Source organism: Ylistrum balloti, unplaced genomic scaffold, assembly GCF_031769215.1.
Source record: "Ylistrum balloti isolate Yb309-2 unplaced genomic scaffold, AGI_CSIRO_Ybal_v1 Utg370200, whole genome shotgun sequence".
Lineage (NCBI taxonomy): Eukaryota > Metazoa > Mollusca > Bivalvia > Pectinida > Pectinidae > Ylistrum > Ylistrum balloti.
The window spans coordinates 495,286-624,337 of NW_026782175.1; the positions used below are offsets into that span (position 1 = coordinate 495,286).

The window sequence follows — 129,052 nt, forward strand, 5'->3', positions numbered from 1 at the left end:
ATGTCAAAACATCCAAATTCAGTGAGAATTTGTTGTAATAAAAAAAGAAACAGTAAGAAAAAATGACAACATTTTGACATAATCATAATCCCAACTCAAATTAAAAAATCTAAGGCAAAATATAAATAAAAGAAAGATTTACGCTAAGACTCCCGAAAAAGTTCAAGAAGAATAAAATTAGGTGTTCCGGAAGAGTGAGCGTCTCATGCTTCATCGACGACAGCGTGTATACCACGGTCAATCCAAGTCAGTAATGTCATGTTCTCAAGTAAGACCAATGTAAACAACAACGGAACCAACAGGCAAGCTAACGAGCATTAAACACGTCCAACCTCATATGACGCAATTATCTTAATGAGATCACTAAGGCGACCAAATAACTACCCCATGATTTTTACCAACCTGCATCTTTGGAAACCTTGTATTACGAGTTCGTCCGTCAGATTCACCATAAGGTTCTCGAAGATCGGAATAAACGTAACATCGAATAAACTTTTCCTCAGATTTACAGAAATCAAACAGATGAAAAACCAAGTTTAGAGTACATATTCTTGGTTATACAGAGATATTACTCAAGATATTCCGGATTACTGAAGATATACATGTAATCCGGATAAGCGATTTTATTGCATGTAAAGTTTTGATAAATGAGGTTACATGGTCAAAGTTCGGATGACCGAGATTAATAACATGATCCGGATTATCGAAAATTTTAATGCATGGAGTTCGGATTAGGAAAGGTAAAATTCACATGTTTCGGATAAACGATACTCTTCTGTGGAAACACTTTTTACGTTATCTTTCAATAAAACGTGTTCCAGATTATACTTAACAATAAACTGCTTTAAAATTGCAAAATTCCACGTGAAGACATATTGCTTTGAAAATTAATAAAGTTTACATTTCCGCTTTGATAGATACACTTTTCAGCGTTGAATTTCAATTGACGTGTCTTGTAGACCTGGCGCTATCTCTCGGGTTGAAAAGAAAGTTAAATTCTGATTTTGAGAAATTGAGACCTACTGTTTTCTTGACATTAGGCTCCATGTTTTATTAAGTTTCAACGTTAGAGTTGATTAAATTCCCGCTGGGCTAGAATACTAGTTATAGCCCAGATTATACCCGCTACCAGAGTCAGTGATTTTATTACACAAAATCTATCTATTCGAACAGCGAAACGTTTCCACAAAAATCAATAAACCAATTCGATTACCTCTACAAGAAAGACATGAATGAACTTGAACTGTCTTGTGCTGAAACTAGAAGTTGTAAGGCATTGACTGAATGCCATTTTGATGATATACCTATTACGAAAAAGAATTTCAGTAAACTTAAAATTTAATCGGTTTCTCGTTTGATTTTGAAATTGAATTAACAAATGCATTGGCATTTTCTGATTTACACATTTTGTTTTAATAAAAAAAACAAAGTTGTCAAAATTTTGTAAACAAGAGGACTTTGCTCCTTAGTTAATGGTATTTGAACGACAACTCCGTCAACGATGACGTCAAGCTTCTAAAATCAATTCTAATTCTTACTGTTTAGTCATTCGTGAACACATTCCCCCAACCCCAAACACCCCACCCCCTCACACACCATACCCCCTCAGACACCCACCCCCTCACACACTCAACCCCCTCACACGCCCCACCCCTCACACACACCTTGTTTGATTTCGAAAACCACTCCTCGTCTATAAAAAATAGAATTAGATACAGTAGAGTCAAATAATGAATTAAACTGCATCACACAGCTTGTTTCATCTATATAGAACTCGTGATTAGTGACTGGTGATGGTAAGGGCCTAATTCTGAAACCTAGGTGACGATTGCACGAAGAAAAAGAAATGTCAATTCTAGCTGGGAAAGTACACTAGTTCCTAGATACAATGTCTTGATTGAGAAATAGTCTGTCAAATGTTTTATACATAAATTCTTTGTTAAAATTGAAATCCTACCCCCGACAGACCAAAAATGTTAGAGTTAATTTTTTATGCTTAGTTTTGAAAGATTCAGTGACTCTGAGAGTCAGAAACATACCAAAGGACGCAACCCTGCGATCTTTACATAAAGTAACATTCGTTCGGTGTTGCTACTGGCGCTTTACCTGTTTATGTAACAGCGAAGTACATTGGCCGGACCATTCCAAACTGGCGAACTAGCTGACCAGTGGTAGTCAGAGGTCAAATCAGGTACAGAACATGCATCCTTGAACCTGTAGATATTGTAGAGATTATCACGTGTGTAGATGGACAGGAATGTGTATCGTTCCCCTACCCCCGTCTCCTCTCCGCATGGTTACAGGCACTCATCCGCACAACACCTGTTGAGCATGGCAATAGTAATACAATCAGGGAGTCCATGTATTGTGTAATTAGCCATAATTAATTGTTTATTAATTATATCAACATGACGTGCCTGCGATTGCTGAAAATGTCTGTAGTTCTGGCACTGCTTAATCCTCTCAGCACCCAACAAGTTCGGAAAGATAACCGGCTTTCTGAACCACGAACGTAGTAAACGCTCTCTGCTTTTCATTATGCATCATGTGGACAGTGTGCAATCAATTGGTTCATGTAGGTAATTCTGTTTTCACTTAGACATATCTACCTTCTGTTAGCTCTGATGAAGAAGTCACAGTAAGGAAATCTTCTTGCATCATAACGAAACCCTTCAGTTGAACACATTTTTGAAACATGGAATTTGACCCATGAATATGACTTATGCATTTATTTCGCGCATATTATCCCAAGGGGAAGTTTTACAAAATATTCGTTCCGTTTTTACTTTAAAACTGTTTTTTCTTGCGTGTACCATATTGCTTCTATCTGTGTTTCAATGAATATATAATGTTTTGTGTTCGTTTGGAACCTAATGTTTTCTTTAAGTTTGCTTTGAATATTGAATAGTTCTCCTTGATTAGAATACGACGAGCTACGTTATCGATTGAATGTTTAAAAAAAAAAAATTAATGACCCTGAAAAAAAATCTGTTACTTAGGACTTGCATAACAGTATTTCTTGTTTCTCCACTCACTTGGAATTCGCTTATGCTCCTGACCCTGGAGTTGTCTCTAAGCCAGACCACATGTGTTTGTTAATCAGTCGGGAGACACTGGGGTACTGAACATTGACCAAACAGTTCTCCGTCTGTCTGTGACAGTAATGGTTTCCTGAAAACCGTCAGAAAAACCATCATACTTGTCTTGTATTAGGTATTGACCATGGTCTGGACAGATTAGGGCTTTTGTAAAATTGATGTTAAACCACCAGGGACGATAGTGAATGCTTCGGGGGTCAACGGTTGCTTCATGAAAGTGCGAAAAACCACAAGTAATGGTCACTAATAACACTTATAGATCAATTTGTTTATCGAATTGTTTACGAAAACACCAAAACAACGGACAAACTCAATAGATTAAACACGCAAATCATACAGTTTGTGACAGATAGATTTAGAAGTGTGGTAGAATGTGAAAGATTTCAAAGAGCAGTCGTCATTTAATCTGCGACCTGTTGTGTTATTGAACAACATGAAAATATCTTCTTAGAATAATACTGATTTTTGAAGGATATCTCTAAGTCACTCACTTACCTGTGTGTTGAAAGCAAATGGTTCAGAAAAGGTATAGACAAATTTACTGGCCGGTTTCGTAGGAACTACTTTTTTCGAGCGGAAGTACTCGCCACTTGTATTGTTTGGCTTGTATGGACCATACTGGATCGCCTGTTTTATTGAAAACAGCGTTTCTCTTTCAAGGAGATGAAACAGGAAAAAAGTGTTCGTGGACAAAAGTAAAATGAAAATATGTTTTGTTTTTGGTTCGGTAGGATGTGATGTACATTAACTTGTGAGGTGGAACAATGAATATTTCCAACTGTCCCATACAATCGTTAAATACCATTACAGAGATAGGATATGTCATTAACTTCTAAGAGATTAATCTTCAGTATTAAAGAGGTCAGTAATGATAAAAACAAAACATATTAATGTACTTGTTTGTCACATTTGTAAGATTCATGATTTGACGTTATGTTAGTGTAGAAATAGATTTCTCACATAATAATAGTGTAATATACCCTAGAGCGTTTTTCATCGGCATGAATATTAAAAATAGTCCAGCTAAATGGCTGCCATTGTTTGATTTTGTCCTCCATATTTTGAATTTGAATCTTGTCAAAATATACCTTTTATGAGTTTTGTGGTAAAAGATATTATACATTTTTTATCTTTTCATATGAGGTTTTATGAATCTCATCTCGAAGTTTTGATTTGCTTGCCAATATCCGCGATAAAACAGGAAAAAACAATGACGAAATTTCTAAAACTCTTTTCATAAAATCTAATAAAAAAAAACCTCATTTAAGATCCCATATTTAATTGTTAACATAAATTTGAAACTCAACCATAGTAATTATTAAGGAAATGATTTAATCGAGTAGCCGAATGATCGAAAGCTTATTACAGAATATTATCTTGAACAGCAGTTACTAAGCCAATAGTCCAATTAGGCAATGTAATGGGGTAATGCTTCAACATCATTACTTATTTACTTATGGGCGATATTATTATTGTTAATGCTATAGCGGAAAGATATTCTCTCATGGCTTTCAGAATACTCAGATACTCTCCCCGATTACTGGTTGTCTTTTTTCAACATAAAGTTGTATAAGAGGAGTTATAAGGTGGCTGTTTTGTACTCTAATTCTGTTGACTTAGGCAAATTATTTGCTATGTTCATTGTAATTTCTGTCCCCGTCATTTGTCCACAAAAAGTCTTTTTTTCTTTTTCCCTCATCACGTGTACCTTTCCCAGTGACAATTTCAACATTGTATTGTCTCCCTCGAAGCAACCACTTTCTCTCTTCTTGTTACCAATTCTCTGCTTTTGTTTTTTTGTTGTTTTTTATCCGAATTTGTAATATGATGTCTGATAGATGTTATATATTATTAAACATAATGTATGAATGAAAATAAATATAAAGAATGAATGAAATATCTAACGAATGTTTGTATCAAAACTACTGTTTATAAAATTACGATTACTTGACAATACAAATGTTTTGAATAGTATCTCAATTTTATATAGAAATAAATACAGCTCGCAAAAATCGATGTATTTCACAGCAACTTGTATGAAGGATGTTGACCACACAGGGAGGTTGTCAGCCCAGTTAGACACGACCATAACCAGCACTTTATGTCTTATTTATCATATGTTAATGTATTAATGTCAGGTTTTGTTTTTCAGGATTAAGGATGGTGCCCAACATCCCAAGCTTACTTACGTGACCCAGTATGAGGACTAGGGTAAGAAATATTTATTTAAATCCTTCCATCTGTCTGTTTCTGTGAAGAATCACCATTGTTTTGTTGTTTGCTTTATTTAATTTGTGATATTGAATTCCAAGACATTCCCTGCTGACGATCTCTGCCAATATTGGGATATCATGGCGGATGGTGTGTACTGGAGGCCCAGAAGGGGGTGTCAATGTAATTGGATGATAAATACATATCATAAAATTGCTCCTAAAATGAATTTTCTGCTTTAACAAGAAAACAATGAATTTCGACAGATGTAATAATGTTCATTTCAATAATTTCCGGAATGAAAAACTAATTTGCGTCTGAAACAACGTGCACTATCTGTTATTGTTATTTACAAAAATATATTTGTAGTAACGATGTGAACTCATCAAAATATCCATTTTGCTGAGATTGATACAACGATTTATGATCCTGAGATAATAGATAAGGAAACAACTGGTATCGGTAAGACATGTTTTCGGAAAATGTTCATCCATGAGACACGGTATTAACTGAGCGTCGTATTATTTTCAATTAACAACCTTCGTTAATACAATATTGTTTTGTATGATGTCATTTCTTACACGTTTACATGACTAATAAGAAAGATATTCATTGTATGTCTTCTATCATTAAATCTGTTAAGCTATAATATTTAACTATTTTGAATACATTGTGTCGTGCAAGAAGGTTGTTTCAAACATAAAGTGTTGATATTGTGTCTAGTATCTAAGCCTCAGAATATCCCTCTTATCAAAATGTCACGAAACACAAGTATGCCAAGCATCACCTAAGGAGTAAAAAAGAACAATCAAATATAGCAAGCCTGAACAAATGTTGTATCGTCTTTCATATTTAATGGCTTAAAATATCGCAGTTCAACAAACGCAGGGAAATTCTACACTCTACGTTTTTATATCATCAGCTTAATGGTACATACTTAAAGTTTTCATCTGAAGGGTTTTGTTGTCAAGCAACTCCAAAACTTTTTTTTAGTTTTTGTAAATATCATCTACTGATAATTCCTTTTAAATCCCAATTTAAGTATTTGTTGAAGATTATTTCAAGCAATTTTGAAAGAATTCTGATTGAAGAGTCTTATCTTTAAGTCTGTAGGCGACAAAGATTTTAGTTAACGGTTGAGCGATTGTGTGATCTGAAGGTGCTTGTAACATACAGCATTAATGCATAACATATTTCTACCCTCCATTTAACAGCTACACATTGTAGTTGACTTCTTTGATTTAGTTAAGGTGGAAAGCTGCCTTACATATCAAAGGTAAAATCTGCGCTAAAATGATTTCCCTCACTCAAGTTCAACGTTACCCTTCTAAAATAACACTCATTGGTCTTTAAAATGTATAATACAACATAAGATTGAATGATAAAGACAACATTGCCGTTAATAAAACCAATTGTCATCTGCTATATGGATCCCATTTATAACGGAAGTGATTGCTCTTCGAAGGCAAAACGTAGCCCATGATATAAAAAGACATATGAAAATGAAGCCTGTGTCTGAAAGTGATATCTTGAACCCTTCCTTTATGCAGATATTATGACAAATTAATTAATCTCCGATGTTCAAACGCTCAGTTCTGCAATAGATATACCACGACTATTAATATATAATAAATCATGTGATTTATAAGGTGGCGTACTTAGAAAATGACGGTACATTTAGGTCAACATTAATACTTATATCAGGATGAAATACCTTGTATATACAAGCATCACTCGCATTGGCTGCATAACAATAAGTGGTGTTATATATCCCTATACGAGTTTCTACACTGAGTGAAGCATGGTTGATATTTACATCGTCCCAGCACGGTACAAATCCTGTTTGATATGGTCTTGTGTCCATTTAGATTAAGCAAATCGTTAATCATTATAGAATTTCTTTGAATTTTTAATGTTATTCCTGTAAATTATCACTTGCTATGCATAATAAAATTAATAATGTGAAATAATTAACTTCATTGTTGAATGTTTACCAATCGTAATCAATATTATCAGAATGTAATATATCAGATATGTAAATATCTTGTATAACTGACATCTGTTATTTAAACAATGAGCCTGATTAACATTTAAAATGAAATTAACCATCAACAGTGCTCCTATGCAGACATCTACACATTTAAAGAAAACAAAGCTTATTCAAACATTTAAAAATATACACTAATGCGACAATATATGGTAAGTAAAATTCAAAATCGATCAAAAAGAGAGATATTAAGGTCATGACTTTCAGAATTATGAAAATCTTCTGATTCATCGATAATGCCTGTCTGGTGAAGTTAGAGTTGAGTAATGTAACGTTCGCAAAAATAGAACAAAGTCAATGACAACGAACTATCAGGTATAATAAACGAGAAGCGAACATATATAAGTGTATATCGCACAAGGAAATTAATGTAACAAGATGTCTTGTCATTTCAACATTAATATGATATTTGCATGTCATAAGGACAATATATTAATAGTTTGTTTTTTTTGCTTATGACATTAAACCCGTTCTAACTTTTCATAAAAAACGGAACAGCCGTATGTGCACTTTTTCATTCTAAATTTGTATGTAATGCTTTGTGTTTTCCACGATTGTTTTTATTGTGTGACATTATTCAGGTTTGATCTCGATTCATACGGTGTAAATTAACGTCATAGAAGAAGTCGGGTGCTTCTGAAAATTTAATCATAATTTTCTGTTTTATTTTCTGAGGATATTTGTGAATAATTATTTTATTCTAATTTCATAAGGTTTTGTTTAAATTATGCTTATGTTTGCATATTGGTAGGTATCCTCTTTTACACTTTCTATTCAGGCTATTTTTAACAACTGTCTCTCAGTGATTCATTTCACCCCTCGGTGCAATTTAACGTAGGTCTACTTTTACAGCTGCTAGCCTTTCTGTAAATCTTTCCAGCTATATTTAGATCGTAAAGTGCCATTTTGAATCAAAGACTACTAAACAAATATTTACATGTGAAATCTCGCCATTACAGGCAATGGAGTTAGTCCCGTATAAGGGAACTATCCTTGTCAATATTGCTGCACTCAAGCGGTTGCAGAAAAGGTTTTGATCTAGTCAGTATCACAGGGGCGTTTTTGTATTCTTTACGAAGACCTATGCATCGGTTTCCAATCGATACAATCCTTTGAAAATTTGAAATATATGTATATGCTCATCAAATTTTTAATTTGCAATTGGTTTGTGTTTGATACAATTTAACCTGTAAATATGTTATTTTGAAACTTACCTGTATTAGTTTTTTTGCCATACAAATAAAAATATATGCAATGTATATCATCTCCATAGCAATATCTATCATAGTTGTACATATATCTTTTTCTCATCCTGCAAATTTATGAATTTTCGTGGCGCTGATTTGTTCATGTCTTTTTAAATGGTTATATCGTGGTTGTTTGGCTCGATCGATAATTATAAAAAGAGCTCACCAAATCTAGTAATTCCAAAGGTCTATGGACGTATGAATTCGTGGGTCAAGTGTACAAACAAAGGTTTGATAATATATTCCTCATGACACGTTTTGATTGTACACTGTTACCTTTGCTGATTTTTTGTAAACTCTGTGTTTATTATACAAATTAAATACATTGAATTACAATACGACACAGTCTATTTAGACCTGTAGATAAACAAAGGGATGCTCCCGAAATCAAGTCAGGATTTACGAGAACACTTTGAATAGTGACTGACATCATAAGCTGACAGCACAAGGTTTAGAAAGATGCGGGATGACGGAGAATATGGGGGAATGATTCATGGTCGTTTTCATAATTTTATTGGGATTTTTTTCTTAGGTGCATTCATCAATTTTGATGTGTTGAGTTCTTAGTGTTATGCTAGGTGACACCGTTAATATGTCTTTGGTTCTTTTTTGAGTACATGCATAACTTGTATTGACCTAAAATCACATGAGGGGTGTGATCACCAAAAAAGAAGACTCTTACTGTTCAGGAACACATAGTCGTGATCTCTTGTCAAGTGTCTCGAGATAAATAGTTCTCTTCTTTTTTGTCAGACTTTATCATTGATAAAATTTAGCTTTTTTACTCGTCAGATTCTAAAGCCGCGATTTTTCCAGATTTTATCTAGGTAGTTTTCTACTACTCCAGTCACTCTACAACCTTAATTTTGCACTTTGTTTGCACTGACCAGATATATTGAAAAGCACCACGTATACCAACATGACGTGACCAAAGAATAAACTCTAAAATTAGAAAAAAGGGAACAGTTTATTGAATGATTCAAGTGTTATCTAGTACCGTATTCATATTCAACTACCTGTGCTGAGCAATATTGTAAATGTTACTTGACCCTGCTGTCAAAGACTATTTATCAAACTCGTATTCGTACGAGTTGATGAATTACCTAACAACACTCTCATTGTTTGAACGTGCTGTAATATTAAATATCTAGTTAGACAGGTGGAGACAATACGTACTTAATCACATCAACATATACTGCATTTATAGACCTTTTTAGCGTGCACGTTATTTGGTCGCGGTGTAAATTGTTTCTCTTTTTCTCTCTCTTTTTATCGATATTGGAGTCCTGTTACTGATTTGTTCATATGTCGTATATTTTTGGATCTTTGAACAATGAACGGTTGTCAGATTGTATTGAATTATTGGTAAATATAATGACGTTTGATAGATATATTTACTTTTTATATATGATTTTGTAACATTAATGTGTCCATGTGATCAAATTATTAAGAATGTCCCTCGGTTTGTTTAGTAACTGGAAGAACCACCTGAAAATCATAATCGTCTGAGTGATTAACCTCAAGCTGAAGTGTCATGTGATTGTGTTTAATGTGTCAATACTCATGTGCATATATTGAGTGAATGGGAGACCTTTATACAAAATACATCTTTTATTCATTAACTACAGTACAGCGGGTAAAATCTACTCCAAAATTCAAAATAGACTTAGTGTCGATGGTGCTTTACCATGAAATATTCAAGACGGTTTGAAATTATTAAGCGAGTCTCTTCACTCATTAACGCCAGAGTTGATCTCTCAAACGTTTTACTCTTTATTTAATTTCCGCAGAACAACGTCACAGACACATCTACTGATTACAAAGGAATGACCGACAACAATCATTTTATGTATATACAAAGTTCAGTTCATAAGAGACGAATATATCCTATATATGTGTTTAGTTTGTCAGGTGTTAACCATATTCCGAACAGACCTTATAATTATCTCTCAACGTAACAGAAGTATACATAATGTATTCGCTTGCAAAGGCTCTTCTCATTCCCTGTTTGCCCAAAGGACCCAACAGTGTATGGCATGGATGTCGTAAATCTCTTGGTAAAAAACACTTGTATATTAATTAAGCAGTTGTCAAGCATGCCAGTGTCAGTAACACTATATTTACATACATGCTTGGAATATGGAAATCATGTGTCTACCTCATAGAGGATTCCAGAACGAACCAATGTGACCGCGCTTAATCTTACCTGTGCGTAACCAAGGTCGTTCATTGATGTATAAACACAATAGTCTTGGCATTTTCCTGATATTCATATCTACAAGTTTGTTATGCATGTGTCCTCCAGACAGGGTACAAATATAATGTGACCCTAATGAAATTACTATTTGACACGGTACAGCAAGGTAGAAGGTGCTGCTAATATTATGAAATATTTATGTGGAAACGGTTGTGCGATCTTCAAGGGGGAATGACGCTAATTATCATATACTATATTGCAATTTATCGTGTCGGGACAACTGTGAAATTTTATACAAGTTACATCTAATCGTTTTAATAACCGTTTATAAATCAATCTCGCTATGATGAAAGTATTTACCGATGTGCCTTGTAGTCTCTTCCTCGGTTGCATGATACAATGAACACCACAGTAGATAGCGCATACGTTGATGAGTATTGCATAAGCGAAGATCACTCCGGTGTTTTACCACAATAGCAACAACCCAAATCAACGCAAGAATATCTGAGAACAGGGTAACATTATTGATTTTACCGTAGATTGATTAAATATAGAATGGTCTCATATCTGTATCCTGATTAGACACCAGACTATTCGACTACTATCTGTAATCGTGCTGTTAATTGCTAACACTTGTGAGAACTCTTCAGTGTCCATTTCAGTAGAAGATATTTTATAAAAAAAGTGTTTTATTGGAAGAGATCGCAAACAGATATCGAACAACAAAGGTGATTCAGATTTAAGAATAAATTTGATAATGTTATGTCCGGTATCCATACTCCAATGATGCTTTGACGCCAGAATATTTTTTTAAGTTTCGGTTGACATCAAAAGTCATCACTAATGCTGTGAGCGTCAGATTCTTCACTTCAAATGATGTCATTGGTATGAAGTAAACATATACTTTTTATTTGTGTCATTTTAATCAAACATCAAGTCTCCAAATACAATATTGATATTTAACATCGCGCCTTCAAAATAAACCCCATATCTTCATATATAATGTTTTAAAACGGACAAAAACGCATCTCTCCGCTTTATGGGAATGTAGGTTATACGCCAATGAAGTGAAACGTCTGTATAATGGGTATAGGTGGAGACATTATTAGCTGTAGTGTACATGAATAAAAATAATCTACTCTACTAAATATTGATGGAAACGGAAAATATGTCCTTATGTAAATATGGATGAGACAGGAGGGTTTCCGAGTGATGGATTATACCAGGAGAGAGAGAGAGCTGAGTGACTTACACAAGTACCATTGCCTTTACGCTCACGTGCAGTTTATAAGAAGAAACAGGTGCTGAGGTGTAACGAAATTACCACGAGCGAACAGATGTACAGGAAAAGGGACAGTCACCATTATCTAACATACCAGTTAGGAATTTTCTAGAAGTACACAAGCTTATTGTACTACTAACGAAATATGATACGTTATATAAATGTGTGTTATTGTTGTGTTTACATTCAGGCACTGTCCGTGTATTTTTTACCAAAGACTTTACACTAATATAAAAGATACATGAGCGACTGTTTATTATCATACAACATGTCATCTCAAGCGTTTCGTCATGTAGGTAATATGTTTCTTAAGGAGTCTGTCATTTACATGGAAGCATATCTACAGTCATATACATACACATCTACATGCAGTGTACTGTATAGACAACACCTGGTCACAGTCATTGTCGCCAAGATTTGTCAGCTTATATATATATATATATATATATTTTGAAATCTTGGATGACGAAAATATTTTAATTTTATAAGTAAATTTGATTATTAATGCAGCTGACTTAATGATGAAGATATCAAACTATATAGTTGAATATAATTCTGATGATATTTCTAATGAAATATTAGAATTTATTATTATTTTACAATTATTGTCAAGCTGTCAATGCTTTTTAAACATAATTTAGGCGTGACAAAATAAGAATAATATACAACGCATAACAGTTTCAGATCTTAAATGATAATTCTATAAATACAAGCGGGCACCATCTTTCAATACAAAGTCAGAAAAAGATACAGTAGAGCCAAATAATGAACTAATTCAACGCAAACAACGGGTTCATCCAACAGGGACTTATGGGCTGACTAAAATGTCGAAACCTTGGAGGTGAATCAGGAAAAAGGAAAAGATATGTACATCATGCTAACTTCATTATTGTACAATATATATTAACATACATATAAATTGATCTCCTTAGCTGTAAATGATCAATCATCCGTGCTGAAATTAGATTTATTCTATTACGTTAAATACGAATTTGCATTTGTAATGGGTTTACAATTATAATTAAGGAATATTTTCATAAAAATAAACTTATTTGTATTCTGTTTAACTCTATTAGTGCAATAATAAAGCTTCGGTGACATATATCAGAAACTGAGGAACACACTTCATGACACTTCCGTTTATCGTTTCATCTTTAAGGTATTATTTATATATATGTGAAGAATATTTTTAATGTTTCAGAATATGCCTCACATGCTTAATTACCAGTTGTAGTTTGGATCTAAATCAAAGAAAGGTTAAATATTTAAGTCGTAGAATACCACACCATAGGAAATGAAATTTGTTAAATGTCACATTCCTACGATTTTTCATATCAGTTTGCAACACTTTCATATCTTTATTTATTCGATTTTATATTTATCATTTCTGTTTCTTGTTTTCCTTGTTTAGCGTTCTGGTAACCTTCAAGTCGATGATAAGGAGGGTTCGAGCGCTCTCTTGGAAATAAGGTACAATAGAACCAAGGTATACTGGTATCATTTCTGGTGACGTTTTAAAACATTTGGCAATTCATCGATGTGTAATGAAAGTTAGGAATTGAAGCGAAAAAGTAACACTATATCATGTTGACGGCAGCAGAGGTAGAAAATCATCATCATATCAAGGCATGGGTACCCCCTCCCCCAAACAGAAATGGCGATTGGTGTGGTTAGTGCATGCTGACGTAGGTGACATTCTTATTAAGCAAATTACATGTTAAAATATTTCTAACGTAACGTATATATGACATAGATATCTTGGTCCGCTTGATGTACCTAGATGTAGGTTTATAGGTAAAAATAATGGTTACAAATGACCACATTGACTTCATGACAATCAATTATTCCTTTCTCGATAGCGACATACTAGCTTCTACTTGCTGATTGAACATTTTTACAGACATTTTTCATAGATTTAGGATTTTCTACGGTTGTTTGATATATAATTACATGATAACGCAATTTCTCCTTCGGAACAACCATTTGTTGTAGTGTAATGATAATAATTACAGCACGTGTTGGCACAGTGCCATACTTGACCATTGCTCAGTGTAGGTACATCCCTAACTAAGTAGGTGTCCTCGCGCAGGGCCATCTCTGAACGCTGTCAGGCGTGGCATACAGTGTCTGTTGTAAGTCTTGTATACCTTACAGTGAATACACCAATGGAGGAATTACAACAGTGATCCAGTCAGGTCGTGTATCCTATTTACTATTGGATAGATCTATACCCTATGGAGATACAGGTAAAATGATTTGTTCTCATCTATAGGACAAACAATGCTAAATAATTATCGATAAAAGAGTTTAACTTTGTCAAATATTTGTCCAGTGACGACAGTGGGATTTATCAGTTTACATAGGTGAAACGATTGCAACACAACAGAGTTTTTAGGGCAGTGGATTTTCATAATAAGCTTATTAATGCGTAAAACAGGCTTTTATAACAATTTTTCTTGCTTTTTAATATAAATGTTTTTTACTTGATTATTTAATTAGATAAATCAGATTGTGGTTTCGGTTGTATGTCAGCTCCTTGATTTTGTCCGTCTGGTACACTCTAGACAGCTAATTACTTTGTTATGTTAAGTATGGGGAGTATACTTTCTGCTATAGCTAATGACACTCTGGGAACGTAAGACATTTACACACTGTGCTGAAATATTACTTACTATTTGTAGGTTCTAAAGTTGACCCACATTACCTTGAAACAGTGTATATATGTGTTAAGCAACTTTTGACTTGACTACATCAGGAATATAGTAAGGTATTTCATCATTATTGTGAATTTCGTAAAAAATATCTGTGTCATAAATGCCTGGTTGTTAAATTGATTTTAAAGAAAAAAAACTAAACTGGAAATTTCCCAGCAGTAACAAATTCGAATATAATGCTATCCTCACGATTTGGGTTTTATGTAACCAGCTGTGTTGCTGTTTATAGAATATGAAGGATAGAAGATATTCTCCTCTAAAATAAAAAAAAAACAGACGACAATAATAGCAAGAAACAAAGATGTGACAGCATTTGTCTTTTATTCTTCTCACTCATAAACCACACATGCTTTTCAATCGTTGTGTAACCCTATCTTACTCAGAAATAAGGAATGGACAGCGCACTTGCTGACTAAAACATGATAGTCATCTTTAGTGAACGTATTTGATCCTATATTTACATCATTGTGCAGGAAAAATGGCGATAATTGTCAAATATGTATCCACGCATATAGCAATGGCGTCGCAGTTGCTTCCATCACGTTAATTAGTATGTAATGAGATGTCAATTCGCAGACTGCCTGGTTATAATCATCAACTGTTAGAGCGTGTTAGTGAAAAGGATGGTATGGTTTTAATCACAGTCCTCACGATGTTTGACTAAGTATCGATAGTAGTTAATGTGCTTTGGAGTATACATTATATATAACAAACAACAAGCTATAGTATCTGCACATGACACGGTTACGTTAACAATGGCTCGTCTTTTGATATCGATTTATTAAGCTTGATGTTAATTACATTTCAGGATTGTTTGAAGTAAGGAAGAAGATAGTATTGGATAGTTCTTATCGTTACAAATGTTTCTCATTTCTCCCCTTTATGCTTTATGTCTTTAGGGTCAGCTTTAACGTGAGCTTTGAAGCTATGTCATTGACATACAACCGAAACGACTTGATATTTAATCGGAAACCGAGCACCTCTTCCTAATGGATTACAAATTTCATTCATTAAAATGTACTGATGAAATATTAATGATACAGCTGTTGTTTGGAAACTCGATTCAAACACAATCATATTCTGTAACACATAGAAATGTCAAAACCGATTCAAAATTAAAAAGAATGAACTCAAAATATGGGTAAAATGACAGCTTGAAATTTTAATCAGATAAAGAAAATAACGATCTGACCCTAAACACAAAGTCCGAGTTTCAGCATGATATTATTTTACAAACCTGACCTATCAAAAAACAGCATAGTATGTACTATAAATAGCTGAATGGGATTTCCTGTGTACTACCATGTTTAAGTTATATGAACCTTGTTTCTGTATCAAACACGTGATAAGAAATTCTTGAAAGTTGTATCACGTTGTATTCATTACACAATGCTTTTTCTCTCAATTATTTTTATTTAAAGTCCAATGTTCTACTTTGCAGTGTAACCTTAGGAAGTTACGTGTCCTTGATTTAAGGTTTCCGTCTCGTTTTGTTTAACCTCTTTGTTCATTCTCGTCAATCTTCGCTCGCTGTGATGAAAACTGTGACTAATTCATCATCTTACCTTAAATATAGCTTTTGTGGCTGGGATCCTGAGAGTGAGATATGTACATATTTTGTGGTATAATCCGGTTCATAATTCAGAAATGTGTATATGATAGAACTACATCTTCTTGCATATAACTTTCGAAAACAAATTTTAAATGAATTATGATTTCCGTTTGCGATGTATTTATAATCAGAGATCTATCGATAGGTTTTGTAATAATACCTCGGCATAAGGATGAAACCGTGAGATGTTTTTGTGTGTTAAGAACATTGAGGTCACGTTTTGAAAAAACGTAAACAAAATAAATTTAGATGATATAGCAATAAAACACGTAGCTGTGACTGGAGACCACCCAAAAACGGTGTAATTAACATTTCCAAGGCATGTTAATGAGGAAATGTCTTTACTTTCATCCTGTTACTGTACCTTAAAAAGGTAGAAAACTCGATCCGGATAGGAGGACACTTTGTTTAACAAGGATATAGAGTTGCAACATTTAAAAAATTCTCCACTAACCCGGTTTTGTGATTCTGTTCCATGCTTAGTTATACAACATCTCGCCAAGGCAAAGGACTAAGGTTAGGATTTCATAAACATTGCTTATCAACGGTGTTTGAAAATCATTAGCATTAGCGCGTAAGGCACGTGAAAAATTTGAAATGAAAGTGAACAAAAGTAGAGGAGCATATATAGAGACGGACGCGAGATTAACATTTCGAGGTAACTTAAAAAACAGCGAATTGTTGCTTCAATCAATTTCAGTTATTGACATTTTTTAATTAGTTAATTTTATCAAGCGAATTTAACGCTTTTTAAATCCGAATATTTGTGAATGAACATTTGCAGTAAAACGGTTCGTAGAGTGACATAATTTGACGATTCGACCTTCAGCTCTGTACAATAACAACCCCGATAGCCTTCGTTTCTTCTAGACACGTGTGAAATATATTCCTTCTTACAATACACACACAGTAATAACCATCTGCAATGGATTTTATAATCAATCTCAAACTTGATCTTTTTTGTACCCTCGGAAAAAACCAATATCTTGTTGCTTTTGTTTACAACGCCGCTGCAACGAATATGTATACTTTTGGAAAACCATGAAATTTGAACACCACGAAAATTTGTTTTTACATAAAATTCCTTCACTAAAATAAACTTGATTTGTCGTAGAACGAAGAACAAGTGAAGTTCGTTACCGTGTTAATTAACAGTAGAGGCCTTCCACATACATGCATGTGTAGGTTTGGTGTATTCAGAATTACAACGTGTACACGCTGTAAATTAGGTACGTCCAGAGGAAAATGTGTTATGTATTATGCATGCATTTGATGAATGGTGTATATACGTTGTACATAATTGTCCACCGGTCGCCATCTTGCTTTTGTTATACGTACGACAGCAAAGAAACGCTCATCCAATCAGAGAATCACACATCGTTTACTATAAAAATGTAGCTGTTATTTACTTACTGTGAATCTTTTCAAAGCTCTGTGATCTTGGGCCTTTCCTTGTCCGATTTTCTCTTGGTATAATTAATGTCTTCATCAATTAATCATCAGTGTTTTTTTTTTCATTTTGATAAAGATATGGCAAGAGAAAGGGACGAGTTATTCATTGCTATTAAACATCTATTCAAACCATCAAGTTTTTGCTACTCATGTCCATCTCGTCCCATCAAGTGACGTCACGTTCCATCACGTCAGCAACTTAATTTCGTTAGAAATATTGACCTAAATTCTGATTTTGTCTTTAGTAGCCTTATATTTCCAATTTGTGGAAACAAATTTCTAACAATTTCCTTGGGATCGTGGTCATAAATGTATTACAAACTTTCAAAATTCACGATCAGTTGACCATGCCAAATTCAAACTTGTGTTATGCAATTATGAATCATACATATCATTGCACATAGATGGTTGAGTTTGAATGTAAAACATACATACTTTGTGTACTATAATCAGTTTTCAATACTTTCATGCTATCTTTGCAATTTTCAGATACAGTGGACTCTGTCTAAAGTCGATTGTGTGCAATCCAGATATCTGTATTATCGGGTCCAATAATTGAGCCCCAATTCCAACAATATTATAACAATGGAGTCTCTATAATGCGGAACTCTCTACAAACCGGCCAAATTATTCAGTCCCAAAGGTATTAGGTTTAGATAGATTCCACTGTATATGCCCTTAATCCTGATGTCATTTGTTGTCTGAGTGCCCTGCTAGTCTTTGTTCCGAGAAAAAGATGAGGTATAATTAACAAGTCTTGTTTGTAAAACCATATTTAACATAAATCTTATTTCAAATTCAAAATCATCAGATGTTGACAAGAAACACAATATATATATAACGACACATTTGTTTTTTTTTGCCATTGAATCCCGTAGCTGTTGAACAAGTGTCACAGCCACTTAGAGCGTGACGTGTGACGTTTTGATAAAAAACACTTGTCACCTTCATCAGACAATTTACGTTGTTATGTATGTAGTCATCAAAATGTCACATAAACATACACGTATTTTTACCGGTTTTTGAATGTAAGAACAATCCATTCATGATACATAACTTATTGTTTCGAGATGTGCTCTAGCTGTTTGTCCCTCCTAGAATTGGTGAATTCTGTTGAAGTAGATGAGGTATCAGGCCGCGTGAGACATTTGATACAAAATACCATAGCAATTTTATCATTGTTTTATAACAACCATAAATTCTTGTAACCAAATTTATCTTATAGTTGTTGCAAAACAGATGTTATTTAAACCAAAATTTTTTTTTAAAGATTTTGTTTTTAAACTCATTCTTATAACGCATATTCAACACACATTCTTTATTCATATCGATAATTGATTTGTACATAATTTTGAATAATCGTGATATTTTTATCCGGGTCATAATCTTTAAAGTTTTACTCACGGAAGATTTTACAAAAGACACACGAATAGAGCCTTCTAATAATTTAGAGTTTAATACAGTAGAGCCAAACAAAGAATTATACTACATCATACAGCTGTCTCGTCTGACTAGGACTCGTCAGTGATGCTACATCATACAGCTGTCTCGTCTGACTAGGACTCGTCAGTGATGCTACATCATACAGCTGTCTCGTCTGACTAGGACTCGTCAGTGATGCTACATCATACAGCTGTCTCGTCTGACTAGGACTCGTCAGTGATACTACATCATACAGCTGTCTCGTCTGACTAGGACTCGTCAGTGATGCTACATCATACAGCTGTCTCGTCTGACTAGGACTCGTCAGTGATGCTACATCATACAGCTGTCTCGTCTGACTAGGACTCGTCAGTGATGCTACATCATACAGCTGTCTCGTCTGACTAGGACTCGTCAGTGATGCTACATCATACAGCTGTCTCGTCTGACTAGGACTCGTCAGTGATACCGAGGGCCTACAATTTGAAGTCTATGAGGCGACTGAAGAAAATGCAAAGTGATCGAAAGAACAGTCAAACTCTAGATGGGGAGATGCAGTAGTCCCATATTTCAAAAGGATTTTTATATTTCAAACAATTTTAGAACAGCGCCATACAGGTTTTTATTCTGAACCAGGACACGTCAGTGAAGTAAAACGTGGCACGCAGGTTAGGCAAACCGTCAGTGATGCTACAGTCACAGCTGCATTGCAAATTCAGTGAAACTTATAAATTGCTTCTGCAATGGAACTCGAACTCAATTTGATTTAGTTTTATCATTCATATTGCTACTATTTCGCGTGTCAGTGATGCTCACATGACTACAATACAAATAGATATGCATGTACATTTCAGTGATTTCAAACATCACAGGTTAAGCGTTTACTAGGACTTTGAATTTATAAAATGTTGTCCTTCTAGAAAGGAAATCAGTGATTCATAATCTCATACAGCTGTCTCGTCTGACTAGGAATCGTCAGTGATGCTACATCATACAGCTGTCTCGTCTGACTAGGACTCGTCAGTGATGCTACATCATACAGCTGTCTCGTCTGACTAGGACTCGTCAGTGATGCTACATCATACAGCTGTCTCGTCCTTCTAGGACTCGTCAGTGATGCTACATCATACAGCTGTCTCGTCTGACTAGGACTCGTCAGTGATGCTACATCATACAGCTGTCTCGTCTGACAGTGATGCTACATCATACAGCTGTCTCGTCTGACTAGGACTTGTCAGTGATACCGAGGGCCTACAATTTGAAGTCTATGAGGCGACTGAAGAAAATGCAAAGTGATCGAAAGAACAGTCAAACTCTAGATGGGGAGATGCAGTAGTCCCATATTTCAAAAGGATTTTTATATTTCAAACAATTTTAGAACAGCGCCAAGTACAGGTGTTTATTCTGAACCAGGCCACGATTCGAACGAAGTAAAACGTGGCACGCAGGTTACGGCAAACCTCGAGGACTTACAGTCACGCATGCATTGCAAATTCCCGAAACTTATAAATTGCTTCTGCAATGGAACTCGAACTCAATTTGATTTAGTTTTATCATTCATATTGCTACTATTTCGCGTGTTTAGATTACTCTCACATGACTACAATACAAATAGATATGCATGTACATTTCGATTTCAAACATCATTGGTTAAGCGTTTACAATACTTTGAATTTATAAAATGTTGTTGACTTCTAGAAAGAGAAATCAGCTGTTTTCATAATCTCTATATAGTCTAGAGTTCGGTCATCATCTTAAGATCTCTCTAGAGGGTTTCCGAATGCGTCAACAATGTCTCCGAGGAGGATTCCGAAACCATTGTCCAAAGCTTTGTTTGTCTCTGTCTCTAAGCTTCTAAATGTAAAAGACCTTCATTTTTATCTAGTTTTTCTACGTCGTGTATTTTGTATACGAGTGCAGTCGACCTCTTGCTGTCGACTTTGAGTTATCGTCTAGGCACGTACCGTTTGATAAGTATCACTATAGAGACCCATGGTGCCCTTCGTGGTATTCAGCTGTAGTGCTTTACGTGAGAAGCCATTGTCTACAATATGGACTTGATGTGGCTTCTTTTTATCATGCTCATATTGGCACGAATATTATCTTACTAGATTCATCCTGTAAATATAATGCATAATTGAAGAAAAAATGCATTGTAAATAGCGGGCTAGGCTTTTGACTTGAAGTTCATATGGAGTGTATTATACCAACCGCTATTATGAACGTTTGCAGCAAACCTCACACGACATACATACACTCTTAATCTTTCTAATCAAAATTGAATCAATATTTATCAATGATGGCAAAATTTCATTAGCAAACCATTTTTCATGCTGATAGTTTCTCGCTTTTTCCTCTAATGTAATTTCTGGTACATCTCTAGACACAAAAAATCTGTGTTGTACCTTCGTGTGTCTGATTTATATCTGCTCGTTTAATACACTGGTTCTGTATTAAAGACGACTAAAGTAGTCCGGTTTTCGAGTTTTTCAGAAATGTTAGTATACATAGTTTTCGTATTGTACAGGGTAAATGTTGATACACGTTTGTTTGTGTTGTACAGAGTAAATGTTGATACACATTTGTTTGTGTTGTACAGAGTAAATGTTGATACACATTTGTTTGTGTTGTACAGGACGAATGTTGATACACATTTGTTTGCGTTGTACAGGGTAAATGTTGATACACATTTGTTTGTGTTGTACAGGACGAATGTTGATACACATTTGTTTGTGTTGTACAGGACGAATGTTGATACACATTTGTTTGTGTTGTACAGGACGAATGTTGATACACATTTGTTTGTGTTGTACAGGACGAATGTTGATACACATTTGTTTGTGTTGTACAGGACGAATGTTGATACACATTTGTTTGTGTTTTGCAGGACGAATGTTGATACACATTTGTTTGTTTTGTACAGGACGAATGTTGATACACATCTTTAGTTAATATTTACTGAGAGTACGATCTGAGTGTACGTTATGTAAATTTATCTGAATCGAAATCACAGATCAACTTAAACCGTCTGAAACGTCACGGTGAATTACGAAGAGCTTTATTGACTAACACTAAGACTTCCTTGGTGAACCCCAAGTAGGAAAAAATGTATAGATCTAGAACGACACGGCGGTAAAACTTTTCCTTTTTACATACCTACATTTCCTAATCCTAAAAAAGATATTTAGTGTTTTATGAAGTATCATGTGTGAAATGTGATATTTAAGACTGAAATTTACCTACATTCAATAAACAAAAACATGAATAACTTAACATTATTGATGGACCTCTTACAATTTATTTTATTTTCCCTTTGATTCTACTGACAGTTTGTTTATCAGTTGTTTATGTATTTTATTGTTTATATTGGAATGCTTTACGTGGATATTGCGAATAGTTCAGTATCTTTGTAGTCACACATATGTATCCATACTCTCTCGATTTACAATGTCTTGGCAAGATAATAAGACTACCAGCAGTATTGAATTAGAAATATATTGTTCATGCAAAACCCCTGATGGTGCCTCTGAATTATGCGATACTGCGGTACCGGTAATTCTAACAGTATTTTGGCACTATTCGTGTCGCACTGTGCGTGTTCTGCTCAAGATTTACATTTTCGATAATATTCAGTCGTTCACGTAAAGCTACCAACTAGAAACACTTATTGATTGGCGGTTGACTCATACATCCCCTCAACATGAAGCACAGCCCAATTCGTTCAGCATTCAGCTAGACCTTCGGCATATAATAAAGTTTGCATTGATCTAACTACGTACCAACACGCATCGTGTGAATACGCATCGGGAACGATATACTCAAAACAAACATCAAAGTAACACTGATCACGGAGTCAATGCGACAAAGTCATCGAAACTCTTTAAAGAAATCCTGAGTGCCATGCTTGATCATTAATATTGTTACCTCTTGTAAATCGATTGAAATAGTGACCAGCGATTGGTCAGGAAGTCTGTGACGCAAATTATTCCCTAATGACAGCTAAACCTGAAATAACGCAAATTTGTTACAATCTGTCAGTCCAATGGAATCCATGCCTGTGAACAAAAACGCTGATAATGGGTTTGTTTCAGGGGTTTTTGAGCCGATTGTGAATGTATCAGTTCTAACTAAATTATCTAAATAGACTTTCTGTATTTTACGAACACGATCTATATATAGGTTCATCAAGTCCATAATTGTTCTTATATTTTCGCTTTATTAAGGTAGAGATAGTGTTTTGTTTCTGAAAGGGGGATTCAGTGTTTCTACTGATTCGTTAATGAACTTTGCAACTTCATGATAAAGACTTCTACTCTCATTGAAGTAGATATAGAGAGGAATGTGCAGGTAATCAGGTGAATGGGTGGGTGGGGGAAAGTAGGTGCTAGCTCAATGGTAGAGTAACTGGGCTAATGAAAAGGTAAAGATTTCAGGTGTAGGGTTCGATCCCAACCCGGGCGGTTTTTATTTCTTTGGAAGCAGCTATAATCATTGATCACCGTAAACTGTGATGAATATTTTCTTATTCGTTCTGAATATCTTGCGATATGCATCCGCATTATATTCAGGGATTTAGTCAACAGCTACAACAACGAGACATTACCGCAAGATGGCGATAAACACAATGAACAGAGATAATTTTGTGTTTTATATACAAAAAGTATATGAAAACGAAAATTTGACAATTGCGAACGCATCGATGCCATTTGCAATGAAAATAGGTTTTTCTCTTCCTTTTGGAACCTGATCTTTCAGAAGTAGAACGGCCGTCAGAGAAAACACTCCAAACTCACAAGTGCCTACAACGTCTGTCATAAACATTTTCTACTTTGATATGACTTCCTTGTCACATTGTTGGCGACATATGCACCATTTCAACTAAAGTAATTACCACTTACTTTATGTAGTCACTTACAGCAGATATGTCTAAGGAATGTTAAGAATTCTGACGATATCGACAGAGAAATGTTCAGCCCTCCCACATAGCCTGTTCCTGCTTTCCCGTTATTTCAATCCGCTATCAGAGAAGGTAACATACACAGCTAATTAATTAGGGATTCCTCATCATACGGTTTGAGTACCTTACATACACTGTGATGAGAAGTACGAAGATCATGTTAAGTTTTATAGCATATCAATTAATTACATCGGTTCTTTCGAGTCCATCATAGAGTGGGGCTCCCAATGAGGGGACTTACTGTATGGATTACAAATGTAATTCAATTAGAACTGGTCATCTCGAACTCGGCAGGACCATTGGAAAAATTCGAGATAGCCGAGTATTGGATTTAAGTGAGTTGGAATGTTTTGTGTAAGTTAGGCAGGGACCGACGAACTACTTCCAATAAACGGGAGTGATACTTTTCTCCTCACGTGACTAAATCGTCTTAAAGGTACATTATTAGCCACGCATGCTTAATAATTATATATTGAAGATGCATGCGATACTCCCCTGGATTCTTAATTGTTCGAATTAAAGAGACAAATTTCTTCTACTGACTAAAGTTACAATAAGTAAATATAGTTAAAAGGAAACAAGAGGTTGTCAATGTGTGTCTTTGCGGTCGGATTTCATAAAAAAACGAAGTCTCTGTAATCTTTCTAGTAAACGCTAGATACAAATTCTGATTTTTATTCTTTTCTGTCTTTTCAGGAGAATCATCATTAAATGTATAAGCTATACACAGCCGCAGACACATCGTGTATAACGTCAAGATGGAGGAAGAGGAAAATGAGGTCAGCATATTTCAGCTTTTCACCAGGGAGTCTATGTTCGCAATTGAACAAAGAATTGCCGAGGAAAAGGCACATCGGAAAGCTGAACGGGAGGCGGCCGAGGAAGGTGAGGAAGAAGAGCCTCAACGAGAGGAGGACGAACTAAAACCGGACGAACAACTGGAAATCGGAAAGAAGCTCCCAACCTACATGCAAAATAACTTCCCTCGTGAACTAATGGGCAAGCCCATAGAAGACTTTGATGATTACTATGCCAACAAATTGGTAGGTATATGTAGATATAGATTTGCATATAAAGTTTGATTGATAAGCTTTGTTAGTAAGGTATGTTTTATTTACAAATTTTAAGAACACATGCTTGTGTTTTGTTTGTTTTCAGAATACATACAATCGTAATATAAAATACCAAAAATCTATCACCAGGCATCTATTTGACGTTCATAAAATTGCGAAAATAAAGTTTCTCTCCCCACATATAAATAGAATTCAGTTAAAAATAAGTATCAAATTTCGCTTGGAATTTTTTAAAAAAAATCATCATTCAGAGGAGAATATAAAATGTATTAAATGACCAAAGCGGTGAATAATTTTTTGTAAAAAAAAACCCTTTTATTGGAAATATATACCACGGATGTTAAAGATAAAAGCGTTCTATACAAACCGTTAGAATAGATGAGTTTGAATGTTTATCAAGTATATGCTAGAGCCTTTGTAATATTTATGACATTGGGCATGTAGAATGATGCATTAGATGTCCCGATCGATATTAACGCGATAGTTTGTACTTCAACCTACCAGTCTACACCAAACCAGCTACCGGGGATGTAGTTAATTCTGCTTAAGTGTCTGATGCAAACACTGCGTTGGACAACTCATTTTTATTTGGCTGTGTATGTTTCGTCTAAATGTCGCATCATTCAGGAAAGGACCGCGGTTTTCAGGCCACACATTGTAGTTTGAGTCAGGTTATACTTTCACTACATTTACAACTTTCAAAGTAAAAAGAACTTGTCTTTGATTCAAATCCTTTAAAACACTGTGTACGCTTATCAAATCTGATGGAAAAATGGAACCTTATCTTCATCAAGCTCTTTTAATAGAATAACTGAGTACTGTGTGATGATATCAAGCAAGCTCTGAATTTCGTCACAGTCTTAAATGCTTCGTTTTGTTGTAAAGTCAGCGATTTAGGGTTATAATCAGTGTAGAGTCGAAACTAGAACAAATGTATAATTCAAAATAGGGACTTACATAGTAAGATAAGGTAGTCAATGAAGGGTTTGGTTTGCATTTCACCGACAAAGTCAAAGGTCACAGATTGGGAATTAGATATATCTTTATAGAGTTAAAGTACAAAATATTCAATGTGAAGTGTATGCATTATAGAGACAAAGTATTCAATGTATGTTGTCTGCATTATAGAGTAAATTGTGTTGGAGAAGATTGTCTAGATTTAGAGACAAAGTATTCAATGTATGTTGTCTGCATTATAGAGTAAATTGTGTTGGAGAAGATTGTCTAGATTTAGAGACAAAGTATTCAATGTATGTTGTCTGCATTATAGAGTAAATTGTGTTGGAGAAGATTGTCTAGATTTAGAGACAAAGTATTCAATGTATGTTGTCTGTATTATAGAGTAAATTGTGTTGGAGAAGATTGTCTAGATTTAGAGACAAAGTATTCAATGTATGTTGTCTGTATTATAGAGTAAATTGTGTTGGAGAAGATTGTCTAGATTTAGAGACAAAGTATTCGATTTAAGATTTGGATTTGTAGATAAAACTTCCGATATAGGATCTGACAATTGATTCGATGTAGAGAGGCCATGAGGGGACAGGGCATGCTCTATCAAATCTAGTGATCAAGTGTCAGAATGCTTGATTTTTTTTATCCTAGCATTATCCTTTATACGATATGAACTGTATTCACAATTTTTTTCCGCATCAGAAAATAAAGATCATAACAAATTCGCTAACACAGGCTAACGTCATGATATAGATAGCAACACTACCCCAGATACCGTACGGTAGTGACTAGGTGTTAGAGAAGCTGTACATGTTTAAAATTGATGAGCATATATAATTGTATTTAGCAATACTTTATAGGTTTTAAGCTGGAATTGAGGATCGAAAATAAAATGTTACAGATTAATTTTCTATAAATGGTGTTTAATTAGAGTAATTAAGTAACCTTGCAGTGTCAGGCTATCCTCTGCAATGTCTCACGAGATGTCGGAATCCGCTTGTGTAAATGATGGTTTAGAAATAATTATCTATCAGCATCACACAGTATTTTACTTTTGTTTAATATTTGCTACATTATGATCAAGGCAGTGTAATCACATTTCTTGGAGAGGTAATTAAAGTTTAACCCAATTTTGTGTGTTTTTGTGTGTGTGTTGATGATGAAGAATGACACTTGAAACAAAATTAAAATTCCTTTTTGGTTGATAAGTGTACTTTCTCCACTCGATGCATTATTACCTTATATCAATACATTATTATATAGGTTATAGTCTTAACAAATAGATAAATAAAACTGCATTATCATCAATTCTATCAATCAGTTATATATCATATACACTTTGTACAATGATTGGATCACTTAAATCACTATAGAAGACAAAAGGATTATAAGTAAATGGTTATCAAATCAGATATGTTTTTAAAAAATATAGATTTCAACATTGGTTAGAGTCTGAAAATTATCGATCACTAAAAGATAAAAATTTTAATAAGTCGATGAATAAAAAAAGCACTGTTTAAAAATAAGTGCAAACTTTACCTACTCAGTTTATAAGTCAAGAATATTTTGATGGATTTCAATTTTTATCATTGACATAATAACCCACGACTTCAATAAAATGTCTGCTATGTTAATCTTCACAAGTAATATTTATATTTATGCATAATATTAGTGTTTTTTAACGAGCGATAAAGTTTAGTATATGAAGGTTAGAAATCTGAATGGATAAGATGGCGTGGCAAGTATAAAAATAGAAATTATTATATCACAGCCAGTAAAGAAATTGATGTGTGACATTTCGATGACTACATCGTTATCTTGCATATACAATGTATGAACTGGGCATGAGTTGACAGGACTGTCAGCTATAATACTATGTATACTAAGATATACTATAATGATGTGTAACAACATGGCAAGAAGATTCGATCGAAAACAGATTAAATTAGACCTATTCCTTATACAACGCCTGTCATAGAAAATGTTTCACAGTGGTCTGACAAGTTCTTACACCTTAATCTTGATTTTAGTGCATGGGGCATTTATAAACATGAAACAGACTCTGTGAATAAAGATTGTCTACGCAAGTTTGAGATTTATTGCACTTTTATATGCATACTTGACAACTGAGAATATGTTTTAAACTTCTCCCTACCAGTTACTAGGTCAACTGTCGGATATATCAAACCACCCAGTCCATTTTCTCCACCACCAAAGTATCTGATACTCTTGGATTAAAGCAATCATTGTCCTCTCATGACCAGTAAATAGATGCAGCTAGATTTGCATGACACGGTTTTAGTTACATGTAATTGTGTGTGTTATTAACGTCAGTAATGTACAATGAAGAAAATATTTAAAGAACGAAAATTCTAGACGCTATAATGTACGTAATGGTGAAACGAGAAACCGTTGCGTAACGTAAACGACCATGAAGGACAGGACACCTGCGGTTAAGCTGTAATATATGAACCCAGTGTGTTGATATAAATACGTACAACGAGACGTCTTTGAGATATTTATTGTAAAACCATACATTTTTGTAGAGGTCAAATTTCGTGGTTTTTCAATTTTATGTTTGCCGTAGGCAATATCAATACTTAACATTCATGTCAATGTATTTAATATTTTGTTAATTAATAGACATATGGATTCGTTGATTTAGAGCTTCTCCGTGAAAATTAGAAGCAAGACGTTTGGTCTCGATTGCTTCCTGATCCTTACAGAATGCATTGGGGTGTGTCTAGTTTCTTCTTTATGTAAATACCAAAATTCTTCTGTACTTCTTTTTCCAGTTTGAGAAAAAACATTTAAGAATTGTCCTTACTTTTACTTTCAGAATATTTTATTGTCATGGTGGTATTGACAGTAGGAATTGGGCAACAGGCAGAGCCTATGAAAGCCCTCTCCTTACAGTGCATAAACAAGTATACAGACACATCAATCAAAATTAGAGATAACAGATAATAATAATATTAGGAATAAGAATGTAGAAGATAGATTCAAATGGATGATTATATAACCGAAATGCAAAATAGGCATCACCATCGTTTGTATTATTGAGTTCCAGAACAGTAACATAAACTAAAAAATACAAATTAGGTATCACAAGATATTACAAGACTGGGTCAAAATATGTCCATTTGTGGTGGGACAGGCTGCAGGTTCAAACAGTCCGTTTGCACATAATCCTGAGCTGAGTCCCTAAAATGGACAGGCGGACCCACACTTGAGACATCAAATACAAATGAGAGATAGAAAAGATAGAAGTATAGAATGGGATGTACATTTGCTAAAATAGGCGACCAGTGTCAGTTATGAATCTCTGAACTATATCAAGAATAAATTTATTCATGTTTGCATCAAGTATAGGAGAACCTTTGAGAAATGTATCAATTGTAGGAGGTATAGAATCACTAAGGTCAGAAAGGGAATTAAAGAGGAGTTGTCTCTGGTTGTCTCTGGAATTGTCCTTAGAGAGATATGTCATTGTCACGTGTCGTTATTTCTGTTTTCAGAGCTTTGCCGTGGTGGCCAGAGATTGGACAATCTTCCGATTCAGTGCCACCAAGGCACTCTACATCCTAACGCCATTCAACCCTGTCCGGAGAATTTCTATATGCATCTTAACACATCCATATCCTTTCATGTAGACTCTTAATTATAAATAATGCTAATAAAATATCGAATGAAAAAGATGTAATGAGATGACATTATATCTGCATGATAATTTAAAAAGAAGTTTGGAAAATTTTTGGACTTTTTTTTCTAGAAATGTGTGTTTATTGATAGTTATCGGCAAAGATTGTTCATAGTAATAAAAAGCTGATGTAGTGAATTAGTTCTAAATCGGTATAAAGTGTTGGCTGGCCGAACATACTCCTCGCGTGGCATTTAGATGCACATTACAGATATCTAACACGTTCTCTGGCTATATTTGTAAACATCTTTTGTGACGGCTTGAAATTGACGAAACATAGTTTTAACTTACTACATGTAACACCACATAATATTTTCAATGCTAATTTAAAACAACATAATATTCATCAATCCATCCATCCATCCAGAGTCCTTCCAATATAGAAATTTACGAAGATCTTTACTTCCATATGAAATAACAATAGTGTACTGGTGTTAATGCATTTTCTATCTCTATCATTGAGTTGTCAGTATCAGAACCATTAACATTTTAAACCACTACTTAATGTAAGCTAACACCACACTGTCGATCCTATACTCGATAGTTATCAGTGCCAGCATAGTTAGTTTACCACACCAATGTTAGTAACGTAAACAGTATGTAAATGAATCAAACTTCATTCTTTATATTAATTTCTTGATATGGTTCTTGATAATCTTAATGCAGCTTCGTTGATAATTGATTTTGATACATATTTAAAAAGTGTTGTTTTTATCCAATTGTGTTTTCGTATCCCATGAATCTTTATGCAAAGGTTTGACAGCTTCAGCATAGTCAGTAGTTCTCGAAGTTCTCGGGTAAATAAATGAATTAACTTGTTCTAGTATTTGTATAGTCGTTAATTAGTTTTTTATTCTCTCAGGTAGCTTCTGGGATATTTTTCATATGCTGAAATATGAAAAGTTGATGCTCAGAGTTAACCTAACAGAGATCACAAACTGATGTCTACGACCTTCTACAGTCATTATATACGGTTTTGAACAAGGTGTGAAGAACGATAAAAACATGCGATGGCTAGACAGAGCCTTAAAGGACACTCACTCCGCTTCAGTAGCTAATTGAAAACGTTTAAATGAGATTCAGCTGATTCATAAAATATTCAAGATGTAAATGTAAAGCCAAATGTATCATCATTGATTTGAAATTCAGTTTTTACCAAATAAGATGCAAACATTATTTATAAATGATTATCATCATAAAAATAAAAAAGATAAGATAATGTAGATAATCCAGATTTTTTCTCCAGATGTCTGTTAAAACATATCGATATTAGCTGAAAGTGTTTTTTTACAATTTTACAACAAGAGAGCTACTCTAATTCATTCGATAAGGTTGATAAAACGTGTATTAGCAACAAAGTTGGAAACATGACTGATGTGCTCTATCATTGTCAGTATACCTAACAGCTATGGTAGGACTACCCCGGTTTATATTTTTAAGTGCATAACATTTACTTGTCATGACCTGGGTGTTTCTGGTTTCCACAATGTAGCAATAGTCGATTTTGCATCTTGAAATTCTCATATTTTTCTGGTTTTTCCTTTTTATTGTCATCGATCTATAATTAGATTAGGATAACGATTTTGTTTTTTGTTGATAGAATAGTATGTTAATTACTCTCATATATTCCTTAACGATTTCTACTGTTTTCAACCTCTGTGTTATCCTCACCATCATCGTCAACTGTGTATTCATGGCAATGTCCGGCAGTTTCCCCACCATGGAGTAAGTATATTACCTTATATATATATACCCTGTATATCATTTTGTGCTGGATTTTCCCTACATTGTCCGGCAGTTTCCCCACCATGGAGTAAGTATATTACCTTATATATATATACCTTGTATATTATTTTGTGCTGGATTTTTCTTACATTATTAAGATACAGATTTTTACGCGGAAGCAGGAATATGTATTGTACATAGTTTAACAAAATGGTTGTCACACTTTTGTCACTAGATATTAACTTTGATTTGTACAAAATTTAATTCAATTTCATTATGTAAATCTAGCTCTGAAATATTCTTTATTTTCTAATTTACATAAGTAAACATAAGGCATTCTTTTATAATGTTCGGCATATTGCTGTATTGTATAATTGTATGATATGTAAATGTGTTTTCAGGAAAATATTTACTGTCATCTACACCGTCGAGGCGTGCGTCAAGATTCTGTCCCGTGGGTACATATTAGCAGATTTCACGTATCTCAGAGACCCTTGGAATTGGCTAGATTTTTCAGTAATATCTTTGGCGTAAGTATATTTATAATGTGATTAAAATTGTTTTTGCTCTGATATGTTAAAAGTCTTCGATTTGTGAGTGATAGAAACAAAACTACACAGATAAAGTCATCACTCTCCTTCTTTTTAATCCTTTCTGATATTTTCATTAAGCCTCTTGATTGTAAATCTATCTTTCATATCTAGTTATATGTCCGTTTCTTATATGATATTGTGGAAACTAGGTTTCCAAAATAAGATTTGATATTGGTGTTATTCTACTGTTGAGTCCGTTTGTTTATTTACATGTAATAAATTCATGGTTCTGTCACTATAATCCTATGTACACTATATTAAGACCCTATTGTTCCACGGACGAGTCTAGAACGACGATATAACTGTATGATGCAGTTCTATTCAATATCTACATGTACTGCATCTCTATTTACTCGTGTCTTTTAACGAATTTTATAAATTTGTTGACTTTTCGAAAGTATTGTTATTGTCCTGAGCTTGTTTACAGATACATCACAATGTTCGTCAAATTAGGAAACCTCTCAGCACTTAGAACCTTCCGGGTATTACGAGCACTTAAAACCGTAGCTGTAATACCAGGTGAGATTGAATATATAATGCATTTACAGAAGACTAAGCATAGATTTTTTTTAAATATAAAAACAAGGAGTAAAAATAATAATCTTTTTTAGAGATTAAACAAATTTAGTTTTAGAATATTTGATAAACACAACGGGGATCAGGATTTTAAAAATCTGTTTTCCTAGAATTATGTTTCAAGAATATTCAACAAATTGGTCAGATTGTTTAAATCATGTAAATTGATTTCGTTTCAAAAATAAAATCATTTAAGCGAGGGTTAATACATAGATGAGATATGTAAATTTTAAGGATTAATATTTCTATCAAATATATAAATTATGAATTATCAAATATTAAATTTAATTTATTAATTATTAAATAGGATACTCCTTCCAAGCAATAAACGCATATTTATAGATATTATAAAAGTGTATGATTATCTGCTTGTAGGGTTAAAAACTATAGTGGGTGCCTTACTTGAAGCCGTTCGACGGCTGCGTGACGTCATGATTCTGACCGTGTTCATGCTCTCCATCTTTGCCTTGATTGGAATGCAGTTGTACATGGGTGCACTGCGCAGCAAGTGTGTTATAAATACGGATAATGATAACATGACCGATGAAGAATTCTTCAATCACGTTTGGGACAGAGGTATGCGTTTTGACAAACATAAGACCAATTATTCCATTGATCATTCACTGTTTTAATTTAGTATTGTTAACTGTTCTGAATTCATCATATTTTTGACCTCAGAATTTTGCAATATTTTAGATATCAGTCAAAGGAAAATTTCATTATCTTTCAATCAAAAACAAATTAACCTTGTTTCATTTATCCATGTAATGGAATTTAAATTTCCAGTCTCGATTGTAATCCACAAATTAGATTTCATAAGCATAAATATACAGTGTATATTCATCATCTTGTTTTTTCTTCTCAAGAATTTCTGAGGCTGTCGTAATATCAGCTACTATTGATATAATGTGAAGTACAGATTAACGACATTAAATAAACCGAACATCACAACAAACAAATTGATTCAAGAAGAAATCATATATGAATGAATCATATTTCTTGTTTTCCTTTTTAGACAACTGGTACCCGCATGATAAGTTTACCGAACCGTATCTATGTGGAAACGCGACGGGAGCAGGGTAGGGTTTTCTTTCAAAATCATATGAAAAGTTGATCATGCTATAACATTTTAGATAAATTTTTAAAGCGATGTTAAATATGAGAAGGCTGTCCATTTTGATGACGTGAATATGGTCGTATTTTAAATGTATCATGAGATGCATTTTCAATTTTTATGTTATATAACTTTTTCTTTATTTATCTCTGTGTCAAAGCATTATTTCAAGCTGATATTGACCTAATTAAGACACTAGACAGACATGTTACCTAATTTGCTATTATTTGATATTCCACTATTTTTTCAATTAATGATGTATTTCGGGTTCTAGAGATTGTCCAGAGAACCACACCTGTATTCCTTCTTTACATTCCAATCCCAACTTCAACTACACAAGTTTTGATCATTTTGGAGTGGCCCTTCTCTGTGCCTTCCGTTTGATGACACAAGACTATTGGGAAAACCTGTACATGCTGGTAAGTCAACCTGCACTACATCGTGAACTTAAATAAAGATTTTCACATTTTATAAAATAGAATAAATTTGTGAGGTAAATTTAAGTGGTAAAATCAGTGTTTTAAGTTCGGATATACGTCCTAGTCACACGAGTTTTCTTTTGTTTAAAAAAAAAGCGGGGAGCGGGTTGAGGGGGTTTTGATTAGTTAAATCACAGACCTATAAGCATGAGCTTAAGGGAGTGATTAGTGAAATACCATATACAACAACCACGAGTTTTGGAGATATGTTTCTACAACAATATTTCCAAGTTTATCGCACGATATCAGTTAGGGCGTAATAATATGACCACTAGGGAATGATTAAAATATTACAAAATACAATTGTGAACTACTTACCGCGCATTCAAATCTCCGCTAGTGCGTAAAGTGCCTTTCCCGGTGAAAGTTCATCGTGTCAGACAATAAAACCGCATTTAGTGTTCAATCCCCGTCTAGCTCACTTGTAATGTTTAAGCAGGAGTTATAATAATTAATTGGTGTTTTTGGAGTTGAAAAACATACTAATGATTTCAAAAGTGATAATACAGTCTTGTTTCTCTATGTTTCAAGGTATTGCGTGCAAATGGTCCTTGGCATTGTCTTTACTTCATGATCGTAATATTGTTAGGATCCTTCTATCTGGTCAATCTTATCCTTGCTATCGTCGCTATGTCGTACGACGAACAACAAAAGCAGGATAAAGCAGACGAGGAGAACGAGGTAAGATTAATATGGAGTTTAATGCCACATCGAATGTTATACTTGGTCAACTGCATTAAAAGAATTACGGAGATACTCAAGCCATATATCAAATCAATCTGTAGAAACTTCTATAAAATGTTACAATATTGTTGTTTGGTTACGTGGTTATATAGAAGTTTGGTAGTAATTACAAATAAATTTTCATTTCGTTGAAACGTTTCCAATCTAGTTGTCATAATATTTTGTGGATTATTGAACGTTTTACTGTAATATTTTCTTCTGCGACGTCACACTGAGATAATGTATACTAATTGTCATTGTCTGATGTCACCAAATGTGATATTAACAAAAGAAATCCACTGAGATAATGTATACTAATTGTCATGGTCTGATGCCACCAAATGTCATATTAACAAAAGAAATCCACTGCATAATTTTACGATAATGTAATATAAACTTCATTATCATTTTTTCTCTAGCACTGATACTCATCTTAGAAACCAGTAAGCAAGTATAAATCTGAAGCATTTTCCACAAGACGAAATGAATTGTACTAAATTCTTTCTTGGTATCATTTACAATCAACAGGCTTTAGACCAAGCCGCATCACCGGAAGCACATATAGGTACAATAACTGTGGTTGTACCTCCAGGAATGACGAGAAGTCCAACTGGGTCCAATCTCACTTTACCACCATATAACGGAAAAGACAAAGATACCGCAAGCATTCAGTCAGAAAAACAATCGGAGGAACATACACATCACCCTATAGTGAAAGTACGTCACGCACCCCTTTTCCGGTATCCTTCTAAATTTCCAGCTTCATGTGCATTTGTTTCCAGTTTTACCTGCTTAAGCTTTCACCACTGGGCGCTATCATCATAATTGTTACCCATAATACTGGAGTTTTGACAACGAAAGTGCTATTTTCTATAAAAATATGCAATTATTTTATTTCAGCTTCTTGCTATTTTGCATGAATTTTACGAAAAGAATTACGACATTACAACGTCGTCCCCTTTGGAGGAAACAATCCAGCTAGGAACGTCGTGCATGTGCTTGCTTCAACTTGCATTGAGTTGGCGCAGTTCTGCCATTCGTAGAGTATTTGTCAAATTTTTAACGATTATAACAAAAAAATCTACATATTTTAGAAAAACCAATGAATGAAAAATAAATGTTAGTTTTATAGGAGGTGGACGTATTAAAGTAACTGCGTTTTTAGGACGACAAAGAAATCGAATATAGTTTATCAATATTGATGAAGCTATATAATTTTCAGTAAATATTACAAAGTTTGCCTCTGTTACGTACCAATTTATAAGTAAAGTAAGAAAATACAAGTAAAAAAATATTTGGTAAAAAGACACTGTAGATAGTGCGGATGCTATTATAAGATTTGACAATAGACCGTTAAGGGTGTTTTCTCCAAGATTCAAATTTTGCAGATTTATATAAAGCTTGAAGCAAAAAGGAAGGATTTCTCACAAAAGTCATGAGATAGACGGATCTTTTCTCTATAATTTTATTTCCAGCATATGCCTTTTTCGTGATTTCAATCTAATCAAGAAAATAGCAAAAAATGACCCTCAGAAATAACATTCACTGACACCAAAGTGTGTGCTATATTCCAACGAAGATGTAACATTACTATTATTACTATTATTTGAGTCACATAATACAAATATCAATGCACGAAGACCCAGGTGCACTTGTTACACCAGCATTGATATCAAAAAATGTTTAAATGGCCAGGTTTAGAAAATATATACAGTGTTAGTTTCGTAAACTGTGAATCATCATCCTGTTGTTAATTCTGGATTGAGACATGTTCCATTATACTCCGAAACACGACTTTAAATGGATTTATTTCTAAGAATCATATCTCCTAGAGAGGTACATAACTTCAGTTTGTATGAAGCGATGATCTGAAGTTTCATGTTTAAAATGTAATAAGTAGCCCAAAATATAATGAAATGTAACTTGAAGACGATGCAGTAACATATACTTACAGAATATTTCTATAAGACTAGTCCATTACATCTTATTTAACAACTTATTGCAGTTACAAGTCATTGCACGTGGTGAAACATTTTTTATTTAGATAAATGTAAGTAGCGAAAATTATTTCAATGAAATGTAATCATACAATGTCGATTGCGGAATGTTGAATTAGATGAATAAACTGTTATCCGGTACTTCTAATGTTTTTTTACTTATTGGGCTAGAAGTGCACCTCCCTGTTGAGATTTTGAACAAGTTTTATTTCCACAGTCACCTCTTTGGTTTCAACACTTGGACCCTTATCATCGATGACGAGTCATAGAAGTATAAACAGCCATAATTCATTATATCTATGTGATTATAAATTTATATTACAAGGTGCTATTCTCTTGTGTATCTTTTGGAACTATCCATAAACAACGCCATGAACCTACCTCGATGGCAGATTAGTATGTTACTCTATGCTGAAATATTATTGTTATTGGAGATCGTCTGTATTTTAAGCAAACACGTCAGAAATATATTTGTTTCCTAGAAATAAAATCAAAAATATAGGAAGATATCGAAAACTAAATTATAAAAGATGAATTGCAATATTTTGTTTTCATTGAATTCTTCACAGAAAAATAACTTACACAGAAAAACTGGAGTTGACATGCATCGCATTGTTTGTTTACCTTTGCCCAGATCTCCAGCATTTCACCCCATCCCATGCACCATTAACCTTTTCGTTGCCTTGGATACTAAGCTTCCTGTCTCCCTTTTTCAGCCGAGCTTCAGTCTGCCTGGTTCCCCGTTTAATAGTCGGGGCAAGAAGAAACCTAAGCATGGTTCGCAAAACGCTGACCGCCAGCCCCTTGTGCCGCCTTATTTGGAAATATTCTTACCATTTGCTGATGAATCTAACGCAGTTACTCCTTCTTCAGACGAGATGTATAATGTAGACACTTTAAAAAAATACTTAACAAACGTCCACGGAAGGAGCAGTTTGGCATCTCTTGGCCTCAAAAACGATGGACGTCCCTCCTCCCGACGAAATAGCGTCGCTTCTTTGCTAAGTCGTGCCTCACACGGCAGCCGGCGTTCACAACATTCCAACAAGACGCCAAGCAAATTTGATGCTCTTACTCGTACGATGAGCAAGCACAAAGGCCATCATCTTATGCCTGAGGTATATGTAGACAGATCTAAATCTGATGATGTAAGTTTTAGTTACATGACAATCGCCACGCATCCTGGTGAAGGACATATCCTACTTCTGCTGTAACATGAATGCTTAGATATATTGAACACTAGAACGAATCGTTCAATAATGTCATAACATTTTCTGTTGCAATTGATAATTAGAAATATTATTCATTACCTCAAATATTACACGAGAAATTGCAATCTTTTATTCGTTATTGAATATTTGAACGATTCTCAACTAGGTCAATGTATTTTCAAAATCATTTTTCTATAAAATATATTCTCTCTGAATATCCAGAAAGCTTTTCTCTCAGTAGTAGTTTATCTGCTACCTCACTAACAATGCCAATCATATCAACACACATCATACCTTACTACGTCACACTATTAAACGGGCAGTATTTAATATCACTTCACCGTTCACGTTGTCAAGGTAACTAACAAGTACGTTATATGCCCGATATCACACTATCGGATGAAGGATTCTGCATGTGGTTTTGTGTTTAGATGCTTTGGTTTGCATGTGCGTATATCGTTCCACACCATGCTTTGCAAACAATCTTTATTGTGAGGGTTATACATTGTGTTTAGTACGTTTAGATATCTGTGAAAGTTTGATATTTGTAATGTAAAAACGTATGGTGTAATGTGATTTTGTGAGAGAAAATAATTCCATTTGGTAAAATTGGCCATTTGTTCCCTTTTCTTCTATCCTAGAAAATAAGTGGAATATATACTTACTGTTTACACCGATGATAAATTTAATCATCCTGCATTATCTTTTCCCTTTATGCTGAAGTAAATAACTTACGTTGGGATTGGTGCAGATGACGTAATTATTACGCCATCTCCTTCCCCTTACGGGGCTGAAAGTAAGCGGAATGATAATAAGGGTTTGCGACTGAAAGAAACTCATATAGAACCCCTGAGTACTGGATCAATCGCAATGATAATATAAATTGATGAAATACGTTTGATAATTGTTGCAAAGCTTATAAGGTTCTGTAATTTATAAATCAGATATAGTAGAAAAGTAATAGTGATTCAAACAAATTTTAATTCCCTCATCAAAACGTAAAATTCAACGGCACGACCATGTTTAATCTTGGTTGTGATAAATCAGTATCGTGTCACACTTTAGGTCGTCCTATCTGGACGAGATATTTGATCATATTGTACCTATAACTCGCACTGTAAATGCTATTATTGTCAAGGGGTTTAAGTCCTGGTGCGTCAGCATTGACATTAACAAGTTTTAACAGATTTTCTGTCTGGTTCAAAGTATAAACCTGATAAAACGGATTTGAAATATTTGAAATAATAATAATAATAATAATAATAATAATAATAATAATAATAATAATAATAATAAAATAACAAAACGAAAACATAATCATCTTACAGTATCTTAGATCTTGGAAAAACGTCAGGCATGATGAAATCTGATATTTGATGTAACTTTACATGCTTACTTCCCGATTATGAGAAAATACCGTGTAAATAAAATCTCCAGTTTCATAATTAATATATATGACATAAGTGTATCATATTTCCATAATAACCAGTTAAGTGATGATATAAAACTGAAAAAAGTGGAGATAAAGTGCTAATGCTTCTTTTTATCTTCTGTGTGTATGCTGGTCATCTATATCTTCATTCTTAATGACACTCTCAGTTCAACTAGTAAAACGAGACTAAACCGGATGATGGCATTCATAAGCACACTGACACTGTCGTATCGGTGATGGTTTAATAATTCATAGCTTTTTCACCCATTCTTATAGCAAATGCATTCGTTATCATCGAATTACTAACACATTGTTATATTCCATTTGATTTATAAGAAGTGATGATGGAAACTTTTAAACAGAACGAATTGTCGAAGTCTTTCCTGTAAGTAATTCTATATTTAGCAATTATCTATATAAATATTTGACTTTGTTAAATAAGTATTTTAATTCATATTGGTGGTAAACATTTGAATTTTATTAGCCCACCATCATCAGATGGTGGGGTATTCAAATCGCCCTGCGTCCGTGGTCCGTCGTCAGTCCGTCCGCCCGTAAACAATTCTTGTTACCACTATTTCTGGGAAAGTACTGGATGGATCTTTCTCAAATTTCATATGCAGTTTCCCCTTGGTCCCTAGTTGTGCATTGTACCTTTTTTGGACTGATTTGAATTCAAGATGACTGACAGACAGCCATCTTGGATTTTGTAAGTAAACGTTTGTTATCTCTATTTCTTGGAAAGTACTGGATCGGTCTTTCTCAAATTTCATATGCAGGTTCCCCGTGGTCCCTAGTTGTGCATTGTTCCTTTTTGGACTGATCTGAAATCAAGATGGCTGACAGGCAGCCATCTTGGATTTTGAGAGTAAAATCTTGTTACCGCTATTTCTGAGGAAGTACTGGATGGATATTTCAAAGGTATTGGTTTCCCTTGGCCCCTAGTTGTGCATTGTACTTTTTTTGGACTGATTTGAAATCAAGTTGGCTCACAGGCAGCCATCTTGGATGTCGACAGTAATACAGCACAAGCATATTTTCTTCGATATTCTATGATATTGATTCAAGACCATGTCCATTATCTACCTGTAACTGACTGCTGTCTAATAATACTTTGGGATTTTTTCAAATGATATTTGCTAATAGGTGCTTAATAAAAATATCTTGTGCCATCATTGAGTACATTCAATGAAGACCAGTTCATGAACATTTACAAAACCTGTAGCAAAAAAAAAAAAAACAAAAAAAACAAATCTTCAAGAACTGAAAACAGATCCTCAAATGATGGGCGCCAAGATCCCTCTGGGATCTCTTGTTACAGTACAAAACGATTTGATTGAACCTAACATATTTCAAAGTGTATAATATATCATAATGAATGTAATAATATCTAGCAAATGGAGGGATTTGCCTCCATCTTCAATAAATAGATAAATCCTCAGAATAAAGTTAAGTGACTTTTGCACAGGTTCTCTATGCTAGGTGTGCACTTGATGATCAATCGTGGGTACTAAACGATGAACATCGCCAATGTTACCTTTCTCAACCAGCTGTCCAGGTAATTCATTATAACAAAAAAATACTAATAAAGTACTAATCGTTTAAAAATATTACTCTTATAGAAATATTATTAACACCCCACTAACCCATTCGTATGGAATATAAGTAAAATCTGGGAAACAATGAGTTTTTTTTTCTTTAAGAAGCAACGTTTGAGGTTATATCCAAAAATCACTTTCATCAAATTGTCATGAACTTAAAAAAAAACTTGTTTAATTACACCGGTTTAATTGCATTATTTATTTATTTGGCTGTTTATAAATACTATCTATTTCTTTGATGAAGGCTGAAGTAGTGCCGTGCGTACAATGTTTAAAAGTAATATGAAATCATGAAATATATACTTTTACATCTTTATCAGTCTCCTAACATTTTATGTATCTTTTACATATATGCTTAATTCATTACGTGACTATACCTGATTCTAAGTTAATATTAAAACATGCTATTTTGTACAATCCTGTTATATCTTTCGTGGCGTCATAAGCAAATCGTTTGAGTTTGACACCAAGCAAAAGATCTATCAAGGAGACTGCTCTGGGAATAGAGTTAGTTTAGTCAAAAGCGGTGCTCTAGAGAGTTCAATTTAATATTCAATGTAGAGGAATGGTGATATTATATATATATATAAATATATAATGTGTTACGATATGTGACTGATGTATAAATGTTTTGCTTGCATGCTCGAGTGTTTCATAGTGTGCATTCTTTTAAATTGAACACTGCAGGATTATTTAAAATTTCATGCATGCTATGCTTTCACACAGGGATCCTTACTTGGCACCATACAGGCCATTCCGTCCGTTTCTGAATCTCAGATTTGTTTAAGTATTTTATCTTTCTTCTTGGAATACATTTGTCTATGATGTGTTTAAATATAATGCTCTCGTGAAATATAGCCTAGTAAATTGGAATACGATAGTGTTGATCCTTTTATGATACTAGACGAAAACATCTACTTTCGATTCGTTTAAATCCTTATGTAACTGATTGATTGATACTACTTTTGCTGTTGAAAGATATTCTAAAAATGGCTTGTGACTTTTCTCTATACGTGTTATGTTTTTGTTGATTTAACTTTGTACTTTGTTCCAATTTGTATAAAACATTATAATAAATCAAGATAGCTCAGAATACTGTTTTACAATAACTAGACAAGAGATAAGAAGCGCTTAAAAACAAAGCAAACAAACAAACACTTTTCTTCTTGTTCTGCTATAATGAAAGAAAAATAGGTGGTCGCGTGGTTATTTAGTTTCAAGTGGTGTAATATCATGTTACATATTACATATACGACTTGTATTCTATTGTTTCCTTAATGCGGGGATGAGGGTGAAGCTTTGCGTATGTCTGGTAAGAATTAGTTAGACTTTAAATGATTCTGTGAATGTTAACATTCAAACTGGAATAACTAGATTCTTATGAATATGCATGAGTCAATTGCTTATTTGCAAAGATAGAATGATGATGACCTTACTTTGTTTAGCTCATTGCTACCTTTCGCCTTCAGTCGCTAGTTACCATCCTTGTTCTATGATATCTTGCTTTACATATTTACAACAATGTTAAACATTCTAGAATCGTTTATATAATATCTTATTGTAGTTCAGCAGGTTTCATTCAAAATCTTCACTTATGTTTCAGTTATCAGGAAAATGTTACAAAACATTATCAAAACGATGAAATTATTTAAGTTCGTCATGCAAGGAAAAAAAATTGAGATGTGAGAATTATATTATCAATTGGAAATAATTTTTTGTAACTTTTCCTGATTCCAAATTATGTATACGGATATCTCCAAAATTTAACACCTGCGAAATTGCTACAGTATCGTTATGATAAAAAAAGTGGACGAATTTGAATGTTTAGTCAATTTCTGCATATACAAAACATATAGACCACTTCATATGTTGGACATGATTAAATGGATATGTATACATTATCTTAAATATTCATAATTTTGTTTAAGGGTTCACAGTCCGAACACGACGGTGACAAGAAACGCCACCTCAACTCCTGCCGGACTCCAAGTGTTCCCGATATGGATGTCAAAGGTAATAAAAGGCATCGAAACAAGAGATGATTACATTTGAATGCTGAACCATTTCCTGAAGATATTCTAAACGTTCATTTTTTGTAAATATTTTTTTCTGTATATCAATATTTATATAAAACAATGTAGGTTCTTTCATGGACCTTGTTAGACACAGACTTTCACATAAGGCCTAAGACGAAACAAAAACATCATCCGTTTTATACGTAATCGCACCATTAGTAGTCGGGGTTATTTTGAGGCCAGATCTCCCTATAGTAGTTGTTGATCATCTCACTGAACCACATACGGGATGCCCATCTTATATTATTCTTAACAACTGTAAATTTCGTTAATCACGAACGACCAATTCATCTGGTTTTAGACAGATTGTAAGGTCAAGGTGTTTGATATGCAACACATAAATCCAACTTTGAAATTATGTGTTGCAAATGTATAGATATATGTGATAGAACAACGAACCATTTTGATAGGTATTTCAAGGTAAAAATCCTACAGTGAAACTGAATATATCTATTCCACTAAGGGCAATTTCTGCCTTATTTGCATTTATTTATTTAAAGTCGCCATCTTTGGTGAAGCTCTTTTCTTTTATATCACCACAGTTTCTATCCTGAATATTAGCAGCAGGCTATGAAATTGGTTCAATCTCTCATAAATAGGCACGGCCAAACTCCTTTTTCCTTTAGTGAGCGTTATTTTGACTTTTCCAAACGACGTCCGTTGTGAGATTTTCATAATTTCTGAAAATATATCCCATCTTATCAATGACCATTTGATGTTTTCTTAAAATTCCTTTGATTTCTATAATATTTTGCAGATGTGACTGTCATCCGGGAACTTTTGGAAACTGCTTCCGGTCATCGAGGAAGTAAGTGCCAATATATATGTTTACCGTTATTTTCCATAATGCATTCCTGAACATCATATAGATGAAGTGAAATCAATAAGTTAAAATAAATGATCAAGTATAGCTTGTCTCAGTGTTTCAGGTTTATCGGATATGTGTCATTTCCAGTAATTCGATATGAAACCCGCATACAAATCTTTGCGCGAGGGGTAGGTGCTCAACAGCCAAAATTGCTAGGTTGATTTACATAGAAAGTCACATATTGATTTCATAAATTCTAATCTACTAGATGCATAGAACAGTTGTGTCATTTCGATGCTGTTTTTTAACTTATTGTCAAAACATAGAAACAACGAAAAGTTTAATGATGATTTGTCTTTACAGGCTTCATGAGTAGCGACTTGGGAGAACCTGTCATTCCACTGAAGGACCGATTGTACTTAAAATTCTGTAGCTGGACCTGTTGTCCTTGTTGGTTAATGTTTCAAAAAGGTGTTGCCTGGTTCATTCTCGACGCTTTCGTTGACCTGTTTATCACGATCTGTATCCTGGTCAACACTGCATTTATGGGAGCTGATCATTATGGAATGTCCGAGAGTTTAGCAAATGTTCTGACAAACGGCAATTACGTAAGATTTCACTTATTACGAAACTTCATTCATAAAATTATAATATCAGATCCCCTTTCTTTCTTCTCCTGTATTGAATCGATAAAAGAAAAACCGGATGATTTCCCACATTACAGTATACACATTGTGCTAGAATATGGTTTATCACTGGTTTATCTGTTTCATAACATTAAAACAACAAATGCATTTTGGTTTAAGCATAGTCCTTGTCAGTGCTCGCATACATTGCAAGCAAAAACCAGGAGTATTTGTTCGTGTAGACTTATGGATAATATGGCGATGAGTCATTTTTACAGAGAAAAAAACAGACTGCATTATGCATACTTATCTCAGTATGTTGATACAATTGTCTATAGCACAACCTAAAAGTTTGTGGTACATTTTAATATAATTTACTCAACGTCAAAGTAATAAAAACATTTTTAACAATCGTCTCAGATTTCTAAAGTATAGATTCGAGTACCGCTGACAAGTCATAAATTGACAAAACAACTGTATGGTGCAGTATTTAATTCATCATTTGGTTACTGTATGTTAAACGCTATATTGAAAGGTACTCGTCACCTGTGTGTTTTTCATGCACTTCTTTATTACAACGGAGACTGACACATGATTGTTTCATGTTTGATATTTGTCAGGTTTTCACAGCTATTTTTGCGACTGAAGCTTTCCTTAAAGTCATCGCGTTGGGTCCTGTGGTATATCTAAAAGACAAATGGAACTGCTTCGACGGTGTCATCGTATTCCTAAGCTTCCTGGAACTTGCCCTGGATGGAGTGTCTGGACTTTCCGTACTCCGCAGTTTTAGATTGGTATGTACTTATCAATATTCGGAGATATAATACCTCAGTTGACTGTTTGATGATTGTGGCTGTCGCTTAGAAATAAAACTTGATGATTTGTTTATTTTGAGAACGTGCCATACTTACTCGGATTGACCAAGGTTCATATTGTGGGTGTCATAGATGAAGCAGAAAACGCCTACTCCTCTGGGACATCTGGTCTCCATCTTCTTTTGTGATTATGATGATGTTGATATGTTGTTATTTTCGTGTTGTTTATTGATGTAATTGATTAGTTATGTATTATTTGAAGTGTTCTTGATACGTCTACACTTACATTATGTTCAAAACATTTCAAAGTATAATATTTTCAGATATCAAGTAATCAGAATAAATTACTGTAAACGCGCATGTTTGGCATAGTATAAATTTAGCGTTAAATTGAGTTCTGCAATGTTAGCACAATGATAAATTCGCTTATCCCTAGAAATAACTATATTAGCATCATAAAGAAACTTCAATTAGCACAATGATATTTTAGCACAATACTTTCAGTGGGGAATGTGCTAAAATATGTGCGTTTACAGTCTACTGTATTCTTTTGTTCAAATGATTTTGCATTGCGCAGTATATGGAGAACAACAACATTTCCAATGTATTTCTGTAACATTTTCTTGTTGACAGTTACGTGTGTTCAAGCTTGCGAAATCCTGGCCTACACTAAACATGTTGATAAGCATTGTGGCGAAAACTGTCGGAACATTAGGGAACTTGACCTTCGTGCTTGGAATCGTCGTATTCATTTTTGCTGTGATGGGTCAACAATTGTTTGCAAGTTCTTACATAAATGAATACGGTCCGAATGGAACTTTTCACGACGAGGAGTTCCCAAGATGGAATTTTACGGATTTTTTACACTCATTCATGATTGTATTCCGAGTACTTTGCGGAGAGTGGATTGAATCCATGTGGGGTTGTCGGCGAGTGGCGGGAATTCATTGTATACCCTTTTTCCTGATGACCATGGTCTTAGGGAATTTAGTCGTGAGTATCAACACACAGTGATGAATGAATAAACAGCTTGATGATCTACAGATAAAAATTGAACGTAATCAAGTAAATATATATAACGAATTAAACTTTAATCAGTAAAACTAAATATACGTCGATTTTTCGTAAGAACTAGTATTTATCTTCCTAATTTATGTAAAATTACTTATTTTCAGAAGCATCTATTATATACGTTTTAAATGTATTGTAGCCATGTTGGTTTAATTATTAGTTACGGAACCTGTTGTTAGGTTAAATGATTAGGCATTGTACCTGTTTCATGATTGAATAATTAGGTTCTGTACCTGTTTCATGATTGAATAATTAGGTTCTGTACCTGTTTCATGATTGAATAATTAGGTTCTGTACCTGTTTCATGATTGAATAATTAGGTTCTGTACCTGTTTCATGATTGAATAATTAGGTTCTGTACCTGTTTATGTTGAAATATTAGGCACTGTACCTGTTTGGGTTGAAATATTAGGTGTTGTATCTGTTTGGGTTGAAATATTAGGTGCTGTATCTGTTTGGGTTGAAATATTAGGTGCTGTATCTGTTTGGGTTGAAATATTAGGTGCTGTACCTGTTTGGGTTGAAATATTAGGTGCTGTACCTGTTTCTTGGTTGAATCATTAGGTACCGTATCTTTTACTTGGTGTAATTATTAGGTTCTGTACCTGATCTGAAACATTTTTCCTGCTTAAATTATTAGGTACTGAACCTGTTTCTTGCTTGCCTGTTGAGCGCGTTCGGAGCGGACAGTTTACAGGATTCTGGTACGGAAGAAGCTGAACCAAATAAACTACTAGAGGCCATCAACCGGTTCAAACGGTTAGTGAACAACTATACATAGCATTACAATTTAACACGTCTGACATGTTTGTTCAATTTTATCCAAAGACACACAAATACAATTCTACATAACCAACGACATTTGGTCCAATCGTTATATCTGTGTAAAGAATCCACAGGGTTATAATAGAAGAACGAAAGAAATTTATTTACCTGGTTCGTTAGGGACCGGATACAGTTGGTAATGATAAAAGAAAAGTTATCAATGTCCACTTGCGAATAGGTAAACTTAAAGAGTGGACTGTAGGGGACTTAATTACATTGAACTGACGAGCGAGAATATAACTATTTTATACATATATACATTACATTACTGGGTGTAATATCACACGGTACAAACGCACACGGGTATAACACCGAATGGAACAATTGTTATTCGTAAATATATCACACGGTACTATATTGATATTGCTCGGTATGATATCACACAGGACTGTGGAAGCTCGGTATGATATCACACAGGACTGTGGAAGCTCGGTATGATATCACACAGGACGATACTGTGATATATAGACATAATATCGCACAGGACTGTGGAAGCTCGATATGATATCACACAGTGCTGTGGAAGCTCGGTATGATATCACACAGGACTGTGGTAGCTCGGTATGATATCACACAGGACTGTGGAAGCTCGGTATGATATCACACAGGACTGTGGAAGCTCGGTATGATATCACACAGTACTGGAATCTAGGTATGATATCACACAGGACTGTGGAAGCTCGGTATGATATCACACAGGACTGTGGAAGCTCGGTATGATATCACACAGGACTGTGGAAGCTCGGTATGATATCACACAGGACTGTGGAAGCTCGGTATGATATCACACAGGACTGTGGAAGCTCGGTATGATATCAAACGATACTGTGATATATAGACATTATATCACACAGGACTGTGGAAGCTCGATATGATATCACACAGTGCTGTGGAAGCTCGGTATGATATCACACAGGACTGTGGAAGCTCGGTATGATATCACACAGGACTGTGGAAGCTCGGTATGATATCACACAGGACTGTGGAAGCTCGATATGATATCACACAGTGCTGTGGAAGCTCGGTATGATATCACACAGGACTGTGGAAGCTCGGTATGATATCACACAGGACTGTGGAAGCTCGGTATGATATCACACAGGACTGTGGAAGCTCGGTATGATATCACACAGGACTGTGGAAGCTCGATATGATATCACAAAGAGCAGTGGAAGCTCGGTATGATATCACACATGACCGTGGAAGCTCGGTATGATATCACACAGGACTGTGGAAGCTCGGTATGATATCACACAGGACTGTGGAAGCTCGGTATGATATCACAAAGAGCTGTGGAAGCTCGGTATGATATCACACAAGACTGTGGAAGCTCGGTATGATATCACACAGGACTGTGGAAGCTCGGTATGATATCACACAGGACTGTGGAAGCTCGGTATGATATCACACAGGACTGTGGAAGCTCGGTATGATATCACACAGGACTGTGGAAGCTCGGTATGATATCACACAGGACTGTGGAAGCTCGGTATGATATCACACAGGACAGTGGATGCTCGGTATGATATTACACAGGACTGTGGAGGCTCGGTATGATATCACACGGTACTGTGGAAGCTCGGTATGATATCACACAGGACTGTGAAAGCTCGGTATGATATCACACAGGACTGTGGAAGCTCGGTATGATATCACACAGGACTGTGGAAGCTCGGTATGATATCACACGGTACTCTGGAAGCTCGGTATGATATCACACAGGACTGTGGAAGCTCGGTATGATATCACACAGGACTGTGGAAGCTCGGTATGATATCACACAGGACTGTGGAAGCTACTGTGATATATGATATCACACAGGACTGTGGAAGCTCGGTATGATATCACACAGGACTGTGGAAGCTCGGTATGATATCAAACGATACTGTGGAAGCTCGGTATGATATCACACAGGACTGTGGATGCTCGATATGATATCACACGGTACTGGAAGTTAGGTATGATATCACACAGGACTGTGAAAGCTCGGTATGATATCACACAGGACGGTGGAAGCTCGGTATGATATCACACAGGACTGTGGAAGCTCGGTATGATATCAAACGATACTGTGGAAGCTCGGTATATCACACAGGACTGTGGAAGCTCGGTATGATATCACACAGGACTGTGGAAGCTCGGTATGATATCACCGTGATATATAGACATAATATCACACGGTAATACGGTAGATGGGTATAATATCACATGGATATTATATTAGAAAGTACACTTGCAGATGAGCATGCATAGTTATCATTATACTGCCGATCTACTTATATTTTATTACACCTTTCTTTGATACAAGTAATGTTCGTTACTAGCGGTGTATATTAGACATAGATAAACCACTTTCAATGATATCACGAATTCAAGGAATAATAGAACCGACACAGTATACCATTCCGTTCTTGTATTTCAAATTTCTGAAAACTAATACTTCACATTTTACTATCAAAAACAGCCAATATTTAAATCTATCAGTCCCCTTTAAGTATCGTTCATGAACAGATGGGGAGAATTTAAGATGGGTTGATTTTTTTTAAACACATGTAACCCATATATTCAACCATCAGATGGCGAAATGAACACGAGGCAATTCGTGTGTTATTGTGCAAGGGCGAAAATATCCCGATGTAAGGTTTATGGTTTTGATTTATCAGTGTTATGAGTTTATTTTCATTCATTTCAGCTTCGGCTCTTGGGTCAAGGTTAACGTTATTGTATGTGTGAAGGTGAAAATGCAGCGTAAAAGTAAACCGCCTATCTTGCCAGTTGTGTCACCGAGTTTGTCAAGGGTAGAACTCAACGGGAAAGAGCCTATATCAGACGGACCAACACCTGTTATCCGTAACGGTAAACTGGAAAAGAGCCACGAGCCGCCCACTCCTACTGCCACAAAGCCTACAGGTCCTTTTTCACCCACTCAAATACCTCAAAATCTCTCAAGCAAAGTGATTTTACCGCAATTGTTATCTCTCAGTCAAAATGTTTATGTTTTTCGTATTACGCTCTCTTTCCTCCCTCTCTATTTCATCAAATTATCCATTACTCTCTTGTCTATCTCTGACTGCCTCTGTCTACTTGTCATTCTCTCATTCTCTCTATCATTTCTTTTATCATTCTCTTGAAGAATCCGTGTTTCTAGGATTGTCACGTTCTACATCTGCTTTCTTTTTTTCATTGAGGTTAATGTAATCTATAGGTCTATTTTAATCTATAAGTCTATTTTTAATTTATATGTCTATTTTTAATCTGTAAGTCTATTTTTAATATCTATGTCTATTTTTAATCTGTAAGTCTATTTAAGTCTATTTTTAATCTGTAAGTCTATTTAAGTCTATTTTTAATCTGTCTATTTAAGTCTATTTTTAATCTGTAAGTCCTTTTCAGTCTATTTTCATCTGTTAGTCTACTATAAATAGCTTTTGTAGAGGTTTTTATAGTTGTGTTTTTCTCCTTTTAAATTTAATCTTTTTATCCTGATAAATATTTGATTTTTCATCTAATGATGTATATACTCTTATTAATTCAACATTTCATTTCTATCATATGGGTACTGAATGGCTTAATGTAGATAACTCTACATGCTATCAGTTTGAAATTAAAATCTATCTTTCATCCAACATTTTGTTTCGGTCATCTGAAAATCCATGTCCCCATTCTCTGTTTTATTTCTGTAAACTTTACAACTTAATTAACTTTATTGAAATTACTTTAACTAATTTGCATATCACTCTGTTCCCTTTGTTGAATTTCCGTTTATTTTCAGTTAGTTGTTACAAATATCCTGTCGTCTACTTTTCGTTTTTCTGGATGAACGTATACTATTTGTCATTCAGTCTTTTCCTCTTTTATCCAATAACGCATTTCCCCCTACTTGAGTCTTTGTATTTTTCATGTTTCTCTCCCGAGTCGTTTTTTTTCTGTGTTTTAATACAATTTTGCCGTTTCTGTTAATGACTTTTAGTTTTTTGAACTGTGTAAATGTTTTCAACTTCCTCTTTACAACTCTCTCTCTCATGCCTCATGCGACCCCTTTCTTACGAACGAAGGGATTCTGACAAAATATTTTTTGGAGTGTCATTTGGGAGAGAAAACTGAATTCTATGAAAGTTCTGGGATCACTACCTTGTTTTAGAAGGACAAGACTTGAAACCCATGTTAAACAGATAAAGGGATTTTATTCTAAATGTTACCTTGTGCATCGGTTTTGTTTAAAGGGATGCTTTGTGACAAGAGACTGGGAATGCCCATTTATAGCGGGAGCGGGGAAGCGCGTGCAGAATAAAATCTTATCGTGATGAAAGGCATTAGGGGCAAATTTGGTTTGAAGCAGTATTTGATGTCTACGTTGTCAATAACGGGTAAAACATAGGAATGAAGAACAAATGTTTTCTAAAGCATTATTGATTGAGGATTCAAAGTAAGACTGACAGTCTGCACCTCTGGAGGCAGAAGGGTACAGGGGAGTGGGAAATGAGACGAAAATGCTTTTGTCCTTTTTACCAAATGATCTCTCCTCCAATTTGGAAAAGAGGTATGATCAAATATGTGTTAATATTGTTTTTCTTTCAAAATCAGAATTGCTGCGAAACTCCCTTGGAATTAGGAAATAAAATCGTACATGTACATATGTAATGAAGTTGTGGTGCATCCCTTTGTATTACACGGCACAGTCTAAAATAATGGAAATATTTCAGTTTTTATCACCATTAAAATACCATTTACATGAAAGTGACCAATACCAGCCCACTTGGCCTCTTGTCAGTTGTAGGTTTCTACACCAGTATGTACTTTTCTTTATTGGATTATCATGCTTCTTCCACCATCATTTATGTGTTCCATGTTCCTCTGTTTCCCGTTGCTTCATTGCACTGATATGTATTCGGTCCTTCTGATAAAACAAACCGCCACATATTCTGTCAAACTCCCACGCCTGTTTTTTTCGGCCTTCAAATAGCACAGAACTGTTATTTCCTGTTCACGTACATTTCGTTTTGTTGTGATATTTCACGTGCTTTTACACAAATTGCTTAAAATGCAACTTCCACGATGAAACACATTTTTGTAAATGGTCTACTGGAACGTAGTTTCATCAACAATGAAAGACCTCTTTATACTTAAGTAACTTGCTTCAGATTTACAAAACTTTACTGACTTCAAGAAATGATATTAATTTAGTAATTGGTGATAAAAAAAATACGATATTTTTTTTAATTATGACAAGAAATGATGAAAGTTTGAAGATTTAAATTTACGTTCGTGTAAAAAATGATAATTTTGAATCCATTTTTTTCTGTTTAATCTTGCGTATGTTTACACCTATACACTATATGCATTAATATATTGTAAAACAGAAATAATTGTTGTGAAAGATATTAAGAAGCCGTCGGTTAATATTACAAGTTTAAACATGAATGTATCTTTTCTGACATTTTATAGCTGACAGTGCTACGATTAGCGTGAAGGACATGGACAAGGTAAGTGGACGTTTTATAATTAGTGTAGCTTGTAATTATCAACGAATCTTACTAATTCATGTTGATTATTGTCATTATGCTCATTATTCAGTACAACAAGCTTATAAGATACATTTAACTATTCCGGAACATCTAGTTTTATTTTCCGTTTTCATAGATCTTCACAGAAATCTTCCTTTTTTCATATTTGGCCGAGGTCCATTGAAGCTGAATTAAGATTTCCATTCTCAGAACTCGGCTACAAATCACTCATTAAACAAGGTTTTTAGATCATTTCTTCCTGTAAAATATATCGCGCCCACTGATTCTAGCCGGCTAGGTAAAAAAAGATTGCAGTTTATAGATTTTCTTGCAACAATTAAGATCAAGTTTAGCTTAATTCTAATTGTATTTGACGTCAAGAAAGCAAGAAAAAATAAATTAATTGATCACTCGAAGCTGATATCTGAATAGAATGAAATATGTTAGGTGAAAAAGATCTAAAAACAACTTTGATTTATTTTTGTACTATTTTCTAAAAAGCAATCGGAGTCCTCTACTAGACCTGCAAGTCGTGCAACATTGAAAAGCCATAAAGATATGGATGGAAGTTCTTCCGGCTCCTGTTCAACACTCTCCGACGATGCTAAGGAGCGGCTGAACATGGTCGATGCAGAAGGCGATCCTGAAATCAATGAAGTAGATGTTGTTTTTGCTAATTACCCGGATGACTGTTGGTGCCAAGTATTCCGGAAGCGTTGTACCTGTTGCATCGTATTTGAGAATTCTCCAGCTGGGAAGAAATGGTGGGATCTCCGCTGCAAAGCATATGCTATGGTGGAACACAACTACTTTGAATCATTTATAATCATCATGATCTTGGCCAGTAGTTTCGCGTTGGTAAGCTATTGATACTGTCTGCTTATGTGACTGAATAAAGAGTATGTGGTTCACTATTGGAGTGTTGTTGATGAAACAGAAGACGCTAGCCTTTCCAGATCACCTGGTCTTATTCTCCTTGTGCTTTTTCAACACTCTCTCATTTTTCTTGTTCATATTTTGCTCTTGTTTCGTTGAATCGTTCGTCAAATCTCTGTTTGAATTAAGAAAATGTGAAAATGTCGGTATACTATATTCATGTTTTCAATCGGAATTCACATCAGTATCTTACTTGTATGATTCATTCATCCGGCTTATTATTTGCGGCCAACGTTTCATTTCGATGTTCTCCTATACATTATTTCTACATAATATCCCAAAGTAATATTTACCACTTATTGATATTTATAAAATAAACGGATATTTGGATATTTTAAAAAGAAAACATATTATATTCATAGCCCTGATTTATTGAGGGGGGGGGGGGGTGTCGTAGTAATAATTTTATACGTGCATGTGCATGCAAGCAAAGCTTGTGTATAAAATATCCCATGAACCCCCTCGATGTATATAGTTCATATTTCACTTAGAGGCATCTCACAGGCAAGTTTTACGCCTGATTATAACGTGTGGTTATCAGTTGATGTGAAAGGTGAAAGGTCTTGGTTCACCCTTAACCACATTGAAAATGAACAGTGTGTGAACAATATATCAACCGATTAAGTTAAAATTGTTTCAAAAAAAAAGAGAGAAAAAAACAAGGAGAGTCGGGGTGGGGGTTACATCTAGATGAGTCCATGGTCACATTTATTTTAGTCTATAGTCCGATCACCTAAAATATGGCCGGTATCGTCGATGAAGCAGAAGACGCTTACTCTTCCGGAAACCCGTACTTTTTCAGAACTCTTCATGTAAATCTTTCTTTAGTTTTGTTAAATTTGAGTTAAGATTACGATTATTTTGACATGTTGATATATTCTAGTTGGTTTTTTGTGATGTTTAATTATCAACATAAGCCTATTTTCTTCCTCATTCTTCTTTATACTTTCAAAAAGTTAAACTTTTATTTCATATTTCTGTTGAACAGGCGATTGAAGACATATATTTACCCGAAAGACCTGTGTTGCAAATGATATTATCCTATTTGGATAAAGTATTCACGACAGTCTTCATCGTGGAAATGTTGATCAAGTGGCTTGCCTTTGGATACAAGAAATATTTCACGGATGCTTGGTGTTGGTTGGACTTCATTATTGTGCTCGTAAGTGTATAGATCTACATGTATCCAGCACAACAAAGTTTCAGGTCATTATTTGTCTATACTTCATTCTAACTTTGTAGTGAAAGGTCACATCCATGGATGATTTTTGTACAGTGTACAGTTAGGAAAATCTACTATCCAACGTAACAAAAACTGGAACTAGTTCTTATCGGCTGGATAACATTATATTTGTCCGATCAGCTAAAATGCTTAAGTAGACAGGTTTAATCTTAATATTTATTTTTAGAATTTAGATTACATGAAATTTGTCGAAACACTTCATTGTCAGATTAAAATTTAATAAACACTGATTATTTCGTTTATATTTACGAAAGGTTAATGGATTACACACATTTTTTCTTTCCAAATTGCTGACATATAAAATTTTCTTAAATGGCCACAATTTGTAACACCTGTATCACCTGTAGTACGGGTATATAGACTTACGAGTTTGGTTGGTATTATACATTTATTTGTAGCTTGTTCGAATTCGACATGGTCACCTGTAGGGAATGAACGATTTTGAATATCTATTGCAGATTTCCATTGTTATGTTAATAGCAGAATCAATGAATATTACTGATGTAGGAGCATTCAAAGCGATGAGGACCCTGAGAGCTCTTCGTCCCCTCAGAGCTATATCTAGATGGGAAGGAATGAGGGTAACGTTGTTAAATATACGGTTTCAGATCATCGTTAGCTAGTTAATCCTAATCTAAAGTATTAATCTTCATGTTCGTTTGTTTTCGTTTTTGTTAGTAAAAATTATGTTATTTTATCTTAAACATATAGGTTTCTATACAATGAACCGTAACGTGTTTTAAATGCATTGAGTTACGTATACTATTTTCTGCTTTTTAAAATAAATGTCGAAAATGGAGTTAAGATTGCTTGATATGACTGATGAATGATGAAAAATGATAATTTGAAATTGATGTATTAAGGAAAATAAACTCCTGCAAACTTTTCTCGTAGATTTAACGGTTTGTAGCAAGAAAGTCGCATCTGCTTTACCTGGAAAATTACTGATATCATTGCTGCGTGTCCGTGAAATATCTCCATTAATTATTAAAGTCCTATGCACACATAAAATAAAATCCAAATTGATAGAAATTTCAAGAAATATTTTAAACAAAAATTAACAACAAAAAATCTTATGTTTTATCACAACTGTTCCAAAATGATTTTTCCATTTATAAGATTTGCCCTTTGTTTTCTTGAAACAAAATATCTTCTGATATCTTACGCATTAAGTTTTGATGACAACACTTCTGAAAGACTTTTTGTCAGATTTATACAAAACCCGTGTTACTTTCAGTGATTTTTTTTTATTTATCAAACTTTGACCTTTGCATGTCTTAAAAGCCACTTTCTGAATCTGATCGATATTTCTTGACTTTATCTTCGAGGACAAAGTGCAGTGGATGTTTGTATAGGATGATTTCATCATTTTCCCTTTCATTCGGTTTAATATTGTGTTTCCTTGCAGGTTGTCGTCAACGCTCTGATCAAAGCCATCCCTTCCATTTTCAATGTGCTTCTTGTGTGTCTAGTATTCTGGTTGATCTTTGGTATAGTCGGAGTGCAATTTTTCTCGGGGAAATTTCATAAGTGTGTTAACTTGGAAGGCGTTAAGGTGTTACCATCAGAAATCCCGAACAAAACTGTTTGTAATAACACTGAAGGATACAAATGGATTAACGCGAGAGTGAACTTTGACAATGTGTTAAACGCTTATCTGGCCCTCTTCCAAGTGGTAGGTATAATCAAATGATATGAATATTAATATGACCTCACAACTACGTTTTTGCCCAAACGTAATACAGTCCTATTGGGAAATCTGATTCGAATATACTGCAAGTCTTTTAAGTTATATTACGGTAGATAAATACACGTAATCAAACGATGAATCTAGAATTTCATACTGAATCTTTTAATAAAATAGTATTAATTCCTAAACTGATGAGAAGTTTCGAAGTGCCTGACAAATATCGTATTTCTTCATGATATCATATGTTAATGTATATATCTTAGGCGACATACAAGGGGTGGACATTAATCATGGACGATGCCATCGACATAACGAAGGTAAGTATGCTTGTTTACTCGAGCTTATTTCACGTTGTTAATTTCGTATCAGTGTACGTAAGACTTTTAATTTCGATAAACAAATATCACAATCTCTGATAAATATGATTATTTCGTCAATTACTGACTTGAAAATAAAATCATACTTATTGCATTCTTTATTTTTTTGTGAAAAATACGTTAAAACATTAAACACAGTTTCTTACCTATCCGGGGGACATCTACTTTTATTTATGTCTAAATACTGGAACTGATCATTTAAAAGGTTAGGTCCATACCTTTCCAAAATTCATATAAATATTCCTTTTGGTATCTTATGACAAATTCCTTGTAAGGTTATTTCACCAATTTTGTGATTCAGCAAACCCGGGTTTAAAAAAAACACTTCCGGATCATATCTGTTTGACGATCACTATGAAATTCTATATTTTGATTGCAGTTGGACGAGCAGCCACTACGAGAAAAAAACATCTTGTATTACCTGTATTTTGTCTTCTTCATTATTTTTGGGTCCTTCTTCACACTAAACTTGTTCATAGGTGTTATTATCGACAACTTTAATCAGCAAAAGAAAAAGGTAAGGATGATGTGAATTGAAGCAAGAAAGGGAATTGAATTAAAAAAAAAAGATATACTACTGATGTCGATAAAAATTTTTTACATGATTTTTGTTTCAAAACCATGTTAATCTACCATTTTTACCATACGTTTTAATTTTTAAGCTTACCGCTGGTGATATTCTGTTTTTGCGTTTTTTCAACTATCCTTTTATTGGTTTGCTGAGGTAGGTAATCAAAACGTAAGCAAGGGAAGTAACTCTTCAATTGTTTTCATCTCAAATCATCATGTATCACCTTCTCGCTGTTCATAGGCAGGAGGTTCGTTAGAACTCTTCATGACTGAGGATCAGAAGAAATACTACAAAGCAATGAAGAGGATGGCTTCGAAAGCACCCCAGAAATCAATTCCTAGACCAGAAGTCAGTTAAAAGCAAGCATATAATATAATATAAACAAAATCTCTGACTACTTCGTGCCCTGTCAATCAAGTGTCCCTGTGTCTCAAACCTGGCGTTGATTCGTCGGTCTTAGTCTCTGTGGGCGTTGTCACCTGTGTCCTCTCTACTGCGACATGCTTGCTTTGCTGGCTTCATGCATGTGTACTTGTCTTTTCCTTACTTGATCAATGCGTACATATCCTTCTGCAGGCTGGTGGGTCGCTAGAGATGTTTATGACAGAGGACCAGAAAAAGTATTACGCGGCTATGAAGAGGATGTCGTCAAAAGCTCCCCAGAAATCGATACCAAAACCATCTGTTAGTTTTTAAATAAATCCTCATTTCCATCTGAATAGATGCACCTTTTTAATCTATTTTCCACATAAAAACTTTTTAGTGGTAAACTTTGTATCACAAAATCACGAATTTCTCAATTTTCTAAAACTTGTCAACACTTAGACATATAGATGTGCATCTTATCAGAATTCAGAGGACTTTTTTTGATCTATTTTTACTAAAGCACAGCACTGAATTCAATAGAATGCCGATATGCTGATATGAATTTTTACCCCGTTTCACCGTGTTGAATTTTTTTTACATCTTTCGTTGTGAATTTATTTACTTAATAACAAATTGATATGAATGTTGATTTCCTTGTAATATTGTTATCAATTAAGTTTATGATATGTATGAAGATAATTTGTCACGTGACATTAAATCAGTAGTACGCATGTTTCCCATTATTTACATTTATTGACATGCGCGCGTGGGAGATTGCTTTTAAATTGATTTATTTTAATAATCTGATTCATTTTATTTTCAGATTTTATTGAAAAGTTAAACCAAAATTGATTACACTATTGAAATTTATCTTGTAAAATTTTTCTCCTAAAATGCATAGTTTCACTCCAAATTTTCTGAAGACCAAAGTTCTCCGATTTTACAGTTTTAGGACAGGAAAACGGCGAGTGAGAAGGCCGTTCGATATTGTTAATATTAATTTATTAACAAATCGAACCATGTTTGTGTATGGTTTTCTCATTTCATGTTCACAGTCTCTCTTTCAAAAAGATGTTCTCATGTGTTTTGTAATGCGCTATTCATATGCAGGACATAAATATACATATGTGTTTCAAAAAATGACAAATACTTGAAACAATTCCCACCATACCTGCATTTGCCCCAACTATACCTAATGGATGTTATCCTCTCCCTACCGTTTGATATATATATATAACCTCCTGTATAACCGGATACACTTTTTTTCTGTGTCGGTTTTCTGGTTTTTTTTAAGACATGAAAACCGTTTTCTTCAAATTTTTCCTTAAACATTTTAAAAAGTCACCGATATGAAATTTTGTGAAATGTCCATCTATTTAATTATCCATGTTTAATTCAGTGAATATTTGATTAATGATACGACACAGAAAACAAGTTTTCTAATATCTCAGTTGTAACAGTATAAGTATCTATGGTGTCATGTTAAAAGCACTTTTTTCTCCCGCATGTTTGCAAGTTCGCATGCCTCACACTAATACATATTTGTTGCATGTATTCGACAAGTTCTTCCATAGCACCTTTTGCACTAGCTTGAACTTTATCAAATCATTATGTAATTTAAATGACCTACACATTATGACATATTAAATAACATCAGAAACTGACTCGGACGAAAAATAAAACCAAGATTAACCGTGACTTACGTTATCTTTGTATGTTTTTCACAAATGGGTTTAACAGGTATCAATTAAATATGATTCCACCAAAGAAAATAGACGGTAATTTTAATGACACATTCGACCGCAGATAAACACAATGAACAAGATGTTACATTCTGTTACTTTAGGCCTGCAACAGAAAAATTGTTTGACATTCATTAGCTTATAAACTGCAGCTGTACGATACATGTGAACGAAATGCATTCTTGTTACGGTCTGTTAAAAATACAAACAAAACAAATAAAAAAACCCCCAAGAAAACCGACGGTCTGATACTTGTAGAAATTATTGCCTCTCTGAGACAATTACTAGCAATGATAAAATGATTATCTCAAACGATCCAACTGTCTACATCGACATGCAGCCTGTAGTTCTTTATAGACGTAAGATAGAGTATCAAACACACATAAATATACAGAGTAAAAAAGGAGAAATTTTTCAGCTCAGGACATTGACCTAGTTATCAAAGTTCAGTCCCTGAGTTATCAGCAATTTAGGCCCTTAGAATCAATGACGAGTCCTAGAAGGACGAAACATTGTATGATGTAGCATCACTGACGAGTCCTGGAAGGACGAAATAGCTGTATGATGCAGCATCACTGACCGGTCCTAGAAGGACGAAACAGCTGTATGATGTAGCATCACAAAAGAGTCCTAGAAGGACGAAATAGCTGTATGATGTAGCATCACTGACGAGTCCTAGAAAGACGAAATAGCTGTATGATGTAGCATCACAAAAGAGTCCTAGAAGGACGAAATAGCTGTATGATGTAGCATCACTGACGAGTCCTAGAAAGACGAAATAGCTGTATGATGTAGCATCACAAAAGAGTCCTAGAAGGACGAAACAGTTGTACGATGTGTCATCACTGACGAGTCCTAGAAGGACAAAATAGTTGTATGATGTAGCATCACTAAAGAGTCCTAGAAGGACGAAACACTAAAGAGTCCTAGAAGGATGAAACAGTTGTATGATGTAGAGTGGTTCAGTATTTGACATTACTGTCTCAAAGTCTAGATGTGTATTAAAAGGTGCTATTTAATCATGTGTGTTTTGTACAATTTTCGTATGTTTCACTGGTACTAAACAGTAAGACTGATTGTAGCATGTTAACAGCACTTTTCTATTCCTTACTCAAACTACTGATAACAGTTAACTGTGTGTCTAACATGAATTTCAGAATTTTGAAATCTTTTCTCGCATCCTCTGAATTGAAGTTAGTCTTACATGTGCTCTTTTCCTTACATTTCTTACTTACTTTCATCTTTGCTATGTAATGATATTTGATAATTCAAATTAAAGATAAAATTTTATATCATATCAACGATGTTACGACATATGATTTTGGATTTATGTACAAGTATATATATATTTATGTATGTGTGTCAACACGCTGAAACTGATTAAAGTGAATGAGGTTTCATGCTGTTTAATTTTATCATGATTTATAAATTATTATTTAAGAATATATAATTTTGAATGTATATTTAAATGTATAATGCTTTGTTGGTGCCTCGTTCTTATCTATATATCTTACTGCATTGTACATTTTTGTTCTGTTCACAGATTAAGATCGCAGCCCTGATCTTCGACATTACATCGAATCAAATGTTTGATATTGGTATCATGCTTATCATCATGCTGAATATGGTAACCATGGCAATGGAACACTACAAACAGACGAAACTTTTCACTGACGTGTTGTATTTCATTAATCTTTCTTTCATCATAATTTTCACGATTGAATGCTTGCTCAAAATAATAGGACTGAGACAATATTACTTCAAAATTCCATGGAATATATTCGACTTCGTTGTGGTAGTTTTGTCTGTATTAGGTAAGTAATTTATTAGAAGGTCAGTTCAAAACATGACTTATTCTTTCAAAGAGTTAATACTACACGTATATTTAGATTTGAAATTTTGATTGTATTTACAATATACAAGCAAATACGTGTGGAATAAACTATTTAACATAGATTTTCATTCAAATTTTAATATTAATACCTTTTTATTAACGTTAATACTTTGGTAATATTTTCAAATAAATTTCTCACGTAATAATTTATATCATTCAGTTTGTGTCAATTATATACATATCATATTAGTGTACCAATTCACCCAAGAGGTTTTCATCAAAACTTTAACTGATTTTCGTATGCTAAACCGTTGACATATTCGTAATCGTTATATACTCGCGAGGTTGTTAGTTTCGATCGAATATGTTCACGGAAAGATGATATCTTATGCAAGTTGGATTACATCACTTTTTTTTAAAAACATTTGATAAACTCGAGTTGTCTCCCCTACACTGTTTTTGCTACTACAGTATTTCTGATTTTTTGATATTTTTTGTCATTAATTCCTATCGTGGCATTTGACAAGAAATATGGCATTGTAAAAACCCAAAATAATTTCTACTTTTCAGGTATTATGCTTTCTGATGCAATGGAGGATTTTTTGGTGTCGCCAACTTTGTTGCGAGTCGTGAGAGTCTTCCGTGTTGGTCGTGTATTACGATTGGTGAAATCGGCCAAAGGAATTAGGACATTACTTTTCTCGTTAGCCGTATCCCTGCCAGCTCTTTTTAACATTGGCTTGTTATTATTCTTAGTTATGTTTATCTATGCCACTTTTGGAATGAACTTCTTCATGCATGTAAAACACACTGGCGGGTTGGACGATTGCTTCAACTTTGAGACCTTCGGTAGAAGTATTATATTGCTATTTCAAATGTGTACTTCTGCAGGCTGGGATTCAGCTCTTGCCGGACTTTCAAATGAGGAAGATTGTGAAGAGGAAGAAGATAACTGCGGAACATACGAGATGGCAGTGTTCTACCTTGTCACTTATCTTGTTATCAGCTTTCTAGTTGTAGTGAACATGTATATAGCCGTTATTCTGGAGAACTTCAGCCAAGCCACAGAGGATGTCCAACAAGGATTGACTCCAGACGATTTTGATATGTATTACGAAAAGTGGGAAAAGTTCGATCCGGATGCAACACAATTTATAGCTTTAGAAAAGTTATCAGATTTTGTAGATTATCTAGAGGAACCTTTAAGACTTCCAAAACCAAATCATTTCCTCCTAGTGAAGCTAGACATAGCCATTTGTGAGGGCGACATGTGTTTCTGTAGAGACATCTTGGATGCTCTGACAAAGAACTTCCTTGGGACGTCCGACACTGGGGATATTCCAACGGACGCGGGTGGTCCTAAAGAAAATGTGGAGTACAAACCGATAAGTTCAACTCTTATGAGACAGAAAGAACATTATGCAGCACGGTTGATTCAGAAAGCTTATCGGGCATATAGACGAAGGCGAGGAGAGCTTGGTGCACCGCCTATGTCATATGATGAAGCCATGGCCGACACAACACCTCAGGGAAAACCGGAAATTGAAAAGGAGGGAGATGAAAACGATGACCAAATTGAAAAAAAGGAAGGAACCGAAGCGATTACTCCCTCTGAACAAAAAACGGTCGAACTAGGACCGGATAGTGACGTGGTGGCGTGATATTTCCGGGTATCACTTTCTGTAATGAACATAAGGAATGACGTAGATACGTGGCTTATAAGCCTGTGAAGCAGGAACGCTGGCTTCGTACGTCAGCTTCATATGATCCATATAGAATGAAGCGTCTTCGTCTAGTTTTGAAATGAATTTGATCTTAAAGTGAGATACTCAATAATGGGTCAGTATGTCTTTCCATTTACAAGGTTTTAGGATGCAATCTCTTGTACGTACATATGACATGTATCGTTATGTATCAATGTTTATCTCCCCACTCAATTTGTGAGAAAATTTAAACGTGAATTGATTGTTGTTACATACATTTCTCCTCTGCTTGTGCCTACCTAATCCTGATGAACATATATGTAATGAATTACAACTTTTACGAGTCAGTCTAAAACATCAAAGTGTAAAGGTTTTTTTAATATGCAGATCGTGCACAGAAAAACAGCAAAATCGCTGTAATTATTCAATATTCAATTAAATATATATCAGATAAAATATTGACGACACTTCAGTATGTTAAACTAATAAATCATTGGTACTTTTTTTTCTTGAAAAATCAATAATATCCTAAACCTAGTGACATTGAACCCTGGAAGAGTTGTCCGCCCTTTTTTTTTTTAAAAAAAAAAAAAAAAAACTTGCTACATTATTAAACTATATCAACATCGATATGAAAAAATAACGCCAACTAAGACAGCAGAAATATAATAGGATAACATTCGTCCGCCTGCGATCAACAAAGGAAATAGTCGTTTCCTTTAAAAATCGTTTCAGCATATTAAAAATAAATGTTGAAATTTGCTTTCTATTTCAAAATCATCATCATAGCTACTACATATACGGCGACATTAAAAAGGCTTTACACCATAATCACAAGTGAAGGAATTTTTTTATCAATGTCACGTGTTATAGAATATAGGCCTCTTTTGCTTACGTAATGATTCGTGATAGCTGTCGTAGCACGTGTAAAAAATGTTTTTTTTTCTGGACGGGAGCAGCTATATATCTATTTGAATATGTTTTTCTTACGTCAGAGTTTCGTTAAGAAATTGATCTCAGAAGTATAGATATAAACTTGTTGATATTGTATTTACACATTTAAAAAAGGTTTTGATGGCGCTTGTTTTGGAAAGAAATTGTTGTTAAATTTGAAACGTTGTTTCATCTCAGTAATAAGATAAATTATTGAAAAGAAAAATGTTTAGAAAGGAAGAAAATCTAGAAAAACAAAGGCCTGCTAAATTTAGAACTGCGCGGTAATAACTGTATTTTGCTCATAAAATTATTGATATGAAAATTTTCGTATATCTGTATATAGTAATTATGAAACGTTCAAGTATGATACAGTATAAAGGGTGTCGAACCCGAGATCAATAATTGGTGTTGATATACGGGTTAGTTAACTGTTCAGACGTTTTCTCCAAACAAATTCTCTTCATACATACCCCTACCCCCCATTTTGTCCGTCATCGTGTTGTGGACAGCTTTCGAAGCTTGAAGGTTGTTCACACTTTCGTTTATCATTTCACACACTATATCTCTCTGATGTTGAATAAGCATTTTATTGAATCTAGTATGTGTATATCCTTACGCAATTTTATACCCTCTAATATGATGCTTTTATTCTATAGCGAAAACCAGAAATTTCCATCTAGTCTCGCTTTTATTTGAATTTTCGTCGCTTCTGTTTAAGGAGTGTGCAGTTGAATATATAAGACGTATACAAAGTAGGCAATTTAACCACCTAGGCCAGTCTTTATCTTTTGAAGTATTTAAACCAAAGAGATATCAGTAAATCTAATAGAACTGAATTAAACCCCATGTACAGCGACATTGGGACCAGCTTATCAACTCCATGACTTTGGCGCTCCGCCGGTTTTTGCTTAACACTTAACCTTAATGGACGATTTCTGGTATAGGAAAAACCCATATTGACTTTTGCCATAAGTTATCATAAAGGGAAACCCCTATTTTGTCAAAATACGACAATAAGTTATCTTATTAACGTTAGGACGTGTTTTAGTGGATTCTATCAATGTTTACATGTTTTTAAATTGACGACTTATTAACATGCATAGCGGTTGTGTAATCGTGCCCATGGCTACCGACCGTGTCGGGAGGAAACAAGTTTACATGTGTATTTGACTTAAGCCAATTGTTATGTCTCGTATATTATAATATTGTAAAACAATACCATTCCATGATTTTATATAAAGATAATAGCAGTATTTTGAACTTTTTAACATCCGGAAATAAGTTGACTGTCATTTCAAATTCCAGATGTGTGATCTTGGGACAAAAAGTCTTCTTCTCCAGATTAAGTTAAACAAAATAATGATAAACTATTTATAATTTATCAGGATTATAATGACCAGATTTCACAGGATTCACAAGTGTATATGAGAAACCAATATTTCTTTGCACAAAAACCATCACAAACACAGTTTGCTGTGAAAACAAATATAATCCATGAAAGATAAGAATTGATACCACAAATGAAAGTACATAATGTCATCGTTGTGATGGGAATTCTTAAATTGTGTCGTAAATCAGCGGATACTATAGTTACAATTGAACGAGTACCCGATTATTAGTTAGAAATCATAATACTATGCAAAATACTTATTCGTGTTTACTGTTTGTGATAGGTATTATATAATGTCCTTGTATGATTTGTCAAATTGTACTTGTTTACTGTTGAACCGTTCTGAAATAACGTTTATGTCCCTCATACCTAAAATATGTTCAAAGGTGGCGGGGTGGATTCAGGCGGTTGTTTTTACAGAGTTCATAAAAAAGACAGAAAACCCGGGAACATTCTCTACAGTAATCCGAAAAAGAAATCTGTTGTGACTACTAAGAACATGGGTTTGCTCAGGATTTCAGAAGGAGATATTGGACATTTTCTTAATTGGTTCAGAATTGATTTGAAATGTTTAAATCATGACCTTGCGGCATTGTAACTATTTTTTCACCTATTATGTATTATATATAAACGCATATATATATATATAAATATATAGACTAGTTACTCCAGTATCATACCATTGAACTTGTAGCTAAAGAGGAAACGTTATGTTCATATTTCCGAGCCATTGTAAATGAATGTATGCATCTTCCATGATCTGTAGTCGGATGTCCTTATAGCTTCAAGTTAAAAGTGACACTTATCATGCATCTCTTAGCCGTAGATTGTCAGTCATAATTTCGGCCTATAGTGGATAATTAGTCTTCTTAAACATGTCCTCTAATACTGTACTGGTAAACGATACACAAATACCCGAGGTAAATACGGTACAAGCTAGCACCATCATTTGAAATAATATTGAGTTCTACACTGAAGTTAGAATGAACCTTACAGTTGAAGGTTAACTTTCCTAACAATAGGGTATTATCATAACATCAAAATATTTTCTTAAATTATCTTAAATGTTCCGAAAAATATCCTTTAAATACAAACTTTCGGACAAGGAATGATATCCGAGATCAAATATATATTTATAGATTTGATTTCCTCGAAAATCTTTGGCAAAGCCAGGACAAGAGAGAGAAACTGATCCACTATCTAATGCCTTGCAGTGATTCTTTCCATTTCTGTCATACTTCGCATTTTTGTAAGCGTTGACCGAGACTGTTAACGCCAGAGAACTGGTCTTGCAGAATCAATTTGATGCGTCATTGAGGAATAGATATTTGTGGGTTAAGGCACTCATAGATAAAACTGATCCATATTAGTTAGTCTACTAAACCGTTTCCTTTTCTGTATCATTGTTAAAATATTTACGTCATAGTTTATTCGACTGTATCCGTCATTGTCCGGCAGTTTCCGTCATTATTCGGCAACTTTCGTCCTTGCTAGATATTGGTAAATTGATTGTGATTATATATCACATTACTGAACGTGAAAGTCTTTGTAGTTAGTTTGCGTTAACAGCCAGATCCACCCTGGCCGATTGTGTATCATACAGTTGTGTTTTACTCTTTCTTCATCTATGTAAATGATCTTTTCATGTCACATGTACTACGTGTCAACTTAGGTTTACCTGATGGTGTAACATCAATGTGCGACATATACTTAACAGTTCTTGCTAATGAAACGTTGAAAATGTTTTGTCAAACATGAAACCATCGTAACATAAAAAATGTTTATTTAAAAAAAATGACGAATCGAAAGATAATTTAGTGATTTTTAAAGAATAATTTTTGTTTCGATACGTTTGATTAGAAGAACAATGGCCAATATTACTTATATTACTTTGGAAGAGACAAAGATGAAAGGGAAGGCTAATCTAGATACTCCAGCCCTAAAACGTTTAAAATCGCAAACATATTGAAGATGTTAATTATATAGGGTTATCCCCCTTTTCTTTCAATCACGGTATTTTTGGATTCACCATCACAATGTTGAGTTAGCAAGTTCTTTTTTCTACTTTGATCTGTAATCTTGTTAAAGCTAACTGATTACTTATGAAGGGCATTTTACTTTCATATGTTATTTTGATAAAATGGTTTTTATACTGACAATATGTCGCTTTCATGTCATTAAATGTAACGGTATTCTCGAGACGATTTATACATATAAGTGAAATTTTGGTATATGTATTTGCGTGTAAACTATCCTGCCTACCGCTCATTTTTCTTCGGATATATACCCTATACACGTGTTTCCGCTAATATATTGAATGGCGGTGGTTACTGTCTGTAAGGTTCTCGCACTGTCGTGTTTTTGTGATATTTTATGAGAGCGACACCAACAAAGTATTCAAGGTGACTGTCCGCCATTCTTGCCCATCAGAGTTATCTACCTTTACTCACGTTTTAGAAAGATCCGACAGAAGTGACGTAATAGAAAACTCTGGGGAGTTGGAATGTGGGCTTGAAACCATATGGAATTTTTCATGTTTTCTTTAGTTCATATTACTTACCTAACAACATTTCCCAGTGTTTTTTTGTCATGAATAAAGTGTGTAAGTGAATAATGTTCGGTTTTTTTGGATGATGTCTAACACCAACGATTTGCCTCCAGGTGTGTAATTTTCTCTTCAATAGCTCAATTTTATCAACATGATAATACAGAAGCTTTGTTTAGACGAGAATGTGTGTTACCTGATGACGTGTATGTGACCGCTTGGCTCGAAACACTGGTACATAAACGGTTCGCCGTCAATGTACACCCATATTTATGCACAAGAATGCATGTTATGAAGGACACACAAAACTCTAATGCCATCTTTGCTTCGTTCATTAACACCTTGATTCTTTATGTAAATAAAAATATACACAATTTGATGAATTTATGTTATCTTTTAAAAAACAAATTCAAATTTATTATTTTCAAAGCTTTAAACTTCTGTCTCTTGTAGTATTTATTGTTCATAAAAAACTCTGGTGTGATTAGGATTTGTTTCCAGACATGATAAAATGGTGTTACATTTATATTTTGACTATATCAATATGCCGACTTTCCTGATGAATTTTAAAACAGGAAGTCAACTTTTGATTAGATCTAGATATTATCATTACTAACTTAAAGAGTATGACGATATATATTTAATTATGTAAAGTCATCTCTGAAGACACCTAGCCAAGAACTGGGTTTTCTGTAGTTTTGAAGAATGATAATTGTCGACTATTGACTTACTGGTCCTATTCTAACGTATCAGTTCGGTTACATAACATTGTAAAACATTGAAGATCATTTTGCATTTGTTGTCCAACTATTGTTTGGTGAAGGAGACAGATAAGAGAAATAAACATTTGTAACTAACAACGAAGATAGGGTCAAAATCGACACTGATCACCAAGTTCAAGTTTACAATGAGATATTCAACCCAACTTAAATATTTGTCCAAATTTAACTGCATTGTTAACCGTCACTAACCTTTAAACTATGAAAAGATGAAATACTATTAGGCAGTAATAAATTATAAAATTCAAATATAAGAATTATGATGACAGTTCGACAAATGTTTATTGATACTGCAGACAGATTGATAAGAATTTTATCTAAAATAACAGAACAATGGTTAACTTACAATTGTTACCATTTGTTACCATTGTAACCAATTGTTACCAAGTGTTACCATTTGTTACCATTGTAACCAATTGGTACCATTTGTCAACCAATTATGTAATTATTATAACAAGCATTAATTCACCATATTGTCAGTATGACGGAACATTAATTCACCATATTGTCAGTATGACGGAACATTGATTCACCATATTGTCAGTATGACGGAACATTAATTCACCATATTGTCAGTATGACGGAACATTAATTCACCATATTGTCAGTATAACGGAACATTAATTCACCATATTGTCAGTATAACGGAACATTGATTTACAATAATGTCAATCGTCATAAATTAATGTTAAAAATTCTTAAATTTCAAAATGTCAGATACACGCTGTATAAAACGATCAAAAATTGAATGAATTAAAAGATACGACAAACTTCCACTTAAATGCCACAACTACAACAACATACGATCAAAGTACTTAGTGTAAAAACAGGGGACTTGAGAGGTTAACGATATGTACTCTTAGCTATCAAAACTGTCTGAACGGAGACCTGTTGCTCTGTAAAGTATGAGCAAATCCTGCTCTGCGTGTTGCAGCCTTTTTAATGTCTACAGCAAAACAAATCTTCGTCGATCTTCTAACAGATAACTGACTTGCATATGAGAAGTAACTGCGCCCCTCCGTTGGCTGCCTTGCTTTTGTTTTCATACGAAGCATAACTTATCGAAGAGCTAATCAAGACAGGTCACAAAGACTTTGCAAAGGAAATGACAGACTCTTCTATATTAGCCGCTTATCTTGATCTTTTCCTACAACGAAACCATCATGAGCACTATATGATAAATGTGATGATTTCAATTTCCATCTAATGCATTTTCCATTTCTGTATCGCAACAAAATATTGCATCCCCAGCCAATGGTGTTAACATATCACGATTGATTCAATATTCAAGTGCCTGCCTGTTCCCATTATCACGAAATTCGTGCAAGAATTCGTCAACTGACGACAAACTCATAACACATGCTTTCAAAACCGTCCTTGATATCACTGAGAAATATTGAATTTCTTTCTGCGATATGAAGCCTGGACGTGTTTGATGCTCGTTAGTTTGCCTGTTGGTTCCGTTGTTGTATTCCTTGTTTTCAGTTGAGAACGTGGGATTACTTACTTGGATTGATCAATATTTAAATGGCAGGTGCCGTCGATGAAGTAGAAGACACTTACTCTTCCGGAACACCTGATCTTATTCATCTTGTACATTTTTAGGAGTCTCTTAGTAAATCTTCAGTTGCTCTCATCTTGTTCTAGTTTTATGTAATTCCTGTTTGGATTATGATGACGTTGTCATGATTTTTCAATGGCAGGCATTGTATTATTGGAATTGTTCAATCAAATATGTAATAGCGTGTTTACTTTCAGCAAATGAGTGTTCAAAACACGTCACATCTCTTATTTAATGATTCTTAAATGAGCAAAACAACTACACTCACACTGTATTAAGACTAGGAAGTCATGTTTTCTATCAAACGAAAACAAAATCAAATGAACATTATTTTCAAATCGTTCACAACGCTGACAGGTCAATTCTTGTCGAATTTCTAGTGATTCCGAGAGAACCGAAATTTCAAATCTTACTTTTATTGATTTTGATTCTTCATGGTTTAATTTCAAAATTTTATAATCAACATTTATTTAAATAGACATGACACTTTAATTTATTGAAATGATTCATCCCGAGTTATTTCTGTATCTGTAAAAACAAACAAAGATATCCATCAATTTGAAAACGGAAGAGGCTTTTGGTTCTGTGTTAGTGTAATTGAGGCTGCACCTATGTTTCGTATAGATTAATCTTGTGCACGTTGAGTTTGATAGATTTGGCTCCTATGTTCAATCAAACGATTGGTCCTATCCCACACAGTCAAAGAATACAAACAGGACGTTTATATGATAGCCCAGTGTCCCGACTCATCCTCAACACTCCCCTCGCTAACATGAATCATTGAGGAATACATATCTGCTTTTAGACAACCAAATCTAATTGATCAGAAATTAGTGTCTTTCTTTGTATGAAACGCGCACAATAAAATCGATAACATCTAAAAGCAGCCATTTGTGACGAACGCCTGTAAACCAAAACATGCTATTGTGTTTTCACAAAGAACAACCATTCAGTCACCTGAGACAAGACCCCGGATGTATAAAGCTTAGTTATCTTAAAACATCACCATAAACAGGATACAAAGACTGTCTAAAGAGATTACGATAAATAATCTCAATTTCATCTTGATAGATTTTAAACCAATTATTAAATAAACATGTACTTTATAAAGTTTAGTTATAGATCAAAATATAATTGACAGTAAATCTCTACAGCAGTAAGACATTGATAGAGTCAGGGTCGTTAGACAGTTTGTCAAAGCTTTGTCAGCTGAATCAAGTTTTAAACGTTTCAGATACGACGATTTGATTGTTTTATAGAAATAGTTCAGTTCAGAAAATAACGGCAATGACTCTACTTATACGTCATACGTTTGTAAGTAAATATAATTTGCATAGTCCTGATCTTAGTGCAAGAGAATGTCTTTAAACTAACGTAATTTCCTTAGATTTACACCAACAATTTATCTTCGTCTGATTACAAATGTCACCATGTAGTAAAATATTTTCAAGTTTACAAGGCTTACAGCACATGTGCACATATAAACATTTAGTCTGAATTGGTTTAAATATGGCCGACCTTAGACAATTTGGGAGTATTTCATGTGAAGTTGAATGAGGAGATCTTACACAAATGACAGGTAATTCATTAACATCTTTGTTTGATATATATACGTAAAACTGTATGTAAGTAAACTGACGATGTTTTAGTGTATATTGTGTAAACAATACAATTCTGATCGAGTAAGTACTTACATTGTTATAACCGAATACATTGTATAGACCCGTTATAAATAGTGTATTTATACATCACAAATACGTATCAGTCTACAGATAAAGATACATATTGTATCAGATACACCTTACATGTATAAATAAAATCGTTATAAATAGTGTATTTATACATCACAAATACGTATCAGTCAGATTGCATCAGATCAACCTTATACATATATTTTTGTATTCTCATAGAAATATTTCATACGTCAATTTTTGCAGCTGATAAATTATATATCAACAGTTCTGTTTACTAGACAAAACATATTTAGCGCATTGGTCGGATTTAGTGTAGGCGAATGAAAGTCGATATTTTAATACAACATTAGGTGTGAAACAATACCGATAATGTCTGAGGTGTTAAACAAATTAACCAGATAATATATCAATATCTCCCTACAACATCAGGTATAAATCAATATCTCCCTACCACATCAGGTATAAATCAATATCTCTCTACAACATCAGGTATAAATCAATATCTCCCTACCACATCAGGTATAAATCAATATCTCCCTACCACATCAGGTATAAATCAATATCTCCCTACTACATCAGGTATTAATCAATATCTCTCTACCACATCAGGTATAAATCAATATCTCCCTACCACATCAGGTATAAATCAATATCTCCCTACCACATCAGGTATAAATCAATATCTCTCTACAACATCAGGTATAAATCAATATCTCCCTACCACATCAGGTATAAATCAATATCTCCCTACCACATCAGGTATAAATCAATATCTCTCTACAACATCAGGTATAAATCAATATCTCTCTACAACATCAGGTATAAATCAATATCTCTCTACAACATCAGGTATAAATCAAAATCTCCCTACCACATCAGGTATAAATCAATATCTCTCTATCGCATCAGGTATAAATCAATATCTCCCTACCACATCAGGTATAAATCATTATCTCCCTACCACATCAGGTATAAATCAATATCTCCCTACCACATCAGGTATATATCAATATCTCTCTACCACATTAGGTATATATCAATATCTCCCTACAACATCAGGTATCAATCAATATCTCTCTACCACATCAGGTATATATCAATATCTCCCTACCACATCAGGTATAAATCAATATCTCAATACCACATCAGGTACAAATCAATATCTCCCTTTCACATCAGGTATATATCAATATCTCCCTACCACATCAGGTATAAATCAATATCTCCCTACCACATCAGGTATAAATCAATATCTCTCTACCACATCAGGTATCAATCAATATCTCTCTACCACATCAGGTATAAATCATTATCTCCCTACCACATCAGGTATAAATCAATATCTCCCTACAACATCAGGTATAAATCAATATCTCCCTACAACATCAGGTATAAATCAATATCTCCCTACAACATCAGGTATAAATCAATATCTCCCTACCACATCAGGTATAAATCAATATCTCTCTACCACATCAGGTATAAATCAATATCTCCCTACCACATCAGGTATAAATCAATATCTCCCTACTACATCAGGTATTAATCAATATCTCTCTACCACATCAGGTATAAATCAATATCTCTCTACAACATCAGGTATAAATCAATATCTCTCTACAACATCAGGTATAAATCAAAATCTCCCTACCACATCAGGTATAAATCAATATCTCTCTACCACATCAGGTATAAATCATTATCTCCCTACCACATCAGGTATAAATCAATATCTCCCTACCACATCAGGTATAAATCATTATCTCCCTACCACATCAGGTATAAATCAATATCTCCCTACCACATCAGGTATAAATCATTATCTCCCTACCACATCAGGTATAAATCAATATCTCCCTACCACATCAGGTATATATCAATATCTCTCTACCACATTAGGTATATATCAATATCTCCCTACAACATCAGGTATCAATCAATATCTCAATACCACATCAGGTACAAATCAATATCTCCCTTCCACATCAGGTATAAATCAATGTCTCAATACGACATCAGGTGCAAATCAATATCTCCCTACCACATCAGGTATATATCAATATCTCCCTACCACATCAAGTATATATCAATATCTCCCTACCACATCAGGTATAAATCAATATCTCCCTACCACATCAGGTATAAATCAATATCTCTCTACCACATCAGGTATCAATCAATATCTCTCTACCACATCAGGTATAAATCAATATCTCCCTACCACATCAGGTATAAATCAATATCTCCCTACAACATCAGGTATAAATCAATATCTCCCTACAACATCAGGTATAAATCAATATCTCCCTACAACATCAGGTATAAATCAATATCTCCCTACCACATCAGGTATAAATCAATATCTCCCTACAACATCAGGTATAAATCAATATCTCTCTACCACATCAGGTATAAATCAATATCTCCCTACAACATCAGGTATAAATCAATATCTCCCTACCACATCAGGTATAAATCAATATCTCTCTACCACATCAGGTATAAATCAATATCTCTCTACCACATCAGGTATATATCAATATCTCTCTACCACATCAGGTATAAATCAATATCTCCCTTCATATGAGGCATTTTCCAATATCCCGAACACACCAGATATAAGTCAATATCCCGAACACACCAGATGTAAGTCAATATCCCGAACACACCAGATATAAGTCAATATCCCGAACACACCAGATATAAGTCAATATCCCGAACACACCAGATGTAAGTCAATATCCCGAACACACCAGATATAAGTCAATATCCCGAACACACCAGATATAAGTCAATATCCCGAACACACCAGATATAAGTCAATATCCCCCTACTCTTTGTTTTATTACGACACTGTTGCCACAGAATATATAATTTATTTACCCACCTATTATCTGACGTGAAAATATAAAATACGTTAAAACTGAATCCAATTTCTTGTTTGTTTGTTGCTTTTTCAGGTCAAACATGTCATATCGGCCGCGTATCTAAAGGTCTGTTTATATCGGTAAAGTCAAATCTGGAGAGAGGCAGCCCAAAGTGAAATGATATCTAGGCCACTGAAATCACTCAATGATATCGAGAGTGACCTGTCCTGATGATGAAGTGCCAGAAGAGGGCGCTGCTATCTTTCACTTTTGCTGTCTTCTTTGTGATCCTCAGAATGACGCTGTGGCTGTCACAGCAACAAGACCACCAGTTTCAACCTGGTGGGATTGACCAGCTCGTTTCGTCAAGGAATGATGCACTTATTGGTGCAATGCAAAACGCAAATAAAAAATACCAACGAAATGTACGTACGAGAGCACGTGTGACTAAAGATGAACTTGACGATATGAACAAAGCAGAATTCTCAAATTCTACTTTGACAGAAGGACGAATCATAGCTATAATTGTCCCTCATTCTCACACCGATCCTGGCTGGCGTCTTACGGTTCAACATTACTACGACGAAAAAGTGAAGAATATACTGGATTTGGCGGTTAGTAAACTGACAATTCGGTCAGATATGACCTTTATTTGGTCAGAGGTCATATTCTTGCATATGTGGTGGAAGGATTCGGATTCTGTGAAAAGATCTATGTTAAAAACTCTGGTGCATGATGGGAGATTTGAGATAGTTGCTGGCGGTTGGGTGATGCCGGATCATGCCGTCACGCATTACGTATCACTGCTCGTTCAGATTCAAATAGCACATGAGTGGTTGTCCAAAGAATTCCAAGTATTACCGACAGTAGCCTGGTCACTCGACTCATTCGGTCACTCTCCGACTCTTTCTTACTTGTGGTCCCAAACTGGCTATAACTTTACTGTGGCCCAAAGAGTAAGTCAGAAGTACAAGCGTGTACTGGCGAGCAGACAACAGTTAGAGTTTACATGGCGACAACTATGGGACAAGACTGGGAAAACAGATATCTTTTGTCACGTGCCTCCGTATAAACTTTATAATATCGAATATGCTTGTGGCCCTGATCCGTCTGTGTGTTCACTACTCGACTTCAAGACTAAACCAGTTGATTTTTCTCACGTGATGCGTAAAAACGGGAAAGACTCTGTCATAAATCACCTCATCAACCCAATCGTTCAGGAACTCCGTCAGAAGGCGACTAATTTCAACCATGACGTTGTTCTGCTTCCTCTTGGAGACCACTTCCGTTACGATACGGAATTAGAATGGGACCAGACGTACGCTAATCTGGACATTTTCATGACATACGTGAACAATAATCCCAAATTCAACATGATGATGAAATATGGTACTATAACAGACTACCTAACAGAGGTGCAGAAGCAATTTAATACATCTAGTTCACCAATATACCATGGTGACTTCCTGCCGTATTCCGACAACTCGATCGACTACTGGACAGGGTTCTACAGTAGTCGACCGGAACAGAAAAGAGCTATTCGTGAACTACAGGAAACGTTTCAAGCAGCAAGTGTGTGGGACAGTCTTTCACTGTTTTCGGACTCTCTCCAGTCACGTGATTTAGATCACGTGGCACAGACGCTAAGCCTTTTGCAGCATCATGACGCAATAACCGGGACATCCAGGTCGGCAGTAGTCGGCGACTACAGGAGCAGAACGCGCAATGACCGAGACTTCGCCAGGAAGGTCATTTCCAGCAGTATTCAAAGAATCTTAAATTCGAAATCGGATAAAGAATCTTCAGAAAATGGCTTCTGGAAATTTTATGATTTTTCCTGGGTAAGGCCACAACTATTGACGTTTAGCTCTAGAAATGTTTGGTATGTTGTATTTGCGAATTCTTTACCACAACCGAGACATGAAATCATATCGCTTGTCATAGATATCAGTGACGTCATAGTTACAAATAATTTTGGAACCCGTGTCCCAGTGCAAGTAAACCCCTTTAAAGATAAGGACCACGCGTTGTCCCTTCATGTATATATATTACAGATTCCAGTATTTATCGAATCCATGTCTGTTGCTATTTATACGTTGATTAGGCCAGCACACAACTCGTCACAAACTCCCCGAACAAACATTGCTATCAAGAATAACCATTTCAACGCCATGCCTTTAAACATGTTCAATCTCACAGAAGTCAAACAAGACCTTCGACTATCTAACAGTTATGTCGCTGCTGTGTTTTCTCCGCAAAATGGCAGTTTGATTTATGTATATTTGAAAGAATCGGATACAAAAATTTCAGTCAGTTCAGAATTGCTTGTGTACAATTCCTCAAAAAGAGGTGGAGCTTATATATTCGCACCGCTAGGAGGCGCCCGTAATATGTTTTCATCTTCTCCGAGCATCTTCACCACATCTGGCGAGTTATCCCAACAAATAGAAATCACACACGGAGAAGTGACCTTGACCTATACTTTGTACAACACAGAAGGGGTCAATGCCAAGGTTATACATGTCACGTGTCGCGTGAACGTCAACGTGCCCGAAATGAATGACCTTGAGTTGATAGTAAGGTTCGTCACAGACATTGACAGTCGTGGTGTTTTTTACACGGATAATAATGGTTTCCAGCACACGCGAAGAAAATACCACAAAGATATACCAATCGCTGGCAACTACTATCCAATGACGACATACGCCGCGATCCAGGATAGCAGCGCGCGTTTCACTGTGCACGCAACGCACGCGCATGGTGTAACAAGCCTACATAATGGTGAATTAGAAATCATGCTTGATAGGCATCCAACCAATGACGACGGCCGAGGTTTGGGTCAAGGAATAAAATACAGTAACTCACATGTCGATGTGTTCATGCTACAGTTTGAGACATGTGACAAAGAAAGTAAAAATGTGCGCCATTCAGAAGAAATATTCCTCCATACTCTAGACAGCATACTGGCGGGCGATTGTTTACAATGTCCAGTCACTATGATACAGTCGAATAGCCAATACGAGCTGAAAACATTCAAATTTCTATCAGAAAAATTGCCGATCGATATTTCAATTGTGACGATGAAAAAGATTACTATTGCCAGTAACCAATTCAATCTTCGATTGGTCCTCCACAGACGAGGTTCTATCCAATCAGGTGTTAGAAATACTGGAACAGAACCAATCAATTTGTGGTCTCTGGTCCAGAACATGTACGCCCTGCATGTGAAAGAAATGTCCTTGACCTTTACTCATACAAAGCGTGCAGTAAGGTCAGGAGATAAAATATATCTTGAACCAATGAGAATGGCTGCTTTTGAGATCGGTCTGTTGACAGTTTGAGATTTGAGAATTCATTACCTTCAAGGTGTCTTCAATATTTTGTGTGTTCTTCCTCTTGTCTTGTCACCTCTTTTTCGCTGTAAGGGAAAAACAAGAGAGCTTGCTTTGCATCTGAATTAAATCATTTGTTGTTGTTTTTGTTTTGTTTGTTTTTTCGCCTGTGATTCAACATATTTAAAAGTCAACGTGAAAATTCATCTAGAAAGTACAACCAAAAACGGAGTGTGCACAAGAGAGAGAGTTACCCAGGAATTACCCAAGATTCAGGAAGATAAATGTATAAATACCATAATTGTGTTCTAAGAGTTAAAAAAAAAATACACACAAAGAAAATGACAACATGTCAGCATAATTGTAATCCAAACTCAAATTCCATAACTCTAGGGCAAAATATAAATAAAAGAAAAAACAGAAAAACCCACGCCGAAACTCCTGAAAAAACAGCAAGAAGAATAAGACCAGGTTTTCCGGAAGAGTAAGCGTCTTCTGCTTCATCGACGACACCCGCCACGTAAACCTTGGTCAATCTAATTAATGTAAAGTTCTCAAATGAGAAGAAGGTATAAAACTTATTAGTTTAAAAGTATTTCATTATCAGTGAGCAGATTGAGTAGGATATTACACGTTAATAACGGAATTTTATATTGGGTAAAGCTACCGATTGTACAGAAAATAAACTTCTGTGTGTATGACAAATAGTACTTTATACCCGCACTATTGTGACCTAATTAATTAGGAGAGCTTGGAAAAGGCATGTGTTTAGCTTTGTTTTCACGTGTGATCAAGAAATCAAGCGATCTGTCCACTGAGCCACCAGACCAATAGACAATGCTCCTTGCGGTAGGGTTTTCATCAGTGTGAACGGCCGGGGCTGTTATGTTCTGTCCTATTAACTTTTCCCTTGCGCTTTCTTCGGCAGTGGTACATGGTATTGTATCGTGTGATGCGATGTAATCTTTTATTTGGGAAAATGTGTTTCATAAAATGGAATTAGGTTTGTTCTTTGTGAGACCGTGCTATCTTTGGTAGGAATTTATTTATGAATGAATTTTACACGTTTTTTCATTCTGTTTACGGACACATTTAACTGTAGCTGAGAAAAAAACCTTGTGTTGATTTCAATCTTACACGCTGTTGATTTCAATCTTACACGCTGTTGATTTCAATCTTACACGCTGTTGACTTCAATCTTACACGCTGTTGACTTCAATCTTACACGCTGTTGACTTCAATCTTACACGCTGTTGATTTCAATCTTACACGCTGTTGACTTCAATCTTACACGCTGTTGACTTCAATCTTACACGCTGTTGACTTCATATCTTACACGCTGTTGACTTCAATCTTACACGCTGTTGACTTCAATCTTACACGCTGTTGACTTCAATCTTACACGCTGTTGACACGCTGTTGACTTCAATCTTACACGCTGTTGACTTCATATCTTACACGCTGTTGATTTCAATCTTACACGCTGTTGACTTCAATCTTACACGCTGTTGACTTCAATCTTACACGCTGTTGATTTCAATCTTACACGCTGTTGACTTCAATCTTACACGCTGTTGACTTCAATCTTACACGCTGTTGACTTCAATCTTACACGCTTTTGATTTCAATCTTACACGCTGTTGACTTCAATCTTACACGCTGTTGACTTCAATCTTACACGCTGTTGATTTCAATCTTACACGCAGTTGACTTCAATCTTACACGCTGTTGACTTCAATCTTACACGCTGTTGACTTCAATCTTACACGCTGTTGACTTCAATCTTACACGCTGTTGACTTCATATTTTAACATGAAAACTAATCAGGAAGAAAACAAATGACTTTAATCTAAAATGATATAATAATCATAGTAACCTCTCAAAAACATTGTTGATTCGATTCTAAATAAGGAAATAGAATTTCTAAAAATGAAGAAATAAATAGATAATTAGTTTGATCAATTAACAGAAATGAAAAACTTCGTGCCAATGTCTATATATTAACGTAACCAATAGTAACAGGTATTCAATCATCGAGGTCACCGAAACCTCATCGTTAAAAAAACTGGACCAAAACGTGATTAAGAATATCCCAAACACTTCAGGCAATAATATTGTCCTCATCTCTGCAAAGCTGAAATTGAAGAGGCGATCGCTGTCGACATGACGTCTGAAATACGGACAACTATCAAATCACCAAGGAATACATCAACACAGGACCGAATCAGACAGCCTATATAATTATCATTGCTTCAATGTGTGGCACATAGCTTAATGATCAATAATACTAGCCTGAAGCTTGGCACTAAATTATTCAACGGAAACCTGAAAAAAACATTGTTAAACTTTAGAGGTTTCTAAACGATGAAATATATCTACAAATGAAATGATATCGTTAAAAATACCAACCCCCCCCCCTCCAATAATAATAAAAAAAAAACAAACAAACAAAAACACTATACCTTATATGTGTCAATGTAAGTCTTCCTGGACAATAACAAAACTGACATGGCTGACCCTTGAAGATACAACTCCATCAATATAAAACAAACTTTACCTTATCACGCCTCCTCCTACCCTAGTATCCTTCATCACGTCTCCCCTCTATAGGTGTAATGCCTTACCACACCTTCTACCCGTGTATCCTTCATTATGTCTCCCCTCTATAGGTGTAATGCCTTACCACACCTTCTACCCGTGTATCCTTCATTATGTCTCCCCTCTTTAGGTGTAATTCCTTTCCACACCTCCTTCTACCCGTGTATCCTTCATTATGTCTCCCCTCTTTAGGTGTAACACCTTACCACGCCTCCTCCTACCCTAGTATCCTTCATTATGTCTCCCCTCTATAGGTGTAATGCCTTACCACACCTTCTACCCGTGTATCCTTCATTATGTCTCCCCTCTTTAGGTGTAACACCTTACCACGCCTCCTCCTACCCGTGTATCCTTCACCACGTCTCCCCTCTATAGGTATAATTCCTTTCCACACCTCTTTCTAACCATGTACCCTTCATCACGTTTTCCCTCCATAGTTGTAACACCTTTCCACGCCTCCTTCTACCCGTGTACCCTTCATCACGTCTCCCCTCTTTAGGTGTAACACCTTATCACGCCTCCTCCTACCCATGTACCCTTCATCACGTTTTCCCTCCATAGTTGTAACACCTTTCCACACCTCCTTCTACCCGTGTACCCTTCATCACGTCTCCCCTCTATAGGTGTAACACCTTACCACGCCTCCTCCTACCCGTGTACCCTTCATCAGGTCTCCCCTCTATAGGTGTAACACCTTACCACGCCTCCTTCTACCCGTGTACCCTTCATCACGTCTTCCCTCTTTAGGTGTAACACCTTATCACGCCTCCTTCTATCCGTGTACCCTTGATCACGTTTTCCCTCCATAGTTGTAACACCTTATCATGCCTCCTCCTACCCATGTACCCTTCACCACGTCTCTCCTCTATAGGTATAATTCCTTTCCACACCTCTTTCTAATCATGTACCCTTCACCACGTCTCCTCTCTATAGGCGTAACACCTAAACACACCTCTTTCTACCCGTGTACCCTTCATCACGTCTCCCCTCTATAGGTGTAACACCTTATCACGCCTCCTCCTACCCATGTACCCTTCGTCACGTTTTCCCTCCATAGTTGTAACACCTTTTCACGCCTCCTTCTACCCGTGTACCCTTCATCACGTCTCCCCTCTATAGGTGTAACACCTGATCACGCCTCCTCCTACCCGTGTACCCTTCATCACGTCTCCTCTCTATAGGTGTAACACCTTATCACGCCTCCTCCTACCTGTGTACCCTTCATCACGTCTCCCCTCTATAGGTGTAACACCTTATCACGCCTCCTCCTACCTGTGTACCCTTCATCACGTCTCCCCTTTATAGGTGTAATTCATTACCACGCCTCCTTCAACCCGTGTACCCCATATCACGTCTCCCCTCTATAGGTGTAACACCTTACGATACCTTCTCCATGTACCCTATAGGTGTACCCCTTATCACGTCTCCCCTCTATAGGTGTAACACCTTACCACGCCTCCTTCTACCCGTGTACCCTTCATCACGTCTCCCCTCTTTAGGTGTAACACCTTATCACGCCTCCTCCTACCCATGTACCCTTCATCACGCCATAGTTGTAACACCTTTCCACCTACCCGTGTACCCTTCATCACGTCTCCTCTCTATAGGTGTAACACCTTATCACGCCTCCTCCTACCCGTGTACCCTTCATCAGGTCTCCCCTCTATAGGTGTAACACCTTACCACGTCTACCCCCCTCTATAGGTGTAACACCTTATCACGCCTCCTCCTACCTGTGTACCCTTCATCACGTCTTCCCCTTCTATAGGTGTAATTCCTTTCCACACCTCCACGCCTACCCTTCACCACCTCGTGTAAACACACCCCATCATCACGTCTCCCCTCTATAGGTGTAACACCTTATCACGCCTCCTCCTACCCATGTACCCCCCTCCCTATAGGTGTAACACCTTTTCACGCCTCCTTCTACCCGTGTACCCTTCATCACGTCTCCCCTCTATAGGTGTAACACCTTACCACGCCTCCTTCTACCCGTGTACCCTTCATCACGTCTTCCCTCTATAGGTGTAACACCTTATCACGCCTCCTTCTACCCGTGTACCCTTCATCACGTCTCCCCTCTATAGGTGTAACACCTGATCACGCCTCCTCCTACCCGTGTACCCTTCACCACGTCTCCCCTCTATAGGTATAATTCCTTTCCACACCTCTTTCTAATCATGTACCCTTCACCACGTCTCCTCTCTATAGGCGTAACACCTAAACACACCTCTTTCTACCCGTGTACCCTTCATCACGTCTCCCCTCTATAGGTGTAACACCTTATCACGCCTCCTCCTACCCATGTACCCTTCATCACGTTTTCCCTCCATAGTTGTAACACCTTTTCACGCCTCCTTCTACCCGTGTACCCTTCATCACGTCTCCCCTCTATAGGTGTAACACCTGATCACGCCTCCTCCTACCCGTGTACCCTTCATCACGTCTCCTCTCTATAGGTGTAACACCTTATCACGCCTCCTCCTACCTGTGTACCCTTCAGCACGTCTCCCCTCTATAGGTGTAACACCTTATCACGCCTCCTCCTACCTGTGTACCCTTCATCACGTCTCCCCTTTATAGGTGTAATTCATTACCACGCCTCCTTCAACCCGTGTACCCCATATCACGTCTCCCCTCTATAGGTGTAACACCTTACGATACCTTCTACCCATGTACCCCTCTATAGGTGTAACATCTTATCACGCATCTTTCTAACTGTGTATCCTTCCCCACATCTCCCCTCTATAGGTGTAACACCTTACCACGCCTCCTTCTACCCGTGTACCCTTCATCATGTCTCCCCTCTATAGGTGTACCACCTTACCACGCCTCCTTCTACCCGTGTACCCTTCATCACGTCTCCCCTCTATAGGTGTAATGCCTTACCACGCCTCCTTCTACCCGTGTACCCTTCATCACGTCTCCCTTCTATAGGTGTAGTGCCTTACCACGCCTCCTTCTACCTGTGTGCCCTTCGTCACTTCTCTACTCTATACGTCACTCTATTCATGAACACTCCTTGACCACGTCACACTTTTCATAAACACTCCTTGACTACGCTTCTCTTTACATGAACACTCCTTATGAACACTCCTTGACCACGCATCTCTTGACATGAACACTCCTTGACTACGCCTCTCTTTACATGAACACTCCTTGACCACGCCTCTCTTTACATGAACACCACTTGACTACGCCTCTCTTTACATGAACACTCCTTGACTACGCCTCTCTTTACATGAACACTCCTTTGCCACGCTTCTCTTTACATGAACACTCCTTTACCACGCTTCTCTTTACATGAACAATCCTTGATTACGCCTCTCTTTACATGAACACTCCTTTACCACGCTTCTCTTTACATGAACACTCCTTTACCACGCTTCTCTTTACATGAACAATCCTTGATTACGCCTCTCTTTACATGAACACTCCTTTACCACGCTTCTCTTTACATGAACACCACTCGACCACGCCACTCTTTACAGGAGTACTCTCGAACGGCGCACTTCTATTACATGTGTTAACAAAAGTTATTCCTCTGTTTGATATCAGTTGTACTCTAACGTATTCAATGGTTGCCAAACAGTCAAATGAAAATCGCGATGCAAACATGTTGACCAAGGCAATATTTCATTTAAATTATATTTCGTCGAGTTATCGTTGAAGCTTCCGGGAAAAGTAATGGGTAATTCATCTTAATATTGAATTGAATTTGTGGGATGAATCTCAATTTGCTGAACACTAAAGTGAAACAGTGTGCTACTGTTGACACTAATGATGTAATAATATAACAACTTCCGGTTAATATTATGACAAACTGACAACTTGTTCGCCATCCGATATGTATGCATCGAGGCTTTTGTGAAAATTACTTTTCTATATTGATATCTCTATGACTGTTCCTAACGAGCGCTCTCGTGTTTCCCTGCATGGACCGATAAAATATAGAAAAAAATTGCAATGTAACACGTGGCGATATTAAACTGTATTTCAACCGGAAATATAATTGGGTTGAAACGGCCATTAAATGGCAAGGCTCTTGCTAGTTTGGAAACAACAAAGAGTTTTACAGCCATCTGTCTGCAGGCTGGGAATACATTGGCTGGAATGGAAGCTAGCGAGCCAATATCTCGTGGGATTTAGTACAACAACCATCAATTGTCTATTATCAGCACTAATTCCTCTGCGATCTAAAATGTGCAATTTGTTTCGGAACTCGGCCACCATTCTACCGCTAGTTGATGAAAGCCTTGTCTATAAATATTGACAATAATGTATAACATACAGTCGTAAATGGAGTATATCATTGTGTTAGTTTAAGAAGACCTCCGAGTCAAAAGTGACATTTTACTTTCGCAAAGACTTACTTCAAACATAAAACGATTGGCTGAACTGTTTAACAGTTAATCGATTGCTTTAATGTGGCATGGCGTTTTGTTTGCTTTGAAAATCGTATCATTGTTTAGAGAGTAAGAAGAAACCCGTATCATTGTTTAGAGATTAAGAACTCGATGATTAAGTTTGGAGTGTGCGCGGACATTATACTAAGGCTTACACATAAAACAATGTAAGGACACTTTGTTTTGATATTTCGGAATGGGCATGTGATTCTAAAGGAGGACTTCTCACAGAGATAGAACAGGAGAGCAAGCATCATACTGACGTCACGGAAGAGTCGGCGAGAGTGCGGGTTTACAGGTGGCTTATTCCACAACTGATAGGGAAGATTAACGGTATATACCTACCAGGGGAAAAACACTTATCGTGCATGATCGAATGTTGAAACAATTCTGATATTGCAGGGTTATCATAGAGTTTCAGAACTGGATAAGAAATATTCATCAAAGGTACGGTTCTTCCAAAAGGCTAATTAATCAAGATGTCTTGTATCGTTAGTAAACAAAGAGCGGATGAGCCATGCCTTATTTATACACAGTATACAGAATCAATCATCACATAGGGCATACGAGGAACAATTTTGATTTGAGATTTTGAATAACAGTAACTGTTTGGAGATAAAATCAATCTGTCATACGTGTCAGTCACGTGATGTATGACGTGTCTGAAGTATCAGTGTTTTAGTGTAGAAAGCACTGTAGGTACTGTATGTCGGCAAATATAGGACTCGGAACACTTCAAGACAATTGTAAATCAACTGGGTGAAAGCGATGGGACCGATTAAAAGAAGGCGGGTGTATTTTTTCTATGTCCATTTCTCATGTCGAGGTGTGACGGATCCTTGATGAACAAAGTGTTTTTACAAGAAGACCGGAATTGATAACGTTATGGTTGATCAATACATACACACCGCCACGCCAGAGTTATTAAGTTCGTGTCATATACTGGAGTAAGAGATCAATTGTGGCACTAAATCGCACGAGGTACGTTTAAGTCATCAAGGCGGAATATATCATATGACGTCAACAACACAGTTGTATATTGAATTATTTCCGTTACTAAGGAAACGAGGAAATGGCGGATGCGAATGACACCGAGTTAATATCATTCAATAACGGATTTTCTTGGAATGTGCTGAACAGTGACGTAAACAGAAGTCTACTTCCGGTGACTGTGATTCTTGGATTGTATCTTCTTGCAGGGGTAATTGGAAACTTTCTTGTTATTTTTATTTATGTATTTAGATGGGAAGCGCCAAAGACAGATCGCTTTTTCGTTCCAATATTAGCTGTTTTAGATATGTGTGCCTGTGTAATTTCTGCCGGGGTTGGCATTTATGCAAATATGAATATTGTAAGATTTCGTAGTGACGTCCTTTGTAAAATTGTGGCCTTTCTCGGTATATTTTTTGTGAAGATGTCAGGCGATCTATTGGCTATTATCGCTGTTGATCGTTATCTAAAACTCAATAAGCCATTCGAACCACAAATGTCATTTCGATGGAAGAAAATTTCTGTTTTGATTGCGAGTGTGACAGGTTTATTAATGGCTATGCCAGCACTGTTTACATACGGTGTCATTCCGCTAAAACACCCTGGCACAGGTGACATGGGCTGGCTTTGTGCAAATAGCAATACTCCTCACCAGAAACACATTACTCTTGAGTGGAGCCTTAAAGTTTGTTATCAATTTGCCATGTTGTTCGACGTTCTCGCTCGGTTTGTAGGACTAGTAGTATGTTATTTTCACATTGGAAAGAAAATATATAAACATTCGGAAAAACGTTGTCAACTAAGACTACAGCAAGGACAAAATGTTCCAAACAGGCCGATCTGTGTAAATAAACGTGCCGAAGAGACAGAATTAGACGTTCTGTCGTCAAACACAGGAAGGGAGACCACTCCATCCACAATCGTTCGAATGTCCCGCCAGAGCAGTAGATTTGATTGTCAGAGAGTTCGGTTAACGATGATATTCATGCTGATAACTGTGATATATATTGTAACTATGGGACCAAAACTAGTGATTATGATTGCGGATTCTGTATTAGAACGTTTCTGGACAATCGAACCGACCCCGAAGTTTGGAATATTACGTTTTCTTTACACATGTTTTATTTTTAACAACGTGGTGAACCCGTTTATTTATGGCTTCCTGGATAGGAGATTCAGATCTGAATTATATAAACTGTTTACTCGTAGTCATAATTGAAATAATTTCATCACGTGACTGTCATGTGACATTCAATGATAACATATTATTTGGTTTTATCAAGCACACCGAGACAATGTCCTAAGGCTTTGGGCATGTATCATGCACAATGTGGAATCAGGTGACCCTATAGGTCTAATATTTACTAAATTTCATTAGAAGATAAACGAAAACGCTCCAAATAATTTCTCTGAATAATAAGATAAGATTGCTTAAAATCCTAACATGCGGATTTTTCTCCAGTCGAAATCAGATGCGTACAAATTTACGGAGATGGTGAGCTCGTTGATCAGCAATAAACAGTGGATTCATGTATAACACAGCCATATATACTGAACTGTCTTGTTACGTTAAGGATTGTAATGACCGGACATATTTTCTGATTAAAACCGTGCGCCAAAATTGAGCCGAATGTCTGCAGGCAATTAGATAAGATTCTTAACATGAAGAACGGCATGAACAAAAAAAGTGCTAAAATTCTAAAAAGATCTTCTTGGCCATGCGGAAAAATACCAATTCAAACTGCTGAGGATGTCAATGAAAGACAAAGTACTGGTATCTTTTGGAATAATTCATATTCATTAAGAAATTTGATTATATATTATAAAATAAATATATTATACTTTGTGGCAGACCAATAAAAACTAAATCAGTACGTCCATTAACTGTAGTTTTATATTGACTTTTCGATGGATCCACTCAAAATTGTTCCATAAACGTTAAAGCTATGTTGTTATCTTAACATGTATCTAACTCACGCCTGTTTTGAATACGTTAAAAAAAACACAGATTTCATTTGTTTTGATAGCTTCGTAATTCAAGACCATGTAAACTACAAATGCAACTATCACATCAAAGACAACTTGAATAAAAAAACAATGGCTACAAACGGTCATGGTACACATATTGATCAACCTAAAATATCACTAAGTTTGGCGACACACAATATATTTTGTTTCTAAAGCTAAATAAATAACAAGTTCACTTCCTGTCCGTGTGTAGGGAGTTGCCCTGTCATGTAGTAGCTATATCTGGTTACATCTTCATGCAGTGAATCATAACGAGATCAAAATAATATTCATGTCAAAACATGCTTAATTAAAGTTCTAGTTTTATTTTATTAACGATGCGGTTAAAATTTGTATTTATATTTATATTATATGTAAACAATGCATATTATGCTAGATTGTTTGTGAAATTGCTTACAAAATTAAATTATGCAAATATTTTATGAATTCCGATTTTATACAGTCGATCAAGGATGTATGTATTTTATAGCCCTCAATTGATTCAAATAAAAAGTTGCTGCCTAAAAGTAATAGTTAACTCCCCTCCCACAGTAACTGTTTTGTCGTCTTAATTTCATTCTGTGTTGAGTGAAAATTGTAGATCAAATGTAACGTCTGTACATTTTAGAGCTTAACTTGAGTGTGGTTTAAAATGATTTGTTCATGTTTCAAATTAAACAAAAATGAAATTGAATTGAACTATAGATTTATTTTCTGATTTTATTTAAAATAAAACAGAGACGTATATATAATACGTGTTATATACGTGTCTCTGATTAATGTAAGCAGTCAGTCCGACATGGGATTGCGGCAGATAAGCCTTGCCGCAAATTTATTAAAGAGTTATCTTCCCTTTAAAGTGTTGAAAGATTTCAGAATGTTGGTCCAATTCCAAAATTAGATATTGATTGATATGAGACAGGAGGGATTTACACCAGAAAGCATAAATCGCGTGTAGATATTCACCGTTATTTACCGTAATTATAAATATTGTAAATGGTAAAAACATATCACAATTGATAAGTCCGATTTTGAACAATGGTAATATTTTATGAGGAGTAACACCAAAGCATTCATTAATGTAACGGCCACAATTTTCACAATCAAACATTCCATCTATTACTTAGCTACTGGAGCACGTGCAGTTATCTTTGTTATATATATATATATAATTTTATTGGTTTTAGGCAAATCATCAAGAAATAAAATTCTGTGGAAACGTATTTTGTGTCAAAACTATATTTATTAAAACATCTAAAATAATTGTGAAGGACGGAAACACTTTTTAAAGAAGAGAAAGAAAAACCAAAAAGAAAGAAAAAACAATACCAATATATGTACAATTGCATAAATCTATGTAGTTAAGTATTACAATATACACATGTATTCTTCGGTATAACAGATACTTGTTTTTGTGATGTTACCTTTGTTTTTATTTTGCGTCTTTTTGCCCGTCTTGTTAATCGACAAGAAAAAAAAAAAAAAAAAACAAGCAAAAAAAAACCCAAACAAACAAAATACAAAAAACCGAGTGACCCGTGAATTTTCCGTAAGTTTCTACAGCTTCAAGGATGATCAGTTTACCCCTTGTTTTAGTACCGGATCAGTGTAACTGTTTAACTATTGAAAGTCTTTATATACTGATGTAATGATACATTACTCTCTATACCAATAAATCAGTTTCCAATAGTACGAACAGGAAGATACAAGCTTTGAATCTTTACACAAGTGTTCGATAGTCCGGACAAAAGGGAACATATATCTTTCTATATCGTATAACAAAACACAAGTGTTCGATAGTCCGGACAAAAAGGAACATATATCTTTCTATATCGTATAACAAAACACAAGTGTTCGATAGTCCGGACAAAAAGGAACATATATCTCTTTATACCGTATGATTAAACATAAGTGTTCGATAGTCTGGACAAAAGGGAATATATTTCTCTCTATACCGTATAATAAAACACAAGTGTTCAATAGTCCGGACAAAAGGGAACATATATCTTTCTATATCGTATAACAAAACATAAGTGTTCGATAGTCCGGACAAAAGGGAATAAATTTCTCTCTATACCGTATAACAAAACATAAGTGTTCGATAGTCCGGACAAAAGGGAATAAATTTCTCTCTATACCGTTTAACAAAACATAAGTGTTCGATAGTCCGGACAAAAGGGAATAAATTTCTCTCTATACCGTTTAACAAAACATAAGTGTTCGATAGTCCGGACAAAAGGGAATAAATTTCTCTCTATACCGTTTAACAAAACATAAGTGTTCGATAGTATGGACAAAAGGGAATATATTTCTCTCTATACCGTATAACAAAACACAAGTGTTCGATAGTCCGGATAAAAGGGAACATATATCTTTCTATATCGTATAACAAAACACAAGTGTTCGATAGTCCGGATAAAAGGGAACATATATCTTTCTATATCGTATAACAAAACATAAGTGGTCGATAGTCTGGACAAAAAGGAACATATATCTCTTTATACCGTATGATAAAACACAAGTGTTCGATAGTCTGGACAAAAGGGAATATATTTCTCTCTATACCGTATAACAAAACACAGGTGTTCGATAGTCCGGACAAAAGGGAACATATATCTTTCTATATCGTATAACAAAACATAAGTGGTCGATAGTCTGGACAAAAGGGAATATATTTCTCTCTATACCGTATAACAAAACACAGGTGTTCGATAGTCCGGACAAAAGGGAACATATATCTTTCTATATCGTATAACAAAACATAAGTGGTCGATAGTCTGGACAAAAAGGAACATATATCTTTCTATATCGTATAACGAAACACAAGCGTTCGATAGTCTGGACTAAAGGAAACATATTTCTTTCTATACCCTATAAGAATGCGGCCGAAATGGAACAGGCGCTATATCGAACACCTCTAAACCAGTTCCCGCGATACGGGAGATTTATGTTCACTTCTAGGATACACTAGGATTATAAGTGAAAATCAATTAACTATAATTAATTGCTTCGAATATTTCCAATCGTCTAACTGATATACCCGAAAACATTATAATGATAAGCATTACTTTGGAATCATAATCAATCCTTCCGATCGTTCTCCTTTAATTGGCGCATTGAATTCAAACTGTTTGTTCATTCTTTCTTTTTCTAGAAGACGTCAGATCTTGTTCAAAATTTAGTAGCCGTTTGTTGACGTAGTAAACGTTGATTTTAAGTCGTATTCACAACGTTTAGTGAGGTTAAAAAAAGCAATGGGAAGTAGTAGCATACATTAAGCTGTTGAGCAAGTGTAACAAATTCAAACGCATGTACGACTCGTCCGTCACTTCCGGTTACATGTCAACAGTGATAAGCGGAAGTAGTAGAAGCTGTTGGGTCTGTCACTACTTGATCCGAAATTTAACCTCACTCATTCGGTAAGACTATCTCTTGCAAAATTAGAGGGAATTCTAAAGCTGTTAAAACGGTGGTGATCAGCGTACAGTCAGTCATAAGTGATGAAGTTGTCGGCTCTGTCACTTCTTGGTCTATCGTCAAATAGAAAAATTCACCAATGATATTTCTCGTAGTCATTCGGTAGGGTTCCCTCGTGTAAGAATGTTCCGACATTCTTAAAAATGGCTGTTTACCACGTATCTGATCAAAACTAATGAAATTACCATTTTGGTCCTTTCTTGGTCCGTGAATTAATCAGCCGATTAATGTCCAAACGAAATTCATCCGTGGCCTTAAACACCATGTAAACAACGATTATGTCTGAACGGAAATGACCCACAACCTTAAATCGTGTCTGTTCGGTCGATTCCGTACCTTCCATTTGATTTATTATCGTTACATAAATACGGAATCAGTCGAAATGTGACGAGCAAGTCTTAAACACCACCGGAGAACAACGACCGCACCCGAGATGGAGAGCCGAACGCACTGAGTGCTAATGCTTGTAGTTCTCGCTCTCTCTGCTGCTTCTTCTGGTAACGGGACTCGACTGAAAAGAAATTTAAAGAAAAAATATCAAGGTTATAATTAAAAGAATTTTGGTTATAAACGTTTTAATTTGTTTTCTTCTATACCTACTTATGTTTCCATCTATTCAGCATTACAGATCCAGATAGAACATTTCCTTTGTTGAAATTTCGATCTATACTATCATAAATCAAATTAGACCAATGTCAAGGAAGGTCCCGCCTATAAGCTATCGCTCGGAAGGTTTCGCCTTTGCTTGAATATTGTTTCAAGAGAATTATAGAAAAATCAGCATGCAGATGCCTGTTGGAAAATGCACGTGGCGTTGTTCCATGTCTAACTAGACAGTTGTTAGAATTAAACATGGCTCACGTCGAAATTATTGTATTGAATGATATGACATTGCAAATTTTCCGCATTCAAAGTGCCATAAGCCTTGCACATAACGACAGATTTCACTGGTTATCGAACCCACACAAAGTCTCGTGTATTAAAGTACAACAGATACACAAGTAAACAACGACTTTAATACATATTTAGAGTTAGATACAAGAGAGAGATTTGGTGAAAATACGAAAACAGCCATGAAAGACATTGTGCAGAATAGCATTAAATCGACAGTTCGTTCAAATTCCCATATCTCTTCTAGATATGAACGGATTTCATTGGTTATCGAGTTCCTGCAATGTCTCTTGTACATAAACTCACTAACCAAATTTGGAGGAAACCCTACTGCAAATACGTAGTGTGCGAAAAGTAATAAAATAGTGTGCTTCGGTATTCAAAGTCCCATTAATCTTTCAAATATTGATGGATGGCATTGGTGAGGCCTAATATATATATATATGAAACTACAAACGAAATATGGAGAACATTCGACTACAAATACACAAGTTATTGTGCAGAAGGTGGTAAAATGATCAATTCTCGGCATTCAAAGTCCCATAACTCTTGCTAATGTTTAGGTATTTCGCTAGTTTGCAAACCCATCGGACTACAAATACACCAGTTATCACGAGTAAAGTGATAAAATGGAAATCTGGCACAAATACACAAGTTATTGTGCGGAAAGAAAAAAACGGACGGACGGACTGACGGACAAGCTAATTAGTATAGGGCACCGCATCTTAACGCAGGGCCATTATTTTTAAAAACTGGAGTATTCCAAAAATCATTGGCGTTGTCTTCTCGTATCTATTTAAAAAAACATGCACACTTTTATACGAGCCGGCTTCCTAATCTCTCAACCAACTGGAGACCATTGACCCATGCCAGACACCAGAACCTGTCAATCTTCACTTTGTTCTATAAACACTTACTTACCGACAATAGATCTAAAGCCCATTTCGATATTACAATTAATATTCTGCAACCAGCATCTTCACCGTTTTCTCTCGTACCCTAAACTTATTGCGACGGAGAACGTTGTGAGACCCCAAGCTAGACTTCAAAACAAGCCAACATTCACCTTCTTCTACCGTCCCCTACACTTACCTGCGACAGAGACCATTGTGAGACCCCAGGCCAGACTCCAGAACCAGCCAACCAACAGGAAAGTGACTGTAAACAGTTGTGCCACGCCTACCATGATATTGACACACAGAGTGACTGTAATTTGATCATCCTTGGCTTGTACTCTCGACTTCCCGCAACACAGGATAGAACAACCACTGAGAATTGTACCTTAGAGAAATAAACATCGTTTTTTATCTGATCTGTTAGTGAATTAAATGATTTTAAACTCACAAACCAAAATATATATTCAAAAGAATAAAACGGAGGTTCTCTTAATACCAAATCCGATAAAATGATAGACTTCGTTCCAATTTTGTGGTGAAATAGATCATTGTAAACATATTCTCCCTAAAAGCATTAATATTTTTAAGAATATATTGTTTACTTTAAAAATGAGTTGTAAAAATCAATTGATTTTTTCAAATGAATGTGTAATTTAAACATTCTGGAGCGCGATATAATAAGACAACGTAATCAATAATATCGGGAGCCGACGTGGTCAGATAATTTCCGGATTATTATGACAGTTTAATTACCGTCAAACACAAGACGAGTAGATGATTTAATGTGTCGAAAAATTAATAATGGATTCTATTATAAAGTTAATGCATTGTGCTCATATATTGTAAATGCCAATAATGATTTTAACCTAGACAGAGGATAAACAATTCAATGTTATCGATTTATGAAATAGATATTACATGGCCCTACTCGGTGCCGACAGTAGGGACAATAGACAGAGGTAGCCTGTCATCCGGGTCTAATTCATCTACAGGAATTTTCCCGGAAGAATGTTTGATTGTTCTTTCCGTTCATTTGGACAAAAATATTGTAATTAAAAAATAAATGACGTCATACCAATGATACACACAACTGATGACGTCACTTTAAAAGAAAATAACAATGAGCTGCGCCTTTCTACAGAAACGTTGATGCCATAATAAGGTAAAAGACTCGTTTTAAAGTTAGTGTCGATATATTTTAATACAAATTTTTACATGCGTTTTATTTAACATAAAATCGAATTTCGTTATCTCGAACTCGTATACGTCGAAGACCGCGTTTAATTCGAGCCATTTTGTCGGTCCCTGTCTAACTACGCAAAACCATTCGAACTCACTTAACACGAACACCAGGATATCTCGAAGTTTCCCAATGGTCCCGCCAGTTCGGAATAAAGACGTCCGACTGTTATAGATCTTCCGGGCAATTCATTTTTGACATTATATAACATTTGTGTAAAAAATCATTCGTTAGTATTATTGATGAAACTTAATTTGATATTTAAAAGTTTTTAGATTCCCATCAAAATTTAAATATATTTGTATATAGCCATCAAATATTGTGATTATTTGTGATTCATTAGAATCAATACATGTACGTATCGCTCAACTAACACGATCACGTGACAATGTTCGATCAGTGAGTGAGAAACTTTTTTGATAATACATCACGAATAAACACGTATATCCAAGTGCCATTTTCAAAAAAAACTTTTAAGTAAAAAATTCACGAGCTCTGTGTCTAAGTTTGACGTCATAAACGTAGCCTCGTTTTAAAATAAGCCACACGAATATAAAATCGTAAACAAACGTTCCAATTAGCTGTGACGTCTGTATCAGCAGTCTGTGTAATTGATAAAATTAGCAGATGGTATCAACGACTTTGATGTGCAGAAACATAAGCAAATCAACTTGCGAAGTTCGTTAAAATTAGTGTCAGGTAAATTGTGGCTTAACATAACGGGACTATCCAGTTCTTTAATTACACATAAAACACTTTAACTTGCGATGGAAGTATAAGATATTCTTAGATTTATGAGGGAAATTAAACTGTACGTTACCATGGTAACGTCATCAAAATGAGACACTAAAAACCGCCAGGGACAACTCACTGATACAGGAGCCGGACCCGAAGTTTTGTAGACAACTAAAGCAGAAATATATAGAATTTATTTAAATTTTTTGTTAGATTTTTTTCTTAAATGGTATCATATTAGTGAAAGTATTTCATTCATGTGCTTTCTATGATAATACGCTGTTGTCTTTGAATACTATATATGTAAAAACCGTTAAATGAGTTATACTAATGAATATTGTACATATTTTCTTCATATCATTATAATGGATAGTTGGTACACCATTCGACATATGATCATATACACTTCATACAGCCGTTCTAAACTACATCTCATTATTTTTGTTCTGTGTAATGTCATGATGAACACTAACACGTTTTGAACGAGGTTTCCTTCTTTTAACTGATTGCTACCACAATGAACGTTATGCAAAAGGCCCACCACATGATATCAAGAGCAACATCGATACAGTCTCTCATCAAAAAGCACAACCACTAATTCCTAAGGTGATATGTGATCTCAGTTTGGAGAGAAAGTCTGTCGTTCTATTGTCCCACCTACATTTATGCTCAAACTACTCATTCCCAGACGTTCATAACTGATCCTTACTAGTGACGTATACACAAGCAATATGCTTACCAGATCCGGGTATTAAAATGTTGAAAACGAGGCAAGTGATTGCAAACCAAAGAGGAAGTGAAGGAATGGCTGATCGTATCCATGAATCATTGTTTGAAAACACGGATTTTTGGGGCTTGTCTTCCGTAGGGTACACTACTCCAGCTGTTTGTAGAGCTGCATCAACAGAAACGTGAGACGCTCCATCCAGCGAAAGTTTCGAAGATTCTCGTCTCGAAACCGATTTCTTGCTGTCTGGCGTATCTAGTCTTTCTTTTTTCGTTGTTGGCGTTTTAGGTGGCGCTAAAGTCGATTTTTCACGAAAAAAAGAGTTTTCCTTTCTCGGAGGAATTCCATTTGATATTAGTGAAATCCCGTTTGGTGCCAGCGGTTTGTCTTTCGAAGATTCCTGTACATTGCTTTTTGAATTGTCTTCTTTTTGTTTAACACTATCTGCACTTGATTTTGCTTCAGAATGATCTTTTTCTATCTCAACAACTACGTTAGGATTTTGTTTTTCCCTTTCTAAATTATTATTTTTGATATTATCTGCTTCTGTGTTTGCATCAGACGAGCCTTTCTCAACGTGTTTTATCACGTCCACAGGACCATCGACTGTAATGTCTTCCACTTCAATATCAATCACACTCTCAGGTTCCGTCTTTGATTCCTGATTTCCTTGAGTCGCTTGCAGTGATTTTCCTGTTTTCTTTGACCCTACTGACTTCAAAGAATTCCATTTTCCTACTGGGCCTGATTTGGCGCTTTTGAATAGACGCCCTTTTGACTTTTGTCGCCCTAAAGATCCATTGCTGGCCTTTACTTCCGGTGCGCCTCGTTTTGAATCTGTTGAACTACCGCCTTTAGATGACATCACGTGTCTATTATCAGTACGTCATCAACTAGTCGTCAAAGTGCCAGCTTCCTAAATAGAGAAAACAATTAATTAATTTCATCGAAACGAAAATAATCAATGTATTCATTGAACAACTGATAACAATCACTCCAATTGGTATCACATTATTCTTATCATGAAACCCTGGGTAAAAACTCTTTGGCAGTTAATTCAATAATTTCCACTTCCGGTCATGGAATCGAACTCAGATCGACTAACCAATAAACTATAACGCCTATTTTGATTTCGTTCATGCTTTTTGGTTGATCTGTCTAATGAATAATTGATCAAGTAATCTCCATCTGGAGGTTCTATAAATATTTCTGTTGTCCTGACAGAAGTTATGTACCTAACAACATGTACAATTGAATAGATGGAAATGACATTAAAATGTATTACAAATGTCATTAAACTATTGGGTCAGTGATATGTTCATACAGTTATTTACAGTTTGAAATACAATGCTTCTGCTGATTGTGCACCGCAGCTTATCATATAACATTTGGATCAATTCCAGCTCTTTGCTCTGAAACGTTAGAGATTTGATTAAGAATATCATAGTCACACATCAAGCGCCATTAACGCACTACTCCGAAAAAAAATTATCTTTACTGTAGTTCCAGAAAATCCAAACCTGACATAATAGAGTGTTGATTAAAGATTAATTACAGCGTGTACAATAGAGGTTACTTAGACCTAATGACCAGAATTTTCTATTACACATTCATTGTAAAATCAATGCACGTCGTTAAGGTTCATGTTACCGGAAGTGTCTTTCACGCATGTCCAACAGTGAGAATCTGATTAAGAACCGCTACAGTGTGTAATGTGAACTCGGCTGTTTTTAGAAAATGTATTATATCTGAACATTGACCTATGAAACTATAAGTAGGTGTCCAACATAGATTACCCTCATGGTTACGGATTTTTTTTTTATTAATTCCTAAATTTTTAATATTTTCGTACGGCGGTAGACCGTCATTTGCAATACACAGTAACTGCAGATTTACACTGCACTCCGTGCATGTATATATATCACCCCGACAACATAAACATGCTGTACCAGTAAAACCATGTAAAATAAAATATAACGATTAGAAAAGAAATCTCAATAAATAATAAGTTAGTCTATGTGATGTGTCTACCGTCAGCAATCTCCAAGATTGTACAAATATCTCCGATATAGATCTGCTACCTTCCCGTCAGTCTACACATATCTTATCAGATCAGTACTTCCGGGGGATTATAACGGTCCCTGTTCAAAATACACCTGATAAAAAATGTTAATTTGTTTACACATCTTAAATATTTGATGTGAATGTTTGACAGGACATAAATCAGTTGCTGTTTTGTTTTCCCTTTTATTACGTATTCACATGTAAACACATTCTCTACAACAGATTACTGGGTATTACGAAATATAAACGGACGGTTATAAAGGACATACATTACAGCATTATTTCTATATACGTAAGGTGCCTGATTGTCTGTGTTTACACTCAAAACTATCTGCCTAAAGTTCAATATGGCGTATCGGGACCACGATGCTGTTGTGACGTGTCAGTGACTTATTGATTGGTATATTGATTGACAGATTTAATTAGTGAAAATTTCCGTAATTTTGTCGGTCATACATAAAATATGTTTTTAAAATACACTTTAATCAACCCTGGTCATGAGATTTACATTTAGACGCCATGGTATTTAAAATCTAATTTTCGTATTTCACAGGACATCATTATGACAAATTAATTTGGTGTTGGCATGACAAGACTATCAACATATTCTTATCAAATTGAAGACGATACACAATGACTAATATAAATTTAGTAATTCCACTACCATACGCTTAGAATTACAATTGTCGCCATGCTCGAAAGCACTTAACCATTTGTCTCCCGATCTCATCACCACTAATCCAGCTGTCTCTATCTCATCACCACTAATCCAGCTGTCCCCCTATCTCATCACCACTAATCCAGCTGTCTCCCTATCTCATCACCACTAATCCAGTTGTCCCCTATCTCATCACTACTAATCCTGCTGCCTCCCTATCTCATCACCACTAATCCAGTTGTCTCTCTATCTCATCACCACTAATCCAACCGTCTATCTCATCACCACTAATCCAGCTGTCCCCCTATCTAATCACCACTAATCCAGTTGTCTCTATCTCATCACCACTAATCCAGTTGTCTTTCTATCTCATCACCACTAATCCAGCTGCCTCCCTATCTCATCACTACTAATCCAGCTGTCTCTATCTCATCACCACTAATCCAGTTGTCTCTCTATCTCATCAACAATAATCCAGCTGTCTCCCTATCTCATCACCATTAATCCAGCTGTCTCCCTATCTCATAACCATTAATCCAGTTGTCTTCCTATCTCATCACCACTAATACAGCCGTCTCTCTATCTCATCACCACTAATCCAGCTGTCCCCCTATCTCATCACCACTAATCCTGCTGTCTTCCTATCTCATCACCACTAATACAGCCGTCTCTCTATCTCATCACCACTAATCCAGCTGTCCCCTATCTCATCACCACTAATCCAGCTGTCTCCCTATCTCATCACCACTAATTCAACGGTCTCTCTATCTCATCACCACCAATCCAGTTGTCCCCTATCTCATCACCACTAATCCAGCCGTCTCTCTATCTCATCACCAGTAATCGAACTGTCCCCCTATCTCATCACCATTAACCCAACTGTCTTTCTAATTCATCACCACTAAACCAGCTGTTTCTCTATCTCATTATCACTAATCCAATTGTCTCCCTATCTCATCACCACTAAACCAGCTGTCTCCCTATCTCATCGTCACTAATCCAGCTGTCTCCCTATCACATCACCACTAATCCAGTTGTCCCCCTATCTCATCATCACTAATCCAGATGTCTCCCTATTTCATCACCACTAATCCAGCTGTCTCTCTATCTCATCACCAGTAATCGAACTGTCCCCCTATCTCATCACCATTAACCCAACTGTCTTTCTAATTCATCACCACTAAACCAGCTGTTTCTCTATCTCATTATCACTAATCCAATTGTCTCCCTATCTCATCACCACTAAACCAGCTGTCTCCCTATCTCATCGTCACTAATCCAGCTGTCTCCCTATCACATCACCACTAATCCAGTTGTCCCCCTATCTCATCATCACTAATCCAGATGTCTCCCTATTTCATCACCACTAATCCAGCTGTCTCTCTATCTCATCACCACTAATCCAGCTGTCTCCCTATCTCATCACCACTAATCCAGTTGTCCCCTATCTCATCACTACTAATCCTGCTGCCTCCCTATCTCATCACCACTAATCCAGTTGTCTCTCTATCTCATCACCACTAATCCAACCGTCTATCTCATCACCACTAATCCAGCTGTCCCCCTATCTAATCACCACTAATCCAGTTGTCTCTATCTCATCACCACTAATCCAGCTGTCCCCCTATCTAATCACCACTAATCCAGTTGTCTCTATCTCATCACCACTAATCCAGTTGTCTTTCTATCTCATCACCACTAATCCAGCTGCCTCCCTATCTCATCACTACTAATCCAGCTGTCTCTATCTCATCACCACTAATCCAGTTGTCTCTCTATCTCATCAACAATAATCCAGCTGTCTCCCTATCTCATCACCATTAATCCAGCTGTCTCCCTATCTCATAACCATTAATCCAGTTGTCCCCTATCTGATCACCACTAATCCAGTTGTCTCTATCTCATCACCAATAATCAAGCTGTCTTCCTATCTCATCACTACTAATCCAGCTGTCTCTCTATCTCATCACCATTAATCCAGCTATCTCTCTATCTCATCCCCACTAATCCAACCGTCTATCTCATCATCACTAACCCAGCTGTCTCCCTATCCCATCACTACTAATCCAGTTGTCTCTCTATCTCATCACCATTAATCCAACTGTCTCTCTATCTCATCACCACTAATATCTCATCACCACTAATCCAGTTGTCTCTCTATCTCATCACCACTAATCCAACCGTCTATCTCATCACCACTAATCCAGCTATCTCTCTATCTCATCACCACTAATCCTGCTGCCTCCCTATCTCATCACCACTAATCCAACCGTCTATCTCATCACCACTAATCCAGCTATCTCTCTATCTCAACACCACTAATCCTGCTGCCTCCCTATCTCATCACCACTAATCCAACCGTCTATCTCATCACCACTAATCCAGCTGTTTCTCTATATCATCACCACTAATCCAGTTGTCTCTCTATCTCATCACCACTAATCCAGTTGTCTCTCTATCTCATCACCACTAATCCAACCGTCTATCTCATCACCACTAAACCAGCTGTCTCTCTATCTCATCACCACTAATCCAGCTGTCTCCCTATCTAATCACCACTAATCCAGCTGTCTCCCTATCTCATCACCACTAATCCAGCTGTCTCCCTATCTCATCACCACTAATCCAGCTGTCTCCCTATCTCATCACCACTAATCCAGCTGTCTCCCTATCTCATCACCACTAATCCAGCTGTCTCCCTATCTCATCACCACTAATCCAGCTGTCTCCCTATCTCATCACCACTAATCCAGCTGTCTCCCTATCTCATCACCACTAATCCAGCTGTCTCCCTATCTCATCACCACTAATCCAGCTGTCTCCCTATCTAATCACCACTAATCCAGCTGTCTCCCTATCTCATCACCACTAATCCAGCTGTCTCCCTATCTCATCACCACTAATCCAGCTGCCCCCTATATTACCTCGCCACCACAGATTCATTTGTCTCCCTATCTCGGTTTCACTACTGCATCTGTCTCCCTATAAATCCTGTCAATACATATTCATGAATTGTTTATAAGAATATTGTATCAGGTTTTATATATCAGGAATTTGTAATAAAAAATCATTTAAATTTCGCCAAATTGTCCCTAACAGCAAATGCTATTCATTCTGTTAGAGACAATCAAAACTGGTGTTATAGAGGAACAAATTAATTACTTATGACTGTCCTAAATATTTATGATGAATATTCAGTGGGCGGTGAAAACATTAACTCCCTAACGGGAAATAAATATTCCGAGAGGTGTCTGATTTTCAGGCGCCGTTAGAGAAAAATGAGACACATAAAAAACGCTGGTGAGCACGTGATTCACATTAATATGAAATATGAAGGTAAACATTTACAGTAATGTGAACGTACGGGAATATCACTTAACACTACGTAACCATAAACAGAGGAATATCGTCATTATGTAACCATGTCGAAAATATATACATGGTAAAACACAACACGCAGTCAAACTACTGGAGTGGCATGTCTAGTATCACCGACACACACAAAAACTAAATATAGTACATCGTCAATATACATGAATAGGGTTTGTTTTACTGCTCAAGAAACAAAAGGTCATGACATGTCGACAGGCGAAAAGAATTTTTTTTTTTTTTTTTTTTTTGGGGGGGGGGGGGGGGGGAATGGTGGGGGGGTGTTTAGTTTTTGTTTTCTCAAATGAAATGAAGACAAATTGAAGATACTGTTTATCACACAATCCAGAAACGTTGCATTTTGACAGGTTCAAAAGAAAAGATATGGAGGACAAATCAAATAAAGGAAGCGTTCTCTCAATTCATGACGTAACGTTACTATGAATATTTTGACATCACAGCTGTTTCCTGACTGGCACAGCCAATGAAAAACGCTCAAAGGTATATTACACTGGTGACATGTACAAAAATATTACAAAGACCAATTCACTGGATAACAGGCCGATTACGTGATGATGGTACAGGATATTTCGACGAATAAATTTTAACGTGAATCTTATTATATTTGTTTGGAGTCATACATATAATAGAGACTGTAGAATCAGAATTAGTTTGGGCTGGCGTGTAACTTGGGAGGAATCATTTTGGTAATGAAACCATCACGTTAAACACCTAAGCATATCTACTTACCGTGTACATATATGTAAACTTTGTAAATATCGTGTACTGAAATTCAGGGTGAAAATAGTGGATCTGATTGAAAACAGAACGCTTGTATAATACATGTACTTGTATCTACGGCCATTTTTCCTTTTTGCCAGTAGAAATCTTAAACTTGATTAAAATCAAACATCGTTTGAAAGGAAATTAGTAGAAAAGAAACCAAGCGAAAACATGTGAATAAAAAGTGAAAAAAAAAACTTGGCGCAACTAGACTTCATGCATCGTAATTACACTATAAGTAATATATATATAAACACATCCAAATACACTGAAACGTTTACAATAGTGATAACACACTTACACAGACAAATAAAGACAGTCCCGTTCATCAAATATCCAGGTAGACAGTCCCGTTCATCAAATATCCAGGTAGACAGTCCCGTTCATCAAATATCCAGGTAGACAGTCCCGTTCATCAAATATCCAGGCAGTCTTTATTTTCCAGACACTTAAGATATTGATAATCAATTGTTAATCCAACTATATAAACTAAATCGTTTTGTCGAAGTTATTGAATTCACACCAAGATCCTTTCTTCATATTTAATTCGTTAACTACGAAATTTCCAAAACACACAAACAAATGATGCCTATAAACAAACACACCTGCCAGCACGTCCACGCTCTGCTGCCTAGTTCCTCATGGTTACACGGTACTGTTTCCACGATCTGCTTTAAAAAGCGAGATGAAATTTCAATACTTGTTAATTATATTTTTAATGTAAAACATCTATGGAAAACCATGCTCAGTACGGTTTTGTGTATCTGTGAACTAATTGCTTCGGTAGAGTTTGTTAGGAATTTCGTGTTCACTTATCGATCCTAGTTCTATCTGATCAATTTTCAAGCCTGCTTATTGAGGCGTTGCCGTCAGAATCGATGTCCTTTCCGCCCGTCCCGCTGGCGTCAATAATATGTACCAACGTTAATTTTGGTTGTGTAATTTGTGGTTTGTTATGAAAATAGATTTTCTTACTATGAATACACACGATAAAACTTATTTCCCTAAAACTTCATTGTAAAAAAAATAATAACTAAAATTATGATATGTCCATAATTACGAATGAAAATAGAAACACTGGAAACAATAACACAAAGAACAAGGAAATCAACTCCTAATAAGGGTGTTTAAAACAGCGTGTACTTTTCACATAAAGTTGTTTTCATATTTAATACCCTGCAACGAAGTTTAGTTTAAGAATAACAATTGCTACATATAATAATCAACTCATTTATTCTTCATGGATCAAACTTTAATCTTGATGTTATTTCATTTCCGATAAGCCCATTTGTTAATGGCTTGAGACGGTATTTGAATATGTTTAGATTTGTCCAATAAAATTTGAAACCCATCAAATAAAAATCAGTTTTAAAATGACACACCAGACGAGAATCGATGAAGCATTCCTGTTCTATACAAGCTTAAAATCTTCTAATAAATTCAAGGAAATCGTAAAAATTAAATAAATAGATAAAATAAATAGATAAATAAATAAATTGAATTAATAGATAGATAAGTATATAAATAAATCGAGCAGCTTTATTCAGAGGGAAGGACGACAGCAAGCACGTGCTAGATATATCGAGGCTGGTTTATGCGTGACAGTGTTTAAAGCACTGAGTTCCAGGCTAGTAATCATGACTCCTACACACGGAGTTATCGCCGATATTGGAACAAATTCTTTGTAATTACTACTGTTGAAGGGGGATTGATACGAAATGCTATAATCTTTCAATAAGTTGGTAGCTCTTACCTTCAGAATCAATACATTTCTCAAAGACCTGATTTTAATGCGTTCTAGTATCTATCGAATTCTACCTGATAACTCTATTTAACAACGCTGTGTTTTATTGGGAAGCTCACAAAATCGAAATTAATTTACCAGAATTTTCTAGAAACAACTGGTCAACATTTCATTTCTTTTTGTTTATGTTCTCGCTGTTCGGGATTTTCAGTTTCGCTGATCGTGAATTCATTTCCGTTATCTGTACACAAAACCGTATCAATATTTAAGGTTCTGGTTGTTCAGAACTTATGATTTTTAAAATGTATTGAATACTTTCACAATCTTTGTTATACATAGATTCGTAAATGTGGAAAATCCATAATATTATAATGATAAACACGAAAATATACTCTGATTGATAAATGAATTGCCATTTTCCCGCGACAAATTTGTTGAACTTGGCGTTAATTATTTTTCGCGGTTGTTGCGGTTTGAGCCAGTTCATGGAATGGATTTCGCACTTGTCAATACAGTGATTGGTAGCCTTGTTATCAAATATATAAAAATATTTCTTGAGAGTTTGAGTCGTTAAAAATATTTGCAGGATGTTTAATTTCGCGCTTTCTTTAATGACCACGAGTATCTCGAACTTAAATCTCCCACGAATATTACAAACTTTACAGTAAATTAGGAGTGTAGATAACAAGGATCTCTCTATGGCTCAATCAATATCTGCCATTTTGTTCATCTACTCGAATCTATTCAGATGCCGTTTCTGTTAAACGCTAACACAATGTGTGAAACCAAGCTCTCTAGTTGTTCCCGAGCTATTTTGAAAGTACCTTATTCGCTGACTTATGTTGATGTTGATAGCTTGCTCATTTGATGAAAAAGCTTTTCCTGTCAGTAAAGCATCGTGCTGGTTCAGGATAATGGTACTTCAGTTTGATTCTTAAAATTTGACTACAATCATTGAATCACGTTTCGTATATCGAATGTTTATGAAAGCCTTCAGAACGCTCATTACTTAAATAATTGTCGGTATCACATAGACGTGAGATATCATGACCAGCAACCTATCTGTGGTGACGTGAAATATCATGACCAGCACCCTATCTGTGATGACGTGAGATATCATGACCATCACCCTATCTGTGATGACGTGAGATATCATGACCAGCAACCTATCTGTGGTGACGTGAAATATCATGACCAGCACCCTATATGTGATGACGTGAGATATCATGACTAGCACCCTATCTGTGGTGACGCGATACATCATGACAAGCAACATATCTGTGGTGACGTGAGATATCATGACCAGTACTCTATCTGTGGTAACGAGATACATCATAACTGCAACCACATGTGGTGACTCGAGAAATCATGACTGCAGCCACGTGTGGTGACGCGAGACATCATGACTGCAACCACGTGTGGTGACATATGACATCATCACCGGAACCACATGTGGTGACACATAACATCATCACCGGAACCACATGTGGTGACGCGAGACATCATGGCTGCAACCACGTACGGTGACGCGAGACATCATGACTGCAACCACATGTGGTGACGCAAGACACCATCACCGGAACCACATGTGGTGACGAAATACATCATGGCTGCAACCACATGTGGTGACGCAAGACAACAACATGTGGTGACGCAAGACAACAACATCGGAACCACATGTGGTGACGAGAGACATGACCGGTACCAATCAAAGTTACTGGAGACATCGGGACAGACACCAGATCTATCCTAAAAACATCTACTCACGCTTAAACACACTGGTTTGTGGGATTTCGTTTTGTCTTTCCCTACCCTATGGTATCAACTTACTGTCGACTCTTTACTCTGTGTACTCTGTAGCGATGTGTTTTAGTTGTACGAAAAACATATCCACTAATAAACAAACAAATAATCAAAACAAATCTTCAAGATATATCTAAGTGGTTTCTATGAGTTTTTGAACCGTTTAATGGGACACTGTTGGAGACAAGTGCATCATGTATGTAATACACAGTTACTACCTGTTACAGTTCTTTGTCAAATATTTTTATGTGCCAGAATAAATACAACAGTGACGAAGTAGACATGACGCTAAAATTAAAACTCTCCAAAATAAGCAGGTTTACATTAACTGGGCGGTTATTATTTCCAGGTGTTGTTTACCTGTTTGCTTGTCTATCTCAGATCCACTCCTCTTTCTCCGCAAGTGCCTCCATCCGGCCTAGGCTAACATGGCTGACTGATATGGCATGTTACACAAGTGCCGTAAAATAGATAAATTAAATGATACACTTACCTTGCAGTTTCATAAATCCATTCAATGTGTTCGAAGATTAATGAAAATGACATTCTTATTCCACGAAATTCCCTCTTCAATTGACATAAATTCTCTACAAAACACTGTCAAGACACCACGCTGGAAACTGAAATCGGAACAAAGCAGATCTGATACACTAACGTAACTCAGTTACAACCCGCCGAGACAATCAGGTCGGTTCTATTGACCAGAATAAACCATAAATAATCTTTGTTCAGGTCTAGTAAACCCTCTAGATAATTTCTTCTTTAATGGTGTATACATATCCGTTTTATTGGCTGGAAATATAGGTCAGCTATGTTACCGTGTAAAGCGTATCGAAGACGGATGACGTTTCACACGGAAAATGAGTACCAAAGTTGTAACCAGTTGAGGATGACATGAAGGATTATACACCGGTGTGACCTCAGCACGAATATATATCAATAATCGTTAACACGGTATTGACGAGAGGTGAAAACGAAGGGAATATATTCATATCCAACTTCCACACAACCAAAAATTATCGAACCTGGAAGTTCTTTCTTGGTAAGCGTTTCTCAAATTGCGATTCGTTAATATATATATTGACCGGTTGTCAAAATGTCTACCCTTCGTCACACGTGACATCCGTCAATATATCCCCTCTTTGTCACACGTGACATCCGTCAATACATCCCCTCTTCTTCACACGTGACATCCGTCAATATATCCCCTCTTTGTCACACGTGACATCCGTCAATATATCCCCTCTTTGTCACACGAGACACTTGTCAATATATCCCCCTCGTCGTCACACTTGACACTTGTCAATATATCCCCTCGTCGTCACAATTGACACTTGTCAATATATCCCCTCGTCGTCACACGTGACACTTGTCAATATATCCACTCGTCGTCACACGTGACACTTGTCAATATATCCCCTCTTTGTCACACGTGACACTTGTCAGTATATCCCCTCTTTGTCACACGTGACACTTGTCAATATATCCCCTTGTCGTCACACGTGACATCCGTCAATATACATCCTCGTCACCAGTTATGACTCTCGTCAATATCCACCCTCGTCAGCAGTTATGACCCTCGTCAATAAACACCCTCGTCACCAGTTATGACCCTCGTCAATATCAACCCTCGTCATCAGTTATGACCCTCGTCAATATCCACCCTCGTCACCAGTTATGACCCTCGTCAATATACACCCTCGTCACCATACGTGGCACCGACTCGACCCTTCAGTGTGAACTTTCCGACGTGTTCCAGGTAAGGTCACTAGGTCACTAGGTCATCCCCTGACAATACCCTGTGTTGTAACCTCTGTAATCGTCCGTGTCCTGACCCTAGGTCACTCCCTGACAATACCTTGTGTTGTAGTACCGTAACTTCTGTGTCCGTGTGAAGGTCACTCCCTGACAATACCTGTGTTGTTGTATGACCGTCTGTAACTTCGTCCGTGTCCTGACCCTACTCCCTGACAATACCTTGTGGTCACTCCCTGACAATACCTTGTGTTGTAGTACCGTAACTTCTGTAATCGTCCGTGTCCTGACCCTAGGTCACTCCCTGACAATACCTTGTGTTGTAGTACTCCCTGACAATACCTCTGTAATCGTCCGTGTCCTGACCCTAGGTCACTCCCTGACAATACCTTGTGTTGTAGTACCGTAACCTTGTGTTGTAACCTCTGTAATCTTCTGTAATCGTCCGTGTCCTGACCCTAGGTCACTCCCTTGTGTTGACAATACCCTTGTGTTGTAGGTCACCTGACAATACCTTGTGTTGTCTGTAATCTTGTCCGTGTCCTGACCCTAGGTCACTCCCTGACAATACCTTGTGTTGTCTGTAATCGTCCGTGTCCTGACCCTAGGTCACTCCCTGACAATACCTTGTGTTGTAACTTCTGTAATCGTCCGTGTCCTGACCCTAGGTCACTGACAATACCTTGTGTTGTAATCGTCCGTGTCCTGACCCTAGGTCACTCCCTGACAATACCTTGTGTTGTAACTTCTGTAATCGTCCGTGTCCTGACCCTAGGTCACTCCCTGACAATACCTTGTGTTGTAACTTCTGTAATCGTCCGTGTCCTGACCCTAGGTCACTCCCTGACAATACCTTGTGTTGTAACCGTAACTTCTGTAATCGTCCTTGTGTGTAGTACCGTAACTTCTGTAATCGTCCGTGTCCTGACCCTAGGACACTCCCTGTCTTTACGCTGTGTTGTAGTACGTTAACTTCTGTAATCGTCCGTGTCCTGACCCTAGGTCACTCCCTGTCGTGTCCTGACCCTAGGTCACTCCCTGACAATACCTTGTGTTCTGTGTCCGTGTCCTGACCCTAGGTCACTCCCTGACAATACCTTGTGTTGTAACCTCTGTAATCGTCCGTGTCCTGACCCTAGGTCACTCCCTGACAATACCTTGTGTTGTAGTACCGTAACTTCTGTAATCGTCCGTGTCCTGACCCTAGGTCACTCCCTGACAATACCTTGTGTTGTAACCTCTGTAATCGTCCGTGTCCTGACCCTAGGTCACTCCCTGACAATACCTTGTGTTGTAGTACCGTAACTTCTGTAATCGTCCGTGTCCTGACCCTAGGTCACTCCCTGACAATACCTTGTGTTGTAACCTCTGTAATCGTCCGTGTCCTGACCCTAGGTCACTCCCTGACAATACCTTGTGTTGTAACCTCTGTAATCGTCCGTGTCCTGACCCTAGGTCACTCCCTGACAATACCTTGTGTTGTAGTACCGTAACTTCTGTAATCGTCCGTGTCCTGACCCTAGGTCACTCCCTGACAATACCTTGTGTTGTAGTACCGTAACTTCTGTAATCGTCCTTGTCCTGACCCTAGGTCACTCAGTGGTCAGATAACACCCCGATAAAAGATTAAAACACTTGAAATGTCTTTATTATAAACAGATAGACGATACTTCTGATACACTGATAGTTGATCATAGCTTCCGAATTGATGTGTAAATAACAAATCATGACAAGCTCTCGTCAAAATAAATAGGTGAGATGTTTTCTCTCCTGGTGAAATTGATAATTAAATTACCTCTGTTATTTACAATAACAGACGTACGTTCAGGCATCCGCAGTCTTTTTATACAATAGTTACTTCGTCAACAACAACAACAACAACAACAACAACAACAACAACAACAACAACAACAACAACAACAACAACAACAACAACAACAACAACAACAACAACAACAACAACAACAACAACAACAACAACAACAACAACAACAACAACAACAACAACAACAAGTGATCGTATAAGTATACACACCTTTAAAATCAATGGGAAAACACCGACGTGACAGTAATCCATACCTAAAAATCAACAGTCAAACACGAACGACTGAAAGATCTACGCTGAGGTCCATGAAATAGTACAAGACTAGGTGTTCCAGATAGGTCACCGCCGTCTGCTTCATCGATGATACCCGCCATGTTAATCATGACCAATTCAAATAGTTAATGTCATGTTCTCGCAATGAGAACAAGGTCAACAACTATAAAACCAACAGGTACACACATCCACCTTCATATCTCACAATGAAATAGAACATTTGTCGATGACGTCATATTGGCGACCATAAAACTTTCCGAGTTTATTTACACGTGTTTCTCTATTTGTGTGGTAAGTTTTATTATCTTGTCGGGAAATCGTGATATTGGAAACAAGACCTTGAATATAGAATTGGCAATGACATGTTAACACCATTAGTTGAGCGACTAGAAATATTACTATCGGGTAACGGAAAATTCACCCAAGGAATATCGAAATCATGGAATTCTACAGCTTGATGGAAAACTGTACCTACTGGTATGCGATTGGTCGTATATATGACACATTACCATTAAACAAAATGATAGTCATTACCTTTCATTTTCAACAAGGGATTTACCGGTCCTGTTTACAAGACAATACTTGTATATACGGTATTCATTTTTTTCTGAAATACCCTAATGTCGTTTGTATTATCATAAAACACATATTGATTACCATATTTCATGTAAATAATAGAAAATTGCCGCTACGCGTTCATAAAACAGCGTTTTAAAAAGGGTGCCTTGAAAGGTAATAAAAGAGACCGATATTGTTACAAGGGATTCCTATTGTTTTAGCAGACTAGTAACTCCGGTGATGTTTCATCCGACATGGCTCTGAAATGGACACTTAATCAATAACAACTATCAGGCTTGTGTGAAAGCAGCAAATATCGAATTGATTAATTAGAAAAAAAATAATATGAATAAAAATGTGCAGAAGCAGCAAAGAGAGGGTGTGTCATAGACATAATATATTAATAGGTTGATATGTGAATTTGAAATGACTCGAGAATGACGCATTCTTCCCTTCCAGTGTCCGTACTGTATCTATGTGTTTCTGTAAATTACTGTTGCAGAAATTAAATCAGTTGGAAATGTCTACCGTCTACACAGTATGATATTCTATCCATGATACTGGTGAATTATATTTCGCGGACTAGGAGGTTTAATTGGCATTTGACATGAAAATTGACAGAAATTTAAGTCCACAAATAAATATCATTGCCGGAACAAACACGTGATTCTTAAACCCTCAACTAAATGACTACCGCCGACATTGACAACAGGATCAGGAGCAACAACTATGGGCAGCCATTATTTTATTCACATAATATTTATCTAGTTTTAAACAACAAAGTATACATGTATACATGAAAATAGGGTTGTACTTACAACATAATTGAAGTCTTATTATTTCAGAATACCTATGAACAGCTTTGTTTCAGGTAAAGACAACAAAACACATGTAAATACTCGTAAAAATAGATAAATAAATAAAAGTTGACCTCTGTGACCTTGATCTTTCACCTATATATATACAGATAATCATCTCCGGTCATGTGATTTTTTCCTCATCAGAATGCCTTTTTTTCTGCGACCATGACCTTTTCTCGTGACCTCTTGCCATGGTCTTTCGTGGCTTGTTTTTGACACTATCGCTTTGCGTCAATATATTTTTTTCTGAAACAATCAACAAAAAAAAAAAAAAAATGATAATAAAGATGAATAAAAACAAACATTCACCTCGACATTATACTCGTATGAAAATATAATTTAGTTCCATAAAAATCTTACTCATATATAGTATCAGTTGTGTATGTATAGTATCAGTTGTGTATGTATAGTATCAGTTGTGTGTGTATAGTATCAGTTGTGTGTGTATAGTATCAGTTGTGTATCAGTTGTGTATATATAGTATCAGTTGTGTATGTATAGTATCAGTTGTGTGTGTATAGTATCAGTTGTGTATGTATAGTATCAGTTGTGTATCAGTTGTGTATGTATAGTATAGTATCAGTTGTGTATGTATAGTATCAGTTGTGTATGTATAGTATCAGTTGTGTGTGTATAGTATCAGTTGTGTATGTATAGTATCAGTTGTGTATCAGTTGTGTATCAGTTGTGTATGTATAGTATCAGTTGTGTGTGTATAGTATCAGTTGTGTATGTATAGTATCAGTTATGTATCAGTTGTGTATGTATAGCATCAGTTGTGTATGTATAGTATCAGTTGTGTATGTATACTATCAGTTGTGTATGTATAGTATCAGTTGTGTGTGTATAGTATCAGTTGTGTGTGTATAGTATCAGTTGTGTATGTATAGTATCAGTTGTGTGTGTATAGTATCAGTTGTGTATGTGTAGTATCCGTTATGTATGTATAGTATCAGTTATGTATGAAAAGTATCAGTTGTGTATGTATAGTATCAGTTGTGTATCTGTTCTGTGTGTATAGTATCAGTTGTGTGTGTATAGTATCAGTTGTGTATGTATAGTATCAGTTATGTAGGTATAGTATCAGCTGTGTATCAGTTGTGTGTGTAGTATCAGTTGTGTATCAGTTGTGTGTGTATAGTATCAGTTGTGTGTGTATAGTATCAGTTCTGTTTGTATAGTATCTGTTCTGTGTGTATAGTATCAGTTGTGTATGTATAGTATCAGTTGTGTGTGTAGTATCAGTTATGTATGTATAGTATCAGTTGTGTATGTATAGTATCAGTTGTGTATCAGTTGTGTGTGTGTAGTATCAGTTGTGTATGTATAATATCAGTTGTGTATGTATAGTATCAGTTGTGTATGTATAGTATCAGTTGTGTATGTATAGTATCAGTTGTGTATGTATAGTATCAGTTGTGTATGTATAGTATCAGTTGTGTATGTATAGCATCAGTTGTGTATGTATAGTATCAGTTGTGTATGTATACTATCAGTTGTGTATGTATAGTATCAGTTGTGTGTGTATAGTATCAGTTGTGTATCAGTTGTGTATGTATAGTATCAGTTGTGTATGTATAGTATCAGTTGTGTGTGTATAGTATCAGTGGTGTGTATAGTATCAGTTGTGTATGTATAGTATCAGTTGTGTATGTATAGTATCAGTTGTGTATGTATAGTATCAGTTGTGTATGTATAGTATCAGTTGTGTATGTATAGTATCAGTTGTGTGTGTATAGTATCAGTTGTGTGTGTATAGTTGTGTATGTATCAGTTGTATGTATCAGTTGTGTGTGTGTGTGTATAGTATCAGTTGTGTGTGTATAGTATCAGTTGTGTATGTATAGTATCAGTTGTGTGTGTATAGTATCAGTTGTGTGTATGTATCAGTGTGTGTATCAGTGTGTGTGTGTATAGTATCAGTATCAGTTGTGTGTGTATGTATAGTTGTGTATCAGTTGTGTATGTATAGTATCAGTTGTGTATGTATAGTATCAGTTGTGTGTGTATAGTATCAGTTGTGTGTATAGTATAAGTTGTGTATGTATAGTATCAGTTGTGTGTGTGTAGTATCAGTGTGTATAGTATCAGTTGTGTATCAGTTGTGTATGTATAGTATCAGTTGTGTATGTATAGTATCAGTTGTGTATGTATAGTATCAGTTGTGTGTGTATAGTATCAGTGGTGTGTGTATAGTATCAGTTGTGTGTGTATAGTATCAGTTGTGTATGTATGTGTATAGTATCAGAGTATCAGTTATGTATGTATAGTATCAGTTGTGTATGTATAGTATCAGTTGTGTATCTGTTCTGTGTGTATAGTATCAGTTGTGTGTGTATAGTATCAGTTGTGTATGTATAGTATCAGTTATGTATCTGTTCTGTGTGTATAGTATCAGTTGTGTATGTATAGTATCAGTTGTGTGTGTAGTATCAGTTATGTATGTATAGTATCAGTTGTGTATGTATAGTATCAGTTGTGTGTGTAGTATCAGTTATGTATGTATAGTATCAGTTATGTATGAATAGTATCAGTTATGTATCAGTTGTGTATGTATAGCATCAGTTGTGTATCTGTTCTGTGTGTATAGTATCAGTTGTGTATGTATAGTATCAGTTGTGTGTGTAGTATCAGTTATGTATGTATAGTATCAGTTGTGTATGTGTAGTATCCGTTATGTATGTATAGTATCAGTTATGTATGAATAGTATCAGTTATGTATCAGTTGTGTATGTATCAGTGTATAGTATCAGTTGTGTATGTATAGTATCAGTTGTGTATGTATAGTATCAGTTGTGTGTGTATAGTATCAGTTGTGTATGTATAGTATCAGTTGTGTATCAGTTGTGTATGTATAGTATCAGTTGTGTATGTATAGTATCAGTTGTGTATGTATAGTATCAGTTGTGTGTGTATAGTATCAGTTGTGTATGTATAGTATCAGTTATGTAGGTATAGTATCAGCTGTGTATCAGTTGTGTGTGTAGTATCAGTTGTATAGTATCAGTTGTGTATGTATAGTATCAGTTGTGTGTGTATAGTATCAGTTGTGTATGTATAGTATCAGTTATGTATCAGTTGTGTATGTATAGTATCAGTTATGTATCAGTTGTGTATGTATAGCATCAGTTGTGTGTGTATAGTATCAGTTGTGTATGTATAGTATCAGTTGTGTGTGTATAGTATCAGTTGTGTATAGTATCAGTTATGTATGTATAATATCAGTTGTGTATGTATAGTATCAGTTGTGTGTGTATAGTATCAGTTGTGTGTGTATATTATCAGTTGTGTATCAGTTGTGTGTGTATAGTATCAGTTGTGTTGTGTATGTATGTATCAGTTGTGTGTATAGTATCAGTTGTGTATGTATAGTATCAGTTGTGTGTGTATAGTATCAGTTGTGTGTGTATAGTATCAGTTGTGTATGTATAGTATCAGTTGTGTATGTATAGTATATAGTATCAGTTATAGTATCAGTTGTGTATGTATAGTATCAGTCAGTTGTGTATGTATAGTATCAGTTGTGTGTGTATAGTATCAGTGGTGTGTGTATAGTATCAGTTGTGTGTGTATAGTATCAGTTGTGTATGTATAGTATCAGTTGTGTATCATTTGTGTATGTATAGCATCAGTTGTGTATGTATAGTAGTATCAGTTGTGTATCAGTTGTGTATGTATAGTATCAGTTGTGTATCAGTTATGTATGTATAGTATCAGTTGTGTATCAGTTGTGTGTGTATAGTATCAGCTGTGTATGTATAGTATCAGTTGTGTATGTATAGTATCAGTTGTGTGTGTATAGTATCAGTTGTGTATGTATAGTATCAGTTGTGTATGTATAGTATCAGTTGTGTATGTATAGTATCAGTTGTGTATGTATAGTATCAGTTGTGTGTGTATAGTATCAGTTGTGTGTGTATAGTATCAGTTGTGTATGTATAGTATCAGTTGTGTATGTATAGTATCAGTTGTGTATGTATAGTATCAGTTGTGTGTGTATAGTATCAGTTGTGTATGTATAGTATCAGTTGTGTATGTATAGTATCAGTTGTGTATGTATAGTATCAGTTGTGTATGTATAGTATCAGTTGTGTATGTATAGTATCAATTGTGTATGTATAGTATCAGTTGTGTATCAGTTGTGTATGTATAGTATCAGTTGTGTGTGTATAGTATCAGTTGTGTGTGTATAGTATCAGTTGTGTATGTATAGTATCAGTTGTGCATCAGTTGTGTATGTATAGTATCAGTTGTGTATGTATAGTATCAGTTGTGTATGTATAGTATCAGTTGTGTGTGTATAGTATCAGTTGTGTATGTATAGTATCAGTTGTGTATCAGTTGTGTATGTATAGTATCAGTTGTGTGTGTATAGTATCAGTTGTGTATCAGTTATGTATGTATAGTATCAGTTGTGTATGTATAGCATCAGTTGTGTATCAGTTGTGTATGTATAGTATCAGTTGTGTATCAGTTGTGTCTGTATAGTATCAGTTGTGTATGTATAGTATCAGTTGTGTGTGTAGTATCAGTTATGTATGTATAGTATCAGTTATGTATGAATAGTATCAGTTGTGTATGTATAGTATCAGTTGTGTATGTATAGTATCAGTTGTGTGTGTATAGTATCAGTTGTGTATGTATAGTATTAGTTGTGTATCAGTTGTGTATGTATAGTATCAGTTGTGTATGTATAGTATCAGTTGTGTGTGTATAGTATCAGTTATGTGTGTATAGTATCAATTGTGTATGTATAATATCAGTTGTGCATCAGTTGTGTATGTATAGTATCGGTTGAGTATGTATAGCATCAGTTGTGTATGTATAGTATCAGTTGTGTATGTATAGTATCAGTTGTGTATGTATAGCATCAGTTGTGTATCTGTTCTGTGTGTATAGTATCAGTTGTGTATGTATAGTATCAGTTGTGTATGTATAGTATCAGTTGTGTATGTATAGTATCAGTTGTGTATGTATAGTATCAGTTGTGTATGTATAGTATCAGTTGTGTGTGTATAGTATCAGTTGTGTATGTATAGTATCAGTTATGTATCAGTTGTGTATGTATAGTATCAGTTATGTATCAGTTGTGTATGTATAGTATCAGTTGTGTGTGTATAGTATCAGTTGTGTATGTATAGTATCAGTTGTGTATCAGTTGTGTATGTATAGTATCAGTTGTGTATGTATAGTATCAGTTGTGTGTGTATAGTATCAGTTGTGTATGTATAGTATCAGTTGTGTATGTATAGTATCAGTTATGTATCAGTTGTGTATGTATAGTATCAGTTGTGTATGTATAGTATCAGTTGTGTGTGTATAGTATCAGTGGTGTGTATAGTATCAGTTGTGTATGTATAGTATCAGTTGTGTATCAGTTGTGTATGTATAGTATCAGTTGTGTGTGTATAGTATCAGTTGTGTATGTATAGTATCAGTTGTGTATGTATAGTATCAGTTGTGTGTGTATAGTATCAGTTGTGTATGTATAGTATCAGTTGTGTATGTATAGTATCAGTTGTGTATGTATAGTATCAGTTGTGTATGTATAGTATCAGTTGTGTATGTATAGTATCAGTTGTGTATGTATAGTATCAGTTATGTATCAGTTGTGTTTGTATAGCATCAGTTGTGTATGTATAGTATCAGTTGTGTATGTATAGTATCAGTTGTGTATCAGTTGTGTATGTATAGCATCAGTTGTGTATCAGTTGTGTATGTATAGTATCAGTTGTGTGTGTATAGTATCAGTTGTGTATCAGTTATGTATGTATAGTATCAGTTGTGTATCAGTTGTGTGTGTATAGTATCAGTTGTGTATGTATAGTATCAGTTGTGTATGTATAGTATCAGTTATGTATGTATAGTATCAGTTATGTATCAGTTGTGTATGTATAGTATCAGTTGTGTATGTATAGTATCAGTGTGTGTTGTGTATAGTATCAGTTGTGTGTGTATGTATCAGTATCAGTTGTGTGTGTATAGTATCAGTTGTGTGTGTATAGTATCAGTTGTGTATGTATAGTATCAGTTGTGTGTGTATAGTATCAGTTGTGTGTGTATAGTATCAGTGTGTATGTATAGTATCAGTTGTGTATCAGTAGTGTAAGTATAGTATCAGTTGTGTATGTATAGTATCAGTGTGTGTTGTGTGTGTATGTATCAGTTGTGTATGTATAGTATCAGTGTGTGTATAGTATCAGTTGTGTATCATGTATAGTATCAGTTGTGTATGTATAGTATCAGTTGTGTATGTATAGTATCAGTTATGTATCAGTTGTGTATGTATAGCATCAGTTGTGTATGTATAGTATCAGTTGTGTATGTATAGTATCAGTTGTGTATGTATAGTATCAGTTGTGTATGTATAGTATCAGTTGTGTGTGTATAGTATCAGTTGTGTATGTATAGTATCAGTTGTGTATGTATAGTATCAGTTATGTATCAGTTGTGTATGTATAGTATCAGTTATGTATAGTTGTGTATGTATCAGTTATGTATCAGTTGTGTATGTATAGTATCAGTTGTGTATGTATAGTATCAGTTATGTATGTATAGTATCAGTTGTGTATGTATAGCATCAGTTGTGTATCAGTTGTGTGTGTATAGTATCAGTTGTGTATGTATAGTATCAGTTATGTAGGTATAGTATCAGCTGTGTATCAGTTGTGTGTGTAGTATCAGTTGTATAGTATCAGTTGTGTATGTATAGTATCAGTTGTGCATCAGTTGTGTGTGTATAGTATCAGTTGTGTATGTATAGTATCAGTTGTGTGTGTATAGTATCAGTTGTGTATGTATAGTATCCGTTATGTATGTATAGTATCAGTTGTGTGTGTAGTATCAGTTATGTATGTATAGTATCAGTTATGTATGAATAGTATCAGTTGTGTATGTATAGTATCAGTTGTGTATGTATAGTATCAGTTGTGTGTGTATAGTATCAGTTGTGTCTGTATAGTATCAGTTGTGTATGTATAGTATCAGTTGTGTGTGTATAGTATCAGTTGTGTATCAGTTGTGTATGTATAGTATCAGTTGTGTATGTATAGTATCAGTTGTGTGTGTATAGTATCAGTGGTGTGTGTATAGTATCAGTTGTGTATGTATAGTATCAGTTGTGTATGTATAGTATCAGTTGTGTATCAGTTGTGTATGTATAGCATCAGTTGTGTATCAGTTGTGTATGTATAGTATCAGTTGTGTATCAGTTGTGTGTGTGTAGTATCAGTTGTGTATGTATAATATCAGTTGTGTATGTATAGTATCAGTTGTGTATCAGTTATGTATGTATAGTATCAGTTGTGTATGTATAGTATCAGTTGTGTATGTATAGTATCAGTTGTGTATGTATAGTATCAGTTGTGTATGTATAGTATCAGTTGTGTATGTATAGTATCAGTTGTGTGTGTATAGTATCAGTTATGTGTGTATAGTATCAGTTGTCACAATTTATGACAAGCCAACATATCACGTAATCTACCTGCATATTCCCATACTCTATCCACTGTTCGATACTAACGTCGCCATTTTGCAATAGGACAGCCAAACTGAGAGCATTCTACGTTAAATATATCATGTGTCCCGATAATATCTACAGCCATAATAACAAGCCAAGAAATTTTATTCATGTGAGATGATGGTTGGGTTGAAAGGTCTTGGAAACTGCATATTTCGAAGATATATTGTAGTTATTGTTACGGAAATACTGCATGGCGACCTAGGAGGAAACACGCTACATACAATATCATTGTTATCTAAGTTACGGTCAACACAAATTTTCATTATTTCACATCGAAAAGGTCAAGAATTGAACGTCATATGAAGATATATGGCGATAAATAATGTATAAATCTGCACAAAAATCAAAGGTAAAAAGACAAACCCCATTATATTTCTTCGTATAAAAATCATTTCTACTGTATTGAAGGGTTTTTTTTTCGAATAATTACACAGGCAATGAATATATCATGTTTTCTTTCCAATTTGAAAGATTTTATTGATAAATCGTGCCGTGACATAATACCCTTTAAATTGCTAATAATCACGTAGTATCGATCTAAGAACCCTGGAGTTTTAATTGCCTTCGATTTTACACGTCAGAATGGACAAACTCCCGCTTGACACTATATAAAGATTTAATGTGTTCTGCAATTCATTACACGGCTGAGTTGGCTGACAATACAGTGGAGATTGAGTTATTCCTCTTAGAGTTATTCATCCGACCTCGTAGAAACATAAACTTGGTTTTACGGGACAGATTTAGCAGCTCAAACATTCTCAGATTTTTTTTATTTGCATATGAATCGTGTTAATTGGATCGGTAACAAGTTGCAGTCGATAAAATCACATTATCACATAGACATGGTGTAAGTTCTCTTATGTCATCTGTGTATCATCTGCTTCAAGGGACATCACAAAGATCAATTAGGAATTACTGTAAATCGCTTAGATTCAGTGAACACTTTATTTCGCGATCATACATCATCAGATATATTCGCGAATACATGATTTCGCGAACACTGATCTAGAAATGACTTAAAATTCGCGAATGATGAGTTATAAACGACTTTTATAGCGAGGAATATGAATTCGCGACGAAATTTACTCTCATATCAACGCGAAAGTAAATCTAACGCGATACAGGAGTGACTTACAATGTTGGAATGTTCACTGATCGATTTGATTTAGTCTGACATTTCATCTTGGGAATCAGAATCAAATATTTTTGTAGGTATCGATATACATATGCTGTATACTATCACTAGGAAGCAGGTACATGCTGTGGTAAACCAGGCGTCACTGTGAAATGAATGGATGACGTCCATGAGATGTCGTTTCGTTGAGGTAAAGATCATACCCTATGTACATGGACAGTTTTACTGTGAATCTGTAAGTGCCATCGTCAAAGTGGTTCAGAAATACCTCAAATTCGCACCATGTTTATGGTGTTAGTATTTTCTGGTTTTTGTAAGGTTTGACCTATTGTCATTGGTCAGCTTGATTCCTTAACGGCGCTACATGTATCTCAGAAAGATCATTTTTAGAATTCTTCTGGATTTCAATTTCGACGTGAGTTAAAACATCCAACATTCTGCCTTTAAGCACATTTCCAATACACTTTCGCCAGTCTAGAATGCCTGTGTATAACAAAGGCATTCAGCACTATAGACAGTACATGTATAGCTTTTCTCCTAAATTAATCAGCGTTTAGCGCAAATTCTGTTAATCAAAATACAAAAAAAGTTCATTTAAGTAAAAAAAAAATTCTCAGTATGCTGATGATACCACACTGATACTTAATGGCTCTGAAATTTCCTTAAAGGAATCCATTATTGAATTAAACACCTTTGCAAAAATCTCTGGCTTGAAATTGAATGTTGATAAAACACAGGTTATTTGGATAGGGAACAAAACTTATAGTGATGAAACCTTTTTACCAGAGTTGAATCTGCAGTGGGGAAGAACTAATTTACATTGCTTGGAATTGAGTTTAGTGTGAATCTGCATGAAATTCCCAAGTCAAATTTTGATAAAAAGTTAATTAAGTTAAAAGCACTAATAAAGACATGGAGCAGAATACTAACGCCCATTGGGAGAATAACCCTAATTAAGTCACTCTTGTTATCTCAATTTAATCATTTATTTACCTCTCTACCTACTCCTAATGAACAGTTTCTTCAAGAGCTCAACACTATCCTTTTTAACATTCTTTGGAAGAGTAAAGTAGACAAAGTAAAGAGAGATATCATAACACAAAATTATTCAGAAGGGGGTCTGAAAATGGTCAATGTAAAATTATTTATTGATTCCTTAAAACTTAGTTGGGTATGACGGTTGTTAAAAAAGACATGCAAGTGGCAAATTATTTTTAATTCACACACTGATTTACAAAAGTTATCTGTATGTGGTAGTGAGTATATGGATGAATGTCAAGAAAAATGTAAGAATAAATTCTGGAAAGACGTTTTTAGAGCATGGAAAAAATTAAATGATACTGATTGTGCTAGGGAAAAAATAGGAAGGCTAACATGTTCACTGGCATTACCATTATGGTATAACAAAAGTATAACAATTGGAGGAAAAACAGTTTTTTACAAGTCCTGGTATGATAGAGGTGTAACCATAATTAATGATTTAGTAAAAGATTCTGGTACAGTCACTTTCTATACATTTCAGGAATTCATAGAGAAGTATCATATCAATGTAGACTTTCTTCAATATCAGGGTGTAATATCAGCTGTCAAAACACATTTAAGGAGGCTGAATGTCGAGAACCAGTTGAAAACACAAAATTACAATGGTTTCAATATAGGATTGTTCAGAATATTTTAACAACAAATTCGTTTTTATTTAAAATAGGATTAGTAAATAATCCAATATGTAGTTTATGTAACCTAGAAAGAGAGAGTATAATTCATATTTTATGGGAATGCAGAGAAACTCAGAGATTTTTGCAAAGTGTGGAGACACTGTTTGATGAACTGTATATCCCATTTCTGTATAATAAACAAAGCTACCTTTTTGGTGTATTTTTAAATAATAGATGTTCAACAATAAACAGACTAGACAATGAAATATTGATTATTATTAAGTTTTATATTTTCAAAACAAGATGTTTACATAAAGTTTTAAGTATATATGCTTTAATTAATACAATTAAAGACCATTACATTTTTCAAAAACACATTACCAATAGTAAAGGTGAAGGTGCACAACTGAAATGTAAAAATGAATGGAGTAAATGGGAAAAACTCATTGAATTATCAGATAGTTAAATTTTTTTTTACTTTTACTATTTTAACCTAGTGTGACAATTTCTGTTATCATTAATCTATGTATTAAAATATTTACATATTATCTATGTGTAATACAATGTATATATGAATATTATTTGTCCCATCTCGAGCTCCTGCAATTTATCCTATACCATATTGTTAATAATTTAGGTCAGCATACTAATTATTAAAATGGATGTCTGATCTCCTGTCCATTCATCTCCCTCTCTCTCTCTGTTTCTTTCTTTCTCTCTCTCCCCCTCTCCCTCCCTCCTTCCCCTTCTGATTTCTAGTATCTTTTTTTCTGTCTCTCTTATTAAGTTGTAATATGTATGTGAGGGTATGCATGTGTGTGTATGTGTGTGGAAATACTGTATAGATGTTACATCATAGTGATGTTGATAATACTTTATCACAGTCTTGATGATGATGATGATGATGATGATGATGATGATGATGATGATGATGATGATGATGATGATCAATGGATGATGATGATAATGATGATGATGATGATGATGACGATGATCAATGGATGATGATGATAATGATGATGATGATGATGATGATGATGATGATGATGATGTTATGTTGTGTATGAAAATGACAAGGGTGGTGTATGGGTGCTGTTGGTAATAAAGATGTACATGTAACCGAAAAGATGTATATAATGTCAATGGTGTATGAAAGGTATTCTTATTATGTAATGCAAAAATGTTTGAAAAACAAAATAAAAAAAAAAGTCATAATTATGAGGCAGATACTTCATTAAAAACATTAGTAAGCAGACCTCCTACTTAGCCGTCGCCCGAGTTCTATACAGTCATTAACAGTCACCCGAGTTCTACAGAGACCGTCTCGTTACCAGTCACCCGAGTTCTATAGAGACCGTCTCGTTAACAGTCACCCGAGTTCTGTAGAGACCGTCTCGTTAACAGTCACCCGAGTTCTATAGAGACCGTCTCGTTAACAGTCACCCGAGATCTGTAGAGACCGTCTCGTTAACAGTCACCCGAGTTCTATAGAGACCGTCTCGTTAACAGTCATCCGAGTTCTGTAGAGACCATCTCGTTAACAGTCACCCGAGGTCTATAGAGACCGTCTCGTTAACAGTCACCCGAGGTCTATAGAGACCGTCTCGTTAACAATCACCCGAGGTCTATAGAGACCGTCTTATTAACAGTCATCCGAGGTCTATAGAGACCTTCTATTTAGCAAACGCCCGAGTTCTGTAGAGACCGTCTCGTTAACAGTCACCCGAGGTCTATAGAGACCGTCTCGTGAACAGTCACCCGAGGTCTATAGAGACCGTCTCGTTAACAGTCACCCGAGGTCTATAGAGACCGTCTCGTTAACAGTCACCCGAGTTCTATAGAGACCGTCTCGTTAACAGTCACCCGAGGTCTATAGAGACCGTCTCGTTAACAGTCACCCGAGGTCTATAGAGACCGTCTCGTTAACAGTCACCCGAGGTCTATAGAGACCGTCTTATTAACAGTCATCCGAGGTCTATAGAGACCGTCTTATTAACAGTCATCCGAGGTCTATAGAGACCTTCTATTTAGCAAACGCCCGAGTTCTGTAGAGACCGTCTCGTTAACAGTCACCCGAGTTCTATAGAGACCGTCTCGTTAACAGTCACCCGAGTTCTATAGAGACCGTCTCGTTAACAGTCACCCGAGGTCTATAGAGACCGTCTCGTTAACAGTCACCCGAGGTCTATAGAGACCGTCTCGTTAACAGTCACCCGAGGTCTATAGAGACCGTCTCGTTAACAGTCACCCGAGTTCTATAGAGACCGTCTCGTTAACAGTCACCCGAGGTCTATAGAGACCGTCTCGTTAACAGTCACCCGAGGTCTATAGAGACCGTCTCGTTAACAGTCACCCGAGTTCTATAGAGACCGTCTCGTTAACAGTCACCCGAGGTCTATAGAGACCGTCTCGTTAACAGTCACCCGAGGTCTATAGAGACCGTCTCGTTAACAGTCACCCGAGTTCTATAGAGACCGTCTCGTTAACAGTCACCCGAGGTCTATAGAGACCGTCTCGTTAACAGTCACCCGACAGTCACCCGAGAGACCGTCTCGTTAACAGTCACCCGAGTTCTATAGAGACCGTCTCGTTAACAGTCACCCGAGTCTATAGAGACCGTCTCGTTAACAGTCACCCGAGTCTATAGAGACCGTCTCGTTAACAGTCACCCCGTCTCGTTAACAGTCACCCGAGTTCGAGACCGTCTCGTTAACAGTCACCCGAGTTCTATAGAGACCGTCTCGTTAACAGTCATCCTAGTTCTATAGAGACCGTCTCGTTAACAGTCACCCGAGACCGTCTCGTTAACAGTATAGAGACCGTCTCGTTAACAGTCACCCGAGTTCTATAGAGACCGTCTCGTTAACAGTCATCCTAGTTCTATAGAGACCGTCTCGTTAACAGTCACCCGAGTTCTATAGAGACCGTCTCGTTAACAGTCACCCGAGTTCTGGAGAGACCGTCTCGTTAACAGTCACCCGAGGTCTATAGAAACCGTCTCGTTAACAGTCACCCGAGTTCTATAGAGACCGTCTCGTTAACAGTCACCCGAGTTCTATAGAGACCGTCTCGTTAACAGTCACCCGAGGTCTATAGAGACCGTCTCGTTAACAGTCACCCGAGTTCTATAGAGACCGTCTCGTTAACAGTCACCCGAGTTCTATAGAGACCGTCTCGTTAACAGTCACCCGAGTTCTATAGAGACCGTCTCGTTAACAGTCACCCGAGGTCTAAAGAGACCGTCTCGTTAACAGTCACTCGAATTCTATAGAGACCGTCTCGTTAACAGTCACTCGAGTTCTATAGAGTCGTTAACAGTCACTCGAGTTCTATACAGTCGTTAACAGTCACCCGAGTTCTATAGAGACCGTCTCGTTAACAGTCACCCGTTAACAGTCACCCGAGAGACCGTCTCGTTAACAGTCTATAGAGACCGTCTCGTTAACAGTCACCCGAGTTCTATAGAGACCGTCTCGTTAACAGTCACTCGAGTTCTGTAGAGACGTCTCGTTAACAGTCACCCGAGTTCTGTAGAGACGTCTCGTTAACAGTCACCCGAGTTCTGTAGAGACGTCTCGTTAACAGTCACCCGAGTTCTGTAGAGACCGTCTCGTTAACAGTCACTCGAGTTCTATAGAGACCGTCTCGTTAACAGTCACCCGAGTTCTATAGAGTCGTTAACAGTCATCCGAGATCTGTAGAGACCGTCCCGTTAACAGTCAACCGAGTTCTATAGAGACCGTCTCGTTAACAGTCTATAGAGACCGTCTCGTTAACAGTCACCCGAGTTCTGTAGAGACCGTCTCGTTAACAGTCACCCGAGTTCTATAGAGACCGTCTCGTTAACAGTCACCCGAGTTCTGTAGAGACCGTCTCGTTAACAGTCACCCGAGTTCTATAGAGACCGTCTCGTTAACAGTCACCCGAGTTCTATAGAGACCGTCTCGTTAACAGTCACCCGAGTTCTATAGAGACCGTCTCGTTAACAGTCACCCGAGTTCGAGTTCTATAGAGACCGTCTCGTTAACAGTCACCCGAGTTCTAGAGACCGTCTCGTTAACAGTCACCCGAGTTCTCGTTAACAGTCGCCCCGAGACGTTCTCGTTAACAGAGTTCTATACAGTCGTTAACAGTCACCCCAGTTCTATAGAGACGTCTCGTTAAAAGTCACCCCAGTTCTATAGAGACGTCTCGTTAACAGTCACCCGAGTCGTTAACAGTCACCCGAGTTCTATAGAGACCGTCTCGTTAACAGTCACCCGAGAGTCTCGTTAACAGTCACCCGAGTTCTATAGAGACCGTCTCGTTAACAGTCACCCGAGTTCTATAGAGACCGTCTCGTTAACAGTTCTATAGAGACCGTCTCGTTAACAGTCACCCGAGTTCTATAGAGACCGTCTCGTTAACAGTCACCCGAGGTCTATAGAGACCTTCTATTTAGCAGTCGCCCGAGTTCTATAGAGACCGTCTCGTTAACAGTCACCCGAGGTCTATAGAGACCTTCTATTTAGCAGTCGCCCGAGGTCTGTAGAGACCGTCTCGTTAACAGTCACGCGAGTTCTATACAGTCGTTAACAGTCACCCGAGTTCTGTAGAGACCGTCTCGTTAACAGTCACCCGAGTTCTATAGACTGTTTCGTTAACAGTCACCCGAGTTCTATAGAGACCGTCTCGTTAACAGTCACCCGAGTTCTATACAGTCGTTAACAGTCACCCGAGTTCTGTAGAGACCGTCTCGTTAACAGTTACCCGAATTCTATGGAGTCGTTAACAGTCACCCGAGTTCTATTCTCGTTAGTCACCCGAGTTCTATACAGTCGTTAACAGTCACCCGAGTTCTATAGAGACCGTCTCGTTAACAGTCACCCGAGTTCTATAGAGACCGTCTCGTTAACAGTCACCCGAGTTCTATACAGTCGTTAACAGTCACCCGAGTTCTGTAGAAACCGTCTCGTTAACTGCCACCCGAGTTCTATACAGTCGTTAACAATCACCCGAGTTCTATAGAGACCGTCTCGTTAAGAGTCACCCGAGTTCTGTAGAGACCGTCTCGTTAACAGTTACCCGAGTTCTATAGAAACCGTCTCGTTAAGAGTCACCCGAGTTCTGTAGAGACCGTCTCGTTAAGATTCACCCGAGTTCTATAGAAACCGTCTCGTTAACAGTCACCCGAGGTCTATAAAGTCGTTAACAGCCACCCGAGTTCTATAGAGACCGTCTCGTTAACAGGTACTAACTTTTACATGTAATGTAATTTTGCATATGGTAATGCGACATCCTTGGGTCATGAAAAAAATTGATAGCACCGTACAAATCTTCCATTGATAAAGAGTATTCGGCTCTACCATATCTAGGGCAGGAGAAGATTTTTTAATTTCAATAAATTCAATGTATTTTTGTCCCAGTCCTTATGACCATATCATTCATAAATCTGTAACTCTTTTATCTGACTATTAAAGGTTTATGCGAAATTTTGTTAAAAATTGGTTTGTTTTTTCTGGTCTTTTTTCGCACAAATAACAAAAGGGAGGAGTGCTGGTTATTCTTCCAGTTACTTGCCAAGACATGTACAATAATTGTTTTATACCTTCCCATCAAGACCATCCCCTTATATAGTGCAATTGTCCATCCTTAATAGAAAATCCTCCTCTTTCACTTCGAAATAAACACACAATTCTCATTCTCATTATATTTTATTCACTGTTTATTGCTAATTTTCTATTTTCGGTATTTTCTGCTTTAAAAAGCAGAAACAGGATACCGCCATTGACATAATGGAACAAAATGAAAACAAGTACTTTGGTATACCCAGCAGGTGTCGTAAAGAAATTGTAACAGACTGGAAAATGATTTAGATTGATACAACGTACATTGTAGCCAAGATTTTATCACATTGAATTTATTTGGATAGCAATTTTACAATTATTCAAGTCACCTCGGGCAAAACTTCTGAAATATTTTCAGTCAATTTTAAGAGAGAGAGAGAGAGAAAAAAGAGAATAGCTAGCTAGCGCGGTATATGAGGAGAGCGCACATCAAATATGAAAACATTTGAAAAAATCATTCATGAAGAAGATGACATTTTGGTAATGAAAATCCTTTATATTGGTTTCCAGTAAAATATCAACTTCTTTCATTTCCGGTTTCAGAGAAAAATTCCAGAAGAATGAGAATTTGAGAACATGTACTGCTGACACTGGGATGGTTTACTATATGATAAATAGACTCTGAAACTTGAGGATCAAACATCTTGTATGGAAATGGATATTTAATCTCTGTTCTACTTACAATTTCAAGCTGATAATATACAGAATCTATTACAAATGCTACATTCCATGTATCAATTTCTGGATAAATGGAACACAATTTACCTGATA

At 35.9% G+C, this 129,052-nt stretch overlaps 4 protein-coding genes across 4 annotated transcripts; 3 read left to right on the forward strand and 1 right to left on the reverse strand.

Annotated features, from left to right (window-relative positions):
- The first annotated feature begins 24,997 nt into the window (after positions 1-24,997).
- Positions 24,998-64,673, forward strand: LOC132551473 (sodium channel protein type 4 subunit alpha B-like). The gene is made up of 29 exons (XM_060215617.1): positions 24,998-25,282; positions 29,782-29,900; positions 31,608-31,688; positions 32,090-32,218; positions 32,709-32,800; positions 33,233-33,433; positions 33,873-33,936; positions 34,246-34,390; positions 34,982-35,131; positions 35,702-35,890; positions 37,887-38,318; positions 41,282-41,371; positions 43,343-43,427; positions 44,247-44,297; positions 44,661-44,905; positions 45,544-45,717; positions 46,372-46,731; positions 47,450-47,568; positions 50,327-50,544; positions 53,080-53,117; positions 53,640-53,996; positions 55,063-55,236; positions 55,776-55,898; positions 56,726-56,992; positions 57,271-57,324; positions 57,764-57,901; positions 58,196-58,303; positions 61,607-61,877; positions 62,468-64,673. The coding sequence occupies exons 1-29, from the start codon at positions 24,998-25,000 to the stop codon at positions 63,556-63,558; spliced, it is 5,850 nt and encodes a 1,949-aa protein (XP_060071600.1). The 3' UTR covers positions 63,559-64,673.
- Positions 64,674-75,668: 10,995 nt separating this feature from the next.
- LOC132551463 (alpha-mannosidase 2x-like) lies at positions 75,669-78,713 on the forward strand. The gene has a single exon (XM_060215603.1). It carries the CDS (start codon positions 75,669-75,671, stop codon positions 78,711-78,713), a length of 3,045 nt encoding a protein of 1,014 aa, XP_060071586.1.
- Positions 78,714-86,780: 8,067 nt separating this feature from the next.
- Positions 86,781-87,917, forward strand: LOC132551464 (putative neuropeptide Y receptor 11). The gene has a single exon (XM_060215604.1). The coding sequence runs from the start codon at positions 86,781-86,783 to the stop codon at positions 87,915-87,917; it is 1,137 nt and encodes a 378-aa protein (XP_060071587.1).
- Positions 87,918-92,580: 4,663 nt separating this feature from the next.
- On the reverse strand, positions 92,581-97,536 carry LOC132551465 (uncharacterized). Its single transcript, XM_060215605.1, has 3 exons — positions 96,684-97,536; positions 94,166-94,354; positions 92,581-92,693 (listed from the first exon to the last, which is right to left on the reverse strand). Exons 1-3 carry the CDS (start codon positions 97,534-97,536, stop codon positions 92,581-92,583), a joined length of 1,155 nt encoding a protein of 384 aa, XP_060071588.1.
- Between the last annotated feature and the right edge of the window lie 31,516 nt (positions 97,537-129,052).

Bases quoted from the DNA above. Each gene is read 5' to 3' on its own strand.
- LOC132551473 (XM_060215617.1), top strand. From the start codon at position 24,998: ATGGAGGAAGAGGAAAATGAGGTCAGCATATTTCAGCTTTTCACCAGG. The intron at 38,319-41,281 runs GTAAGTTTTAGT...ACTTTTGCACAG, and splicing joins ACAGATCTAAATCTGATGAT to GTTCTCTATGCTAGGTGTGC. The intron at 50,545-53,079 runs GTCCTTTTTCAC...GACATTTTATAG, and splicing joins TACTGCCACAAAGCCTACAG to CTGACAGTGCTACGATTAGC.
- LOC132551463 (XM_060215603.1), top strand. From the start codon at position 75,669: ATGACGCTGTGGCTGTCACAGCAACAAGACCACCAGTTTCAACCTGGT.
- LOC132551464 (XM_060215604.1), top strand. From the start codon at position 86,781: ATGGCGGATGCGAATGACACCGAGTTAATATCATTCAATAACGGATTT.
- LOC132551465 (XM_060215605.1), bottom strand. From the start codon at position 97,536: ATGTCATCTAAAGGCGGTAGTTCAACAGATTCAAAACGAGGCGCACCG. The intron at 94,355-96,683 runs GTAAGCATATTG...TATTTCTCTAAG, and splicing joins CATTTTAATACCCGGATCTG to GTACAATTCTCAGTGGTTGT. The intron at 92,694-94,165 runs GTAAGTGTAGGG...ATTTCTTTTCAG, and splicing joins CACAATGGTCTCTGTCGCAG to TCGAGTCCCGTTACCAGAAG.